The sequence below is a fragment of the Panthera onca genome, chromosome B1, assembly GCF_046562875.1.
Source record: "Panthera onca isolate mPanOnc1 chromosome B1, mPanOnc1 haplotype 2, whole genome shotgun sequence".
Taxonomy (NCBI): domain Eukaryota; kingdom Metazoa; phylum Chordata; class Mammalia; order Carnivora; family Felidae; genus Panthera; species Panthera onca.
The window spans coordinates 33,100,313-33,228,367 of record NC_138342.1 but is presented as its reverse complement, the minus strand read 5'-3'; the positions used below and the strand labels follow the sequence as shown (position 1 = coordinate 33,228,367).

At 37.5% G+C, this 128,055-nt stretch overlaps 1 protein-coding gene, 1 long non-coding RNA gene and 1 other non-coding gene across 5 annotated transcripts; all 3 read right to left on the bottom strand.

The window, feature by feature from the left end:
- Positions 1-34,973: 34,973 nt before the first annotated feature.
- On the bottom strand, positions 34,974-108,229 carry UBE2K (ubiquitin conjugating enzyme E2 K). 3 transcript variants are annotated; one of them, XM_060655213.3, is made up of 8 exons: positions 68,502-68,887; positions 67,555-67,656; positions 66,357-66,450; positions 61,785-61,843; positions 53,314-53,396; positions 42,168-42,267; positions 39,359-39,487; positions 34,974-39,024 (listed from the first exon to the last, which is right to left on the bottom strand). In XM_060655213.3, exons 1-8 carry the CDS (start codon positions 68,526-68,528, stop codon positions 38,950-38,952), a joined length of 669 nt encoding a protein of 222 aa, XP_060511196.1. In that variant the 5' UTR covers positions 68,529-68,887; the 3' UTR covers positions 34,974-38,949. The 3 variants fall into 3 exon arrangements, with proteins under 3 accessions (XP_060511196.1, XP_060511198.1, XP_060511199.1); XM_060655215.3 differs by lacking the exons at positions 67,555-67,656; positions 68,502-68,887 and adding an exon at positions 108,072-108,229; XM_060655216.3 differs by lacking the exon at positions 67,555-67,656 and having other exon boundaries at positions 68,502-68,874.
- Positions 54,453-61,775, bottom strand: LOC145715437 (uncharacterized). Its single transcript, XR_014137572.1, has 2 exons — positions 59,055-61,775; positions 54,453-58,720 (listed from the first exon to the last, which is right to left on the bottom strand). It is a non-coding gene; the product is annotated as an uncharacterized LOC145715437 (long non-coding RNA).
- On the bottom strand, positions 93,364-93,518 carry LOC132693370 (U12 minor spliceosomal RNA). Its single transcript, XR_009616764.1, has one exon. It is a non-coding gene; the product is annotated as a U12 minor spliceosomal RNA (small nuclear RNA).
- Positions 108,230-128,055: the final 19,826 nt, after the last annotated feature.

Here is a 128,055-nt window from a genome sequence, read left to right as displayed (position 1 = left end):
CTAAGGAATCTGGGCCAGGCTGGTGATTGGGATTTCTATTTGGGGGTATTTCTCAAATAACATTTATCAATATTGATTGTCAATTTACAGCATTTTCCTCCTTTTTGTTCTCTAGTGACTCCTAGGAAAGACCATGCATTCTAAATAAGAGCCATTCCTTTTAGAAAACAGCACTGGATCCATTCTCCTGGGAGAAGTTTGGAAAACAATCAGTGGGGTCATTTATACATGTAAGGAGTAAGGTCCAAGTCTGGAAGCCAGTAAGAAAATTAAAGGATAAGTGGTAGCGATTTTCCTCATTATAGGTATTTGTTTAATCTGTCCAGACTAGGCACAATGCCAGGGACTGACATTAAAAACACTAAGTTGGGGGCCTTAGAAGGACTAGCAATATAAAGCAAATAGCACAACACAGGCAGATATGACTGCTTCAGGTCATTGTCTGGACTTCAGAGCCCTGATAGATGCTGTAGAAGCAGAAAATCTCTACCTTTTCAACAGAAGTGTAATTCTGAGAAGTATTAGGAGACGTAGGTTCCTAAAAAAGTGGGCAAAGCAAACCTCAGCCTCAGGATGAGCTGGATCTGATGCAGGGGTGGCTCTCCACGTTGAGAACCTCCTGGGCAGATGTGATCTTAAGGGAAGACAAACCCACCACTGGGGAAGGACCAGAAAGAAGCCTGCTATTTCAGCAGTGCAAACACACCTTGAGCACTTGCCATGAGTGAATCATTACTCCATCTGCAAACTCTGGAAGACCTGGTCCCAGTCCCCAAACTTGCTCACCCACTGTCCTGAATGCACTCCCTTCCCAAGCAAATTTGAGTGTGCTGGCAATTCCTGTGCCTTCTTTGCACAAACTATGTATACAAAGCTCTTTCCAAGAACTGAATTCTGGTGGAGACCCAAGCATGTCCCCTTGAAGCACCCCTTTTAGTTTTGATCTTAGCCTTTTTTAGAAGAGACTCACCCTGGTAGCCATACACACCCCCCTCCCCATCCCAAAAAAGTTCCTGTGACCATTTTCCTCAAAAAGGTTTGGCAATTTTGCCATCTGGTTTCACCTGGCTTACAATGGAGTATACCCTTCAAGAGAAAGGTCAGCCTCAAAACACAAGAGGACCTCTTGCAACCTTCCTTTTGCAACCTACCTCAGACCTCAGACCTTGCAACCTTTTGCAACCTACCTCAGACTAAGAACTGAAAGGCCAAAGGCTGTACCCCTAGAACTACCTTACTTGTAACCATTTTACACAGGTTCTTTTATTTTTTTTAATTTACTTATTTATTTTGAGAGAGACAGCACAAGGGCAGGGGGAGGGGCAGAGAGAATCCAAGCAGGCTCCGCACTGTCAGCACAGAGACAGACACAGAGCTCCAACTCATGAACCCACAAGATCACGACCTGAGCCAAACCAAGAGTCAGATGCTTAACCAACTGTGCCACAAGATGCCCCATTTTAAATGTCACATGTAGAATAGGTCCAGGAGGTAAGTAAGGGTTTGCATTTATTGACCATCTGGCATTGGCAGCTTGGTCTGCCCATGGAATCATAATTATGAACAGCAGGGCCCCTTTTTAGAAACCATAGCTCACTGGGATCAAAACTAGGCAGATCCCATTGCTTTCTCTGTCTCCAAAAATACAACTAGAATCTTGTACTGATCACAAGGCATCCACCATGCCCTAGTAGTCAAGCAGGTCCCAGTCTCCAAGGCTGAGTCAGAGGAAAACTTTTTTTTTTAATTGTTTTTAATGTTTATTGATTTTTGAAGGAGAGACAGAGTGTGAGTGGCGGAGGGGCAGAGAGAGAGGGAGACACAGAATCTGAAGCAGGCTCCAGGCTCTGAGCTGTCAGCACAGAGCCCGACAAGGGGCTCGAACTCACGAACTGCGAGATCATGACCTGAGCTGAAGTCGGATCTTCAACTGACTGAGCCACCCAGGTGCCCCCAGAGGAAAACTTTTTAACAAAGATTTTATAAACCAAATATTACATCATCTCTACTCTCTTGCTGATTGCACCTTTTCGTGACAATGACAACATAAATGGCTTTAACAAAGTGTCTGTTGTCCAAAGACCTGATCTTCACTGATGCATTTCTATCTTACTGATAATTTTGGCATTTGTTTTGAGAGTGACAACTACCTAAATATTACAGTCCAATGGAAGGATGAAGGAATTACAAATATCCATAACAATGAGTGGAGACAGGAAGAAAGCCATTGTGTAAACATGGCCTTTACAGCCATTTGGCTTTGAGGAGAATAGGGTTCTGAATGTGGGAAGGAAGAGATTAGAAGGATTTCTGCCTGAGTTCACTTCCATTTTAATATCCCTGCTTATGATTAATATTTTTCAGCAATAATAGTTGAGCAAAGAGGCTCAGAAAGGGCTGCCATTGCAACTAGAATCTTTGCCCCTTAGGAAAGCTGAATCATGAGAGCATGGATTGCTGAGAGGCAAAGAAAACATGCTCTGTAAATTCAGGCAGGAACCCTACAAGGCTTGGATTGAGTACCTCACAAGAGCAACAAGGTAGCAAAAAAGTGGTGATGGAAATGTGCCTTAAAGTAATGCAGGGGGTGGGGGGCCAGGGTGGCTCAGTCCATTAAGCATCGGACTCTTTAAATATTTTTTTTAATGTTTATTTATTTTTAAGAGAGAGAGAGAGAGCATAAGTGGGGGAGAGGCAGAGAGAGAGGAAGACATGATCTGAAGCAGGCTTCAAGCTCTGAGCTGTCAGCACAGAACCTGACATGGGACTCAAACTCACGAACCGTGAGATCATGACCTGAACCAAAGTCTGATGCTTAATGGACTGAGCCACCCAGGTGCCCCAAGCATTAGACTCTTCATTTTGGCTCAGCATGATCTCATGGTTCTTGAGTTCGAGCCCTGCATTGGCTCTGCACTGACAACACAAAGCCTGCTTGGGATTCTCTCTCCCTCTCTCTGGCCCTCCCCAGCTTGTATACATGCACACATTCTCATAAATAAATTTTAATGTTTTTTTTTTTTTTTTTTAATTTTTTTTGAGACAGAGAGAGACAGAGCATGAACGGGGGAGGGTCAGAGAGAGAGGGAGACACAGAATCTGAAACAGGCTCCAGGCTCTGAGCTGTCAGCACAGAGCCCGACACGGGGCTTGAACTCACGGACCGCGAGATCATGACCTGAGCCGAAGTCGGACGCTTAACCGACTGAGCCACCCAGGCGCCCCTCTCATAAATAAATTTTAAGAAAAAAAATAATAATAATGCAGGGACACCTGGGTGGCTCAGTTGATCAAGCATCTGACTCGATCTCAGCTCAGGTCTTGATCTCAGTGTTGTGAGTTCAAGCCCTGTGTTGGGCTCCTGGGCTCTGTGCTGAGCATGAAGCCTACTTAAAAAAAAATGCAGAGGTAAGGAGGGCAAACCTGGCTCTGCTGGAGAATGGGGTTCCTCAGAAGTATTACCACCTCTCCTAGATACTCAGAAGGGCAAGTGCTCCAAGGGAAGCCCAGTCAGGGAACTCTAGAGGCTATGAAGGGGACTTGTACTGTAGGATCTCAGCCTGGCACACAGGCCTTCTTTTGTGTTGGAACTGGTTGTGTAGAGGAAACCAAAATGTTTTCCTAGTTAGGAAAGCACCACTGAAATGCTTCTCATTTTCCTCATTTTCTTTCCTTCCTGAGGCAAGGATAAGTTAGGTTTCTTAAAAATGGCCACTAAGCACTTTTCCTACACTAACCATCAGATCAGAGACTGCTGGTCCTTGATTGCCTAGTCTCACCTGGCTCTGTTTTAACTATAAAGAAAATGAGGCACAGAAGAAATTTGTTCTACCGAAGATCTAGTCCCCTATCCCACACTCAAAGCTAATGAAAATAACTTTTATCAAAGCTTAGCCACTGTAGGGGCACCTGGGTGGCTCAGTTGGTTGAGCATCCAACTTTTTTTGTTTTATGTTTCTTTTTTGAGAGTGGGGAAGGAGCAGAGAGAGAGAGAGGGAGTCACAGAATCTGAAGCAGTCTCAGCCATCGCCAAGGCATCCAAGTCATCAGCACAGATGCCCGACATGGGGCTCAAACTCACGAACTGCGAGATCATGACCTGAGCCAAAGTCGGACACTTAACCGACTGAGCCACCCAGGTGCCCCAAGCATCTGACTCTAAATTTCAGCTCTGGTCTTCATCTCATGGTTCATGGGATCAAGCCCTGTGTCGGTGCACTGACAGTGCAGAGCCTGCTTGGGAGTCTATCTTTCTCCCTCTCTCTCTGCCCCTCACCCGCTGTCTCCCTCAAAAAAAAAAAAAAAAACCTAAAAAAAAAAAAAAAGCTTAGGGTGCCTGGGTGGCTCAGTTGGTTGAGCATCCATCCGACTTTGGCTCAGGTCATAATCTTATGGTTACTGAGTTCAGGCCCCACATCAGGCTAGCTGCTGTCAGAGCACAGCCTGCTTGAGATCCTCTGTTCCCCACTCTCTGCCCCTCCCCCGCTTATGCTCTCTCTCAAAAATAAACATTTAAGAAAAAAAAGAGGTTAGCACTGTACATATACTGGCATATTTAATCCTCATAATAAGCCCATAAATCATCTACTATGTTCATGTCTATTTTACACATGCCATTGAAGCTCAGAGAAGTTAAACAATAAGCCCGAGTCTCCTCAGCAAGAATGGGGGAGTTTAAAACCAGGAGTTTGGGCGCCTGGGTGGCTCAGTCGGTTAAATGTCTGACTCGGTTTCGGCCCAGGTCATGATCTCATGGTTCCTGAATTCTTCATGAGTTCAAGCCCCATGTAGGGCTCTACGTGCTGACAGTGCAGAGCCTGGCTGGGATTCTCTCTCTCCCTCTCTCTCTGCCCCTCCTTCACCTGTGCGCATTCTCTCACTCTCAAATTTTTAAAAAAGTAACAAAAAATTAAGGTATAAAAAAGTAAAATCAGGAGTTTAAACCCAAACAGTCTGACTACATAACTCAGTGACTTTTGTTTTTTAAAATAAACCCTGTGCTCAATGTGGGGCTTGAACTTACAACCCCTAGATCAAGAGTTGCATGCTCTGCCACCTGAGCCAGCCAGATGCCCCTCAGTGCTTCTGGCTTAGGCTTTTCCACCAGATTACTGAGAGGCCGACAGTGGCTCTGAAACTTGATGGTGACTGAAATATGGGCAAGAAAGGAAACAGATAATGAATATAAGACAGTGGGGAGAAGTTGAGATGAGACTACCTATTGGATTCCATTGCCTCCATGTACATCTTCAGCAAACAATATCATGCATAAATGAAGATAAACATGACTCCATCAGCTGGTGAATGGATAAACAAAATTTGATCTATACATATATATCAAATATATAAACAAAATGTATATATACAATGGACTACTAAGAAATAAAAAAGAAGAAAATATTAATCATGCTACAACATAGATGAATCCCAGAAACATTATGCTAAGTGAAAAAAGCCAGACACAAAGAACTACATATCATATGCTTCCATTTATATGAACTATCCAGAGAAGGCAAATCTATAGACACAGAAAATAGAACAGTAGTTGCCTGAGGCTAGGGCTAAGAGCTAGAGCAACAAATAACTGTAAATGTGCCCATGGGATTTTATCAGAGTGATGGAAATGTACTAAAACTGGATTATAGTGAGGGTTGCACAACTCAATAAATTTACTAAAAACCACTGAATTATATATTTAAGATAATTTATACCTCAATAAAGTTTAAGAAAAATGAGACATGGGCATCTGGCTAGCTCAGTCAGCATGTGACTCTTGATCTCGGAGTCATGAGTTTGAGCCCCATATTGGGTGTAGAGGTCACTTAAAAGAAAAAAAAAAAAAAAAGATGAGACATCTTCCAAAAAATATTTAACTATGCAAAACAATGCAGTATCTACTTAAGTACCAGACTGTAAAATCCACATCATGTCAAAAACACCATTATTAAAAAACAAAACACACCACAACTAATAATAATTGAATTTACAAGCAAAGCGCTTTTCCCATCAGTGAGCTCCACTCATCACAGGGTTACTTGCTGGAGTCAGTCTGGTTCTCAGCTAGGCAGATCTGGAAACCACTTTCTCCATCATGGCCATGGCCACAGCTGACCTTATTAACCAAGGACACAAAAGACTGTAAACTAGAGCCCAACACATTCATCATGACTGGTCAGTTCCTTCTGAGTTTCTGTCCTTATGAAATATCAGAGAACTCACTTGTGCATGCTCTGTCCACACATGGAGGAAAGGCCACCTAAGGACACAGTGAGAAGATCCAGGAAGAGAGGCCTCACTAAAAAATGGATCTGCTAGTAGAAGACCATCCAAGCGGGGTGCCTGGGTGGCTCAGTCAGTTAAGCATCTGCCTTTGGATCAGGTCATGATCTCATGGTTCGCAAGTTCGAACCCCGCATCAGTGTCTCTGCTAACAGCAAGGAGCTTGCTTTGGATCCTCTCTCCCCTTCTCTCTCTCCCCTTCCCCTGGTCCTGTTCTCTGTCTCTCTCAAAAAAATAAACATTTAAAAAAGAAAGAAAGAAAAGAAAAGAAAGCCCTAAGGGATGGCTTCCTTGGTGATCGTGACCTCTCCCCCGCAGTAGGAGCCTCTACCAGTCTGGTTCCAGGATGGTTTTCTGCCCCTTCCCCAGGGAACAGTGATTTCTTTTTCTTTCCCCAACCTTATCTGATCTTCACCTATACACTGAGGTAGATAGACAGTTGCTTTCCTTCCCCAGCAGCTACAAGTTTTGTTACAGAAGAAGAGTCCAGGGCTTGGTTTCTTTTGCACAGCAACAGCTGCTCACCTTCCTAGGCCTGCACTACCAAGAAAGGTTTGTCTCTGGGCTCCACCTGTGCCCAGTAGTCCTTGTGAGTGTTAATGAATGACCATGTAGAAGCACCTGAGTAGATGAAAACTCCCCTTGTGCCTGAGGCACTTTTGTTTAGATTTCAGGCCATTTGGTTACTTCAATTCTCTGATGGGTTCAAGAAAATTTATGACTTTGTAGATTATCTAGCTTTTTCTTTTTTTTTTTTTAATGTTTATTATATGAAGAATTTATTAGATTTTTTTATTTTAGAGAGAGAGAGTTGCAAGCAGCGGAGAAGGGCAGAGGGGGAGAGAGAATCTTAAGCAGGCTCCACACTCAGCCCAGAGGCCAACACAGGGCTCAATTCCATGACCCTGGGCCCATTACCTGAGCCGAAATCAAGAGTTGGGATGCTTAACTGACTGAGCCACCCAGGTGCCCCTGGCTTTTTCGTGTTAGGGTGGTAAACACCCTCTTTAAAGCTTTCTTCACATTCTAGGCAGAAGACAGAAGCTCCTAGATTCAAAATAATCAGATAAACTGATAAGCCTCATTTACTTCAGCTTTGTCATTCTTTATGAAAATTTGGGGAGTTTGTGTGTTTGAATTTTTCTCTACTGAAATTGCCAGAATCAATCCTGAAAAGCAAAAACACTGACAGTATTGCAATTTCTGGAATATACTGTGACATGGGACTTTCTGAAATTTTGACACACATTAACTTTAAACTTTCTATTTAAGACCTTTCCAGGGCGCCTGGGTGGCTCAGTCGGTTCAGCGTCTGACTTCAGCTCAGGTCATGATCTCATGGTCCGTGAGTTCGAGCCCCACATCAGGCTCTGTGCTGACAGCTCAGAGTCTGGAGCCTGTTTCAGATTCTGTGTCTCCCTCTCTCTTTGACCCTCTCCCGTTCGTGCTCTTTCTCTGTCTGAAAAATAAATAAACGTTAAAAAAAATTATATTTAAGACTTGTCCTACAATTTGTTGATCTCTTTGCAATACTTTTCAAAAATTAAAATAGTGTTCTTCACTTAACTAGTGAGTGAGAATAAATGACAAATCTGGGGATAGCCACTTTTTGAACATAAAAAATTGTGACAATATCATTAATAAATTTGAAGGACTTAATGCTCAAAAAACAGAAATTTAGGGGCACCTGGGTGGCTCAGTTGGTTAAGCGTCTGACTTCAGCTCAGGTCATGAACTCTCTGTTCCTGAATTCAAGCCCCATGTCAGGCTCTGTGCTGACAGCTTGGAACCTGGAGCCTGTTTTAAATTCGGTGTTTCCCTCTCTCTCTCTGCCCCTCCCTCACTTGCACTCTCTCTCAGAAATAAACATTAAAAAAAAAAAAAAATTGAGAACTTCAGAGAAAATGGCAGAGTAGGAGGCTCCTCAGCTCACCTTGTTCCGCAGATACACCTAGATAACACCCACATCAGTGTAAATAACCCAGAAAATGAACTGAAGATGGGCAGAACACATTCAGCACAGCTAAATGTAAAGAGGCCACATCAAAGAGAGTAGGAAGGGTGGAAACACAGTTTCCAAATGGGCCCACAGGACTCTGTGTGGGAGGGAGGGACTCTGGGAAGATGGAAGGGGAGAGAAGCTGACCCACATCAGCCACCCCCAGGCATGAGAAACCAGCACTGTAAAGACAAAACCCTGTAACATTCGTCTTCGAAAAACCTAGGGGCCTAACTGCATGAGTGCTTACAAGCAGTAGGGCTTAACACCTGGAATTTTATTTTTTTTAAGTTTATTTATTTGAGAGAGAGAGAGAGATAGAGAGAGACAGAGAGAGAGAGGAGAGAAAGAATCCCAAACAGGCTCCCCACCATCAGCACAGAGCCCCCATGTGGGGCACGATCTCACGAGAAGTAACATCATGACCTGAGCTGAAATCAAGAGTCAGGACCAAGTGTCCCAACACCTAGAATTTTAAAATCACTGGTTTAGGCTCTGGGAGGGACGCCTCTGTCGCTTAGTTGGTTAAGCATCAGACTTCTGTTCAAGTCACAATCTCATGGCTCCTGACTTTGAGCCCCAAGTTGGGCTCTGTGCTGACAGCTCAGAGCCTGGAGCCTGCTTCAGATTCTGTCTCCGTCTCACTCTGCCCCTCCTCTGCTCATGCTCTTTCTCTCTCTCAAAAATAAACATTAAAAAAATTTTTTTTAATTAAAAAAATCACTGGTTTGGCTCTGGGAGAGACAGGAGGGTGACAGGAAACTGAGTCCCCATCCTTCAAGAGACAACATAACAAACACCCTCACTGAGATACAGCATACAAGCTGCAGTTTGAAAAACTCCCGCAGTATATGAGAAGATTTATTTATTAATCTCATAGCAAGTGCTAGAGGGGCAGGGATCTTTGGGAGACTCCTCCAAGAACAAAACAGCTGGCAGGTGCCATTTCCCTCTCACACCTCCCAGCCTAGATACATGGACACTATAGGAACCAGCACAGCACAAACATTCTCCACCTAGCTTGTTAACAGTGCATTCTACCTTATGTTCTCCTGTGGACATGTCCCCTCCATCCCAGCCTGGGCACTTTTCCCAGGCAGCTGCAAGCTCTCTTCCACAGCAGACCAATGAGGACCTTGCAGGCACCATGCACCCTGCCCCCACGTTCCCCTAACAATCTGCCCCCACAACATGCCCTTAGCAGGAATCCATCCAAAGTGGTGCCACAAGCCTAGCAATGTGTAAGTAGCCTCAAGAGTGGTCAGGACCACTCCAAAGTGACTCCCTCCAAAGGGAGAAGGGAAGATAACCACTCACACCAGTCAGACTGTGGCTGTAGCAGTGGCTGGGGGGCAAACACCTGGTCTGACTGCATGCCTTACCCACCAACTGGAGCTTCTCAGGGGACAACAGAGGAGGGAGCCCTGTAGTTTAGTGCTACCAAAGCTTGGCAAATGCCTGGTCTGACTCAACTCAAGCCCACTAACAACAGAGGGACCAAAACTTGCCCAAAAAGGCAAAAAGAGCCATTGCAGATGACTGGACTGAGGCAAATGTGGCTCAGCCACAATTGTAGGGTGCATGCAACATACATAGGAGATACCCTTCAAGTGCTGGGTTCTGGTGAACAAGGGAAAATGCACTGCAGGGCACTACAGGACCTCCTCTTCATAAGGCCACTTTCTTTCTTTTATTCTTTTTTTTTTCTGAGAGAGCAAGAGAGCACAAGTGGGGGAGGGCCAGAGGAAGAAAGAGAATCTTAAGCAGGCTCCATGCCCAGTGTGGAGCCCAATGTGGGGCTCAATTTCACAACTGTGAGATCATGACTTAAGCCAAAATTAAGAGTTAGTTGTATGCTTAACCTAGTGAGCCACCCAGCTGCCCCAGGCCGCTACTTTCATGAGCAGGAAATGTATCTGACTTTCCTAACACATAGAAACAAAGAGAGACAAAATGAGAAGACAAAGGAGTATGTTCCAAATGAAAGTACAGGACAAAGTCAACAAGAGAGCTCAATGAAACAGAGATAAGTAACATGCCTAACAGAGAATTTAAATTAATGGTCATAATGGGGCGCCTGGGTGGCTCAGTTAGTTGAGCAGCCACCTTTAGCTCAGGTCATGGCTCATGGTTAATGTGTTCAAGCCCCACATCAGGCTCACTGCTGTCAGTGCAGGGTCTACTTCAGATCCTCTGTCCCCCTCTCCCTGACCCTTTCCTACTCACATTCTTTCTCTCAAAAATAAATAAAACAAAACAAAAAAACTTAAAAAAATTAATGGTCATAAAGATACTCATTGTCCTGGGAGTAGCAGGGTTAGTGGAGGACCTCAGTGAGACTATCAGCAAAGAGACAGAAAACATAAAAAAAAATCAAATATGAAGAATAACTAAAATGAAAAATACACTATAGAGCACCTGAGTGGCTGTCAGTAGAGCATGTGACTCTTGATCTCAGGGTTGTGAGTTTGAGCCCCATGTTGGGTGCAGAAATAACTTATTTAAAAATGCGGGGGGTGGGGGAAGAATCATCAAAAATACACTAGCATAGATAAATAGTAGACTACAGGAAACAGAAGAAGAGGTCAGCAACCCGGAGGACAGAAAGTGATTGAGATGGAAGAGGACAAAGAAAAAAGTACTTAAAAATGAAAATGGACTAAGGGAACTCAGCAACACCATCAAGCATTAACACTCACACTATAGGAATCCCAGAAGAGTAAAGGCGGGCAGAATATTTACTTGAAGAAATAATAGCTAAAAACTTCCCAAATCATGAAGAAAACAGAAATATAGATCCAGGAGGCACAGAGAGCCCCCCCAACAAAATCAACCCAAGGAGGTCCACACCAAGATACATAGGAATTAAAATGACAAAAGGCAACAACGAAGAGAGAACTTTAAATGCAGCAAGAGATGGGTGTCTGGGTAGCTTACTTGATTTTCTAACTCTTGATTTCAGATCAGGTCATGATCCCAGGGTTGTGGGATTGAGCCCTATGTCAGGCTCCATGCTTAGCATGGAGTCTGCTTAAGATTTTCTGTGTCTCTTCCTCTGCCTCTATCCCCTGTTCATTCATCTCTCTCTAAAATTAAAAAAAAAAAAAAAAAAAAAAAAAAAAAGGATGCCGGTGGCTCAGTCAGTTAAGTGTCTGACTTCAGCTCAGATCATGATCTCATGATTTGTGAGTTTGAACCCAGCATCAGGCTCTCTGCTGTCAGCGCAGAGCCCACTTCAGATCCTCTGCCTCCCTCTCTTTCTGCCCTTCTCCCCTCCTCTCAAAAATAAAAATAATTAAAAATAAACATTAAAAAAATAAAACCATAGTCTACTACTTTTTTTTTGTTGTTATTTGTTTTGAGAGAAATAAAATGAGATCATGACCTGAGCTGAAACGTTAAAAACTGAGAACAAGAATTGGATTCTTAACCAACTAAGCCACCCAGGCACCCCTGCTTTTCCTTTTTTGTACTGCAAAATTTTAAAACATGGGTGGCATGTTTTATATATATATATATTATATATATATATATAATATATATATTATATGTATATTATATGTATATTATATATATTATATATATTAAAATATATATAATTTTAAATTTTATTGAACATTAAATTTTATTTTATTGAACATCATATATATATATATATGATGTTCAATAAAATTTTCAGGTTTTTTTGTATTTATTTCATGATTTCTGAAAATAATTTTGTAGCATAAAAGGTATTCAAAAATGATTCACCCCAGGTGTTAAATACAGTGGGTATGTCACTGACAGAAAAAATGTTACAGTACTGATTGGGGTGAATGATCTATATTACTACTGTTCCACAACAGTGGCAGTAAGGGGTGTGGGGGAATCTGGGGAAACTAGTAATCTCCAAAACAAAACAAAACAAAACAAAACAAAACAAAACAAAACAAAACAAAACCTCAGGGCACCTGGGTGGCTCAGTTGATTGACTTTGGCTGAGGTCATGATCTCACAGTTAGTGAGTTCAAGGCTCGCGTCGGGTTCTGTGCTAACAGCTCAGAGCCTGGAGCCTGATTTGGACATTTTGTCTCCCTCTCTCTGCCCCTCTCCCACTCCCACTCCATCTCTCTGTCTCTCTCTCTCAAAAATAAAACATTAAAAAAAATTTTTTAAAAACCAAATCTATTGAGGTGTTAGCTAATTAAAAGTGAATTTGTAATAAAGAAAAATCATAATGGTGACACTTATCAGCTACTGCATCATGACCAGTTGCAGATATAAGAAGCAGCAATGAACTACATTTTGCTATATGATTTGAATAACATATATTTCAGTAATTTGTATAAAATTTAAATGTTTAAATAAGAAATATTTATATATTTTAAGCTATTTTCCACTTTTCTGCACTATTTTATATAGAGTATGTTATGCAGTTAAGTTTTCAAATTAGTCCACAAGTTACATAGTATCCAGACAGGATCAGAGTAAGAAGAGCAACAGACATCACCCAGAGATCCTGGACTTTGGCCAGGACACAGTACTAATGGTATTTGATTTGGCCCCTTTTAGAGGGCATAAGCACTTTGGGATGCATAACAATTTCATGCTTGCATAGTCCTCTTGTCCTTTGGTCTTCACTCTTTATTCTCTTCTTCTTAGACCTAATACAATTAATTTACTTATAATTAATTTTACTTGCTCTTACAACTTGCCTCAAATCTTTTTTTATATATACCTTAAAAGGTATGGATAAGAAATATGTGAAGGAGGTAAAGTAGTAATAGACCCTTAAAAGAAAAATTATAATCAATATACAACCCTTATAAACAAAGCTTTCAATTCATATTCCTTTTTTTTCCAATTCATTTCTTAGAATAGCCCTTAGCCTGCTTTTACAGAGGCCTCAAATTCCAATCACTAGAATCACCCAAGTCATTTGGGACTTTTGAGTTGAGACACCTCACATTTCTATTTGGCTATTTAGATGCCTTATGTTTTCAAAATTTTGTTCATAAGCATAAACTGCCTGGATCTCTTTGGCATGGTTTATAAATAGCACCTGTGGGACTATTTCCACAGACCAAAATGATTCATAATAAGAATTCCAATCTGAAAACATTGCTAAGAACCAGTTCTCTGCCAGTCTTTGCACTAGGGATAAAAAGTAAAAAAAAAAAAAAAAAAAAAAAAAAAAAAGGTAAAAAGACAGGATTCCAACCCTTAAAGAGGAAATGACTGACATGACAGCAAATTGTACTAATTGTGCTATATAAGAATAGTTTACACAAAAAATATAAGAGACTAGAAAAAATTTACTGTGCCTGAGAGGGAGTTCAAAGAAACTTAAAAGGTTTCAGAAAAGTGACATTTAGTTAAGTAGGATTTCATCAGGAAGCCGATATGTATTCTAAACTGGGTAGAGAAATGGGGAGAATATAGTTTTGGAAATAGTTCAAATCCCAGCTACAAGATTCATTAGCAGTGTATAGATGACCTTAGGCAAATCACAATTCAGCTTGAATTTCTCACCAGCAAAATGAGATTTACCTGAAAGATCTCTATGGCATCTCCTACTGACAGTGTATATTTGCAGCCATCTAACTCCAGACAATAATTCCTTCAAAATAGTAACAATACATTAAAATTTAAAAAATATGTTTAAATTGCATTTTATATCAATTTTTATAGGTTTCTTTAAAAAAAAAAACAAGATTTTACATCCAACTGTGGGCTCAAACTCACAAACCCAAGATCAAGTTGCAACCAACTGAGGCAACTAGGCACCCCTTTATATACTTATTGATTATATATGTTCTATATCCCACTTTTCTGACCAAGAGATTATTTTCCATCTCCCCAGCATCTTCAATTCTCTCCCCAGTGGCTTTTCTCCTTTTGTCACAAAATGTGCCCATGCACAAGTTTCTCTTACCTTAGAAAGCAAACTTTCACTTGACTCTATTGGTAATTATTTTAGTTCCCTTTTTAACAGCCAAACTTTTCCATTTTGGCTCACCATTCTCTAACTTCTTTATATATATATATATATATATATATATATATATATATATATATATATATATATATATATATAAATTTTTTTATTTTAATTAATTTTAAATTTTAGTTAATTAAAAAAATTATATATATATATATATATAATTTTTTTTAATTTTTTTTTTTTTGAGAGAGAGAGCAAATTGGGGAGGGTCAAAGAGAGAGGGAGGAGAAACTCCAAGCAGGCTCTGTGCTGTCAGCACAGAGCCCAATGTGGGGCTCAAACTCATGAACCATGAGATCATGACCTAAGCCAAAACCAACAGTCAGACACTTAGCTGACTGAGCCACCCAGGCACCCCACCATTTTCTAACTTCTAAACTGATTGCTAATTCCATGAGTTGATCAAAACTGCTCAGATTACTGGAAGAAAACTAACAAAATGCTGAAACTATTGCCAATATGCAATGACTAGTTCTCATCTGCTCCATCATTCTGATGCCATTAATGTTGCTAATAGTGCCATTTTTAGTCCCATTTCCTCTGTTCCTTTGGATATTTCTTCAATGCACATTTGACATTTATTAAGCACCAAGATTGTGTTTAAGGAGTTCACAACCAACTAGGGTAAACGACTAGCAAGAACATAAAGTATAACGGATATATGTACTGAAATACTTATAAAGTTCTTCTGGGGAGCACCTGGCTGGCTCAGTAAGTTAAGTGTCTGACTCTTGATTTAGGCTCAGCTCATGATCTCACAGTCATGAGATGGAGACCTGAGTTGGGCTCAGGGCTGGGTGTGGAGCCTGATAAGGATTCTCTCTCTCTCTCATAATCCCTATCAAAATAAGCATTCTTCACAGGGCTAGAACAAACAATCCTAAATGTGTATGGAGCCAGAAAAGACTTTGAATAGCCAAAGCAATTCTGAAAAAGAAAACCAAAGCTGGAGGCATCACAATTCTGGACTTCAAGCTATATTACAAAGCTGTAATCATCATGACAGTATGGTACTGGCACAAAAACAGACATTCAGGTCAATGGAACAGAATAGAGAACCCAGAAATTGTCCCACAAATGTATGGCCAACTAACTTTTGACAAAGCAGAAATCCAATAGAAAAAAAGACAGTCTCTTCAGCAAACGATGTTGGGAAAACTGGACGGTGACATGCAGGAGAATGAACCTGGACCACTTTCTTACACCATACACAAAAATAAACTCAAAATGGATGAAAGACTTAAATGTAAGACAGGAAGCCAGAAAAATCCTAGATGAGAAAGCAGGCAAAAACCTCTTTGACCTTGGCTGCAGCAACTTCTTACTCAACACATATGTGAAGGCAAGGGAAACAAAAGCAAAAATGAACTATTGGGACCTCATCAAAATAAAAAATCTTCTGGATAGCAAAGTAAACAATCAGCAAAATTAAAAGGCAACCGACAGGAACGGGAGAAGGTATTTGCAAACGACATATCAGATAAAGGGTTAGTATCCAAAATCTATAAAGAACTTATCAAACTCTACACCCAAAGAACAAATAATTCAGTGAAGAAATGGGCAAAAGACATGAATAGACACTTCTCCAAAGACGACATCGAAATGGTCAACCAACACATGAAAAAATGCTCAACATCACTCATCATCAGGAAAATACAAATAAAAACCACAATGAGATACCATCTCACACTAGTCAGAATGGCTAAAATTAACAACTCAGGCAACAACAGATGTTGGCGAGGATGCGGAGAAAGAGGATCTCTTTTGAACTGCTGGTGGAGATGCACAGGGGTACAGCCACTCTGGGAAACATTATGGAGGTTCCTCAAAAAATTAAAAATAGAACTACCCTACAACCCAGCAATAGCAGTACTAGGTATTTATCCAAAGGACACAGGAGTGCTGATTCAAAGGGGCACATGCATCCCAACGTTTATAGCAGCAATATCAACAACAGCCAAAGTATGTAAGGAGCCCAAATGTCCATCAACTGATGAATGGACAAAGATGTAGTATATATATTCAATGGAATATTACTCAGTGATCAAAAAGAACAAAATCTTGCCATCTGCAACAACTGGATGGAACAAGAGTGTATTTATGCAAAGCCAAATAAGTCAGAGAAAGACAAGTATCATATGATTTCACTCATTTGTGGGATTTAAGATACAAAACAGATGAACATAAGGGAAGGAAAGCAAAAACAATATACAAACAGAGAGGGAGAAAATCCTAAGAGACTCTTAAATACAGAGAACTGAGGGCTGCTGGAGGGGTGTTGCGTCAGGGGAAGGGCTAAAAGTTGTGAGGGGCATTAAGGAAGACACTTGTTGGGATGAGCACTGGGTGTTATATCTAAGTGATGAATCACTAAATTCTATTCCTGAAATATTATATGTTAACTAACTTGGATTTAAATTTTTAAAAAGTTAATTAAAAAAAAAAAAGATTCTCTCTTCCTCTCTGTCCATCCCCCACTCACATGGAAGGAAGGAAGGGAAGAAGGAAGGAAGGAAGGAAGGAAGGAAGGAAGGAAGGAGGGGAGGAAGGAAGAGGAGGGAAGGAAGGAGACAAGGAAGGAAGAGAGGGAGGAAGGAAGGAAGGAAGGGTTCTTCTGAGAGATTTGGGAAGGTTCTTGGAGGTGGCAACATTTGGGGGTAGACTTGAAGGATAAGATTTCAATGTATAGAAATGGAAGAGAATCATATGCAAAAGAAGAAACAGTAATTTTAGATACATAGAGGCAGGAAGCACAATGTGTACTTAGAGAAACATTTAGGAAATAAAATATCTTGTAATATAAACCGTTTCTTCAGAGTAGCCATATTTTTAAATAATATGCTTTGAATAGTATTTCTTACTTTATAAATTCAGGATATATTTACCATCTGCTCTAAAAGAAATAAAAATGTGGCATTCTTAGAACTCCCCCCAACTTGCAATATAGATTTATCACTACATTTCGTTAAATTGATTATCAAGTATTTATTGCCTTGAAAGTGTTTGGCTCATAAAGAGCTAAGTTGTGTATTTTAATTATATTTCGTCCTTTAAGTGGACCTACAGAATATTAGTTAAGACTATCAGCTCTACAGCCGTACTGAAGTTCAAACTCTGAATATGGCACTTTCTAGCTGTGTTAACTTTGAGAAAATTATTTAATCTGTCAATTTCTTTACCTGTAAAATGAGGACAGGATCTACAGGATTGTTGTAATATCAAATTAAATGAGTTAATACATGTAAAAAGTACTCAGAACAATTATGGGCACTTAGTATACATAGGAAGGAAGGAAGGAAGGAAGGAAGGAAGGAAGGAAGGAAGGAAGGAAGGAAGGAAGGGAGGGAGGGAGGGAGGAGGAGGAAGGGATAGAAGGAGGGAGGAAGGAAGAAAGAAAGGGGGAGAGAGAGAAATAGAAAGGGGAAGAGGGAGAAAGGGAAAGGAAGGGAGGGAGGAAGAGAGGAAGAACAAAGTTAACTATTCCTATTACTATAGGGTCTTGTCCTAAAGTACCTACAATGGTCTTTCTCTTATGCATTTTCAGTTGCTTCATCCACATAGGACATGAAGTGTACAACTGCAAGGGCCTGACTTACATGGTAATAAATGAGGTTATGAAATAAGGCAATCTGTGTCTATATCAAGTATTTTATCAAGTTGTCTTTCTAAGAGTCCTCTCACCCAAAGCCACCTATCCTGCTCTAATAAAGCTTGGAGCTTTGTATATTGTTACCATGGGTTCTTCCTTTATTGCTTTTCTGGATTAGGTCCTATTTCTTTGACTCTGTGTATCTTTATTTCTTGATATACTCCATTTTCCTACAGCAGAGTATCAACAACTTCTTACAATGGTGTGTACAATATTTTTGACTCTTTGCATGTTAAAAACAAAAGGTTTAATTCCATCCCAAATGACTGATGAATGAAAATTTAGATGGAGGGGTGGTGCCTGGGTGACTCAGTTAAGCAACCAGCTCTTGATTTCAGCTCATGTCATGATCCCAGGGTTGTGGGACTGAGCCTTGCATCAGTCTCCATGCCAATTGTGGGATTCTCTCTCTCTTTCCCTCTGTCCTTCTTCCCTGCTTGCACTCTAACATAAAAAAAAAAATAATAATAGGGGCGCCTGGGTGGCTCGGTCGGTTAAGCGTCTGACTTCGGCTCAGGTCATGATCTCACGGTCTGTGGGTTCGAGCCCCGTGTCGGGCTCTGTGCTGACAGCTCAGAGCCTGGAGCCTGTTTCAGATTCTGTGTCTCCCTCTCTCTCTGCTCCTCCTCTGTTCATGCTCTGTCTCTCTCTGTCTCAAAATTAAATAAACGTTAAAAAAAAATTTTTTTTTAAATAATAAAAATAATTTTAAAATAAAAAGTTAAAAAAAACTTGGAAAATAATTTTATCAGTGTTTAAAAACTTTTATACTGTCTTCTAGAATACAGTGAGTTTTTAAGAAATCTGATGCTATTGATTCTTGCTCTTTTCTTTCAAGGGACATTTTAGGATCACTGTTTCTGCTCAGGGCTCTAAATTTTGACAAAGATATATGTTTTTTTTCATTGATTGCACTAAGCTGGAAAATCTTTCAATCTGGAAACTGAAATCAGGACACAGCCCTGAGATGTTCTTGTACTATTTATTTGGTAATATAATCCCACATTTTTTCTATTCTCCACTGATAGTTTGTTTTCTTTCTGGGATTAGCTGCTGAACTTCTGTACATGCCAGTACATGCTTCATATTCTTGCTTCTATTTTCTGCTTTTTGACCCTCATTGAGACATATTCTACTTTATTTACTATTCATTTACTCGACAAATATTTACTGGTGACTGACCTACATATTTTTCTATGTTCCAGGCAATGTTCTAGGCATTGGAGATAAAGTAGCAAATAAGACAAATCTCAATCCTCACGTTGGATAAAATTAAAAGGTTAGATGCACCAGGGTGGCTCAGTCAGTTAAGCATCTGGCTCTTAATTTTGGCCCAGGTCATGATCTCACAGTTCATGAGTTCAAGTCCATGTCGGGCTCTGTACTGATAGTAAGGAGACCGCTTGGGATTCTCTCTCTCCTTCTCTCTCTGCCCCTCCCCCATGCTCACCCTCCCTCTCTATCAAAATAAATAAACTTTAAAGCAAACAAACACACAAATAAATAAAAAGGTTAATAGTAAATACCATTAAAAAATTAACAAGTAGAGGGACAGGGGAATGGAAGCAGATGTTGTTTTCGTTAGAATGATCAGGAAAGGCCTGACGTTTGAACTTCAACATGAATAAAATGATTGAGCAACATATGTGAAGATCTGGGGGAAGACTATTCCAGGCAGATAGAACAGGGTTTTCCAAGGACCAGAGCTTGCAAGAAGCATGAAGTTCTTGACAAATATTATGAGGCTAGTATGTCTAGAAGAGGGTGAGCAAGGGAGAGATGGGATAAACCTGGAGGAATAGTCAGAAGCAGAGCAGGCAGTAAGGTAACAAAGTGTAGTGGCCATGGTAAGAAAACAGATTTTATTCTAAATTTAGTTAAAATTCATTTTGAGCTGAAAGTATCACTTTAAAAAGATAACATTCTGGCTGCCACATGGCAGACGGACAATAGAAACTCAAGAGTGGAAGGATGGAGGATGTCTAATAGTCAAAGCAAATGTGAAAGTGGCTTGCTTAGGCAGGTAGCAACAGCAGTAGGTAGAAATCAGGACAGAACAGTTGTCTTTGAACACTGTGGGGGTTGGAGGCACCAAACCTATGGGTAGTTGAAAATTCACATATAACTTTTGACTTAATTTCTAGTAGCCTACTACTAACCAGAAGCCTCACAGATGACATAAACAGTTGATTAACAAATATTTTGTATGTTATATGTATTATAAACTATATTCTTATAATTAAGCTAGAGAAAAGGACATTAAGAAAATCATAAGAGAAAATACATTTACAGTACCTGTACTGTATTCAGTGGAAAAAAAAAATCCACAGAGTGGACCCACAGTTAGAAGCTGTGCTGTTCAAAGGTCAACTGCATACTTAAAGGTTGAGCTAATAAGAGCTGCTAATGAATATGGGCCATTAGGCAGAGATAGATGTGAAGGATGATTTGGGGGGTGGTTGGCTTGAGCAACAGGGTAAATAATACCTTTCAAATACCTAAGGAAAGATGGAGGAAGCAGCAGTTTTGGGTGGAGGTGAAGAGAGTGCAAAGATTCTGTTTTTTTAAACCTAAGTTTGAAATGTTCTGCACAGGGGTGAAAAGCATGGAGACGGTTGCACGAGTTCAAATCCTGGACTGGACAGGGTATGGAGCCTATAAAGGCTTCCTTTTTCTCTTTAAGATGGAGATATTACAAGTTTCCAGGTTGAAGTAAAAAGGGAGAAATAATGTTAAGAGAAAAAGATGGGAGGAAAATCTGAAAACAGATAAGACAGAAGATAGTATATAATAGATGCCAGTAGACCACTACACTTGATAATGAAAAGATGCAGTGCTCCTTGCTTGTATCTCTCAATAATATACGAAATTAGTTCAGGGGTGCCTGGGTGCTCAGTTGGTTGAGCACCAGACTTAGGCTCAGGTCATGATCTAATGGTTTGTGAGTTCAAGCCCTGCATTGCACTTGCTGCTGTCAGCACAGAGCCTGTTTTGGATCCTCTGTCCCCCTCTCTCTCTGCACCTCCCCCACTTGTGCTCTCTCTCAAAAAAAAAAAAAAGTTAGAAAAATAAATTAGTTCATTAGCTGTGAGAAATTAGAAGTAGCTGTTGGAAATTTGAAGCAAGTAAGTTGTACAACAGTCATAGTCACATCAGAGAATGGAAAACTGAAATGATTAGCGAGATATAACATTGAAGCTAAGTGCTAAAAGCACACTTGAAAATAGTGGTTATCAGCTCACAGGGAGAACATTCAGCATAACTGTGTGTTTTTCTCCAGGTAAATTCTGCTATGTAGGTATAGCAATTGAGTAGGCAGACACATGAGACTTTGCAAAGATCAGGAAGTGAGGGACAAGGAATAATTATGATGGTTAATAGAATCTAGGTTGGGTAAAGAAGAAGGTGAATAACAAGGAGTATATATGTCTAAACTTCAGGAATCTGGGCTGTGAAATTTAAAAAAGCTACTGAGAATTTTAAATTAACCATATCAATGATCACTTTTTTATCTTTTTTTAAATGTTTATTTTTGAGAGAGAGACAGAGTGTGAGCGGGGAAGGGTCAGAGAGAGAAGGAGACACAGAATCCATGAAGCAGGCTCCAGGCTCCGAGCTGTCAGCATAGAACCTGACTCAGGGCTTGAACCTGTGAACCAGGAGATCATGACCTGAGCTGAAACTGGATGCTCAACTGGCTGAGCCACCCAGGCGCCCCAATCATCACTTTAAATGTAAATGGTCTAAACACACAAATTAAAAGAGATTGTAGGTAAAATCTTTAAAAGGATGGGGGAGGGGGTGCCTAGCTGGTGCAGTCAGTGAAGTATGCAACTCTTGATCTCAGAGTTGTAAGTTCAAGCCCCACCCTAGGTGTAGAGATTACTTTAAAAACAAAATCTTAAAAAAAAAAAATAAGAGTGCCTGGATGGCTCAGCCGGTTTAAGCATCTGACTTCAGCTCAGGTCATAATCTCGCAGTCATGTGAGTTCGAGCCCCATGTCAGGATCTGTGCTGATAGTTCACAGCCTGAAGCCTGCTTCAGATTCTGTGTCTCCCTCTCTCTCTGCCCCTTCCTGACTCATGCTATCTCTGTCTCTGAAAAATAAATAAACCTTAAAATTTTTTTTTTAAAAAATAAAAAGATTGTTAGACTGGATTAAAAAGCAAGATCCAATTGTATATATGATAATTACAAGAAATCTACTTTAAAAATAAAGACACAGATATGTTAAAAGTAAAAGGATAGAGAGAAATATATCATGCAAACACTACCCAGAAGAAAGCTGGAGTATATAGTTAATTTCACATAAATAGACTTCAGAACTAGGAATACTATCAGAGACAAAGAGGGACATTAGAAAATGATAGATGTCAAATCTCCAACACAGGGCACCTAAATTAACTGAACTTCAATATACACAAGGCAAAAAGATGAAAAAAAAAGTATATAAAAAAATAAAACCATAAATATAATTGGAGAGGTCAACATTCTGCTCTCAGTAATTGATAAATACGCAGGAAATCAGTACGGATAGAGATGACCTGAGAAATGCCATCAACCAACTTGACCTACCTGACATTCAGAATATTCCACCCAAAAATATCAGATTACATATTCTTTCCAAGTACACATGGAACACTTACCAATATGGACAATATTCTGGGCCATATGGCAAATCTTAACAAATTTAAGTAACAAAAATCTGAAAAACATGTTATCAGACTATAAGAGCACTAAATTAGAAATCAATTATTAGAAATATTTAGAAAATCCCTAAATATCTGGTATTAAACAATAAACTAGTCCTTAGATCAAAGAGGAAGTCTCAAAAGAATTAAAAAAAACAATTTAGTCTGAAAGAAAATTAAATACAACATAGTAAGATTTGTGTGAGATAAATCTAAAGCAGTGCTTAGAGAAAAATTTTTAGCATTAAATGTTTACATGAGGAAAAAAAAGATCTAAAATCAGTACCTGAAGTCTCCACCCTAAGAAAAATGAGCAAAAATTAAACCCAAAGCAAACAGAAGTAAACAATAAATATTAAAGGGAAATTAATCAAAGTTAAAAAAAATAGTAAAAAAAATAAATGGAACCAAAAGCTGATTTTTTCATAAAGCAATGATTGATAAATCTCTAGTCAGAATGAGTAAGAAAAAAATGGAGAAGATATAAATTACCAATATCAGGAATGAAACAGGAGCTATCACTAGATATCCCACAGACATTAAAAGAACAATAAAGGAATACTACAGAAACATCTATACCCATATGGGAATGCAAGCTGGTGCGGCCACTCAGGAAAACAGTATGGAGTTTCCTCAAAAAACTAAAAATAGAACTACCCTACAACCCAGCAATTGCACTAGTAGGTATTTATCCAATAGATACAGGTATGCTGTTTTGAAGGGCACATGCACCCCAATGTTTATAGCAGCACTATCAACAATAGCCAAAGTATGGAAAGAGCCCAGATGTCCATCAATGGATGAAGAAGATGTGGGATATATATACAATGGAGTATTACCCAGCAATCAAAAAGAATGAAATCTTGCCATTTGCAACTACATGGATGGAACTGGAGGGTGTTACACTAAGTGAAATTAGAGAAAGACAAATATCATATGACTTCACTCATATGAGGACTTTAAGACACAGAACAGATGAACATAAGGGAAGGGAAACAAAAATAATCTAAAAACAGGCAGGGGGTCAAAACATAAGAGACTCTTAAATATGGAGAACAGAGGGTTACTGGAGGGGCTGTTGGAGGGGGGATGGGCTAAATGGGTAAGAGGCATTAAGGAATCTATTCCTGAAATCGTTGCACTATATGCTAATTAATTTGGATGTAAATTAAAAAAATAAAATTAAAATTAAAAAAAAAAAGAAATATCTATACCCATAGATTTAACATTCTGGATGAAATGGACCACTTCCTTGAAAAGCCCCAAATCTACTCAAAATGAAAGAGACAATCTGAATAGTTCTATATCTATTAAAAACACTGAATTTGTACCCAAAATCTTCCAAAAAAGAAAACCCCAGGTCCAGATGGTTTCACAGGCAAATTATGTGAAACATTTAAAGAAATAATATGAGTATTACAAAATGTCTTCAAGAAATGAAACAGGAGGGAAAGTTTCTCAATTCATCTTATGAGACTATCATTAGCCAAACCAAAGACATTACAAGAAAACTACAGAGCAATATCCCTCATGAACACAGATGCAAAAACTCTCAACAAAATATATTAGTAACTTGTGGGAACCTGGGTGGCTCAGTCAGTTGAGCATCCAACTTTGGCTCAGGTCATGGGTTCAAGCCCCACACCAGGCTCGCTGTTGTCAGTGCAGAGCCCACTTTGGATCCCCTGTCCCCTCCTCTCTCTCCCCCTCCTCTGCTCATGCTCTTTCAAAAATAAATAGACATTAAAAAGATATATTAGTAACTTGAACCCAACATCATATAACAAGGATAATATATCATGACCAAGTGGAGTTCATTCCAAGAATATGAGGCTAGTTCAAAATTTAAAAATTACATTAAATTAATTTCTTCTCTCAACACTCATTCAACATTACACTGAGAACAATTAGGCAATCATAAACAGAATACAAGTTGGAAGATAAGTGTAACTGTCTCTATTCAAAGATGACAGGATAAAACAAAAAAAATATAAACACCAGTTGAGGAGACTCTGGGGGAAAGAGTGGCCTCAGGAAGTAATAAAGATTCAATTTTGCTCCTGACAATTCTAAGAATTAGGGCATGGTGGAAGAAGGTGAAGAGAGGGCCAGTTAGACTGGGTTAGATCATGCAATAGCTTTACAGGGTTAAAAGTTTAGGTGTTGTCAAATAACCCTGAGTCTTGAATTGGGTGAATAAAGTAGACCAAGATCAAAAGTATGATTGAGGCAGGGTTCCTGAGTGGTTCAGTTGGCTGAGCTTCTGGCCTCTTGATTTTGGCTCAGGTCATGATCCCAGGGTTGTGTGATCGAGCTTTGCATGGGGTTCCACGTTGAGTCAAGATTCATTCTTTGTCTCTCTCCCGCTCTCACCTCTCTGTTGTTCAGGTGCATGTTCTCTCTCAAACACAGACACAGACACACACACACCATGATGGGATTAGGCCTTGAAGAGTCTTAGAAGTTTGAGTAATCAGTTAAGATTACAGCTTCCTCCTTGGGACTGGTTTCTTAAGCAGTTTGTTGTGATAAAGTGGGTGCCAGATGGTAGTGGTCTTATCATTATTAAAAGGAATGCTTTGGGGGCCCCTTAAAACCAAGAGAAAATTGGGGCACCTGGGTGGCTCAGTCGGTTAAGTGTCTGACTTTGGCTCAGGTCATAATCCTTGAGTTTGAGTCCAGTGTCGAGCTTTGTGCTGACAGCTCGCAGCCTGGAGCCTGCTTCAGATTCTGTCTCCCTCTCTCTGCCCCTCCCCTACTCATGCCTCTCTCAAAAATAAACAACAACAAAAAAAATAAAATAAAAATTTTTTTAACTTTGTAATCATTGAAAAAAAAATTTTTGAGAGCACAAGCAGGGGAGGGAGAGGGAAGCAAACTTCATGCCCAGCACAGAACCAGGCATGGGGCTCTATCTCATAACTGTGAGAGGAGGCCTGAGCCCAAATCAAGAGTTGGAGGCTTAACTGACTGAGCTAGCTACCCAAGCACCTCTGTAATCACTAAAACTTCTAAGAGCTCTTTGTTTTGTTTTTAACATCTATTTGAGAGAGAGAGGGGAGAATCCCAAGCAGGCTCTGCACTGTCAGTGCAGAGCTAGACACAGGGCTTGATCCCACCAAACATGAGATCATGACCTGAGCCTAAATCAAGAATTGGACATTTAAGCAACTGAACCACCCAGGCACCCCAAGTTTCTTTTTCATAGCATCCTGTTCGTTTTGGGTGGGTGCAATGAATTCTTCAACATCAATACCTTGATTTCTGTTTTAACTTCTAAGTTATTTCCTCCAGGCTATTTTTTTCTTTTCACATTGGCCTCTCTTTCATGTTGAAGGCTTTTCTCAAATTTTATCTTAGTTTCCTGCATATGATTAATAGACACTGAAAGATGATTGAGAGTACCGTGACTATAGTTTATTGAATGCCAGCCTTCTTCTTAAAATAATCCTGGAGGGAGGGGTGCCTGGCCCTCAGAAGAGCATGCGACTCTTACCTCAGGGTTGTGAGTTCGAGCCTCACGTTGGGTGTGGAGATTACTTAAAATCTTAGGGGTGCCTTAAGATCCTTAAGCTCACGCTGTCTCTTGCTCTCCCCCCACCAAATGAAAGTTATATATCCTCATTTTCACTTAATCCCCATTTTTAGCCCCTTATCCAACTTATATCTTCACATCAACGCCTAGTTCCTTCAAGGCCCATCCTTCTCCACAGTTCAAAGCTCTCTGTATTTTACCTAAGCTGTAGTTTTTTCCTTATATAGCTCTAGTGCATACCCATTTGGTTCCTACTTTGCAGGATTTTTATTCATTATTGAGTCTATCCTATTTTTCTTCATTGCTGTCAGCTTATATGTATAATTATCTTGTATTCCTTTATATGTTGTCTTTAGGAGAAATGAGGGATAAATGTGCCAATCTAGTTTTAATCAGAAGTCAACACTGAAATGCTAAAGGGAAATCAGATGTTCAATATAGTTTTGAAAATAACTAAGAGATGTTTCTTAATAGGATGGTAAAATAAGAACATAGGTAAGGATGTGAGAAATGTCTAAGTTTGAAATCTGGTTCAGTTAGGTTACTATTCATTGAGTCCTGGTCTGTTGCCCATCCTGTTTCTTCAATTGTAAAATGAAAAGAATTTTTAAAAAGTACATCTTAAGAAGTATTCTAATTTCTTAAGAAAAAATTAAGACTGCAAAATTCAAGTGAACAAGAGACCTGAACAGAGAAGCATACCAATACAAATCAGCCCTTGAAAGGTTCCCAATCACAGTGTACCTTTTTTTTTAATTTTCATTTATTAAAAAAATTTTTTAATGTTTATTTTTGAGAGACAAAGAGAGAGAACGGAAGACAGGCAGGGGACGGGCAGAGAGAGGTGAAGACACAGAATCTGAAGCAGGCTCCAGGCTCTGAGCTGTCAGCAGAGAGCCCAGCACGGGGCTTGAACTCACAATCTGCAAGATCATGACCTGAGCCAAAGTCAGACACCTAACCAACTGAGCACCCCCTGGTGCCCGCCCCCATCACATCTTAAAAACCCACATTTCTTGCATGTTCACATTAAGTATTTTTAAACAAATTCATAAATTTCAGCAAGAGTGGGGTGACACTTTCACATGTTAGTGTTACTATTTATTAGTACATCACAGGAAAGTATTTTAGCAATAAAGCAAACCTCTGTAGATTGTCCTTAATTAAGGGGAAAAAAAAGAGTAGTTTGATACATTTTTTATTTTATCAAAGTAATAAGTATAGATTTTAAGTCAACTATTACTAAAAGATTTTTAAGGTAGGCTTCACTCCCAGTGCGGAGCCCAAAGTGACGCATGAACTTACGACCCTGAGATCAAGATCTGAAATGAGATCAAGAGTCCGACACTTAACCAACTATGCCACCCAGCAGCTCCTAAAAGATTCCTTTTTAAAGTTTATTCATTTATTTTTGAGAAAAAGAGAGCACGGGGTAGGGGCAGAGAGGGAGAGACAGAACCCCAAGCAGGCTGCACACTGTCAGTGCAGAGCCTGATGCAGGGCTCGAACCCTTGAACCATGGGATCATGACCGGAACGGAAATCAACAGACGTCCAACAAACTGAGCCACCCAGGTGCCCCCTGAAAGATTGTTAAAAAACACATGACTAGTAAAAGGCTGCAGAGTTTTGTTTTGGGGTAATAAAAATGGACTAAAATCGAGCTAACAGATGCCTGACTCTGAATATGCTAAAAACCACTGAACTGTACATTTTAAATAGGTGAATAATATGGTATGTGATTACATCTCAGCAAGTCTGTTAAAAGCACACAGCATATCTTGACACACATATCTCATTGCATTCTATAAAGACATTTTCAAAATAATATGAAAACTTCTACTACATTTGTATTCACTGATTTAAAACATAAATACAGACCATTTCCTTTCTTCGTCTTAGTATTTGACAACTCTGATATAATAGTTTACATTAGGACTATATGGTTACTGACTGCCAAAAGACCATACCTTCTTTTTTACATTTTTTTCTTTTTGATTACTTTTCTATGTACCCAATATTAATTTTTTCCTTGCATTCCAGTTAATTGCAATGTAATTTTATACATGGTAAAAATATATTAGATAATATATCAGCTCCTTTCATTTTGTTGATCTTCTCCAGACTATTTCATCCTTCTGGTCCTCTATGTATTGGAATGGCTGCTTAGGCTTGCTGCACAGCTGACATTCTGGATTTCTCTTCACTCATTTCAGACATAACCAGCTCCTATGTTGTAGCTGTCTTTCTTTTGTATGGCTTACTCCTCCATTTTGGCGAGTGTATCATTTAGGTGCTTCCCAGGAAAAAGATAATGAAAGACGAAAATGTTTTGAGACCTTGAATATATGAAAGTATCTTTAGTCTACAGACACCTCAGCTGGGAATACTTAGAAATAATTTTGACTCAGGTGCCTTGGTAGCTCAGTTGGGCATCTTGATTTCAGCTCAGGTCATGATCTCATGGTTTGAATTTGAGCCCAAAGTCCTGCTCTGCACTGACAGCACAGAGCCTGCTTTTGATTGTCTTCTCTACCCTTACCCTCTTCACTTTCAAAATAAATATTAAAAAATAATAATTTTGACTCAAAACTTCTAAGTCACTGCTTCATTGTCCTAGCTTCCCGTATCATTAAGAAACGATGAAATTCTTATACCCAATTCCATTTTTTGGGCTGTCTCATTTTCCTAATGTTCTGAAACAAAATATGGCCCGCTGTGGGTGTTTTTTCATTCATTGCGTGGGGTGTGCAGTAGGCTTTTTCAAAGTAGAAAGGAGTGTCCTTAAATGGCAGAGAGAGAGAGATAGAGAATCCCAACAGGTTCCACACTGTCAGCGCAGAGCCCAGTGTAGAGCTCAAACAGTGAGTTCATGACCTGAGCTGAAGTCAGACATATAACCACTGAGCCACCCAGGAGCCCCTCCCTGATTATTTTTTTAATACTTTGCCTCATTCCATTTTAAGAAGTCCCATTAGCCAGATGTTGAACCTTCTGGAGTGGTCTTGTAATTTCAAACATTCTGTATTTTAAAATTTTTATTGTACTCCTTAAACTTCAAATGTTTTAACTAAATTTTATGTGAATTATAATTTACAAAATCTACTTTATATAAAGCATTCCGTACTTTTCTCATGGATGCAATATCTTATCTTTGAAGACAGTTATATTTTCAGATTTTCTTCTCCCTGTATTGATCCTGTTTTGGTCTTGGTCATTACTGGTGGAGCAATCTTCAAAAATCTGGTGATTCTTGAGGGGTGGCTCAGTCAGTTAAGCATCGGACTTCGGCTCAGGTCATTATCTCGCGGTTCATGAGTTCCAGTCCCATGTCAGGCTCTGTGCTGACATACTGGAGCATGGAGCGTGCTTCAGATTCTGTGTCTCCTTTCTCTCAAAAATAAATGTTAAAAAAAAAATTTTTTTTTTTTAGCCTGGTAATTCTTGAGTTTGTTCATACTTTGAGGTTCACTGGGTAGGGAACTTTGCTTTCTCATTGGAAAATCTCCAAATGTCTGAATCTCTTTGAAGGTCTTTTCTCTGGGATGATGGAATTTCTACAGAAAAGGATCCTGTCTCCTTTTCCCTGAGACTTAACTGTCAGCATTCTAGAAACCAGGAATCTACTATCCAAGTATACAGAATTTTAATTGATCTCCATTTCCAATCTATAACAGTATCTCAATCTGAAGACTTGTTTTAAATTCTCAAGAGTACTTCTACTTCCATGGTAAGGATAGAGTAGTAACCTAGCTACTTACCTTACTGGGTAGAAGGAAATACATTGTCAACCAATCCCCACTCTCAGCCCAACATTTCATACCCACATTCTGCAAGGTCTGTTTTCTCCTAGCTCTAGGTCTTTGAGTCTTAAGGAACAAATCATCTTGCTTTTAAAATAAACACTCCTGTAGACAATTAGGTTTGAACTACATGTGCTCTACTACTAAATCAGTTTCTACTCCTCTGTCTGCTTTCCATCTTCCAAAAATATTCTGGCATTGTTTTCTTTTCCATGCTTCGTCTCTATAGATTACTACTTTTAAAAATATGTCATTTCAGTCCAGTTTTAGGAAGAAGCTAGTATTAAAGCATTTGGGGCACCCATCATGTTTTTAATCAGAAGCCCATGCAGCATAATGTGTAACAGAGAAAAATCCAAAACAATCTACACCTCTAGTAGGGTAACTGGTATGTAAAATGGCTTACCTATAGCCATTTAAAATATTTACATAAAAAAATTTTAAAGAGCTGTGATTATGTTTTAAAAAGCTGAATATTGACAAGTATTGGCTTAGTTGTATAAAAACAGTACATTAAAGAATACTCCAGAATATTAAGTAAATTCTAGGAAATAGGATTAGGACTTAATTTAAGTCTAAGTTTCCTGAATGAGCATATTTTTATCATACACACACAAAATGCTTTTAAAATAAAACAAGAAAGATTTTGGCTAGCAAACCCATATTCTCAGTCTGACAATGCCAGTCATCATGTTACCTCTGGACAAGTAAAGTGCTCGTTTTTTTTTTTGTTATCTGTAATTCGAAAGGCTGCAGAATTTTCAGACCAATTTTCATATTAATGATGTAAGCCAGACCTAAACTGCCAGAGTTAAAGACTAAAGAAAAGGTCAAGGAAGCAAACTATTCAGGAAGCAGCATTTGTTAAGTATGACAGAAAGTGAAATAGGCAGAAGAGAAAAAAAAAAGCATAAACAGTTTAATGGAAAGAGGTATTGGGAAAAAAACTGCTGGGTGATGTAAAAAATCTAAATAAGACCTATGGAAAGTAACAAAGAGTATAAGGAGTTATGTCTGGAAAAGAAGCAGCTCCTCAAAGGCCCAGTGAACAAAGTATTAATCTACTGAATTAAGCTGAGAGAGTCGGTGATAGAAGGTTGGAAGGGCAACGTGGGCACATTAAAAGGATTACCATTTAGGAATAAGGTTTTTGGTTGCAGTCCCTACATGGATGTCTTCCCTCCCACACAGCACTCTTTTCCCTTCCTACCCTGCCCTTCTCAGGTTTAAAACCTTGATCTTTGTGCCTTTTCATCATTTTTGCCTTTCCTTCCTTTCATAGTCTTTTCCTTCTATCTTCACCTTCTAATTATTACCTCAATCTAGATATAACTTCCTTGTTTTCAGTTTACTTTTTAACTCTACATCAGTTCCAAAGCAATTTCTATTCGAGTAGGTGCCCCTTACCTATACATATCCTGCCCCCAAAGTCACCCTACTTTCTCAATGCTTTCATGTATGCGACAGTCCTCCCTCAACCTAAATTCCATTACAGATCTTCCTCAATTTACAATGGAGTTATGTACCATTAAAACAATAGTAAGCTGAAAATATCATAAATTGAAAATGCACTTAATATACCTAACATTACAGCTTAGCCTATTTTAAACATTCTCAAAACACTTACATTGGCTTACAGTTGGGCCAAATAATTTAACACAAAGTCAATTTTATAATGAAGTGAATACTTCATGTAATTTATTGAATACTGCACTAACCGTAAAAAACAGGATGGCTATATGTGTGCAGAAAGGTTCTAAGTGTATCATTATTTACCCTCATAATCATGTGGCTGACATCTGCAGATCACTTCTACTGCCCAGCATTGTAAGAGAATATCATACTGCATACTACTAACCCAGGAAAAGACCAAAATCCAAAGTATAGCTTCTAATGAATGCATATTGCTTTTGCACACCATCATAAAGTTAAAAAAAAAAAAAAAAAAAAAAAAAAAAGTAATTCAAACCATTCTAAGTCAGGGACCATCTGTACTAAATGAAGGTAAAGGTTAGGGACAAAAATAAGGAGGTCAAGAGATAGTAGGTATAATTGATGGCACAGAAATATAATTAACTTAGTGTTAACAACAAAGCCTAGAGTTACTTACAGAGAGGTGAGTACATTGCTTAGGTAAAATAAAAACAAAAACCGGAAACATTTAGTGCTTCTAATGCTGGCTCAGCTGGAAGAGCATGCAACTCTTGATCTTGGAGTCCTGAGTTCGAACCCCACTTTGGGGGTAGAAGTTCCTTAAGTAAACTTAAAAATACTATTTAAAAAACCCACCAGAAACATTTAAAAGCTATGGTCTCAATGGATTAGTACTACAGGTAGGAAAAGGATTATAGATTTTCCACTATGAACCCTTCCCTACTGATGGTTGTTAAAAATACACATTTATCATTTGGAAAACATTTTTAAAGGAAAATCAACCATGCTAATTACTATTACCCTGAATTCATTTTTCTTTCTTTTATGGGGGTTGGGGTGGGGGAGAAGTAAGTCCTATGCCCAGTGTAGGGCTTGTACTCATAACCCCACGATCAAGAGCCGCATGCTCTACCAACTGAGCCAGCAAGGCACTCCAAATTCGTTCCTTTATAAAAAATGTTGCCTTCTGACTACTTCTGTGCCATGACATCTTAAGGCTGACCTGAAAGGAGCTATAGCTCTCCTCATATACACAGAAGTATGACATACAACTATAGAAGTAACTGAGGTGGAATAAAATATTAAAATAAAAAAATGGAATGAAATAGTTTTTAGGGTCAATTAGATTTTATGGTTTAAAAAGGTCATTTTTTATGGGTTTGATAAACAAAGAATGCTATTTTCTTATTCCAAAAACAGAAAAAAAAAGTATGTTTGGTACATGTAAAGCAACATCAGCAGAAGTCATGGAACCTTAATTACGGTTGAAATTACCAAAACATTCTGTTTAATTCATACCATTGGTTTGACTGGTTTGGGTACACTTTCCTTGAAGACCTTACTCCCACCTGAACTGGTTTTCCTTTTCATGCTTGCAAATGATCCCTCCACATTTCCTATTTTTAAGGAAAACAAGAATAGCATTACAGGTCTTAAAATGCTACCAAGTTTAGTAGGGACATATAAATAACAGTATGATGGGTTTACAACAAAACCCCCATGTCTCTGGGTATCTAACTCATTTAATTACATATATATAAAGGAATGAGACTGTAAGGTCACCCTTTCTCCTTAAAATTCTAGAATTCTATATTGTTAGAAGAGTATCAGTGCAATGCCAATGTCATTACTCTTGCTCCTCAATATTGCTCAAGACACAAAGGTCACTCATCTAATGCAAATAACAATGTGTACCAAAAGGAATATATAGATCTCACATATTAAAAATGAACTGAGGAACAAATACAATAACTAAACAACTCTATGTTAGCGGTGTATGTGAAGAAAAGACACTGCTAGCTGCCCTTCAATCAAGGTAGGTATATTCTGCATATGCAGCAAAGCTTTTATGCTGTAAATGAGAAACACAGTATTAGGTATATCAACTCTGTAAGAATTAAAATATACTTTGGGTTTCTCCAACGTCCAGTTTTATAGTACTTGTTTTGCTTTACCTATGTATACTTTAAAAAAGGCTCTACAAATATTGTATACAGTATTTAAACAGCTTGGCTTTCTTGACCTTGGTTCTGTATCTAATTAAAAGATAATTTACAATAGGAAGATTAAATAGAGTTAAGTTGTGCTTTAATGTCTTTTTACTGAAATTAAATGGGGTAAATTGAACATTACATAAATCCATGAGCAGATACATTACTGTGGGATATACTTCTAAAAGGGATCAGTAAATTTCATGCTTTTCACTGAAAATCTTTAAACCTGACTGACCATCCTTTGCTAGGGATGGGTATGAGAGCTCACTTGAATTCCATCTGTTATTCTTGATTTAATATGTAAAGATTCAGCTTGCTCCATGAAAAGAGGACTTCATGCTGGTATTCCAGCCAGGAGCAAATTCCATCTCCAGGCTACAGAAAAGTCATAGGTCTGCTGAAAGCTGATTATGAATGCCCTAGAGACATAAAGTAACAATCAGATTCACCCAGTGAAAGAACTAGTACAAACCCTAACCAACATAGCCTCTCTTATCAGAATTGGAGGTAGGGGGTAATCCAAGGATAGTAACCCAGGACTTTCTGAAACAATTCAGTTTTTTTCCATGGTAACAGGCACCCTCATTTCCAGAATGATTTCTGTGCATATATAAAAAAAGAACAAACATTACTTTCAGTACAGATTCATTCTGGATTACTCTAAATTTTGGATTCGAACCTAACCAATGTTCTATTTTCAAATAAATAACTTTAGAATTCAACAGTTTCAATGCAGTTTTAAATTCAAAGACCCAATATAATTTATTCCACTTATCATCATATGCTCATCACTATGAACTTTGTCTAAGAGACCTATCTACTTGGTTCTTTTCTTGCTCAAAGCAATGTGGAAGCTTAACTGCCTATCCCTAAGAGGAGTACCCAGAAAGAAGATATAACCATTTTCAGGGGAAAACATGCATGCATTTATTTTTAAGAATTCCCAGTAAGGGGGAAAAAAAATTCAACATCTTTAAAAATGTGTTTATTTTTTAAAAAATCAGTTGTGTACAAAAGTGTTTCGTAGCTTTTAATTCTCAAGACAAATACCCGACCCTCCACCCATAACCCACCCTGTTTCAATGGTCTTTCTGGTTAACCCACCCATTTTCCCCTTACAGGAAGTTAATGGCTCAGAATAGACCCTCCTACAGAATTTATCATCACTAACAGATTGTTTAGAATAGAGATCTAGAGAAGCTAACAAGCAAGGTTCTTTCTCAGTGAGGTTAATGAGAATCCCTATAATGGCAGTAGACTTCCAGCAGACACCACAACAAAGCACCATCAATTGCTGAAAGCTAAAAAATAGATATTTTCAATAGTATTTCATTTTCTATTGGAAAAGTCTTTAAATTACATTAAATAAGTCTCTTTCCCCCCAAAGAAATAGTCTAGCTTTTATTATGATGCCTGTAAAAAGTAGGTAACAGCAAGCACACAAGGATCGTTTAACAGCACAGTGCAATGATTTGTATTCACTCACCCCCTAGAACCAAACTGATAAACTGTGCCACACCTGATTATATATAGCAGCATGGTTGAAATAACCAAGCAAAAGGTGACACATTCACAACTTACATTTAGGTGATCACAGGTTTATGAGGGTAGATCAGTCCAATAAAGTAGTAACAGAACAAACAGGACAAGGGAGATGCTAACATTCCCCTATCCTTATGCCACAAGATTTTTGATCCATATTGCAACAGTGCAAACAGAACATGTGACATTATGTGTTAGACACTGCAGAAAAGTAACATTTGAGAAAAAGGCCATTTATCAGTAAGTACTTCAAATTGCCTTCTTCCCCAGTGATAGCAAACAGGTGATGTTAAGCATTTATTTTAAACTGGTACTAAAGGAATGGAAATGCAAATTTTTTAAATCAATGGTTTGTACCCTGGAATTGAAATTTCTTGAACTAGAAAAAGTGATTAATACAACATCATTTTCTAAAGTCCATGAAATAAAATTAACTGTAAACAGACAGCTTCCTTTTTCACATCCAAACATTGATTCCATCTTTGTACAAGAAAGTATACCTGGCTCCAACCCTTCCGTGCCTGAATCCATCTTAAATCTTTAAAACAATAAAAATGCTTTATTGTATTCCTATAATTTCCTGTATTGTGGAATCATAATCATACCCCTATTGCAGAGTTTTAAAAGCTCAAATCAGGCATACACTTATAGCCAAGATCTGCTTTTTCACATCGATAAACTTATTAATAAGCAGCCTAAATAGTAACACAATATGTTGTATTCTGTAGTGCATAAAATAAGCAATATCCACTTTAAATGCCAATTCTTTCTTAGAGTTACTTTAAAAAAATTATTTTTGCATAGTTTTAAGCGCCACCAACAATCACAAATGTGAAATACTTCCAAAAAGAAAAAAGTCAGTCTTACGTTCATTTCATAGATTACTCTCCTCAAAAGCAAAATACTCAGAATCCAAACATATACATACTTTTATGTGTTATGTGTTTAAGTAAACCACAGTCACAATTCCAAATATTTTGGGTAGCCAACTCAGAATCTAATTTAGTACAAAGTTCCTCAAATATTTATAAACCATCTACTGTATACTTATTTGGGTGACAAATTGCTATTCATTCATTCAGTAATCTGTAGTGAAATACTATACAAGTATTTGTCCTTTTAAAAGTCGGGCACATACCCAGGAAATAGACCCAATTATAATAAAAGCCTACTAGATTATCAGTGACCTCTAGCAAATCTGCCTGCTCTAAATGAGATACTATTTTATATATATAAATATTCTTGACTATGTACAAGAATATATATATATATTCTTGTACATAGTTTATATATGTATATATAAATTTATATATATATAAATTTATATATATATAAATTTATATATATATATTTAACCATAATTTTTGAGGCCTTTACAACCGACGAATCACAAAAAACAGAATTATAAAAATAATTTCTACCAGGGTACCTTTCCCCTAGACCTGCACTTTCAGTGTCCTTTTCCCAAACATGTAAGACCAAAGGAAAAAAAGCAATTGCCTTAATTTCTATGTTTGGGGAAATACATCTATCTGTAGAGAAATAAAAAAGAAGAAGGGCAGTGGGAAATACATCAGAAAGAGGAATTATCACATTTAATGTAAATGAGGTAAATAAATTTTTGAAGTGAAAACTGCATTATGGAGAACCTCTCATACCAAATATTGTACTTTTCAATTTCCTGGGCACTGAGTAGTTAGAGGAGTAGATGGGGTTAATGTGCATAAAAATCAAAGGCAAGGTATAAAGGTATAGCTGCCTCCAAGAGCTAAGTATGTAATGCTTGACTTTAGTAATCTCTGAGTTCGTTCTTTTGTCTAACCACAGGAGAATTAAATATACCCTGATAATACAGGCAAATAGTAAATTGGGTAGATGTGTTTGATATTTAAAATAATCCAAGTATTACCAAGCCACCCTCCACTTAAAAAAAAAAAAAAAGTTAATTCTAACCAACAGTAGAACAAAACTGTTCACATTTTCACACAATCCCAACCTTACTTCAAAATATAAAGTACAAGGTTTTAGCTATTTAAAATAAATAAAGAAAAATCTTATTTCCTTTGGCATCTTAGAAAGTAACTAAACTATAACAATTAAAGGAGGTGATTGTATAAAGGAATTTATACTTAAGCAAACACATAGGGGAAAAAAACATACCAACTTGTGTTTAGTATGCAATAATATCAACTACAAGAGCTTACTATTAATTAGGAAAGCCTTACAAGTTTTTGGAAGAACCTTCACATCTTTAACATTACAATATATTTAATAATGGTTCTTTTATTGCTTCTAAGATTATTGAGAAGTCAAATGAAATTATGCTGAATTTATGGTTCAAAATTATTTTGCAAACACTTAACGATTGTAATTTAGGATAAATAACACTTGAAGAAAGCAAACCTTTTATAAAATGACTTTCAATATACAGCCTTACTTTAATTCATTCTCATTCCATTACATTTTTGTTATTTTGCATTGGTCCTGAAAATTTAATAAGAACTGTGTTTCTATGTATAGAACTGACTGCATAAGTCCATTTCAGTCTTCATAAAATGGTCACATTAGTGTTTGAGCTTGCAAAACTAATAATTTTCAAACTTTTGAACTTAGAATGAAATGTAACTTTAATACGAATAGAAAGTCTGACTATGTACAAGAAAAGGTAAAGTTTTCAATTCTCATATTATCAGAAACATCATAAAGAAAGCTAGATTTATAACACACTTCTATTCCTATGTGTATGTGAAGTATGTACAGTAAAACACCACACAGCTTTCATGTGTCAATAGGGGTAAATGCAAGCAAGAGTGACTTTTAAAGTACCTGATAAAGCAATCTCTATAAAGCCAAAATTAGGCTAAAAAACTGCAAATAGTTGATTGCATCCTTGGAAGAGCTCAAAGAAAATTTCATCAGTTTAAAAATAGAAAGATGTCAAATTCACTGAAAAACTAAGTTGGGTTCTTTCATTAAATCTTGGGAATACTGCAACATCAAATATTTGCTGTTTCTGCAAGAGGAACAAAATTGGCAGCTCCATTTTTACGTTATTACTCACATAGGAAAGTTTTAGGAGTGGAGAATTGTAACAAAACATTCCAAATGGACGACCTAAAAATGGAGCAAGGGGTAATGCCCCTCGGCATTATTTCCCCAACAAATACAGAATACAAATTTACCATCAGAATATTAGCTGTGTGTGGTAAGAGGGGGAAAAATAGATATGGTGTCCCAGTCTGTGGACAAGGACAAAAAGGCTCTGAATAGGTCACCATCTTCAATTCTGGATAAATCTCATATTTAAGAATTCTCAAATGCTTAAAATGGTGGTCTTTTCAGCTACCCATCCTAAGAAGTCAAGTACAAGCATGCAAGTAAATTCACAGGCACAGAGGATCCATGTTAAAAACAGTTAAGGTAGCTGTGATGCAACACCAACAATTTGAATGGCCCTGACACACTCAAAATATTATCTTAATTATTCAACGAAATCCTGAAGCAAACTCTTGCTAGTCTTGGTACACTGCTAAACACTAAAGTAGCATGTTTTTTCCATGGTTTCAGCTTAGCTCAAAGAATTTTTACACTATTAAGAAAAAAATTAAAGTATTTCCCCTTTTTAAATTTACACAGACGTTTAATTAGCTTTATTTACAGAGCAGGGATTTTTTTTTTCAGTCTCCAATGGTGCCTAGATAACATCATTAGGCAAGAATGCCAGTTTAAAAGAAATCTATGCAGAATCCTAAAAATAACAGATGTTGATGCTCCTCAAGAAAGGGCAAGCTTGACTATATCAGCAGCTCTTTCTCTATGCCTCAGTTACTCAGAAGCAATTCTGTTGCAGTCTCTACATCCCATGATTTTGAAGACAAGGCCACTATTACTGCATTCTGTAGAGAAGAAAAGGGGACACAAAAAAATCAAATCTCAAGAAAATATTTTTAAAATACTGAATCATGCACTATCTTTATATTGAGAAATCACACCTTGTTTTCTTTTTTTTTTTTTTTAAGTTGCCTGGCATTTGTAGTGCATAAAAAGCTCCTAAACCAATGACTGGAATTAGCAAAGGGAAAAGAAAAATCACTGATTATAATAACAGAAGAAAGTTTATCAAAACTAGATTTAGAGAGTATCTTTGAAACACTTTTGTCAGCCAAGGATTTGCAGCAATAATTTTAAGTCAATAAATGTATCAAAATAAGTATGCTTTTATATACTTACCCTATCAAAGCCCATAGCACATAAGTTTTCTATTTTTTTGGTGTATTCTGGACTAGAAACTGGTGCTCCAGCATACACATGTGCCCAAAGTCGAGCTGTCTGTTTGAACATTTCAGGATTTTGTTTGTACTATATGGAGAAAAAAATCAAATGACATGACAATACAGTAGTAGTATTCAATACTTAATTGCCTAAGAACTTGTTTCTTTTCTTTTCTTTTTTGAAGTTTATTTACTTTGAGAGAGAGAGCACATGCACAAACAGGGGAAGGGCAAAGAGAGAATCCCAAGCAAGCTCTGCACTGCCAGTGTAAGCCCAATGTGGAGCTTGAACCCATGAACCTCCAGATGATGACCAGAGCTGAAGTTGGACGTGAAGTGTCAAACATTATACAGCTAAACAGAATTATTTGCTTCTAAAACTAGGTGGACATTCACTAATAAATGTAACTGACCTTTGTACTAACCACAGTTCAGGACAGAATACAACTAGACTTCACTGTTTTGCTAGAGCTGTATTAGCATACAGTGACTTAAGGATATGCCATGTGCAATGCCTGTTTGTTTGTTTTTTTAAAGATTTTATTTTGGGGACACCTGGCTGGGTCAGTTGGAGAGCATGGAACTCTTGATCATGGGGTTGAGTTCAAGCCCCATGTTGGGCATGGAAACTACTTAAAGGAAAAAAAAAAAGATTTTATTTTTAAGTAATCTCTACACCCAACTTGGGGCTCGAATTTACAACCATGAGGTCAAGAGTCGCATGTTCCACCGAACAAGCCAGGCAGGTGCCCTGATTTACAGCATGTTTTGAAAGGTTTATGAACTTATCTCTTAAAAGTACCATAAAGTACTTTTAAAATGTAATACTTCCCATTCTCATTGGAATGAGATAAATTTATTCTCAAATACTCTGAGGCCAACATTACTTAACAAGTGACGTATAAATTTAAAATAACTATTCAATTCATTTTAATATTTCTTTTAAAAGTATTGAATATTTTAAGACTGATAAGCTTCTACTGTATATTAAAATGAAAAACCTAGTTTCTACCATGTTAATTCTTAATAAGAGAATAAGTCAAATTATTGAACTCTTTTAGGAACAAGAAGAAAGTGCTTAGACCAACTTCAGGCTTTGAGGCTCAGATCTCCAATAGGAACTCAAAGCTGAGACTCAAGCTATGGTTTTGACTACCCAGAGGGAATGAACAGTGTATATATGTAGCACGTAAAACCCTAATTCTAAGCACTCTGAGACAAACAACAGACCATATTAACAAGGATATACATTAAACAAGGAGTGAACAGCTTTTCAAGGGAAAGGAACAGGTTTTACTAAGAGGAAAGTTTCCTCAGGCAGAGGAAACATGACAAATTGGGGGAAATAACCAGTATAAATGAATCCCATCTTGAAAAGGCAAGGAATCCAAGGAACAGTAAGAATTTAGATGAGATAAGCTGGGTTTGTAGACAGTTCAAATCATGGAAAAGCTCTGCAAACTAAAGAATCTGGATTTACCAAGTAGGTAATAGCAGAGCTTCCAATAGGTTTTTAGTAGTAAAGTAAAATAAGATTTGTACTTTACAAAGCTAACTGGTATCAATGTAGAAGATGGGGGAAGGAAGAGGCCGAAGAAGGGGCAGGTATAAGAGCAGTCGAATGGAGACATTTTTAAAAATGTGAACTAAGGCAAATCAGAGAAGTATGATGAAAGAGATACTGGGAATGGAATCAACAAAAGAAAAGGAGACAGAAAGAAATTCCAAGTCTGTGATGTGGACATTTAAATTGATGATAGTATAATATAAAGATAGAAAGTTCACAGGATTTAAGATTCTAGGTTCAGTTTTGGGAATACTGTGCTGAGGTATCAGTGAAACATTCATATAGGGCTATCCTGTTTCTGAATAGGCTCTTGGGCTCAGAGAGAGGTCAAAGCCTAAACATTTTCTCAACTTACAGGTGATTGTATCAGTATGGATATGATCACCAAAGTTACCATATATAATGGAAAATAAAAGGAACAGTGTCAAAACCAAGGAACCATATTTAAGATGGAGGAAAAAGAGAAATAATTGTAGAAACTAAGAAGGAACAACTACAACTACTAAGATGAAGAGAGTGTTGTATCTCAAGTCAAGAGAAGAAAAATTTTTAGATGGGAAAAAAAAAAAAGCTCAGTAAATCCTAATGGCTTAGAGGTTGGCAAACTTTCTCTAAAGACCAGATAATTATTTCAATTTTCAGACCATACCGTCTTTGTTCCAACTGTTCAACTCTGCCACTTTGTGGCTGGAAAGTAAACAAAGGGGTGTGGCAATAAAACATTATTTACTTGTAATTTACTGTCCTCTGTTAAGATCCTTGGTAACATTTACCATGCCACTTCAGCTATAGCAAGAGCTGGTTAAAATGATCATCAGGGGAGGGATCATCACTAAACTGAAGGACAGAGATGGATACACACATGATAAAGCATGTACAGTAAATAATCACAGAATCCAGATGTAGGCAGGACTATGGGTGTTCACTGTGTAATTCTTTTCACATTGTGCGTTTGAAAATTTCCACTGATGTGTTTTTTAAAAAAAGCATCTATCACATATCCAATTAAATTAGTATTTTAAAAATCAGTAAATTAAGTTTTCACTATTATATCTGAAAAAATTATCTTACCACAAGAAAGAAAACCATTTCCAAATTTAGTTTCAATGGAACTATGCTCATGTGTTAACACTGCAAACCACTATGGTAGTAAAGAATTATAGGTAAGTATAAGAAGGTCTTATAAAAGCAGCTACCTTACCTGATTTGCTACTACTGCATCTTGTGGATCATCTGGTTCTGCAGCTGCCAACAGGGCTTGCAATGACAATAATACCGTGCGGAGAGTCATTGCTGCTGCCCTAAAATTCAAACAGGAAAATATTCCAGTTAAGAACACACTGCATGACAAAAACCAAAGTGGATGTTTCCTGAATAAAATATAAAAACTGGAGATAAAAATAATTTAGATTTTATCTTAATCATGTAGCTAAACTGTAGAAATTTATATATCTACCTACCATATTTTTCTTCTTCTTGACTTTAAAATGAATGGAGTCTATTTCTTAAGACAATTCAAAGTGTCCTGAACTGGCCTTCCTTTTCTTTTTGTTGGCAATATCCTTCTAGTCAACTTTATCCACTGACTTAATTTTCTACCCACTTCTCTACACATGAAGTGATAAACTAGTATGAGTAACTTTCTTTCAATGCCACTCCAAAAACATGTAAGATACCATCAAGCAAATATCCCTTATTTTCAAGAAAGCCTAAAAGCACTCCATAACATTCTGAAACAGACCAAGTTTACTTAAAATATATCACCACTAAATTCATGCTTCTAAATGTATTTTTTAAGCAAGTATTTATTTAAAAAAATGGTATCTACATAACCAGCAAGGATTCTTCGTGTTTCTGTTAAAAAAGCTGTCTGACCAGTATAGAAATATTCATAAATATAATAAATGCAACAGTGAAATATTTAAAAAGTTGAAGGAGCATTAAATAATAAGCCCATTTTAACCACACAAATTAGATCATTCTAATCCAATCTTTTTCAACTGGGTTCCTCATTTTAACCACGGAACAGAGAAAATTACCAAGTGACTATTTTCTCAATTTTCCCAAGAATGGTACCATCTTTGACTATTACAATAAAGGTTAATTTATTACCAATAATGGAGGCCTTAACCAACAATAGATGCCTTAAGGCACTGTATCCCACAAAGTAGTTTCACCAACCAGTAGTGTCAACATCACCTGGGAAACTTGTAAGAAATGAAAATTCTCAGCCTCATCCCAGACTTCCTGAATCAGAAATGCCAGGGTAGGATTAACAAGTACCCCAAGTGATGTTTTTTTAGTTAACATCTTAAAACACTTTTTTTTAATTAAAACAACTTTTATTTTTTTATTTTAGAGAGAGAGCAAGTACACAAGCAAGGGGGAAGGAGAGAGAATCCCAAGCTCAGTGCAGAGCCTGACATGGGGCTCAATCCCACGACTCTGGGATCATGACCTGAACCAAAATCAAGAGTCAGATGCTCACCTGATTGAGCCACTCAGGCACCCCACTCCAAGTGATTCAGATGCAACCTAATGTTTGAGAAATACTGTTTTAGGGGATTACAGCCTGAGCTAATTGAGAAGGGCTACTCTAAACCAATATAATAAAATCAATATCAAAACTGTAGTTCTGTATTTTATATATGAGAGAAAAATTGCATCACAAATGAATCATCAAAAATGCTACCAGAGGGGCGCCTGGGTGGCTCAGTCGGTTAAGCGTCCGACTTCAGCTCAGGTCACGATCTCACGGTCCGTGAGTTCAAGCCCCGCGTCAGGCTCTGGGCTGATGGCTCAGAGCCTGGAGCCTGCTTCTGATTCTGTGTCTTCCTCTCTCTCTGCCCCCCCCCCCCGTTCATGCTCTGTCTCTCTCTGTCCCAAAAATAAATAAACGTTAAAAAAAAAAAAAAATTTAAAAAAAAAAAATGCTACCAGAATAAAAATTTTTATTTCTCAATCTACCTTTTTGAGAAGTTTAATCAGAAAAGGAAGAGACTGGTTATGACACAAAAGTTAGCTGAAATGCTAAACTAGCATTAAAGAGAACAGGATTTTAAAAGCTTTTTAAACCACTATATATGGTTATGTAATGGAAATTTCTAATTCTGAAACAGGGCTGGAAAAATGGAGATTGTTTTTCTAAACCAAGGTTCTAAACTTCCAGGGCACCTGGGTGGCTCATCAGTTAAGCATCTGACTTTGGCCCAGGTCATGATCTCATGGCTTTTGAGTCTGAGCCCCGCACTGGGCTCTGTACTGAGAGTGCACAGCCTGCTTCTGTTCCCCCCCTCCCGCCCCTCCCTCTCTTGCATGTGCTCTCTCTCAAAAATAGATAAACATAAAAAAAAATAATAATAAGGTTCTATACTTCCTAAGAGCTTACAAAAGTTACTTTCAACCAACAGGTATACCATCTTTAGAATGGATATTCTTTTAAGACAGGAATCAAAGCATAAAAATCGGTATTTAGCGCTTAAATGTTCATTCTTGTCCTGCCGTTATCACTGTGACAAGGTGAAATCTTTCTTAATTAGAAGTACACTACTTTTGGGGCACCTGGGTGGTTCAGTCAGTTAAGTGTCCAACTCTTGATTTCGGCTCAGGTCATCCATCATCTGACAGTTGGTGAGATTGAGCCCCAAGTCAGGTTTTGTGCTGACAGCTTGGGATTCTCTCTTTCCCCCTTTCTCTGCCCCTCCACTGCTCACACACTCTGTCTCAAAGTAAATGAACATTAAAAAAAATACACTACTTTCATTGTCTATTTGGGTAATTAAATTTTTTAATGTTTATTTTTGAGTGTGTGCACGCACAAGTGGGGGAAAGGCAGAGAGAAGGAGAGAGGGTCTGAAGTGGGCTCCACACTGACAGAAGAGGCCAATGTGAGGCTTGAATTCATGAACCTGTGAGATCATGACCTGAGCCAAAGTTGGACACTTAACTGACTAAGCCACCCATGTGCCCCTCTATTTGGGTAATTTTGAAGAGAATGTCTAAAGGTACGTGAACATCAAAAGCTGCCTACATGTATCAGCATAAAGCTCACCTCCATCACCTGAAAATCATCCAGAAGAGACAAAGATACAAATTATCACAGAAATAGGATATATAAAGTTAAGCTGGCTACTCTAATATTCCATTGAACTTATTTAAGCACACCAGTGAAAAAATCCGTGACATTAAACAAAATCTTAAGTTACATAATTTTTAATTAATATAATTATTTCTTTCAAGGAAAGTTATCTGAATATTAAAGATAAATCTTCACTCAAAGGAATATTTCATACTAAAACAATTATTAAACTCACTATAATTTTAACTTGTAATAAAAACAATGAAAACATGTAAAATAAAAGCCGTCTAAATCTCACAAATCATTGGGCAACTGAGTGGCTAAGTCAATTAAGCATCCAACTCTTGATCTCAGCTCAGGTCATGATCTCATGGTTCATGAGACTGAGCCCCATATGTCAGCCCCTACACTAACAGTGCAGAGCCTGCCTGGGATTCTCTCTCTCTGCCCCTACCCTGCACGCTCTCTCTCTCTCTCTCTCTCTCTCTCTCAAAATAAATAAATAAACTTAAAAATCTCACAAATCTTAGCAAAACCTTAATAACATTACATAGATAGATTTATATTTTTATCTCAAGGCAATAAACATTTTTCTTTAAAACTTGATGAGCTCTTGGGGCGCCTGGGTGGCTTGGTTAAGCATCCGACTTCAGCTCAAGTCACAATCTCCTGGTTCTTGAGTTCGAGCCCCACGTTGGGCTCTCTGCTGTCAGTACAGAGCTTCCTGCTTCAGATCCTCTGTCTCCCTCTCTCTCTGCCCCCACCCCAACTCTTGCAAGTTTTCTCTTTCTCTCTCTCAAAAATAAATAAATGTTAAAAAAAAACTTGATGAACTTTCAAAAGAATGAATTTGGGCCCTTGCTTTACACCATATATGAAAATTAATTCAAAATGTATCAAAGAACTCTGTGTCTCCCTCCCTCTCTCTGCCCCTCCCCCACTCATGCTCTCTGTCAAAAATAAATTTAAAAAAACTTAAAAAAAAAAAAGGATCAAAGAACTAAGTATAAGAGCTAAAACCATACAACACTTAGAAGAAAACATAGGGGGAAAGCTTCACAATTGGGGTTGAATTTCTTGGATGGGATATCAAAAGCACAGGCAACAATAGGAAAACTGGAGAAACTGGTGTAACTACATCCAAGTTAACTGTATAGACAGAAAAACCTGTGCAAAGGATAAAATCAATAGAGTGAAAGGCAACCCACAGAATGAGAGAAAATATTTGCAAATCATATCTGATAAAGGGTTAATGTTTGGAATATATAAAGAATTGCTGTTAACAACAAAAACTCAAAAAATAAGGACCTGGACAAACATTTCTCCACAGAAGATATAAAAATAGCTTATAAGCACATGAAAAGATGCTTAACATCACTAATTGTTAAGGAAACCAAACAATGAGACACTACTTCACATCCATTAGGATGGCTACTCTCAAACAAAACAGAAAAATAACAATTGCTGGTGAAGATGTAGAGTCACTGGAATCCTTGGGCATAGTTGGTGGGAATGCAAAATGGAGCAACAATTACAAAAAACACTATAGCAGTTCTTCAAAAAACAAAACAAACAAAAAAAACACCTAAACACAGAATTACCATATGATCTAACAAATCCACTTCTAGATACAGACCCAAAATAACTGAAAGCAGAGACTTAGATACTAGTATACCCATGTTCATAACAAGTATTACTCACAATAGCCAGAAGGTGAGAGTAACTCATTTCCATCAACCCATGAATGAAGAAAATGTGATCTTTATCTATCTATCTACACACAATGAAATATTACTCAGCCTTAAAAAGACAAATCAGACCCATGCTACAACATGATGAATCCTGATGACATTAAATTAATAAGTGAAGCCAGGAATAAAAAGACAAATACTATGATTCATGAGGTACCTAGAAAAGCCAAATTCACAGAGACATGAAGTAGAATGGTGGTTGCCATAGGCTGGAGCAAGACAGGAATGGGAAATAAGTGTAGAGGTGAAGAGTTTCAGTTTCAAAACATGAAAGGGTGGGGAGGGGGTGTGGTAGAAGGATGAAGAGTCAAAGCACAGAGGATTTTTAGGACAGTGAAAGTACTCAGTATACCACAATGATGGATACATGTCATACACTTCTTCAAATGCACGGAATGGACAACACTAAGAGTGAACCATAATATAAACTATGATTGGGATAGGTCAATGTAGGTTCATCAACCATAACAAACGTACCATTCTGATGGAGGATGTTGATAATGGGGGAGGCTATGCATGTGTGGGGGCAGGGAGTATATGGGAAATTTCTATACCTTTCTTTCAATTTTGCTGTGAACCTAGAACTGCTCTAAAAAAATAAAGTCTTATTAAAAAAAAAAAACAACCTGGGGACTGGGGACTAGTAGCACAACAATGTGAATATACTTAATAATACTCATCTGTATACTTATTTTAAACAGCTAAGATTACCATGTTATAGGTCAATTAAAAACACCAAGACGGTAAATTTTATGTCATATGCATTTTACAGTATAAAAACATTGTTTTTGAGAGAGAGCGAGAGCGATAGAGAGAGAATGTGTGGGAGGAGGGGCAGAGAGGGAGATAGAGGATCCCAAGCAGGCTCTGTGCTGTTATCCGACATAGGGCTCAATCTCACAAACCGTGAGATCATGATCTGGGCTGAGATCAAGAGTTGAACCCTCAAGACTGAGCCATGTAGGAGCCTCAAAAACATTTTTTAAAGTGAGAAGCTCTTCTCTTTGAGAGTCATAAGTCCTTAATATAAATACTTAAAAATACTTTTCCTTTATTTCCACTGTCTTTATTGGGAAGACACAAACTACTATAATAGACCTCTGAAATTACCACTTTCAAAACCAGAAACTAAGGACCTAAAGGTGAACATGTTAGAAGGGATAGTTTGCTCTCAATATGGAAGAAAAAAATCTTAAGACTTCATTCATAACAATCTTAAAGAGAAAACGTTATGTTTTCTGTATGCTTGAAATTTTTCTTAATAAAATGTTGGGGGAGGTATTTATAAATCATTAAGAATTAATTAGCTAGGGGCGCCTGGGTGGCTCAGTCGGTTGAGCACCAACTCTTGGTTTTGGCTCAGGTCATGATCTCACAGTTATGTGGGTTTGAGCCCTGCATTGGGCTCTGTACCTACTTGGGATTCTCTCTCTCCCTCTCGTTCTCCCACTTGCCAATTTGTCTCTCTCAAAATAAATAAACTTAAAAAAAATTTTTTTAATTAAAAAAAAAAATTAGCTAAAAATAAACATAAATGACACTTGAAACTAATACTGTATGTCAACTATACTTCAATACAAAATAAAAATTTTAATATTTATTTTTGAGAGAGAGAGAGAGAGAGAGAAACAGAGTGTGACTGGGGGAGAGGCAGAGAGTGAAAGACAGAGAGAGAAGACACAGATTCTGAAGCGGGCTCTAGGCCCTGAGCTGTCAGCACAGAGCCTGATGTGGGGCTTGAACTCACAGACTGCGAGATTATGACCTGAGCTGAAGTCAGATGCTTAACTGACTAAGACACCCACGTGCACCCCTCCAATAAAAAATTTTTAAAAATGAATGATAGAGGAAAAAAACCACTTTAAATGTAAAGTTTTAAAAAGCTAGACAAGAAAATTAATGGTAAAGAATGACATTGTTTTAATTTAGTTGTAATAAAATTACTATCAAAACAAAACCTAGTCTTCTGACTCTAAGTATTATAGAAATTATAACATCTTTGATAGTGTAAAGAAATATATGAATTTTTTGACTGCTCTAAATTTTAAATCTAAACATAGTAATGTGAAAAAAGCATACAACTGAACATACAATCTTTCATTCCATTTATTGTTTTACACAGTACTAACTAAATACACAATGCATTGAGATTTTTAGGATTTAGTATGTAAAAAACAAATCCTAACAGGTAAACAGGATTATGAAATTTCAACTTGTGTCAGCTAATTTTAATAATCAGTGGTTGACATACCTTACAAATCTATCTTAAGTAAATCAATTTTGCTCACATCACAGAAACACAGTTAAGATGGCAAATTAAATATTCATGCATACAGGGACATATGTTTATAGCAGCATTATCAACAATAGCCAAAGTATGGAAAGAGCCCAAATGTCCATCGATGGATGAATGGATAAAGAAGATGTGGTTATACATACATACATATATATATATATATACATACATACATATGGTTGTATGTATATATATGTATGTGTGGTTGTACACACACACACACACATACACACACATATACACACATATAATGGATTATTACTCAGCAATCAAAAAGAACGGAATCTTGCCATCTGCAACTAGGTGGATGGAACTGGAGGGTATTATGCTAAGTGAAATTAGAGAAAGACAAGTATCATATGACTTCACTATAAGAGGACTTTAAGAGACAAAACAGATGAACATACGGGAAGGGAAACAAAAATAATATAAAAACGGGGGGGACAAAACATGAGACTCTTAATTATGGAGAACAAACAGAGGGTTACTGGAGGGGGTGTGGGAGGGGGAATGGGTTAAGGGGCATTAAAGAATCTACTCCTGAAGTCATTGTTGCACTATATGTATGCTGATTTGGATATAAATTTAAAAAATTAAATAAAATTAAAAAATATATATTCATGCATACAGAGTAAGGCCTTCAATATGTACAATAGCCATGTGAACTGTCTCTATTGTTGGCTGTTATTTTCTATTAAGGGTCTTCCAGAAGACCATCAACATAATCGATGTTTATTTAAAACACTGACAACTACTTAAAAATGGCAACTTTTAATTTTTTATTAAAGTATATAATAAGCAGAGTTATACAGCTAGATGAATTTTTATATATGTATACAACACCCATGTAATCATCACCTAGATCAAAATATAGAGTACTTCCAGCACTCCAAAAAGCCTTCTCATGCAACTCCCTTTCACAACCCTCATCTACCCCTACCACTGTCCTAATTTCTATCATAGTTTTGGCTTATCTTAAATTTTATAAAAAGCTATACAGTACATGCTCTTTTACGTCTGGCTTTTGTCACTCAACATGCCTGTGAGAATAATCCATGTTATTTGTGTGTCTATATATATATATGTCTATATAGACATATATATCTATCTATCTATCTAGACATATATATATATATATGTCTAGATAGATAGATATATGGGGTTGTTATGGTGTGACTAAATGTGCTATAAATATTCCTGTACAAGTCTTTTGGTGGACATGCACTTATTTCTCTTGGATATAGACTTAGGAGTGGATTTGCTATGCCATATCAAAGGTGTATGTTTAGCTTTGGTAGATACTGCTGGTTGAGTGGTTGAACCATATGCCTACCATCAATGCAAGAGAACTATTTATAAGTGTGTAGTAGTATCTAATTGTAATTTTAATCTGCATTTCCCTGATGACTAATGACACTGAGTATTGCTTATCAGTCATCTAAATATTCTCTTAATGCCTGTTTATGGCTTTTGGAAGGGCAGTTTCACTGAGTGCAATTTTTATGTGTAGTTATTTTCTTCTATCCCCTATATTCAGAATAGGTGTCAGTGGAAAAACACCAGAGAATAGTTTCTTCATACAACACATTGTATAGTTAAGAAATAAACCATAATAACATTAAGTTGTTAAATATTAAAGGTAAATCGCCATCCATATATACTAATAAAAGACCAAGACTAACAAACTGTCTTCTAGCACACCTATCCCAAATTATTCAATGTTTACTCAATTTATTTTTCTGAAGATTACTATCTTGTAGTTTTCTTTACCAAATTCCAGCTCTGAAGCCTAAACATGAATATCCACTGACTGCCAATTATACCTCAATAAATGGGGGGGTGGGGGGGAGAGGGTAGGTAGGATTATCCATGTATATCCAATCTCACCTATTTTATCTGATATTATTTTTTAACATTTCAATTATATAGATATGAAATGAGACTAAATTTAGCTACTTCACACCTGCCTAAGGAAATGAGAATAGTTGACACAAAGTGTTTCAGTACAAAAGTTCAAGTTCTCTCTCTACACATTCACCATCTTCTTTCAACTATCTATAGGGAGATAATCAGATGTGGTAGTACTGCTGGCTTAACTCTGAGCAAAAAGGGAAGTCGGTGGAAAATTTCAGTCTAGAGCTTTATTTGTTTTTAAAAAGGGGGGCGGGGGGAACAGGGAGGAGAGTGTATCATTCTAGCTGCTGAGAATTGCTGAGTAGGGCAAAGTTACAAACAGGGGGGCAGGCTACTGTAATCATCCAGGAAAGAAGTAATGTGATGTGGGCCAGATAGTTAGTAGCAGTGCAACTGCTTATAAGACTTTGGTGGTTTCACCAACAAAATTTGCAAACAGGGTACACAGGGTACCAGAGAAACAAGAACCAAGGATCATGAGGACGTTTTGGCCAGAGCAAATGCAAGGATGTAGCTGTCAATAACTTAGATGGGGTGAACCAGGTTTTGGGTTAGGGGATTATCAGTTCAGTTTTCAACATGTTTACGTTTGAGATGTCTACTGTATACATAGTCAAGTAAAGATGTTAAGCAGGTAGCAGGATATGAGCCTGGAGTTCAAGAAAGATAAATTTATGAGTTGCTGGTATTTAAAAAGTGAAGTTATAAAATCAGATAAGCATACCAAGAAAGTGAGTATAGATGAAGAGGAGCATAGGTAAAGACTTAGCTTTCAAGTACTGTCATGTGCAAAGCTCCAGGAGAAAAGGGAGAAACTAGTTAAGGAGTCAAGGAGTCTGGGAGTGGACATAGGAAAGGGGGAAATAGAAGACCTAATATCCCAGAAACCAAGTGAATAAAAAGTACAATGTCTGCAAACATTCCTTAGTACCACTGAATGATTGAGCTATTATAAGGGGCCTGGGCCTTTCAGATAACTTTATGGATAAAAATACTGAGTCCTATAAATTACAAAAAGCTACAAATTAAAAGAAGGACAGATTAGGTCTATTCCACACTACTCAATGTTTAACAGTATGGAATATATATCAAGAAACTAGATCCCAAGAGATGATCTGAGGGAGGCGGCTTTACCCAGATGTGCTATTAGAATAGAAAAACAAGGGGCACCTGGGTGGCTCAGTCGGTTAAGCATCTGACTTCGGCTCAGGTCATGATCTCACCATTCATGGGTTCAAGCCCCATATCAGTCTCTGTGCTGACAGCACAGAGCCTGGAGCCTGCTTCGGATTCTGTGTTTCCCTGTCTCTTTACCCCTCCCCCACTCATGGTGTGTCTGTCTGTTCGTCTCTCTCTCAAAAATAAACAAATATTGAAAAAAAAAAAAAAAAAAGAGTAGAAAAACCAAACCAAACCAACAACTCTTGTCTGTTTATCCAGTTACTAAATAAACCAAATCATCCAAACACTAAATGTTGTCATTCCTGTTTCATCCTGTTCAGGTTCTATTCTTTCCATTTCTTAACAAATCAAACACATAAACTTATTACTGTTTTCTCCCACTCCAATGTCTTTTTATACTTGTTTTAGTTTTTTCCATCCATGTTGTTAGACTATGCCAGGATCTACTCTAAGAAAATTACATAAACCAATTCATGTAATACTTTTAACAGCCTTATGAAGCAGGTGTTAACCCTATTTGTGAGATGAGGAAACTAAGGCACAAAAGCTAGGTAATTTGCTCAGGACGACAGTTCAGTAAATGGCAGAGCTAGGTTTGAATTTAAAGGGTAAGAACACTGTGCTAAAATCAGATCAGACAAAACATGTGAAAGCAGTATAAAGTGCCATACAAATGAAGATATCACCTACAAAGGCACTCCTTTCTTCAAATCTGAGAACCTTAACTCTGTCCAATTAACACAACTTTCAATATTTTTGTTGCCTATATTACATCCAAGTCAGAGCTGATTACTTCAATATTTAATTATGTTAGTCTTTCACAAACATCTTTCAGAGATAGCAAGAACTAAATTTACCAAAATAAATGAAATCAAAGCTTTTCAAGATGTAAGAGCTAGTATCTAACGTTACCTAATAAGTCACTATTTAAATAATGATTGTGATCTCAAATCTACCACATTTTTGATTATGCACTTAAGAGACTTTATAAAGTTTCAAAATTACAGCCCAAATAGGAGAAAGTATAATATATGCTTATGTTCTGAGGCAATTACACAGGTAACACTCTAAATATAGTTTGGAATTCATATGAGAGAGGGGAGAAGGTGAATTCAAAATCTCTTACCATTGATCTTTCAGGATATCCAAACAAATAGCCCCTGTGACGGAACTAATATTAGGATGCCATATTTTAGTGATAAACCGGACCTAGAATATAAAGCACACTTGAGTTTTTAAGTAACAGAAATAAAACACATATAGTTCAAATAGAACTACAGGAAAATGAAATCTTCATATTAAAAAAAAATGTCCATACTTACATTACCATCATTTTGCCTACCTGAAGGGAGGGGTGTGGAAGACAAAGCATTCAGTAAGCTGAATGTTGTCACTGACATACATTATTTTTAAACCTTTTAATAAATGTTCTGCCTCTAAAGAAACCCAACAATTATTAGGTGTTTATAATTTACCTAGCATAATATTCCATGCTATAATAACTACAACATAGACTAAAATCCACTTAGGTAGATGAAGTAATATAAAATCAAAATTAATACAGATAGTAAATGGCAATTTATTTAGTGTCAAGTAGGATGCAGAAGAGGTGTGAAGGACAAAGTAAGTAAAATCAGTGCTTGGAAGCATTTAAGTAGTAAGTAGCTGTAAGATGGCTTCTAATATTTTGCAACATTTTTTTTCCCTCAATTTCTTTTTAAAAAAATAATTCAACAAACATTTGGAAGATACTGGCACTGAGGAGACACTAAGGCTTAGTGTTTAACAGATTTATCCAGGGGATGCCTGGATGGCTCAGTCTGTTGAGCATCTGACTTTGTCTCAGGTCTGATCTTACCATTCGTGAGTTCAAGCCCTAGGCTGGGCTCTGTGCTGACAGCTCAGAGCCTGGAGCCCACTTCAGATTCTGTGTCTCCCTTTTGTCTCTGAGCCTCCCCCACTCACACTCTCTCTCTCTCAAAAATAAACATTAAAAATTTTTAAAAATAAAATGAAAAAAAAAAAAAAAAAAAAAAAAAAAAAAAAAAAAAAAGAAAATTTATCCAAAATCAAACAACTAGCCAGCAATAGAACAACACACACACTTATACAATCTCATTTCAGATTCTGAGTCTCCAATTGCCTATTTGTCTCAGCACTGATGAGTAAGAAACCAACAAAGTGAAAATGCTATCTCTAACAGATCACCATGAAATGAAATGTAGTTCATCGTCTCTTACTTATGAGGTTTTTTTTTGGGGGGGGGGGGGGGGGAACCAATTGTTATTGGGGGGAGGGGAGGGAACCTATTATTGTTATTATATCTAACAGGTTACAATAGTCACCGGAGTCAAAACTCCTTTACACCTAATAGATTAATTACTATAAAAGCCAAGCTTATAGTACTTTCCAAAAATTGACTCATCAATATATGCTTCAAATCTAAGCTATTTATGGAAAGAAGCTAAACAGATAGCTTCCACTTTTCTCCTTGTGATTCAATTTGTCTATACTACCTGTTACTACTTCCTCACTTAATTACTCATTAACTTATATGCTGGAAAAGCACTTCAACAAAATACCTAAAACTGAGGGGCTCTTTCCATGCCCTGATCCTTTTTTTGTTCTTAAAATAATTTTATTGCTTTCAAAGATGACATCCACAGAATCACAATCTCATTAAACAAGACCATCATTCTACACTTTGGTTACTAAACAGTCTAATGACTTTACTACCTTCAGTTTTGCTTCCTCAAATCCATTCTCCACATTGAAACCCAAGAGTAACCTTTAAAACATATCTGATTCACTACTCTACTTAAGGCTCTTTAATGATTTCTCATTCCCTTCATGTAACCCAGACTTCTGAAACTGAATATATATATATATTTTTAAGATGACATGAGAGATAGGCTAAGGTTGGTTTCAGAAAGCGGGCTTACATGAAGGGAATGAGAAGTCATTAAAGAGCCTTAAGTAATGAATCAGATATGTTTTAAAGATATAAAATAACCAGATGCCATAATTTCCGTAACTCAAGGACATTATAGCATTTTGTGACTTTAAAACAAAAGTTGGTTCAATCTTTTCAACAAGATTGGAAAATTAATTTTAAATTACTGCTGAAGTTGTCAGAATGTTTATGGTGTAGGCAAGTGATCTAAGGTATCTTGCTTTTTAAAGAGTCATCTTCAAACCATGATCTCTATAGACATACGAAGACAAACATGCATATATGCAAGATCAAGGAAATTATTAAACTCTTACTTGTACTATAATCTACAGTTAGAATAAATACTTCTGAATTTAAAAATGATATAATAAAAAATTTTTCAAGAGGACACTGATTATCCACTAGTATAGATGTAAATAAATGTTCTAGTTTTTTCTGTGGTTTACCACTCTTTCTCCCCTATTCCTCTCTTCTTTGTTATTCTTTATCAACTACCTCCTTTCTCAGATTTTTCATGTCTTTATCTTTCTCAAGCCTTACTATCACCAATGGTATCCACAGGTGTCCAGAATTTTGTCCTATTATTCTGTACACACAATTCAGATCTACTATATTCATCACTTTCTCCCATAGTGCTAACATCTCTGTTATATATCAACAAAAATGTCAAAAAAACTTGGAGGGGATGAAGTATAAAAGTAACAATACAATGACACTTACCATGACCTACTTTAGTCATATTTGACCCTGATCACAAAACAATATTAAACCAACTTTAACTAACTTATTGTACAAAAGAAAATACTATTTTATTTTAAATATGCCTGTGCAGGTGGGCAGACCCATTAAAAATTATTAGCAATGAGAGGAGCCTGGGTGGCTCAGTCAGTTAAGCATTCAACTTTGGCTCAGGTCATGATCTCATGGCTTGTGAGTTCAAGCCCCATGTTGGGCTCTGTGCTGAGAGCTCAGAGCCTGGAACCTGCTTCAGATTCTGTGTCTCTCTCTGTCCCTTCCCTGCTCATGGTCTGTCTCTCCCTCAAAAATAAACATTAAAAAAATTTTTTTAAAAAAGGTTATTAGCAATGGTATTTATACTTAATTTCACATATAAAAACTATGTTTATAATGCCAAGGCGAAAGAGGAAAATTCACAACCTAATCTCCAATACATAATTGGACAAATCACTGAGCTAGAGTTTTCCTAATTTAATGAGTTTTTTCATTATAGTTCACTCCAGAAATAACACTGATTGTATGCATTGAATAAAATTCTTACACTATATTCAGCTGACTCAAAGATATACCTCCTCCGTCTAGAAGCAAACTTTCTGCTCTTCAGGTTAGTAATTTATTGCAGAATAAAAATAAGAAATACTCTGTGACCACTATTAAGCTATCAATCTAAGTTTCTTTTTTTTATTTATTTTTTAATTTTTTTTTTTTTTTAACATTTATTTATTTTTGAGACAGAGAGAGACAAAGCATGAACGGGGGAGGGTCAGAGAGAGGGAGACACAGAATCTGAAACAGGCTCCAGGCTCTGAGCTGTCAGCACAGAGCCCGACGCGGGGCTCCAACTCATGGACTGCGAGATCATGACCTGAGCCAAAGTCGGCCGCTTAACCGACTGAGCCAACCAGGCGCTCCTCAATCTAAGTTTCAATCTTGGGCGATTTTACCTGCACAGTAAGAGAATTTAGCCAGCTACCTTTGATACTTTTATCTCATGAGGCTTAAAATTAAGCATAAGCCCACAATATTAAACATATGTGAACATAATCCAGCCAGAAATTTACAAATATAACTCCATTCTTTGTTATATTTACCCATCAGTAAAAATTCAAATCAATATGGTACATATCTAGAACACATTTATATGTTCATTAACATTTACTGCGAAAGCTTAATGCCATAAATGAGTACCATATTTAAAATAATACTAAATTATAACTACAACTGACTAGTTGAAGCCAGAGGGAACACATTTGAATGATTGAAGGAAGACTTTTCTAAATCTTGAAGGTACCCCAATATGCAATGGCTGGAATTAGGACAGTTGTGGTCTGAACAGCAACATGAACTCTGTTCTTAGATTATGAGTCTCTTTTTTTCATTGTGCTAATAAGAAAAGGACTTATAAAACAGTGATTTCAATGATTAAATAAAATATCAAGTGCCTGAAACAGAGCCAGGGCTACGCAATCACTTTGGAGCTATATAAGACTATAGAGGGAAATAAACACTTCCACTGAGATCATAATTTATCCATTTCAAGTGCACAACCCCATGGTTTTTAGCATATTCACAGAGAAACTATGTAACCATCAGCAGTCACTCCCCATTCTTCACATATTCTCCGTCTTAAGCAACCACCTATCTGTTTTTTGTCTCTATGGATTTGCTTCTTCCAATGTTTCATATAAATGAAATCATACAATGTGTGGCCTTTTGTGTCTGGCTTCTTTCATGTAGCATGATGTTTACAAAGTGCATCTATCTTGTACCACATTATCAGTACTTATTTTTATAACACAAATAATATCCCATGGCATGAACCTACCACATTTTGTGTATCCATTCAGTTGATGGACATCTATGTCATTTCCACTTTTGGGTCATTATGTATAGTGCTGGTATGAACATTTATGTACAAGTTATGTGGACAGATGTTTTCACTTCTATTGGGTAGATACCTAAAAGTAGAATAAGCTAACCCTGTATTAACCATTTTGACTAAACTATGTACCAAAGCAACTCCAACATTTTACATTCCCTCCAACAATGAATGAGAATGTCAATTTATACAGGAAATTTAAGTGTCAATGCTGACTTTTCAAATGATGTCACAGAGGGAAGCCAACAGACTGCTTCAAGAAGGGCCTTTTAGAGTGGCAGTCACTGGTTAATGCTAATATTTACATAATGCTTACTTTGTGTAGGCACAGTTGTTAAGTACTACTATTTCATTAAATCTCAGGTACCATGAATTATTTAATACACCATTAGATTATGTACCCTAAGAAAAAAACTCTGCCAATTAAATTATGACATCACATCCACTGAAAGGTGTATCTTGATGTCAGATGTATCAAATATGTGAAAAAATGTTTGATAGAATTATTGAAATAATTTTCACATGGATTAATTCCTTTAATCTTTATAATCCCAAGGGAGGATTTACAGATGAAGAAACTGGGGCACACAGCAGTTAAGACAGTTTGCCTAAAATAATTAAGCCAAGGATGACTGGCTGGCTCACTTGGAACACGCCACTCTAGATCTCAGGATTGTGGTTTGATCCCCACGTTGGGCACAGAGATTACTTAAAATAAATCATAAAGCCAGTTAAATGGCTGAAGTACATCTGAACTTCAGTGAATTGCTCTTGTTCTTGGTGGAGTCATATTTACTGTTTTAGAGATTATGACTCACTCCTTCCTCATTAAGATAAAAAAAAGTGGAGCACACTGGGCCTTATGGGATTTGCGTTCTATTTAACCTCTAGGCCTCAGTTCCCTCATTTATTAGAACTATTATAAACACTGTCGCAGGAAAGGCATATAAAATTTTTGGCACACTGCCATTATTTTTTTTTTTTAATTTTTTTTTTTTTCAACGTTTATTTTTTTATTTTTGGGACAGAGAGAGACAGAGCATGAACGGGGGAGGGACAGAGAGAGAGGGAGACACAGAATCGGAAACAGGCTCCAGGCTCCGAGCCATCAGCCCAGAGCCCGACGCGGGGCTCGAACTCACGGACCGTGAGATCGCGACCCGGCTGAAGTCGGACGCTTAACCGACTGCGCCACCCAGGCGCCCCTTTTTTTTTTTTTTTTCAACGTTTATTTTTTTATTTTTGGGACAGAGAGAGACAGAGCATGAACGGGGGAGGGACAGAGAGAGAGGGAGACACAGAATCGGAAACACACACTGCCATTATTTAATGGTAAAAAATATAGTGGTTGAGGGCAGTCTCTTTTGAGGTCTTTTCTTTCTTCCTCCTTGTTTCCATTAAAAAGTTTTTGTAGGCTATGAGGGCAACCTTATCACTAAACGTTTAACATCTGTTTATGGGCACATGGGTGGCTCAGTCAGTTAAGTGGCAGCAGGTCACGATCTCATGGTTTTGGGAGTCTGAGACCCACATCAGGCTCTGCACTGGCAGCGTGGAGCCTGCTTGGGTCTCGGTCGGTCGGTCTCTCTCTCTCTCTCCCCCTCTCTCTCTCCCTCTCCCTCTCTCTCTGCCCCTCTCCCACTCACGCTGTCTCTCTCTCAAAATAAATAAATAAACTTTAAAAAAAAAAGTAAAAAATAAAATCTTCTGTTAAATTTATGGTATTCAACAATTTAAAGTATCCTCAAGTGACTATTCATTCCAATGATAACACTGCAACCTAGATTGAAACCAGTGGAGGGTAACCAGGATGAGGATGAAAATTAAGTCACAGATATAAGATGAAAACTTAATCGTGGCCATCTCTAAGTGCTAATATTGAAAAATGTTTTTTAAAATAATTCAATATGTAATTTTCTCAAATTTCTACAAAAAGCGCAAACTACTTTTATACTAGAAAAAAAAAAAAAGCAAGAAAAAAGAATCAACCAGGCTTAAATGGTAGAAACAACCAAAATGTTCCTTCCTTGATGGTTAAAAAAGTGGCATATATAGGGGCACCTGGGTGGTTCAGACAGTTAAGCATCCAACATCAGCTCAGGTCATGAGCTCTCAGCCAATAGGTCAGAGCTTGGAGATTGCTTTGGATTCTGTGTCTCCCTCTCTGCCCCTCTCCTGCTTGCACTGTCTCTCTCTCTTTCTCAAAAATAAATGAATGTTAAAAAAAATTTTTTTTAACGTAGCATATATGAATGGAATACTATTTAACCTTAAAAAGGAATGAAATTCTGATACATGCTGTATGTAATATGGATGAACCTTGAAGACATTATATGAAGTGAAATTAGATACAAAAGGAAAAATATTGTGTGATTCCACTTAATTGAGGTACCTCACATAGTCAAATTCATACAGAAAAAGTAGAACATTGCCTATGGAGCTGTGGGCATGGGGTAAGTAATAGGGAGTTACTGTTTAACAGATTAAGATGAGAAAGTTCTGGAAATGGATGGTAGTGATGACTGCACAACAACGTGACTATATTTAATGCCACTGAATTACATTTAGAAATGGTTAAAATGGGGGGTGCCCAGTTGACTTTCCCACTTTGGTTTAGCTCATGATCTCACAGTTCATGAGTTTGAGCCCCACAATGGGCTCACTGCTGTAAGCCTGACAACACAGAGCCTACTTTGGATCCTCTGTCCCCTCTCTTTGCCTCTCCCCCACTTGCACTCTCTCAAACATTTAAAAAAAAAAAAAAAAAAAAAAGACATAAAAAAAGAAATGGTTAAAATGGTAAATTTTATGTGTATTTTATGACAATTAAAAAAAATCAAACTGGTGTTATCAGAAAATAGATGTACATAAGCAACAGAATAATAGACGCTCCAAACTCGGTAGGTGACCCCAACGCATCCTGGAACTTCCATTACCATGTCTTTTCTTAAATAGGAACAACCAATAGGTTGAATAAATTCCAGAACATGATGATTGGGGTCCAGCTGCAGAAGGTTTTAAATGCCCAGCTAAGGAGTTTAGACTTTATTAACAAAGAAAGAAAAGAAACATCAAAACTGCACTTTAAGAAGATTTACAGCAGTGCAAAGAATGAACAGGAGTGGCAGAGATAGAAAGGTGATTAAATAGGCAAAACAGGAAAAGTAATAAAGTTGAATGCCTAACTAAAGTGATGACAGCAAAAGATTAAAAGGAAGCTGTTCAGGAGCACCTGGGTGGCTCAGTTGGTTAAGCATCTGACTTCAGCTCAGGTAATGATCTCGCAGAGTTTGTGAGTTCAAGTCCCACATCGGGCTCTGTGCTGACACTCAGAGCCTGGAGCCTGCTTCAGATTCTGTGTCTCCCTCTCTCTCTGCCCCTCCCCTACTCACGCTCTGTCTCTCTGTCTCTCTGTCGCTCTGTCTCTCTCTCTCTCAAAAATAAACATTAAAAAAAATTTTTAAATAAAATAAAGGAAGCTGTTTAGTGAAAAAATAAGTTTTAATTCAGTTCCCCTTGTTATACATGACCCAGGCTGTTTCGTCTTTTAACATTCACCAGTTACAATTGTTTGTTCGTAATTTTATTTTCCTGCTAGAATGTGAGCTCCATGAAAGGAAGGACAGTATGTCTTATTTATTGCCATACTGGCACACAGTATTCAAATAACTACTGAATGAATTCAGAATATATTCTTCCCTAAAAAAATACTTCTTCAAGGCAAGTAAGAATTTGTATAAGGGTTCGCTAAATTTGGAAACACTGCCAATTTTTCCAGACCTAGAATTTAAGCCATTGTCAGATGAAACTCCTATTCCTGTCTAGAGCCATTACTAGCTGTCTCTGAGTAAGCTTGCTTTCCATTCTAATTCCAGAAGCAAACCATCTGCCATTACCTGAAATCTTGTCCACACTAAATTTACACATACAACTCAAAAAGCTGTAATCTTAGTAAGCACCAAAATATAAATTAAATGGGTAAAAAAAAATTTTAGAAGTTCATGCACAAAAAATAGGCTTACAATACCTTAGGGGGATTAAATGGATATGTTTCTGGTATTTTTATTTCTAGCTGATATCTTCCTCCTAAAAAACAGGGAAAACAGAAAGTTAAGAATGCTGCTCATGTCAAATGTGTGAAGCCAAATACAGTGATACAACATCTCAAAACATGTACTACTTTATATTCAATTACAACAAATTCATTTTAACACTGAAACCCAAAAAGGAAATAAAAAAACACTAGTTTTTAAAGGTTATTTAAAGCATATAAAATAGCCATTTTATATAACTATATTAGCTTATCAGTGAATAATAGGACTGGAGATAGATGAATACATTAAATCCACAGACAATCCAATGCTTCATTGGAACAATTAGGTAATACGGACAGGTCCCGTCTCCTTTTGTTTCTTCTAGTCCACATTGAGAAGAGTTGCTAAATAACAAACAATATGGAAGGAATTAAAAAAAAAAAAAAAAAAAAAAAAAAACGGTAAGGAGGTATAAAGGCAGAGATGGTACAGAGAAAAAGGACATATGGTTATGTCATAAACTGAAAAAACCTACTTCTAACTGGTTCTCTCACATGCAGAAATGCCCCAAACTTTTAACTTGTGCCCTAAATTAAAGGCCAACACTTCTTGTTAAAATTTAAAAAATAAAATTCGACAGTAACAGGTAGGCATAAAGACAAAAAGCTATTATCTTCCTCTAAATAGGTATTTAAACACAACAAAAGAGGTGGTTCTAACCAGTAATATATAAACAGAAGGCAACTTTCTGTTTTGAAGTTATCTTGAGCAACTAGCAGCCAAATATGTATTTTAAAGAAGTTTATCTAGCTTCCCATTAACTGGGGTAATTCAAGGGGAAGATAATGGTCTCTCAAAAACCCTGGAGAGGAAGTCTTCCACTAGATGAGAGGGTGAATTTGAATCCTAACTTTAAGGAACCTTTTAAAACTAAGATTTTATGACCCATTAATGTAGAATACTCATTATTCTAAAACATAGTAAAACTGTGCTACCGAAGTATTTACATATGAAACTATGCGTAGGATTTGCATCAAAATAATCAAGGGATGGATAAGATCAAAGACCGGCCCTGAGTTGATAGTTATTTAAGCTGGATTAGGAGTATATCAAGGATTCATTATACCATTTGTCTTCTGTATGTATCTTAAACTTTCTATAATGAAAGTAAAATAAAACAAAAACTATGCACTAGCATTATTAACTTCAAAATTTCATACATTCCATTCTCAGTATATCTTGGATTTTCTCAAATCCACTTCCTCCATTGTTAAGAATAGATGAATGTGGATCTGGGAGAAAAACAAAAGAGCAATTCACTTGGTAACCACTTTCTTCAAGCCCTTTTCTTGCTAATTCTTTTTAATGGAATCCCATAATGACTGATGCATGAGTTGAACTGATGCATGTGCCTGAAATCACAAAGCATATGGCAACAGTGAAATAAACATAAAGGAAAGTAGTCAAAACAAAAGAAACAAACAAGGATAGGTAAGAGAAGAGTACCTGAGAAAGTTTTGTGTATATAGATACACCTGTTTATATTTATATTTACAGTTACAAATGCTAGCTTCAAATAGAAGTATAATAAATTTGTCCTGATTAATGTGTAGGCTCTTTTTCCTAAGAATCTTACTTTTTCTGATAAATTCTAGATTATGGTGTCTTTATAACCTTTCATATAAAGTTGTTCCTTCTTGAATGTCCAAAACTCTCTCTTAGGGGCATGAGAGCCCAGATATACTATGTAAATAGTGGACTAGAGTCTCCCAATCCTATTTTTACTCTACATGCCATTTATATGCTCTGTCTTGCCTTATTTTCTGACAACTTTCAACATATAACCACTGCACTAATCATAATATTATTGGATATATATAAATATATCAGCGTGACAGAACTAACTTTATAACTACATTATTCATATTAAAAGTTTTCGCTATAAATCATTTCTTTTTTTTTTTTTTTTTTAAATTTTTTTTTTTCAACGTTTTTTATTTATTTTTGGGACAGAGAGAGACAGAGCATGAACGGGGGAGGGGCAGAGAGAGAGGGAGACACAGAATCGGAAACAGGCTCCAGGCTCCGAGCCATCAGCCCAGAGCCTGACGCGGGGCTCGAACTCACAGACCGCGAGATCGTGACCTGGTTGAAGTCGGACGCTTAACCGACTGCGCCACCCAGGCGCCCCTAAATCATTTCTTTAAGAACAGCTTTAGGTATTAAAACTTTATAATCTTTAAATTTAACTTAATCTAAAAGGAAGACAGGGAAGGGGTAAGGTTTTTAGAATATCAACAACTATTCCATAAATTCACAACTCCTCTTAGGAAAAAAGGCTTAAGAACTAAATTGCTCCTTTGCCACTCAGCTCTTAAGGCAAAAGAAGAAAAGAGAGTTAAATAACATGTGCAATACAGTAATTTTTCCATGGGTATTCTACTTTTCAACCTGATTACTTCTAACACAACATAGTTGCCTCATTAGTTAATGATGATTATAAACGTTTTAACATTCTACATGGAAACACTTGCCTTAGCTATTGAGGTTTAAAAGACAAAACAAAAACTATCAAAAACTATCAACCCTGCAATAAATATTATCAAAATACTCCTCATGTTCATGTCTCAAAAATAGTATCTAAGTTTATGCCCTTGAATATTCAGTGCTTTTCTTCAATAGTTTTATGATAAAAAGAATACAATTTATACAAAAAGCATATTAAAACTAGTCTATCAAAAAACAAAAATACAAACCAACCAGTCTTATCAACATTAATGTTTCACTTAGTGGCAGCAGCAGAAATAAACTTAAATATGACCAAACTTGTTTCCAATTAATAAAGAGTATGTTGTGTGTGTGTGTGTGTGTGTATATATATATGTACATACATATATATACACACACACATATATACATATAACTTATTATTACTACAAATGAGTATTATATCCAATTTCTAAAAATTCATCTACTTTTATTAAGGGTTGCTAAGAGAATAATGAACATTCTACCTATTTAATTTGGTTCAGGAGGTGCCTTGTTTATAAATACCAGTTTGCTGGAAGAGTTCTAGAATGATAATGCTACTGCCGTACTGTCTTTTATCCTAAACAACCTAAAAAATTCAAGAATATTTATAATGCCTGCCTTTAAGAAGAAGCTAGTGCATCATTACATACAACATCTACTATTAAGATGAACTTGATTTTTATAAGACAACGAAAGATCTCTTTTCCACCTAATGACTGCCAAAAGGACTAAGTGAATAACATCCATGAAAGCATCCAGACAAGGCCTGGCATATAGGAGGCACTCAATAAACAATCTAAAACTAAATGAGGTCAAGAAATGGCAATTATGAACTATAAAACAGAAAATAAAATTTTATCATTTAAGATTTGGTAGAATATGCTAAAGACATCCTAGGGTCTTTAAAAATTTAAATGAAAATTGAAAGATATTCTAGAATATTGAATTTTTCTGATAACTTTTGGTTTTCTGATAACTTCTGGTTAACTATTCATTACAGACTGCCCCAATCAAAATAGACATAACCACCACTTCCAATATTCAGTCAATCTTCATTCATTCGAAAGCAGAAAGTAATTAGAAACATAGGCTTTGAAGTCATAGGCTATTAGGACTCAAATCCCAGATGTGCCATTTAGATGTGTGACCTTAAACAAGTTACTTCTCTGAGCTTAAATTTCTTCATCTATGAAACAATGATAACTACTTACCTCATAAGGTTTGTTGCAAGGATTAAATGAGAAAATACATGTAAAGCTCTAAAAATAAGAAGTCAATAAATGCTACTACTACAAATTCTGTTATATGATTTCTATTAACCATACATTTGAGTGCCTATTATATGCAAGAACCTTGGTTATGCTATATAACTCAAATTTATAATAATATTCATTACCGAAGGTTTGCCTAATGAGGAAATAAAAAGCTATAAAGCTTCCTTCTATCTTACCACCCAATTCCACTGTCTAAAGTAACTACAGACTAAATCTGTGAACACAAAGTTCAGCAAAGTTGCCTCCTTTCTTTTCTATGTGTCTTGAAACGATCACTCAAAGCTTTCCTGAATAAAGAAAATTAAATATTTGGAATACAGCCTGTACGAAGACGAACGAATGAATGAAATGCTAAATGACAAACAGGGGAGGGAAGCTTTTTTAATAAATATTTTATCAGTCAGAAATTTAAGGCAAGGTTTGTTATAGATACCATATGAAGGATAACTGAGCATCTACAGTCCATGTAAATTAGAGGCTTGACATGCTAGATGTTTTCCCCTGTTAAATTCTAACTATATAACCTGTAATTTGGCCTTAACTAAATCTATGTTGGGGAAAGAAAAAAATTAGCTAAAATTCAGTAAGAAAAATCAGTCTATATAAATACCTAAAATTATTATTTAAATATTCTTGTAATACCCTAAGCCAAATGAAGTTACCTTCCATGTACTTTAAGGATGCTTAAGATTATTCTGATTTAATGTTTCAGACAAGTTCTAATACACACAATATTTTGATACAGAAAAAAGTACTTGCCTTCATATGGTGTGTCTGGAGGTCCTGCTATTTCTCCTCTTAATTCTGTAAAATTCTCATCTACAAGATCTACTTTAATTTGATTTTTGCTCGTCTTAAAAATAAACAGAAAATAAATGTTAGTCATATCAGCAAGAAAAAAGCCTATTTTAAAGTATTACCTATAAAAAATTTTGAAGACCCTCTTTCATAAACTTGATTATCTCCTCTAGTAAAAATAATTGCCTGTGCTTTTCTAGGATTTAATTAGCCAGTTTTAAGAATATTTAAAACCAAAAAGCTAACAATTTTTCACTTCAATGTTTTTAATGAAATAACACCACTTTGAACAGTACAATGGCTTGTTGACTTTACTGGAATGTTTAGACAAAAATAGCAGACACCTATTTTACATTTGCCAATTTCATGTATGTTCAGTCCAAAGTGATCCATCTATTCATCTGTAGATGAATGCTGTTATACTACAACCCAGGTTACATGGATTCTATACATATAAACAGAAAATTCAAGGTCACTAAAAGCCATTTAGTGTATAAAGTCTCAATTGAACTAACCACAACTCTAGATGTTTAGGTTAACTGAAATAATATACCATCTACCCAGATGGTGAAAACTCCAAGCATCTAATTTCTCTTTCCATGAAAATTCTTGAAGCATCAATGCCTCACTAGAATCATCTAATGCCTTCTTCAATTTAAGTTGCTTAGTTTTAAACTAAGCTAAACTGCTTAGTTTACTTCAGTGGCAACTACCTACTTTTCAAAACAGACTTTTAAATTTATCTACATCTATTTACTTCCCACTTTGTATTTCTCTAAGTCCTTTCACATCTATAGTATCATTTCAATTTCTCAATCCATTCTGAGTCAACGGTGACCTTCAAATGATTCAGAAAACCCTCCAGTGGAATTCACATTCATGTTCAAAAGTACTCATCTGCAAACGAGCTCTCCACTTATATTTTCTAATCTACACTACACTTTACTAGTCTAGGTCTATATTCCTAATATGGCAAATCTCCTTTTCTCAATTGTTAAAAACATAAATCCTTAATATATCAGTTACGTTTTCATTTTTTTGGTTAGGACTTCATATTTTGTTACTTAAGTAACATGTTACCTAAGTGACACAATATATCTGCTCTTATGGAAAAAGCCTCACAAGATTTCAATAATAAATTTTTTTATTTCAAACCTACCTTCTTAAACTTGTTAATGGATGACAATGTAACAATTACTGTTTTAAGGTCCTTCCTCCCCCAACTTCCAACAGAAGATACCATTTTTACTCTTTTGCTGTGCTAAACAGTTTTAATACAGAATGTTAAGTACTGAAAAAATCTGTAACTTAAAACCCAAATGTTAAAAGATTTCACATGACTCCTAATTAATCTTATCTTTTAATAAGATTTTAAAACTTTATGCATTTTAAAAACATTACAATTAGGTTTATTTAATAACCTTCTAATATTTGGGATCAAAGTATTTCATATTTTTCTGAAATTAATTTTATACCAAAATTAAAAGTAATTATAAACATACCATGGCAAACTCTATCCTATGCCCTAAAAAATCATTAACATCCTTGGTATTTGCAGAAGATGAAATGTACAATTTTACCAATGATAAAATACTTCGTCTAGTATGCACAGGAATGAATAATGTTAAAATGAAAATCAGAGGCGCCATATACACTTTCACTAACCAATTTAAGAAGCCACAAGTAGAACTACGGACTTCCATTTCTCCCCTGACAGTTCTAAGTAAAATAAGAGTAATTAGATCTTGCACATCATCAATGCTTTCTAAGTTCTTTATAGCTTCCCACAGTACTCCCTTTCCAAAAAGAAGTAAATAGCCCTAAAATGTCAGGATAGTAAAGGACATGATTAAAGTTTTGGGAGGAAAAGAGGAGGTAACAGAAATTAGAAAAGCGGCCTTCTGGATTGCCACCAATTCTTGAGTTAGTAAAATGCTAAATAAAAACTACTAATTTTATTAGTATACCTCTGTCCTATTTCTGTCCTCATTACCCCCAAATTATAATTAGAGGAAAATAGGTCTTTTTTTTCTTTCTTTTCTCTAGAGAAAGTACACTATAAGTGTATGAAAATTTTACTAAATTAGCTAAAAAAAATACAATCACCATGATGAATCCATTATAAAGAAGCATCCTATATGGTCTAGAGTAAGGTCCTTATCTGCAGATAACCAAAGATAAAAAGAAAATGGAAAGTTAAAGACAGATTTTTCACAGCTTACTTTTTCCATCACATAACAATCACCCTTCGTTACCTCCACAGTTTAATATCCAGTTTATTCCACAATCCAAAATTCTGATCCCAGTGCCCTCAGCAAACTAACTTAAAATCCCACTTAAGACTCAAGTATTGTAAGGAAGATAGAAAATGGTAAAAAATGACAGTATTTAAAAAAGTATGGAAGTCGGACAGATGTGAGTTGAATCCTAGTTCTACCACTTACTTGTGGCATTAATTCAGCAAAGTCACTTAGTATCTCTCAATTTTATTACTGTAAAATGAGAATACATACCCAATTTAAATGAGAATATTGTGGATAGAAGTGACAGTATCAATTATAAAAACCTTTGCTTTCAAAGCCTTATTTTATAAAATTTATTTCACAGTTGTGTTTCCAGTCTAAGAATGGAAATGTTGTTTCTTAAAATAAATAACAAAACAATGTGTTATTCATTTTAATGACCAGGAATGCTAAGGCTTTTGGATGAAACCCTGAAGAAATGTGTTATCGCTGTACTACATTTTTTTATGAGAACACCTGCAAAACTGCTTTTCTATACCTTCTTCTGCCAACTCAACTAAACACACAGTGGGACCTCTGCTGGTCTTGATTTTTCTGATGTCCCTTTGCTGCTCCAATGCATTTCCAACAGATAAAAGGAAAAGAGATGAATAGAACTACAGTTCCTAGTAAAGATTATTAAAATATAACAGAAAACATGCAAAATAGCACATAATGTTGAACGTAATTTGGATGTGGTAAATTAACATTACTGCCAATTTGCAATGGTGCGGACTTAAAGCGGTTTTAATAGATTTCCAAGGCCAAGTCTTTTGGTGAATTGATACCATTATCACAAAATTCTTTCAGATAATTCCTGGGTTCTACTATATGCCAGAAAGATATATCAAGTGTTAGTGAACAAAACTAAGTCCCTGCCCACTTGGAGCTTACATTCTAGTAGGAAAAACTAAAAACAAAGATTTTATCATAAAAGCTCTAAGTACAGGGGCACCTGGGTGACTCAGCTGGTTAAGTGTCTGACTCTTGGTTTTGGCTCAGGTCATGTTCTAATGGTTTCATGAGTTCGAGCCCCACATCGGGATCTGTGCTGATGGTGTGGAGCCTGCTTGGGATTCTCTGTCTCACTCTCTGTCTCTCCCCCACTGACACGGTCTCTGCCTCTAAATACATACATACATACATACATACATACATACATACATACACACATACATACATACATAAACAAGCTCTAAGTACATTATTATTTAACCTGTTTAAACTTACTATGTGACCTTGAGCAAGTTAATTAACCATTCTGTACCTCAGTTTCATCATCTGTCAACTGGGGATTATAAAAGTACCTACTACATACAGTTCATGGGGGAATTTAATGAACTAATACAGTATATAAGACAATGCCCGCCATATAGTAAATGCTGAATGTATAGTCATTTAACACTGTAATATGTTGACTTTTAACAATGATGTTGGAGCAGAAAACTTCCACGAAAGCAAATACTGTATGTTTTTTAAGGACAATTTGTCACATTAGTCTTACTTGTATTTACTCTGGAAAATTTACTCTAAAAATTTCAACCTAAATTTAGATAAACCAATATAGCTCTACATTACCCCTAAAATTATAGATAAATTCTTATATCCAGTAAAGAAACTATTAATTTGTGTCCTAGTCAAATCACAAGTAGTGGGACACCTGAGTAGCTCAGTTGGTTGAGTACCCAACTCTTGATTTCAACTCAGGTCATGATCCCAGGGTCATGGCACTGAGTATCCACTGGGCTCCATGCTCAGTATGCTTGAGATTCTCTCTCTTCTTCCCTCTGCTCCTCTCCCCTGCTAGCACTCTCACTTAAGAAAAAAAAAAAGGTTGTGGCGCCTGGGTGGCTCAGTCGGTTGAGCGTCCGACTTCGGCTCAGGTCACAATCTCGCAGTCCGTGAGTTCGAGCCCCGCGTCGGGCTCTGGGCTGATGGCTCAGAGCCTGGAGCCTGCTTCCGCTTCTGTGTCTCCCTCTCTCTCTGCCCCTCCCCCGTTCATGCTCTGTCTCTCTCTGTCCCAAAAATAAATAAACGTTAAAAAAAAAAAAAAAAAAGTTTAAAAAATCACAGCTACCAAAATTTAGGGTGTAATGCAAGTGAATGTGAAATTCAGTTTTTCCTAATTTGTTGGAAATGAGGCTTAAAAGGGCTTTTTAAATTTTTTTTTAATGTTTATTCATTTTTGAAAGACCACAAGCAGGATGGGGCAGAGAGAAAGGGGGACACAGAATCTGAAGCAGGTCCAGGCTCTGAGATGTCAGCACAGAGCCTGACATGGGGCTCAAACTCATGAACTGTGAGAACATGACGTGAGCCAAGCCAAAGTCAGATGCTGAACCAACTGAGCCACCCAGGTGCCCCAGAGGCTTAAGATTTAACAGTTGCCATTATGTTCACATAATTTAATATAAATGACTTCTCTTTCCCCTACTATCCTAAGGCCCTCCCAAATAAGAAAGATTTCCACCTTTCAAGCAGTTATAAAAAAAATTCTAGGGGGGTCCAGGTGGCTCATTTGGCTGAGCATCTGACTCTTGATTTTGGCTCAGGTCATGATCCCAGGGGTCAAGAGATCAAGCCCCATGTCAGCCTCAGCACTAGGTGTGGAGACTGCTTGAGATTCTTGCTCTTCCTCTGCCCCTCTCCCCCACTCACTCTCAATAAAATAAAGTAAAATAAAATAAGATCCTCTGAAACTTGGGGCATGTCACATACCCAAAGCAGGTTGACATGGAAACTATGAGACTAGAAGGCCACGGGGAACATTTATGACCCTTACCAACTGCAAGTTCTAGAACAGTACTGTTCAATAGATAATAATGTATGTCACAAATGTACTTTAAAATTTTCTAGTAATCACATTAAAAACAGTAAAGGAAGTAGAGAAACTAATTTCAATGATTTATTTATCTCATATATATATATATATATATCATTTTAACCTATGATCAAAATAAAATTTGAGATATTTTCATTTTTTTTAAAATACAAAGTCTTCAAAATCCAGTGTGTAATTTATAATTGTAACACTTTTCAATTTGGACTGTCCACATTTCAAGTGTTCAAAAGACACATGTGATAGGCAAATCTGCAGACACAGAAAGTAAATTATTGGTTATTAGGAGAGGAGAGGGAAGAGAGATGGGAAAGATCTGCTAATGGGTACAAGGATTATTTTAGGGGAAATGTTCCGGAGTTGGATAATGGTGACAGTTGCACAATTTTGTGAACATACTATAAACCACTGAATTGTACATTTTTTAAACTCAAAAAGTTTTTTAAAACTTGAAAAAAAGCCACATGTGGCCAGTGGCTACAGTACTGGACAAGTACAGCTCTAGAGAACCAGGAAATAATAGCCTCTCCAATTACAACAGTGTGTCATTTAAATTTTACTTTGTGAATTTCTATCACATACTTCACACAATCTATAATGCAGAATAATTAAAGTTCTGGGGGCTCCTGGGTGGCGCAGTCGGTTAAGCGTTCGACTTCAGCTCAGGTCACGATCTCACGGTCTGTGAGTTCGAGCCCCACGTCGGGCTCTGGGCTGATGGCTCAGAGCCTGGAGCCTGCTTCCGATTCTGTGTCTCCCTCTCTCTCTGCCCCTCCCCCATTCATGCTTTGTCTCTCTCTGTCTCAAAAATAAACGTTAAAAAAAAAAAATTTTTTTTTAAAAGTTCTGAACATATTAACCCCATGAATATTTACTGAGTATCCTATTCATAAGGCTAACACTATTCACAAGGCTAACAGGGATTGAGTGGTAAAAATGATCGACCAGAAATGTTCTCTAACCCACCCTATTCCCACAGAGCCTTTATTCTTAAGTATTAAACAATAATTTGTAGTATTATTAAATGAAGTACAGGATATCATGAGAGTAATATTTAACAAAGATGGAATCTTTAGAGTAAGAAAAAGCTTCCCTGAGGAAACTACCATTAAAAGATTTAATCTGGTAAAGCCAATGATGGCATTTCAAGTAGAAAGTCCACCCTGTACAAAACAGAAGCAAAAAAGGACCTAGCATGTTTAAGAATTGAAAAGCCACCCATGTGCTTAGAATACACAGAATAAAGGAGCAGAAATGAAGCAAAAAAGGTAGGCAGGAGCCAGATTATGCAGGGTCATGAAAAACAATGAGAAACACTGAAAGTTGTAACCTGACAATGAGATTTGATTCTTTTAAAGAATAACCAACTATAGGGAAGGAAAAAAGCCTGGAGGTAGATTAAAGCAGAAAGAGAGAAAATCTACTTAGATGAAAAGAAGTAAATTAATTAAGAGAGAGAAGAGAGGTAAGAGTTCTAGGACTAAGCTATTAAAACAAAGTGTATAACCTCTTAAAGAAGAAACAAGGATCACTCTTACAGCTTGCTTTTTCCATTGAGTAGATGATAGTATAATTAAACTAAGATAAACAAGAAATTGGGAGGTCAGAGTTTGGGGAAAGGGAAAATAAAAAATTCAGTTCTGGACATGTTGAGAACTGAATATCCTAAGGGCCAAGTACATAGTTGAAAACTCAGGTCTAGAGTTCAGGAGTGATCTGGGCTAAAGATATGAGGATGAGCAAGACAGCAAAAATCAGGATAGTCTGTTATCACTGGCACCAAAGGAAGAAAAATGTTTAAGGAGAGAGTAAGTTAATGTTGCTCACAGTAATAATAATAGCTAATACTTATGTAACACCTTATAAGTAGCATTTTGACTTATATGTAATAACTCGCTTAACCCTCATTAACAATTTTATGTATCTACCAATAAGGAATCTGAGATACAAGGAGGTCACAGAGCTAATAATTAGTGAAGCCAGGTTTGAAAAATGACTCGTGAGCCAAGATATACACATTTTATTTCACTGACTCTAAGATACCATCAGTTACAGGATGCCCTGATATATGCCAAAAAGAAAAAAAACACCTTTATTTACACTATAACACAATATTTTATCATTTAGAATTTTTATTTTACACTTACTCAAAGAAATTTTAGATTTTACAAATATCACTCTTAAGACTGCATAAAGAAAAAATAAGCAAAATAGTTATTTTCTTCACATTGAAAGCCCTGAATGTGTACACACACACACACACACACACACACACACACACCTTCCAGAAACATACATAAGAAACTGGCAATAGTGGTTTGCTTAGCGTAGTAAAACTAAGAACTATGGATCTGGGGTAAATGGGAGACCAAGGTACTGTTTGAAAACTATTTTAAACACATAAAGAATTTTTTCTACAAAACACGTTAAAAAGACTGATGGTCCTTGCAAAAGTCAAATGGTAATTTATCCACTATAATTGGGTAGTATATGAGAAGTGAGGAAATGGAGACCATACAGAGAACAAATTCTGGTTATAAAGAGTAAGTGAGAAGTAGAGCAGAAGTTGGAGAAAGAGGGTAGAAGGACAAGTTTTCTTAACATAACCATTAAATAGTAAGTTTAAATGCTAGTGAGATAGCTATAGTAGAGAGGGAGAGGGTAAAAATAAAGGATGGCAGGGGTACCCAGGTGGCTCAGTCAGTAGATCATGTGACTGCTGATGCCAGGGTTAGAAGTTTGAGTCCCACATTGGGTATAGAGATTACTTAAAAAGAAAATCTTTTTTTTTAAATGTTTATTTTTGAGAGAGATAACATATGCACATACAAATGGGGGAAGGGCAGAGCGAGAGGGGGGCACAGGATCCGAGGCGGGCTCTGTGCTGACAGAGATCATGATCTGAGATCATGACCTGCAGAAGTCAGATGCTCTACTTACTGAGCCACCCAGGTGTCCCTAAAAATAAAATCTTTAAATAAAACAAGTAAAATAAAGGATGACAGATAATGTAATGAACAAGATGGAATGGGGAAGAATGGGTGAAATCCAGAATGAAAAAATAAATGACTGACCTCATATAAAGAACACTTCAAAGAGAAAGTTATGTGAATGTAAGCTGTGTAGGTCTCATTTTTCTATCCTCAATGAAATTCTAACCTTTTCCCACACTACTAGTGTGAACTATTTAACAATCTTCAGGAATTAAGTCTGGGATGTGATTCCTAACATAATCATCCTGATCAAGAATAGTCTTTTAAAAGTCACTTACTGGGAGCGAGAATTTAAGAACAGGGGCTAAATTTAATTCAGTACCTAGCACATAGTAAGGGCTCCATACATTCCAGAAGTGGCTTAAACAAGCTCTAATTTATAAAAGAAATACATGCCCAGAATTAAAACATGCCTGGATTAAAACTTTCTAATGTTTACAATCGTATCAGAATATGAAAACAAAGGTGATATCCACAGCCACATTTGTACACTACTTCACCTTACCTTGTATGAGAACAGTCACTCCTTTTCCCATTTTTTGGCTGGATTAAATCCCACTTCTGATAGGGTTACTATAAAGCTACTAAAATCAACAACATTGTATTGGTAAGAGGAAAGACAAACCAATGGTACAGAATAGGAAACTCAGAAAGGCTCATACCTATGTAGTCAACTAATCTTTGACAAAGGGGCAACTGGATAGAGAAAAAAAAATATTTTCAACAAAAACAGTGCTAGATCAGTTGGACATCCACATGCAAAGTAATCTTATACATTTTTCATTTTCTAAACTGGCAAAATTCTTTAAAAAAAAATTTTTTAATGTTTATTTTTGAGAGTGAGAGCATGCACGAGCAGGGGAGGGGAAGAGAGGGAGGGAGATAGAGGATCCAAGCAGGTGCTGTGCTGTCAGCACAGAGCCCAATGTGGGGCTTGAACTCATGAACCAGGTCATGACCTGAGCCAAAGTCAGATGCTTAACCAACTGAGCCACCCAAGTGCCCCTAAACTGTCAAAATTCTTAATATCCAATACTAGTTAAAGTTGAAGGGATACCAATAAAGCTCAGAAACCCTTTTAATGGCAATACAACAAGAAGGATTAACACCATACAATTTGTCACACTCTTTAACCCAGTATTACCACTCCTAGAAACTGCGTAAAGAAATAATTTCATTATAGGTAGAAAAAAATATATAACCATAATGGTAATCACTGAAATATTAAATATAATGAAAAACAATAACCTAAGTATCCATTAACTGAGGGTTGTCCACAGGAATTATGGTGCAATTTAATAGAGAATACTACAAACAAAAATAAATGAGTATACTTCTGGTTTCCAATCCAACATGTAAAAACTTGGAAGACATCACTCCCACCTACAGAAGGAAAAAAGGGAACTGAAAATCAACAACTCTTTTTTTTTTTTTTTAACATTTATTTATTTTTGAGACAGAGACAGACCATGAGCAAGGGAGGGTCAGAGAGAGAGGGAGACACAGAATCCGAAACAGGCTCCAGGCTCTGAGCTGTCAGCCCAGAGCCCGATGCAGGGCTTGAACTCACGGACCATGAGATCATGACCTGAGCCAAAGTCCAACGCCCAACCGACTGAGCCACCCAGGCGCCCCCAACAACTCTTCTTAAATCCACCAGAGAATTGAAGTCTCAGGGCAAACTGCTGCCCCCAAAACTGAGAAGACAGAAAATAAGATTCAAAACTTACCAGGGCAAAAGCTCACAAGCATCTCTGCATGAACCATTACTCAGGTAGGAAAACCTAAACTGTAACTGACAAACTGCTAGAGACACAATCAGGATGAATTTTAAAGTGAAAAACTCCCAAGGAGCCTTCCCACTTTTGTTGAGTTTTTACCTCCAGGATTCCTACCAGGTTTACACAGTGAAGATAAGAGAAAATGCCCTCATGCTTCTGGCGGGAGGAAGGGGAAAGAAGCCATTTTGAAATAAGCCCAGGGTATTCTTTGGGAGAGACAAAGTGTGAATGGGTGAGGGGAGAGAGAGAGGGAGACACAGAATCTAAAGCAGGCTTCAGGCTCTGAGCTGTCAGCACAGAACCCAACGTGGGGCTTGAGCTCACAAACCATGAGATCATGATCTGAGCAAAGTCAGACCAACGAACTGAGCCACCCAGGTGCCTCTACACCCAGGGTATTCTGCCTAATAAGGCCTTTCCTCAAGAGAAACTTTCACCAGACCCTAACCAACTAGAGTTTTTTTTAACAGATCTAACCAACCTAAGCTAAGGGAAAATATCCGATTCCAAATCCCTCCAGACTTCCAGTAACATCTAAGGGCGGAAGGGGACTGAGAAGCATTTAAAATCACAGCTAAAAAGACTGAGACCCAATTACAGGACTATAAAGTGCTTTCCCTCCCCCAGCCACCACATCAATAGGGTTCCTGTGCAATAACAGGGGTTATAACTCAAAGAACTGCAGGTCTCAGACCTTACTTAAAGATGGTGCCTGGGTGGCTCAATTGGTTGAGCATCCAGCTCTGGTTCCAGCTCAGGTCATGATCTCAGTTTGTGAGTTTGAGACCCACATAGGCTTCTGTGCTGACAGTGCAGAGCCTGCTTTAAATTCTCTCTCCTCTCTCTGTTCCTCTTCTCTGTCTCTCAAACTAAATAAACAAACAAAAAAAAAGTCTCTAAAGAACCCCAAAGGCAACAGGGGAGACAAAAACAAGGGTATCAGAGGAGATTTTAGATTCTGACATCTACACTACAGCAATCAGCAAACAGAGACTTAATCCCTGGTCAGACAGACAGAAGGTCTCACACCAAAGGCCTCTTTACCTCAGTTCCTTTTACCCAGTACATCATGTGTGGCTTTCAAGAAAAGAATTATAAGGCATACTTTAAAAAAAAAAAAAAAAAAGACTCTGATGGCAGAAATGCTAGAATCAGACTAAAAATTTTAAATTGTGATTAATATACTAAGTGCTATTATGGAAAAATTTGACATCCAAATCAGATGGGTAATGTTAGCAGAGAGATGGAAACTCTAAGAAAGAATCAAAAGAACACGCTAGAAATTAAAAAAAAAATTGTAACAAAATTAAAAATGAATCCGTGAGCTAAAAGAAATGTCAATAGAAACTCTCAAAACTGAAATGCAAAGGAAAAGCAAATGAAAAAGACAAAACAGAATACTCAAAGGTGTAACATACAAGTAATGGAATACCAGAAGGAGAAGAAAGGGAAAGAAGAAATATTTGAAGCAATAGTGACTAAGAATTTCCCTAAATTAATGACAAACACCAAATCACAGATCCAAGAAACTCAGAGAATATAAAACAGGATCAATCCCGGTGCATCTGGTGGCTCAGTCAGTTAAGCGTTCAACTCTTGATTTCAGCTCAGTCATAATCTCAAGGTTCTTAAAATCCAGCACAAAACCTGCTTGCAATTCTCTGCCCCTCCCCCCCACTCATGCTCACAGACATTCTCTCAAAATAAGTAACTTAAAAAACAACAACAACACATAAAAGAGGATCAATCCACCAAAATTCATAGCTAGGCATATCATGTTCAAACTGAAGAAAATCAGAAACAGAGAAAAACTTGAAAGGAGCCAGAAAACCAACCAACCAACCAACCAACCAAACCCCTTGCCTATAAAGGAGCAAAGATACTGGGTACAAATATACATACATACAAACAAACAAATAAACGTAAAATGCTGAAAGCAAAAAGCCCCACCAATGTAAAATTCTATATCCTGCAAAATTACTCTTCAGACATAAAGATAAATAGACTTCTCAAATAAAAATTGGAGGGGCGCCTGGGGGGCTCAGTCGGTTAAGCATCCGACTTCGACTTTGGCTCAGGTCATGATCTCATTGTCGTGGGTTTGAGCCCTGCGTCAGGCTCTGTGCTGACAACTCAGAGCCTGGAGCCTGCTTCAGATTCTGTGTCTTCCCCTCTCAGTACCCCTCCCCCGCTCGTGCTCTGTCTCTCTCTCTCTCTCAAAAATAAATAAATGTTAAAAAAGTTTTTAAAAAAATAGGAAATTTGTTGCCAGCAGACCTATCTTGCAAGAACTATTAAAAGAGATTCTTCATGGGGCGCCTGGGTGGCTCAGTCGGTTAAGCGTCCGACTTCAGCTCAGGTCACAATCTCGCGGTCCGTGAGTTCGAGCCCCGCGTCGGGCTCTGGGCTGATGGCTCAGAGCCTGGAGCCTGCTTCCGATTCTGTGTCTCCCTCTCTCTCTGCCCCTTCCCCGTTCATGCTCTGTCTCTCTCTGTCTCAAAAATAAATAAACATAAAAAAAAAACTGATATTAAAAGAGATTCTTCAAGAAGTAGGAAAAACAAACACATCAGAAACTTAGAATTTACATAAAGAAAGGAAGAGCATTAGAGGAAAAAGGTAAAATAAAATCTTTGATTTTTCTTATTCTTAATTGATCTAACAGATCAATTATGTTCAAAACAATAACAACGAAGTACCTGGTGATTAAACCTTATGTGTAAGTGAAATGAATGCCAAATGTTATAATGGACAGGAGAGAGGAAATGTAGATTTTGTTACCAAGTACTTGTACTACCTGTGAACTAGTACAGTGTTATGTGAAAGGGCACTTATAAGCGTATATGGCAAATTCAAAGGCAACTACGAAAGAAAGAAAGAAAGAAAGAAAGAAAGAAAGAACGAACGAACGAACAGAAAGAGAAAGAAAGCAAGCAAGCACAAATGGGGGCACCTGGGTGGCTCAGTCGGTTAAACCTCCAACTCCTGACTTTGGCTCAGGTCATGATCTCACGGTTTGTGGGTTCCAACCCCACATGGGGCTCCATGCTGTCAGTGCGGAGTCTGCTTGGGATTTTCTCTCTGCCTCTCCCCCGCTTGTGTGCTCATGTGTGCTCTCTAAATAAATAAACTTTAAAAAAAGCACAAATAATATGCTAAGAGAAGAAACAATGGAGTCATATAAAATGCTCAATAAAAGATAAGACAGAAGTGCAGAGCCCAACATGGGGGCTTGATCCTAAGAACTGTGAGATCATTACCTGAGTTGAAATTAAGAGTCAGAGGCCTAACGAACTGAGCCACCTAGATGTCCCAAAACTCATTTTTATACATAAAGGCAAAAACATGTTAACAGTAAAAGGCATGGTAAAACTATAAAACTAAGAAAAAAAAAATAAAAGAAAAGCTTCATGACAACTGGATTTGGCAATGATTTCTTGGATATGACACAAACAAAACCGGCAACAAAAGTAAAAATTAACTGGAACTACATCAAAGTGAAAAATTCCTGTGCATCAAAGAGCACAATCAACAGAGTCAAAAGGCAACCTATACAATGGAAGAAAATATTTACGAATCATATAAATGACAAGTGATTAATATCTAGAATATATAAAAGAGCTCCTAAAATCAACAAAAAATGAACCCAACTAAAAAATGGGTAGGGGTACCTGGGTGGTTCAGTCAGTTAAGTGTCTGACTCTTGATTTGGGCTCAGGTCCTGATCTCATGGTTCGTGAGTTTGAGCCCCACATTGGGCTCCATGCTGAGCATGGAGCTTTGCTTAAGATTCTCTCTTCTTCTCTGCCCCTTCCCCTCTCTCAAAAAATAAACAAACTTTAACACACACAAAAAGAAAAACCCTTTAAAAAATGGGTAAAGTTCTTAAATAGACATTTTCCACAAGATATACAAATGGCCAACAAGCACATAAAAAGATGCTCAACATCATTACAGAAATGCAAATCAAAGTCATGAGACACACAGATCTATCAAGGATGGCTACTATTAAAAAAAAAAAAAAAAAAAAAAAAGGTGAAAATAACAAGTGTTGGCAAGGACGTGGAGAAACCAGAACCTAGTACACTGCTGGTGGGAATGTAAAACAGCACAGCCACAATGGAAAACAGTATGGTTGTTCATCAAAAAACTGAAAATGGAATTACCATATGATCAAGCAATTCCACTTCCAGGTACATGCTTAAAAAGTAGGGTCTCAAGATAATTTGCACACCCACTTTCATGGCAGCGTTATTCAATAAACCCAAAAGGCAGAAGCAACTCAAGTGTCTGTTGACAGATGAATAAACAAAATGTGGTACATACCCATAAGAGAATATTATTCAGCCTTAAAAAGTAAAGAAGTCTGACATGTTACAACATGGATGAACCTTAAGGATGTTACGCTAAGTGAAATAAGCCAGTCACTAAACTACAATATTGTATGAGTCCCCTTACAGATACAAAAAGTAAAAAGGCAGTTGCTAGAAACTGGGGGAAGAGGAGGATAAAGAGTTATTGTTTAATAGACAGAGAGTTTCAATCTTGAAAGATGAAAAGATTCTGGAGATTAGTTGCACGACAATGTGAATAATAAAATGGTAAGTGTATTTTATCACAATTTTGGAAAAAATAAAGGGATGGAGAAAAATACACTATGTTAACAGTAATCAAAAGAAAGCTGGAGTAGTCATTTCAATTTCAGACAAAGTAGATTTCAGAGCAAGAAAAATTACCAGGAATAGGGGCACCTGGATGGCCTCAGCTGGAGGAGCATGCAACTTTTGATCCCAAGGTCATAAATCTGACCCCCATGTTGGGTGTAGAGAACTTAAATAAATAAAGCTAGAAAGCTAGAAAGCTAGAAAGCTAGAAAGCAAGAAAGCAAGAAAGCAAGAAAGCAAGCAAGCAAGCAAGCAAGCAAGCAAGAAAGAATTGATTACCAGGGATAAAAAGCATAATGATAAAGATGTCAATGAGCATTAAGAACCAAATTTCAAAATACATCAGGCAATAACAATAAAACTATAATGAGAAACAGATGAATCCACTATGGAGTCATATAAAATGCTCAATAAAAGATAAGACAGAAGTGCAAAGCCCAACATGGGGGGCCTGATCCTAAGAACTGTGAGATCATTACCTTACACCATACCCAGAAATAAATTCAAAATGGATGAAAGACCTGCATGTGAGATAGGAAACCATCAAAATCCTAGAGGAGAACACAGGCAGCAGCCTCTTTGACCTTGGCCACAGCAACTTCCTATTAGACACATTGCTGGAGGCAAGGGAAACAAAAGCAAAAACGAACTACTGGGACTTCATCAAGATAAAAAGCTTCTGTACAGCAAAAGAAACAATCAACAAACTAAAAGGCAGCCTATGGAATGGGAGAAGATATCTGCAAATAACATATCTGATAAAGGGCCAGAATTCAAAAATCTATAAAGAACTTATCAAACTCAACACCCAAAAAACAAATAATCCAGTGAAGAAATGGGCAGAAGACATGAACAGACATTTTTCCAAAGACATCCAGATGACTAACAACACATGAAAAGATGCTCAACATCACACACCAGGGAAATACAAATCAAAACCATGATGAGATACCACCTCACACCTGTCAGAATGACTAAAAATAACAATAAAAGAAACAACAAGTACTGGTGAGGATGTGGAGAAAAGGGAACTCTCTCACACTGTTGGTGGGAATGCAAACTGGTATATCCACTCTGGAAAACAGTATGGAGGTTCCTCAAAAAGTTAAAAATAGAACTTTGTGATCCAGCAACTGCAGTACTAGGTATTCACCCAAAGGATATAAAAATACAGATTTGAAGGGATACCTGTAGCCAAATGTTTTTAGCAGCATTATCAACAATAGCCAAACTATGGAAAGAGCCCAAGTATCTGTCGACTGATGGATTAAGATGTGGTATATATGCACGATGAAATATTACTCAACCATCAAAAAGAATGAAATCTTGCCATCTGCAACAACACTGATGAAAGAGTGTATTATATTAAGTGAAATAAGTCAGGCAGAGAAAGACAAATATATGATTTCACTTATATGTGGAATATAAGAAATAAAACAGAGGAACACATGGGAAGGGGGGAAAATAGGGAAACAAACCATAAGAGACTCTCTACAATAGAGAACTGAGGGTTGATGGAGGGAGGCTGGGTTGGAGATGGGCTAAATGGGTGATGGGTATTAAGGAGGGCACTTGTGTTGAGCACTGGGTGTTGTATGTAAATGATGAATCACTAAATTCTACTCCTGACAACAATATCACACTATATGTTAACTAGAATTTAAATAAAAAATTGAATATAAACAAGCAACATACTTCTAAATAACACATAAGAAGACACCTTAATTTAAGTTTTAAAATATTTTAAACTAAAGGAAAACAAAAAAAGACAACTTATCAAAATTTGCAGGATGTGATAAAAGTAGTGCTTTGAGGAAGAGTCACATTGAATGCATATACGTATGAGAAAAAAGTCAAGGGGCACCTGGGTGGTGCAGTCAGTTAAGTGTTAAGTGTCAGTTAAGGGGTCTGACTCTTGATCTCAGGTCAGGTGATGATCTTGAGATTTGTTCGGAAGTTTGAGCCCCACATTGGGCTCCACGTGGACAGTGCAGAGCCTGCTTGTGATTCACACACACTCTCTCTCTCTGCTCCTCCCCTGCTCATGCTCTCTTTCTCTAAACAAACAAACTTAAAAAAAAAAATCCATGTAAAAGTGGACCTGTGTGGTTCAAACCTGTGTTGTTCAAGGGTCAATTGTACACCATGACCAAGTGGGATTTATCCTGGGTATATATGCTGGTTCAACATTCAAAAGTCAATTAATGTAATAAACCACATCAATATGCTAAAGTAATAAAACCACACTCATATCAACAGATGCAAAAAAAAACACTTCACAAAATCCAAAACCAACTCACAATAAAAACACTCAGTAAACTAGGAGTAGAGTGGAACTTTCTCAATTTGATAAATAATATTTACAAAAAAACTTACAGCTAACATCACACTGAATGGCCAGAAACTCAAAGTTTTCTCAGTAAGATCAGGTACAAGGCAAGGATATCCCCTCTAACCATTCCTTTTCAACATTATACTAGTTCTAGCTAATGCCATAAGAAAAAAAGACAAGCCATACAAATTAGGAAGGAGAAAATAAAACTGTCTTTGTTCACAAATGACATGACCATCTATGTAGAAAATCTGAAAGAAATGACAAAAGTAATTCCTAGAACTAGTAAGCAATTATAGCAAGGTTAAAGGACATAAGATTAATATACAAAAGTCCATCACTTTCCTATATATCAGCAATGAGCAAGTGGAATCTGAAATTAAAAACACAATACCACTTAACATTAGCACCAAAAAACCTAAAATACTGAAGTATAAATCTAACAAAATATGTAAAAGAACTATATGAGGTGGAGCGCCTGGGTGGCTCCGTTGGTTGAGCATCCCACTTTGGCTCAGGTCATGATCGTACTGTGAGTTCAAGCCTGTCGGGCTCTGTGCTGACACCTCAGAGACTGGATGGAGCCTGCTTCATGGATTCTGTGTCTCCCTCTGTCTCTGCCCCTTCCCTGCTTGTGCTGTCTCTCTGTCTCTAAAAATAAACATTAAAACAAAACAAAACAAAAACTATGAGGAAAACCATCAAGTTCTGATGAATGGTATCAAAGAACTAAAAAAACAGAGGACTGATAATACCCAACTTCAAGACTTAGCATAAAGCTACAGTAATCAAGACATGGTATTGGTCTGGGTGCCTGGGTGGCTCAGTTAAGTGTCTCACTTGATTTCAGCTCAGGTCATGATCTCATGGTTCGTGAGTTCGAGCCCCACATTGGGCTCTGTGGTGACAGTGCAGAGCCTGCTTGGGATCCTCTCTCTCCCTCTCTGCCCCTCCCCTGCTTGGCTTCTTTCTCTCTCAAAATAAATAAATAAACTTAAAAAAAAAAAAAAAGAAAATTAACTCAAAATGGATCACAGACCTAAATGTAAAATACAAAAGTGTAAAACTACTAGAAAATAACATGGGGAAATCTAGATTAAACTTGGTATGGCTATGACTTTTTACATATTAACATCAAAGCTACAATCCATAAGAGAAATAATTGATAAGTAGGACTTCTTAAAAATAAACTGATCTGCAAAAGATAATCTCAAGAGAATGAAGGAAAAAGGGACTGGGAGAAAGTATCTGCAAAAGATGCATATGATAAAGGACTGTTACCCAAAATACACAACAAACTCGTAAAAACTCAACAATCACAAACAACACAATTAAAAAATGAGCTAAGACCTTAACATACACCACACCAAGCAAGATACACAGATGGCAAATAAGCATATGAAAAGATGGTCCACTTCATATGTCATGGGGGAAATGCAAATTAAAACAATGAGATAATGAGGCACCTGGGTGGCCTAGTGGGTTAAGCATCTGACTCGATTTCTTGATTTTGTCTCCAGTCATGATCTCATGGTTCATGGGATCTAGCCCCACACTGGGCTCTATGCTCACAGAACTGAGCCTGCTACAGATTCTCCCCCTGCCACTCCGCTTGCCCGAGCTCTCTCTCAAAACAAATATAAAGAAAAAATGAGATACCGCTACACACCTAATAGAACAGCCAAAATCTGGACCAAATGCTGGCAAACTGTGGAGCAGCAGAAACTCTTAATCATTGCTGGTGGGAATACAAAATTATACAGTGACTCTGGAAGACACAATGTTAGTTCCTCAAGAAACTAAACATACTCTTACCATATAATACAACAATCATACTCCCTGGTTATTTACCCAAAAGGAGTTGAAAACTTATGTCCACACAAAAACCTGTATGTGGATGTTTATTGCAGCTTTATTCATGATTGCCAAAACTTGGAGGCAACCAAGACATACTTGTAGATGAATAAACTGTGGTAAATCCAGACAATGGAATATTATTCAGCAATAAAAAGAAACAGCTATCAAGCCATGAAGAGATACAGAGGAAGCTTAACTGCCTATTATTAAGTGAAAGCAGCCAATCTGAAAAGGCTACATATTGTGCAATTCCAATTATAGGCCATTCTGGAAAAAAAAAACTATGGAGATAGCAGAAAGGTCAGCAGTGGTGGTGGTGGTGGGGAGATGGACAGGATGACACAGGATTTCCAGAGCAACGAAAATACTCTGGGGGCGCCTGGCTGGCTCAGTTGGAAAGCATGCAACTCCTGATCTTGGGGTCACTGAGTTCAAGCCCCACATAGGGTATAGAGATTACTTAAATAAAACTTTGAAAAAAGTTGCTCTTCTTAAATCTTGGGATACTGCACAAGCTTTCCTTTACAACAACTATCATCACACACAGAGCTAAAATGCTTTTAGTGTGGCTATACCCTTGTTATTTATGGAAATTCATAAACTGAGAGTTCCTGTATTTACTAAATATATAAATGCATAGAAAAAAATTGTTGAAAGTTCCCTCTGAAAGAGAAGATGAGGACTCAGGGGAGGAAGGAAAGGGTAAGTATCAAAAAATTTTACTCTGTATTATTTCTGTACTAAAAAATTTTTCACAATGACACTATATCCTTAATTTAAAACAACTTTTTTTTTTTTTAATCACCCAAATTCCTGTATCATTAAGAAAAGTCAAAAAGGAACTTTAAGGGACACCTGGGTGGCTCAGTCTGTTAAGCACCCAACTCTTGACAGTGTGGAGCCTGCTTGGGATTTTCTCTCTCTCAAAATACAGAAGCTTTAAGAAAAAAAAGCCAAAAGAACTTTAATTTTTTTTTTTTTTTTTTTTTACATTTATTTATTTTTGAGAGACAGCGTGAGTAGGGGAGGGGCAGACAGAGGGAGACACAGAATCAAAAGCAGGCTCCAGGATCCGAGCTGTCAGCACAGAGCCCGATGCAGGGCTCGAACCCACAAACCGTGAGATCATGACCTGAGCCGAAGTTGGACGCTTAACTGACTGAGCCACCCAGGTGCCCCAAAGCCAAAGGAACTTTAAATGATAAAACGTACTGACAGCAAAAAAGAAAAACTAACAAAACTAAAGATCTCAAACATGTGGTGCCTGGGTGTCTCAATCAGTTGAGCATCCACTCTTGATTTCGGCTCAGGTCATGATCCCAGGATGGTAGGATCGAACCCTGCTTTGGACTCCACACTGAGCATGGAGGCTTAAGATTCTCTCTCTCTAAAAATAAATAAGTAAAAAACAAACAAACAAAAAAACCTGAAACAAAAAGGAAGAGAAACATGGAACTAAAATAAAATTGAAAAGTCACAGGCTCAACTGTTAAGACAAAGAATAAGTAAACTAAAGGCAGGAAAAAGAAAAGAAACTAAAAACTGAGGCAAACCACGCCCTCAGTTTACTTACACATTAATAACATCATAAATAATGAGATGTATTACGGAAAAGGTTTTTTTAAAAGACACCTAAACTGACAAACATTTTGAATGTGAACAAAATATTAACACAGAAAAAGAAAAATTCACAAAAAAATATGCCTTTCAGCAACCACTCTAAAAAGCCACCTGGTTCTCAAACACACATCCACCCCAATTTACAAAGAATAATCCCATATGGTTTCAAAACAATGAAATGGATAGAACAATCATAAACACATTTTGTAAAATAAATATGGCTTGATGCCCCCAAACTTAATCAGGACAATTCTGAACAAATACAGGCAAGTCTCACCGAAAAGATATACAACTCTGAGTAAAATCTTGGTTAATATACCATTACAAATGTAAAGTACTATTCACTATGACCAAGAGGGATTTATTCTAAGAATTCAAGAATGACTTCACTCCATGAAAACTTTTATCAAAAAGGTATCTGGAAATGCCTTAATCTGACAAATACAGCCTTTACTTTGACAAAGAATATGTATCTAAAATTGAGACAAAATTAGTTTTCTTAAAAAAGGGAAAGACAAACTATACTATTACTTCTACCACTTAGAGTAATCCTTCCATCTAAACACTTTTTTTTAAAGTTTATTTACTTTGAGAGAGAGTGCCTGTGCACCAAGCAGGGGTGGGGCGAAGAGGGAAAGAAAGAATCCCACGCAGGTGCCACACTGTCAGCACAGAGCCAAGGTGGGGCTCAATCACAGGAACTGTGAGATCATGACATGAGCTGAAATCAAGAGTTGGACACCCTGAGCCACCCAGGCACCCCTAAACACAAACACTTTCATAAAATTCAACATGAATTTATTTTGCATAAATGTTATTTTAACCACAAAAATTTCAAACAACTGAAACAAATCTCAAATTGCTTTTGAAGCTGTGACTTGGAAGTCTCCAACTCTAATAAAATTGTCAGAAAATTAATTTTTGTTTATGCCATCCAGTCTATGACATTTTGTTATGGTAACACAGGTGGACTAAGACATCCACACACTGATAAGAAAGAAAGAGAAAGAGGATGGGACACCTAGGTGGCTCAGTTGGTTAAACGCCTCTTGATTTGGGGTCAGGTGATGATCTCACAGTTTGTTAGAGCCCTGAGTCAGACTCTGCCCTGACAGTGCCAAGCCTGCTTGAGATTCTCTCTCTCTCCCTCTCTGCCCCTCCCCTGCTCACACTCTCTCTCTAGCTCTCAAAATAAATGAACTTAGAAAGAAAGAAAGAAAGAAAGAAAGAAAGAAAGAAAGAAAGAGAAAGAAAAAGGGGAAAACCATTTATTGCCAGTGGAGATGACTATTATACCAAATCTTTAATAATAATTTTCATTCCAGTTGGTGACAGAAAACTCATTTCTAAAAGAATACTGTGTGTGCATATACGTATATATAATATATAGACGTATTATATATATATATATATATACATATATATATAATTAGCTATACAAATGTAAAATTGGTAATTAGGAAAACCAAATTTCTGCAACCCCCAATGAAATAACTGACTCGGGCAAGATCCAACTGACCTAGCATCACTAAACAACCTGATATTATTACAGATCTATTAAACTGACTCAGTATGAACTATATACTATACTTGTCAAAAATGTCTAACTGAACCTAGTCAAAGCTTTACACATAAACTCCCAGTTTATAAGAAATATAAAAAGCACCACCATAAGGAAATCTCCAGGATTTTCAGTGTCAAAAAGAGGAAAAAAAAAGAAGGGTGTATGGGGAGAACCAGTGTAAATTTTAAAAGACTAAAAATTACATCTATATGCAATTTGTAAATTGTAAGTGGATCCTGTTCCGCCCCCCAAAAAACTATGAAACATTTTTTAGTTACCTGAGGTAATATGAATATTAGATATCAAGGAATTAACATTTTCTTAGGTAGGATAATGATACCATGGTTACGTAAAAGAATGTTATTTTTAGGAGATATATGCTCAAGATTTTGGTAGTGAATTATCTTCATAACAGCAACATTAACAATTGTTCAACCTAGGTAGTGAGAATGTAAGTATATTTCAAATTTCCACTTGAAAAAATTTTTTAAATTTTTTAAAATACTTATTTTTGAGACAGCACAACGGGGGTAGGGCAGAGAGAGAGACAAACACAGAATCTGAAGCCAGGCTCCAGGCTCGGAGCTGTCAGCACAGAGCCTGATGTGGGGCTTGAACCTACAATTGCGAGATCAGGACCTAAGCTAAAGCCAGACTCAACTAACTGAGCCACCCAAGTGCCCCAAAAGTTTTCTTAATAAAAAGTTAAATAAAAAAATAAAATTGGACAATTGATTTTTCTATTTGACTTTAAAAAAAGATTGTATTAATGGTGAGAATATGATGAAATGGGCTGCCTCATGCAGTGCCAGTACTACAGAAATTGACAACAAACTTTCTGGGAAGCACTTTGGTCATAAGCATATGAAAAGTTCAGACACTATGACCCAGTAACTTTTTTCCAGGAAATCTATCTTAGGAAAATAAACTCATATAAAAATTATGTAAAGATATTCCATTTTCTCTCTCTACACACACACAGTGGAAAAAATAACTTTTAAATGTTCAACAAAAGAATGGTTTAGGGGCACCTGGCTGGCTCTGTGGGAAGAGCATAGAACTCCTGATCTTGGGGTTGGGAGTTCGAGCCCCATGTTGGGTGTAAAGATTACTTAAATAAAACTTAAAAAAAATAATAATAAAAAAAAGGATGGTTTAGTCAGGCAATACCAAATATTAAATATGTAACTTACTATTAATATTTAATACTATTTAATATTTAAACAGTAAACATTTTGTTTTAAAGATTTTATTTATTTTTACTTAAATTTTTTTTTTCAACGTTTTTTTTTTTTTTTTTTTAATTTATTTTTGGGACAGAGAGAGACAGAGCATGAATGGGGGAGGGGCAGAGAGAGAGGGAGACACAGAATCGGAAACAGGCTCCAGGCTCCGAGCCATCAGCCCAGAGCCTGACGCGGGGCTCGAACTCACGGACCGCAAGATCGTGACCTGGCTGAAGTCGGACGCTTAACCGACTGCGCCACCCAGGCGCCCCTTTTTACTTAAATTTTTAATGGCTTTTTTTTGAGAGAGACAGACAGTGTGAGCAGGGGAGGGCAGAGAGAGAGGGAGACACAGAATTCAAAGCAAGCTCCAGGCTCTGAGCCTGACACAAGTCAGCACAGAACCTGACACAAGACTGGAACTCACCAACTGTGACATCGTGACCTGAGCCAAAGTCCGATGCTTAACCAACTGAGCCACCCAGGCACCCCTATTTTTTTTTTTAAACTTTTTAAAAAGTTTATTTTTTAGAGAAAGAGAATGAGCAGGGGAGAGGCAGAGAGAGGACAGAGGATCCCAACCAAGCTCTGCACCATCAGCACAGAGCCCAACATGGGGCTCAAACTCACAAACCATGAGATCATGACCTAAGCTGAAATCAAGAATTGGACACTTAACCCACTGAGCTATCCAGGTAAAGATCTTATTTTTAAGTAATCTCTGCACCCAAATTTGGGCTCAAACTCACAACCCGAGATCAAGAGTCACATACTCCACCAACTGAGCCAGTCAGGCACCCCTAAACAGTAAACGTTTTAAAAGAATAATGTCACACAGAAAATACAAGATATATTAAGAGAAAAAAGTACAAAACAATACTTGGTATGTAACCAAGACATTGATTTGGTATAAAGAAAAAAAGGATGGTAATAGCAACAGATATCTGTGACTGATGAGATTGTTGCTTACATGTGTCATCTTTGTACATTTCTAAATTCTCAAAAAACAACAAAGAAACAAAGACTGTGCTTCTGATATTTACAGACCATAAGATCTTAAACCCATGGCCATACACTCGATTTTGTCATCACCAAAATTGCACCTTCTCTGAAATCCATTTCAAGTTTCTCAGATTCCGAAATTCTTGAAATCAAGTTCACTTTAGTACTCCAAACCCAGCTACTAGCTGGCTTAATCGAACATCACCACTCTCCCTCATTATCAATCACTCCCTTGCAAACCTTGGTGCTTTTGTTCCTTCGAGGTACTCATAAGGCAAAGCCCCACTGCTAGTTAAACTTATTCCCCAATTAACTTGAAAACAAAAAACAAAAATCCTTTCTGTGTCTGCCTGAAGCAGCACTGCTGGGGTTGGGGACAATAACACACAACCATCATTAATTGGTCTCATGTTCAAGTGAAGACCACAAATCCCAAATGAAAACTTAACATTTGCCCTAAGTGTCTTTGCTCCTCCATTTATGCTAGTGATACCACCCCTCCGTTCTTCTCAAGAACGTTACACATTCAATTACTCCTCCTTTCTCTAGCATAATCAATTTCTCCCATCCATCAACACATAAATATAATCAATATCAATTTTTAAGTTTATTATTTTTAAATTTTTTTAACATTTATTCATTTTTTGATATAAATAGAACGTGAGTGGGGGAGGGGTAGAGAGAGAGGGAGACACAGAATCCGAAGCAGGCTCCAGGCTCTGAACTGACAGCACAGAGCCCGAGGCAGGGCTCGAACTCATGTACAGTAAGATCATGATGTGAGCTGAAGTCGAACGCTTAACCGCCTGAGCCACCCAGGCATCCCTAAGTTTATTTATTTTGAGAGACAGAAAGCACAAGCAGGGAGGGGCAGAGAGGATCCTAAGCAGGCTCTGAACTGTCAGTGCAGAGCCCAATGCAGGGCTCGAACCCATGAACCGTGAGATCATGACCTGAGCAGAAATGAAGAGTTAGTTGCAGGACTAACCGACTGAGCCACCCAGGTGCCCCTCAGAATTTTTTTTAAAGATCTCTGAAGCTGGGGCGTCTGGATGGCTCAGTCGGTTAAGCGTCTGACTTCAGCTCAGGTCATGATCTCACAGTTCGTGGGTTCGAGCCCCACATCGGGCTCTGTGCTGACAGCTCAGAGCCTAGAGCCTGATTTGGATTATGTGTCTCCCTCTCTCTGCCCCTCCCCCACTCTCGCTCTGTGTCTCTCTCTCTATTTTTTTTAAATGCTTCTTTATTTTTGAGAAAGATCTCTGAAGTCATATTCTTCTGCAGCTCCCCCTCTTCTCTGCTCCTGTCAAAGCAAAGCCTTAAAAAAGTTGCTTTAGCTTTCTAAGGTGTCAGTTCCTTATCTCATTTTCTTTTACTAACTCTCTCCAATCATAACTCCGTCTTCAGCATTCCAATGAAAATATTCCAGTCAAGGTCATCAATAATCACTGCATCTCAAATTCAATGTCATTTCTCCCACTCAGCACCATAATAAAGTTGACCACACTCGGAATTCTGTCTTCTCTTGGTTTCAATGATACCACACTCCCTGGTTTTCCTAATATATCACTAATAGTTCACTGTTCTTATCTTTTGTTGTTTCTTCTAGGCTCAACTTCAAAAGATGCTAGGGGTCCATGACAAAAACCAAGACTTTGTCCTAGACTCCCTCCTTTTCTAACTAAATTCTCCTAGACTTAAGTCATCCAGTCTAAGCTTTAACTTAACAAGAACAAAGCAAAAATCTTAATCTTCCCAGACAATTTCAATGTGCTCCTCCCACTCTTTCCCATCTCAGAAATTAGCAGCAGCATCTGTCTGGTTGCTAAAGACAAAAGTCTAGGTGTTTTTCTCATTTCTTCACTTTTCATCTGTAACATCAGCAAGCTCTTGTGACCCTACCTTTAAAACATATTCCAAATACTTCTCTTCAGCCTCCTATTCTATCATAACCCCAAGCTACAATCATCTCTTGCCTACGCTATCTAGAAAGGCTTCCCAAATAATCTTCCTAAGTTCATTCCTGCCATTCCCCACCCCCACATGACAAAATGCCTAACCAATTTTCTTTTCTTTTTCCTTACTAATGAAACACTGATTTTAACTGGGGAGCAATGTGCTCCGCTAAAAACATTTCCTAGTCTTCCTTAAACCAAGAAATTATGACACAATCCTGGATAAAAAATAAATAAAAACAGAAGTCACTGAATGGGATTTCTCAGAAAGCTCTTTAAAAAGGGTGAACTCAGGGGCGCCTGGGTGGCGCAGTCGGTTAAGCGTCCGACTTCAGCCAGGTCACGATCTCGCGGTCCGTGAGTTCGAGCCCCGCGTCAGGCTCTGGGCTGATGGCTCGGAGCCTGGAGCCTGTTTCCGATTCTGTGTCTCCCTCTCTCTCTGCCCCTCCCCCGTTCATGCTCTGTCTCTCTCTGTCCCAAAAATAAATAAAAAACGTTGAAAAAAAAAAAAAAAGGGGTGAACTCAGCTGGACATGTAGGTAATGCGTTTCCCTTTCTGCAAATTCAGAAATGTTGTCTGAACCTCTGCCAGGCATTTTGAAGAGTTTAAGGACAAGGGTCAAACTCCTACTGGTAAATTCAAAGTTAGTAGTCTATTAACACCTTAAAACCTCTAACCACGAAACTCTAGGATACTTCTCTCTTGACTTTACCTATTGTTTAACCCACTACTACCATTTCTTTGGTTATATCAAGCCAAACTCAACCCCTAACTCCTTCTTCCTTACATCTTTGGTTAATACATTCTCCACACAGCAGCGAAAGTGGTCTTTTTTTTTTTTTAAAGGGGGGACAGGCAGATCCTGACTCCCAAGGATCCCACAAAACAGGCAGGTCACCTTAGGGGAAACCTTTACCCACTCAGAAATTCATCTCATCTCACATTAGCAGTGAGGATTCAGGCATCACCCAAATCGTTATTTTTTCTTACTCAGAAGTTTAAGGCATCAAAGTGGTCTTTTAAAAACAAAAATTTTGTTCTTTTCTTTCTTTAAATCCTCAAATGGCTCTTAGAGTCACTTAAAATACAAACTCGTTACTTTGGGCCTAGAAGTTTTATGTCATCTGGCTCCTGCCTACGTCATTCTCTGCCTCTTACCTACAGTACTCCAGCTACAATAACCTCCTTTTGCTTGCTTAAACATATCAAATTCATTCCTACTTTATGGGTTTTGTATTAACTATTTCCTCTGATCTGGAATTTTCTTCCCCTAGAAACAAGCTTTATCATTAAGATCTCAATTTAAGGGGCGCCTGGGTGGCGCAGTCGGTTAAGCGGCCGACTTCAGCCAGGTCACGATCTCGCGGTCCGTGAGTTCGAGCCCCGCGTCAGGCTCTGGGCTGATGGCTCGGAGCCTGGAGCCTGTTTCCGATTCTGTGTCTCCCTCTCTCTCTGCCCCTCCCCCATTCATGCTCTGTCTCTCTCTGTCCCAAAAATAAATAAAAAAAAATGTTAAAAAAAAAAAAAAAAAAAAAAAAAAGATCTCAATTTAAGTCTAAAGTCTTAGAAAAGGCCTTTTCTAAACATACAATCAAAAACAACCAGTTAGGGGCTCCTGGATGGCTCAGTCGATTAAGCATCTGACTCTTGATTTAGGCTAAGGTCATGATCTCACTGCGCTGACAGAATGGAGCCTGCTTGGGATTCAATGTCTCCCTCACTCTGCCCCCTCACACCTGTGCGCACACCTGCGAGTGCGCACACCACCTGCGAGCACGCATGCTCTCTCTCAAAATACACATTAAAAAAAACCCCAACTAATTAATTTCATCTATACAACATATTTCTCCGCACTTTTATCACTTGTCTGTCTTACCTTGCCCCACTCATCACTATATTCTCAGCACACAGCAATACCTAGCATAAAGGAAGCCTTCAAATATTTGTTAAATTAAAGACGTGTTGATACTGATGATACAAAGAGGAGCCATGATGCTTACTTTAGAGCTTCTCAAGAGTAGGGACTCTAGTAGAGAAAGACAGCTTCAAATGACTAAAAGACATTAAAAATTACAAATGTGGGATGCAAGTCAAATTCGAATTATATTCAAAGGTCTTTTAAAAGCTTCTAAATATGGGGGTGCCTGGGTGGCTCAGTCGGTTAAGCATCCAACTTTAGCTCAGGACATGATCTCACGGTCCACAGGTTTGAGCCCCACGTCATGCTGACAGCAGAAGAGCCTGAAGCCTGCTTTGGATTTTGTGTCTCCCTCTCTCTCTGCCCCTCCCCCGCTCATGCTCAGTCTCAGTCTCAGTCTCTCTCCCAAAAATAAACATTAGGGGCACCTGGGTGGCTCAGCCAGCTCGGGTCATGATCTCATGGTTTGGGAGTTCAAGCCCCGTGTTGGGCTCTGTGCTGACAGCTCGGAGCCTGGAGCTACTTCCGGTTTTGTGTCTCCCCATCTCTCTCTGCCCCTCCCCTGCTCACACCCTGTCTCTCTCAAAAATAAATAATAAAAGAATTTAAAAAAAAATAAACATTTAAAAAAAAGTCTCGCTTAAAAAACAAAAAACAACTTCTAAATACGTGTATATATGAACACACATTAAAAACCAATGGAAGGAAATAACCAAAATTAAGATGTTTCTCTGTATATCTAAAATATATCACAAACAAAACAAAAACATAAGAAAAGGATTATCCCCAGGGGTAGGATTACACATAATTTTTACTTTATTATAGTTCTATGTATTTTCCAAAATTCAATAAGCAAGTATGTGTTACTTTTGTATTCACAAAAATTGGCTATTTAAAAGGGAAAAGTAATTAAATGGTTCTACATTCTTGACTGTATAATGATTATTAGTGCTTTCTATAGGCATATAAGAATTGATGATCCTAATGTATGACTAAGTTAATTCCAATTTATCCTCCCAAGTTTCAGTTTAAGGGTTATTCCCAAGGAACTCTTTCCCTGAGGTTAGGTTACCTCACCCCCACAGTTCTCCTTATTTAAACTCAACAAACATACATACAATTGTCAATGTGTCACTGCCTTACTAGACCATAATTTAGTCCATAATAGCATAGACTATATCTTACTAACAAACATAGGTGGCATTCAATAAATATTTGTTGAATAAGTGGAGAAAATGTAAACTTAAGAGTTAACCCACACTGATACAGATGATGTCATATATAATATTGAATAGATGCTCCTTGAAATCTTTAACAGGGAAAACTACAGAATAAAACAAAAATAGATTGCCTTTCGACCATCTTATTTCCCAGTTTTTGGCTTTGACTATTACCCCAAATCACAACCTGACTACATTATCAACACTTAAACAGAAACCCAACTTGGTCTAGAGGCCACCTTTATCAATATACTATAGTCCCTAGTCTCAGAAGCAGAATAAGCAGTATTACTTTTACAGTGATTGGGGATGAGCTCCCTGGCACTTAAAAAAGTCCTTAAACTCATGTGGGAAAACAAGTGCTTCCTGCTTACCTGGCTGTGTGCTAAACAATGGAGAACTGAAAATGTACGATACGTCTCTGCCTTCAATGACTCACACTCACAGTTCCTAAGAGCCAGCAGATAGAGATAAAGCACCTAAGTAAACACCTAAGGATATAGCCAAAGTATGAGCAAGCCTATAGATACAATGTCTGACACATCTAACCACCTAATATCTCATTCAAACACCCAATGACTCTAAGATACACACCCAAAATTCTTACCCATGTACACCAGCAAAAGCTGGAAAATAACCAAATGTTCAACAGATGCATAAACTTCAGTATATTCTATATATTTAAAGAAAAAAGGAACTACTACAAAATGATTTAAGAAAAATGAAGCACAAAATGTATTATCACTGCTGAAAAGCAATAGTATCAGAAATCTACACTTGAGTATGCCAATCCCAAATAGGAGAGTCCACACAAAACAAAGAAACCTAAAAATACCCAGTCACTTGAGAGAAGGTTACATATACCAGTCCTGCATTTGTAATCACTAGAAAAATATGTAATTGCAAAAAGGCTGAAAATAATTAACCGAGTTAACAGGCCTGCCCTAAACCTATGCAAAGGTTTTGCACTTTGGACAGCAGCTCCAAAAAAATATTAGGTGCCTATCAAAGTTTTTTTTGGCTTAAAATGTTTTTTTAATGTTTATTTTTGAAAGAGTAAGCATGAGCAGGGGAGGGGCAGAGAGAGAGGGAGACAGAGAATCCAAGCAGGCTCCATGCTGCCAGCACAAAGCCTAAGGTGGGGCTAGAACTCAAGACCCGTAAGATCATGGCCTGAGTTGAGTTGAACACTCAACTGACTGAGCCATCCAAGCACCGTGGCTTATTTTAAATGTTACTAAGCCCACACTACATTCCAGGCACTATACAAGGTGAAGAAATAAAGATGAGTAAGTATCTCAAGGAGCTCAATGATATCGAGTAGGAGCAGAAACACATATGTACAGTTACCAACACAGTAACTGCTCTAACAAAATCCTGACTAAGTGACACTGGAGAACAAAAGTAAACTGTGTTTTCATGAGAGATTTATGAGGAAAGGCATCTTAGGGTAAGTAAATTTCAAAAGGCAAAGGAGGAGGTAAGAGCTTATCCCAGGCAGACACAGCACTAAACAGTATGCAATTTAGTGTAGCTGAAGGTCTGAGAGAGTGAGGTACATGTAGGCATGCAACTGTGTTGAGACTTGACAGGATATAGGTCAGGAAAGATAGACTAGAACAAAAGTATGCAAGTTTTGACTGTACAATGGGCAGTAGAAAACCTAAAGGAAAATGACAAGATCATATTTTAAAAATTAAATTCTGTGGCGTGGCACTAGGAGGGTTGAACAGAGGTTGCAGAGAAGTAAGTGTAAATAAGCAAACAGTTTTACTATAAATAGCCCATCTGAGCTTTGCAAACCTGACCTAGAGTGTTTAAAAGGAATGTAAAAGAGGAAACAAAGATTTAAAAGATAAATGGAGAATGGGAGAAGAAATCAACTTACCAAGAGTAGTGACACAGGGGCCCCTGAGTGACTCAGTTGGATAAGTGTCCAACTCATGATTTCAGCTCAGGTCATGACCTAATGGTCATGAGATCAAGCCCTGAGTCGGGCTCTGTACTAGGCAGGGAGCCTGCTTAAGATTCTTTTTCCCCCTCTGCTCCTCTGTCCCCTTCCCTTGCTCGAGTGCATGTATGATCTCTCAAAAACAAAAAATAAACGATAGTATTCAAGGAAAACCAGAAAAGCAGGATCAGAGTAACCAAGAGAGGCAAGTTCTGATACAGAAATGGAAGTGAAAGGTATACAAAATGGACCGCTGAGAAGTTAGTCTGATGTATCGGAAGATACTGGTAATGCCTGAAGTAGTTTCCATATGATATGGTCAGGATAAAAGCCTGAACGCAGAAGTTAAGGAATACCAAAAAAAAAAAAACCCAAAAAACAAAAAAAAACCGGGGGTGGGGGGGTGGGGAGACACCTGTGTGCCTCAGTCAGTTAAACATCTGACTTCAGATCAGGTCATTATCTCGCGGTTCGTGGGTTCAAGCCCCACGTCAGACTCTGTGCTGACAGCTGGGAGTCTGGAGCTTACTTCAGATTCTGTCTGTCTGTCTCTCTCTCTCTCTCTCTCTCTCTCTCTCTGCTCCTCCCCTGCTTGTGCTCTGTTTCTGTCTCTCACAAATAAATAAACGTTAAAAAAAAAAAAAAAAAAAGTTAGGGAATATAACCTATATTTGATTTGTTCCTATAACCAAGCATAGAATATCTTTACAATAATCAAAGTAGGAAAAGATTTCTTAAACAAAATACAAAAAGCATACCATATAGGAAAAGATAGAAAAATGTGACTTCTTGCTTTCTTTCAAGTAAATTCTACCCCCAATGTGGGGCTTGAACTCACCCAAGATCGAGTTGCACACTCAACTGAGGCAGAGGTACCGCCCAAAAAATGTGACTACTTAAAAATTAAACTTCAGTTAGATAATATGACAAAGTTAAGCAAAATAAGACAGTCATAAAAGGACAAATAACATGTAATAGTCAAATTCATAGACAAAAAGTACAGTGATGAATTCCAGGACTGGGCAACAAAAGAAGTAAAGAGTTTTTGGTGGGAATTTCACAGTTTTACAAGATGAAATGAGTTCTGGAAATGGATGGTAGTAACGGTTGTACAATGTTAACGAATGCCATTAAAACTGTACACTTAAAAATATACAAGATGTTTAAGTTTTACATGTATAGCATACCACAATTTAAAAAAAAAGAGCACAAAAGTTAAAAAAAGTCACATAATGTAAATACATATAAATACATATAAATACATAAAGAATTTCTGCAAATCAATAAGAAAAATACAAACTATCCAAATTTTTTTAAATGGGTAAGGAATGAAAACACTAACTTCACAAAAGAACGCCTAATGGCCAATAAACACAAAAATATGCTTAATATCTCTACTGGTGAAGGAAATTAAAATTAGAATAAGCTACAATTCCACATCCATCAGACTGACAAAAATCTGAGTCCTTTTTTTTATGCTTAGTGTGTGTGTGTGTGTGTGTGTGTGTGTGTGTGTATGAGAAGGGGGGGGAGAGGGAGGGAGAGAGAGAGAACGAATCTTAAGTGGGCTCTTCACTATGAGAGCAGAGCCCCACATGGGGCTCAATCTCTCAAACCCCAAGATCATGACCTGAGACAAAATTAACAGTTGGAATCAAGAGTCAGACGCTTAACCAACTGAACCACCCAGGGGCCCTGACAAAAATCTAAGTCTTACAAATGTCAGGTCACCAGAACCTATACACCACTAGAGAAGTGTAATGATACAATCATCCATAGAACAATGAAGCAACACCCAGTGATGTAAAAGATGCAAAACACACACAGATCCTGCAATTCTACTTCCTAGGAAAATTCTTATGTGCCCAAGAAAACATAATGATATTTGATTTTTTCTTTTTCTTTTTCTCTTTTTTTAAAGGGCTAAATGTTCAAAGTTCATGCTGCCCATTGAGAATGAATAAAGAAACAAACAAAACCTGATGTGGAATTCTACATAATTTAAAGAACTAAAGCAATATGCATTGCCATGGACAAATTCTAAAAAAAAAAAAAAAAAGGCTAAGAAGAAAAGTTGCCGATATAGAATATTAGTCAACTATGAAAAAAAATTTTTAAACTTTTAAAAACACTAAAAAGTATTTTTACACTCAAAAATACTATGGTTTCAATAGTAAAAACAAAAGTATGAATGGAAAGGATATAGGCCATCTTCTGCACATGATTACTTCTAAGAGAATGGAATAGGGAAAAGGTTACAAAGTGATCTTCATCTGTATGTTTGTTTAACTTCTTGGGGGAGAGGGGAGAGTTAAAAGTTAATCTAGTATAAGAGAGTTAAGATCTGTTAAATCTATACCATGGACATAAAAGATGTTCACACCGACTGTCTTCTAAACTTCTAAGTGTAAAATATTCCATAATTTAAAAAAAATCTTTAAAAATAATGAGCAGGAAGCAAGCAGAAGATATGATTGTACACTCTTTTTTACACCTTAATCAGTAAATGTTTGGGAGTCAGAGACCTGGTTTCAAACCCCTGTTCCACCAATAAATTGCTTGATACTGAGTAAATTATTTAGTTTCTTCAGAGCTCCAATTTTCTAATCTGGAAAACAAGAATAACACCAATCTCATAAGGCTGCCATACACATAAAATGGCAGACAGCATGCATTCAATTATAGGTATTTATTATTTTAAATTTGTAATAAAAACAAAGAACTAAAGGAAGAAAAAGGGCAAGAATTTTGGATGAAATGAAGGTCTCTCATCTCAGAATTACTAAGAGACCACCACGGATGTTAGATGGATGTGACTGCCACTTTCTAGCTTCCAAGACCCAATTTTAAATTAGGAATTAAAAAAAATTTTTTTTAATGTTTATTTATTTTTGATACAGAGAAAGAGCATGAACGGGAGAGGGGCAGAGAGAGAGGGAGACACAGAATCGGAAGCAGGCTCCAGGCTCTGAGCCATCAGCCCAGAGCCCGATGCGGGGCTCGAACTCACGGACCGCGAGATCGTGCCCCGAGCCGAAGTCGGACGCTCAACTGACTGAGCCACCCAGGAGCCCCTAAATTAGGAATTTAAATAAATAAATAAATAAATAATAAATTAGGAATTTTACGAAGAGATTGAAGATTACATAGACCATAGAATTAGAATCTGGTTTTCTTAGTTCAGTTCAAAGCAACCAAAGCCATATCAAGAAATCCCAAATAATCCACTGTATTATCTGAAAGGCTTCCAAATAATGTATTTCTTTTTCACTTAAAAAGATCACATTTTAACAAACTCTTCCCCAATTTTTAACTGTCTCCTAAAGAAAGATTAACACCTTGAGAACAAAACCCAGATATATTTTTCTGAATTCCCCTTGGCCACAGGTTGTTTGCACACAGATGACAAAGAATCACTATCAGAAGTACTAAAGCTCCTTCATCTTAAATCTTTTCTTGAGGCAAATTCTCATAGAGCTACCACTACACCACTGAAGGATCCAAGAACAACAATAAGCAGAATATGAACATATCACTAACTTTGGTATCTTATAGGCTATTCATTTATATGTCCTAGGCATTGATCTAAGCACTGTACAGATGCTCTTAATCTTCCTACATTCTTACAAATAAGAAAACTAAGATACAGAGTCAGTGCTGCAGGTTAAGTGTAGAAAAGCCAGGACTCAAATCAAATCTAATTCTGAAGCCCACGCTCTTAATTACTAAGCTAAATTTACTGTATCATGCTTAAGGAGTGAAATATCTCTGCCTCCTCCCAAATTTAAGTTCTAACACCGAGAGGGGAAAAAAAAGCAAGATATACTTAAATACAATAGCCAATATTAAATTGTCACTCTTACTTGAAGTTTTATTAGCATTTATAGTATTATTCATGAAAAAAAACAGTACCAGGGCACCTGGGTGGCTCAGTTGGTTAAGCATCTGACTTTGGCTCAGGTCATGATCTCATGTTCATGAGCTGGAGCCCACTGGGCTCGCTGCTGTCAGCACAGAGCCTGTTTCGGATCCTCTGTTCCTCTCCTCTCTCTGTCCCTTCCTCACTCTCTCTCAAAAATAACATTAAAAAAAAAGTCCAGTAAAGTGACCATATATAAAGGGTGGAATGGACTGGTATGCAAAAATCCTGGGTTCGTTAACCAGATGTGTGTCACTGAACAACAATCAATCTCTCTCTAGGCCTGTTTCCTGATCTTATAGATGAGGAATTTGGCCTAGATGTATGGTGTCTTTCAATTCTAATACTCCATGCATTTTAACATGTTTTCTAAGACACTATTATATGTAGTATATAGTATATATGAGTAGATATATATAGTACACTATTAATTTAAATTCAAATTAACATACAGTGTAGTATTGGTGTCAGGAGTACAACCCAGTGATTCTTCACTTACATACAACACCCAGTACTGATCCCAGCAAGTGCCCTCCTTAATGCCCATCCCCCCACCCACCTCCCCTCCAGTAACCCTCAATTTCTTGTTCTCTGTATTTAAGAGTCTCATGGTTTGCCTCCCTCTGTTTTTATCTTCTTTTCCCTTCTCTTCTCCTATGTTCATCTGTTTTGTTTCTTAAATTCCACTTGAGTGAAATCATGTATTTGTCTTTCTGACACTTCACTTAGCATAATACGCTGTAGTTCCATCCGCATTGTTGCAAATGGCAAGACTTCATTCTTTTTCATTGCCAATAGTCTGTTGTACACGTTATGTATGTGTATGTATATATATATATATATATATATATACACACACCACTAATGTGTATATATATATATACACACCACTAAATATTTTTTGAACAAATATTTTAAAGGTTATCTTTTGAAAACCTTCAAAATTAAAACACATATAGTATACACTTGTGTCTATTCTTTTACTCAAACATATTTAAAGTTAATCTGTGCTATTAGAAGTCAGGAAAGTGGGGCGCCTAGATGACTCAGTCGGTTAAGTGTCTGACCTTTGGTTTCAGCTCAGATCATGACCTCCCAGTTTGTGGGTTTGAGCCCTGCATCGGGCTCTGCACTGACAGTGTAGAGTCTGCTTGGGATTCTCTCTCTGCCGCTCCCCTGTTCCCATGCTCTGTCTCCATCGCTCTCTCAAAAAACAAGTCAGAAAGTGACTAGAAAGGGGCAGTTGGGGGTTCCTATGGTGCTTATAATATTGTTTCAGATCTGATCTGGGTGCTGGTCACACCTTATTGTTAAATTTTACTTTGATATGAAAAAGGTGTTTTTTCCTAAAGATAACAGTGAAGATACTTAGGTGTTAATTCCACAACCGTGTTTTCAGTATATCAGGGCTGTGTATGCAATCTTTCAAAATATGTAAATGTGTCTCTTGCCTAATTTTCGCCAATCATCTCTGCTCCCTAGTTCCAATTCAGGTGCCTACAGAAAAAAAAATGTACTTATAAATTCCAGTATTCCTGTAATTCCTCTGGCACTGTCTTCTGAAATTTGAGGTCAGTCTTAACCTTCCTTTGGACCCTAGCTCAAAAACCTCCCTCCAATATTGTACACCTGAAACTAAGATAACACTGTATGTTAACTAACTGGAATTAAAATGAAAACTTAAAAAAAAAAAAAAAAGAAAAAAAAAACCCTCCCTCCATACACACACCCTCAGAACTCCCATAACATTTACCCTTTGTATTTAACTAAGTTTTAATCTATCTCCAACCAAGTCTCTTGGGGCTATGGTCAATATGCTCAATAACTGTTAATATCATTATTTACTGGAAAATAAGAACACATATTCTTTACAAAACGGTGACATGCTAGGGAATCCCCTATGCATTTAAATCTATGCCTGATCAGAGGCGCCTGGGTGGCTTAGTCGGTTGAGAGCTCGACTTCAGCTCAGGTCATGATCTCATGGTTCGTGGGTTCGAGCCCCACGTCGGGCTCTGTGCTGACAGCATAGAGCCTGAAGTGTGCTTTGGATTCTGTGTCTCCCCCTCTCTCTGCTCCTCCCCCACTCATGCTCTGTCTCTCTCTTAAAAATAAATAAACATTAAAAAAAAATTTTAAGCTATGCCTGATCAAAATCTTTATAATAGTGAAATAAAACAAGAAATGCAACCCAAACAGTATTATTGAGCCAGACTCCTTTTTTTTTTTTTACCCAATCAAAAGCTTTCCTCACTCAATCCACACAGAGAACCCCATAACGCACACTATTTAAGTTATACAGAGCTGTAACTTATGTAACTGTGAAAGCAAACCACTTTTGTACTCTTATTAAAAATATCGTTCAAATTCTGGTTACATTCATTTTCAGCAGGGAATTTCACCTTTCTCTTTAAATCAAAAAGGAAAAAGTTTACAAGAAAAAGATGATCATTAATTTACAAAGGGAAAAACTCAAAGTCTTAAAAACAAAACAACATTCAAAGCTAGTAATAGCCATGTTATAAAATTTTTTTGTACCTTTACTGTTCATTCATCCGTTCAATAAATTATACCACACATCTTACATAGTTAATAGTCTGAAACGTTCTTCTAAAGAGTTTTTTCTATAGCAGTGGTTCTCAACATTTGGCAAAGTCTGCATTTTTAGTTTATAACTGGCAGGGAGGGTAGGGAGGAGGGTTGGCTATGCTACCGGCCACCAGTGATAGAAGCCAGGGATACTGCTTAACATCCTACAACTCAGAGAGCCACCCACAGCAAAGAATTCATTATCAGCCTAAAATGTCAACAGTGCCAAAAATGAGGAACTATGGTCTACAGTAATCAAGACTTTAACTTCTAAAGATTTGCCTACTAGCTCTATATATAAAATATATTAAATTTAAAATGACACTAAATACAAAATCCATTTAAACACTTAAAAGAAAACTTACACAGTAACAGTTTTCATGAAACCAATTTTTAATGCCACAGATTTAAATATTCCCTATTGGAATCCTAAAAAGAATGTTAGCAAAGTGCAGCTACAATATGAAAAAACTACAGGTAATATATAACACAAAAACAAACAACAGTACGTGCATTGACCTAAGGGCATTTTACTTCACTGAGCTTCAAATTTAAAAGGATTTTGCGTATTGAAATGCAAGTAAATCTTTAATTACAGGTAACACTTATTTTAATGTTTAAACTATTAGATTGGTTTAAATCCTTTTAACCAGTAACACAAACCAGTCTCAACTATTTTTAAATAATTAAAGTATGCCTATCCTTGGAAAGTCATGACAGTGTGATACAATATAAAAACTAGGAGATCTAGATCCAAACCCAAAACCTGTATGTTTACAGACAAATTATCTAACTTCTTTGAATCTCAACTTCCTCATCTAAGAAATAAGAAATCTAATTTAAAGAATTGTTCTTGAAAATTAGCAATAATGCATAAATAAATGGTACTGAGAGCCACTCTACAAATAGCGGTTATTGTTAACAGCAATAATAATTAATAACACAATCTGTGAATATAGATTATAGTTTTATTATATCCTCACAATCAACACTTATGTAATTCGACTCATAAAGTAACTATAAAAGGTACTTTAATCAATTTCCCATTCCTGGCAATTTGAAATACTACTTAAAATTCACACAGATTTAAAATTAATGTCTGACACACAAAAGGATGGATTTCCAAACAGTCTCCAGGAAAAAAAGGCCTAGATGCCTTTATTTATTAAGTAAATAACATATTTGCATGTCTCAAAATTCAAAAGGGATCCTTTGATGCCAGTTACCCCAGACACCCAAATCCTTTATACATAACTAATACATTTTAGCAATTTCTCCTCATTAATCCTTTCACCTGCAGAGACAAATACACATATTTCCCCCTTCTTCCAACACAACACAAATAGTGGCCTCCTCCACACTATTCTGCACCTTGCTTTTCACATTTGATTTATCTTGGAGGCTATATTTTAATTAACACACTCCAAGAATGCCCACTTATAACTTCTTAAGGTCAGAATCAGCAGATACCAGCTATCTTTATAAAAGAACTTAAAAAAAAAAAAAAAAAAAAGCCCTTAAATCAGTCAGTATTCTTAGTAAATACAAGTATATGAAACAAACTTTGAAAACTGGAGATTTACATAGATGACATGATGAAATACTTGATTACTTGACCAGACGCTCAAAATACTGCATTTACACACGTAATAAGGAAACATGTGGATTGTACAAGTCCTTCAAAGAGCTCCAAATAAAAAACCAACATAATACACTTATAGAACTGGGCCTACTAAAATAGGATAAAATACAACATTGGTTAAAATAAAGCTATTTATTGGTTATAATCCAGTTTAAATTATTTGACCCTTTCCTTAATGCTCTTTGCAACTTCTTTTCTGGAAGAAGTTTCCTTCCAAATTTATAAAGGCACTCTTCTTAAAATAATTTGTGTTTGCATTTCCTGTTCTCTTCGTCTGAAAAACTATAACGCTTACTTGAAGCCAGCCCTCATCATCCCTTACATATAAAGAGCAGTATTATTTTAACAATAGGCATTACGAGAGCAATACAAGATTTTTTTAAGCTTTAATTGGAAGTACTAAAAATATGGTGAAAGCCTCCTCATATAAAGCAAAGAGACCATATGAATTACAAGCAGCAACTTACCATTTTTAAGTAATAAAAAATAAAGCATTAGAAGTCTTACATTAAGTTTCAGGCATGTACAACTTTATAGAAAAAATGTTTTAGGCTGTTGGCAACAGTATTAGATGAATCTTTCACTAGGAATATATATGTCAACTGTGCTGGAATATATTTTCTTGCAAATAAAAAGTTAGAATCATTGTTTCACGTTTATCAGTACAGACATTTATGACCCTATTTCTGCACTGTATCACAAAAAATACAAAGTCATCCTTCCATTCAGAGTTTTGGCACTTGAACAAATACAGAGGTCAGAGTTCATACACATGCTCTGTAAAACAGATCATTATTTATATACTACAACCTTCAGTAAATCTGCTAGTATTTGTTATTTTTAAGTAATTTTAAAGAATTATATTCTCCAAGTCTAATTGGAAAGATAATAACTGTAGAATCAGTGACAGATATAAAGCTCAAGTGTTATCATTTATGTTAATTACTCATCACATACTTAGAATGCTGAATTTCACAAATCTTTGAGATTATCAAAGTTCAACATAAGAAAAATACAAATAGCAATGATACATTCTATAATGGTATGTGACATCTTGAAAATAACTATTTCAGTATTACTTTTTCATCTCTGTTAAATCCAAGGAGGAAAAACTTGACATTCTTGTTGATTTGGGTATGAAAAACTGTACTGATAATTGCATAGTTTTGAGTCAAATCACTAGGATGTTGTGAATATGTTATATACATAAATATGGCCAACACTAAAGTATTTAAATTCCTCAGGACTCATAAACAGCTTGAGACAAAAAAAAAATTTTTTTTTTAAATAATTTCAGGTTACATCGGGATAAACCTACTCAATAAGGAGATATAATAATGTACTAATATCTGGTGAAATCCCATGTTTTAAATAGGGCTGTTTTTCAAAAGTAAGAAGTTAACTATGAGGGACATCATAATGAAGTTTCATGGCACAACCCAACAGTCACAGAGGCATTGTGTTAAGAGAGACTCTGATATGTAACTTGTAAACAGTATTTTGAAATAAGCTACTTCTACTCTCCATTATTTTTTCCTAACGAAAAATATTTAAATGCCTTTAATACACCAAACAACTTGCCTTCACCCAGTCAAAAAGGTTTAGATGTCAACAGAAAAGAGGCCTAGGAACTGGGGGGGGGGGGGGGGGGGGGGGGGGAGCGTGAAAACGAGATAATCTAATTTGGAATTAATTTCCTACCTCAGGTGAAAATTCCCTTATCCCCCATTCAAATAAAATAGTATTCCTTATGTCTCCTCTTCTCTCCCAACACCGAACTAAGAGGAGTAACTCTGATCGTCCTCTTTTCATCAACACCTAAGATCCTTTACCGTTCCTTCCCTAAGGAAAGGACAGTGGAGGCCAAACAGGCTATAATGTAGAATACCCTTAAAAGTGTGGGCCTTTGAGCAGCGCGGCTCTCCGGATCCAGTTACCACCTTTCCCCTTCCCCCAACCCACTTCCCGGGTTTTCTCAGGCTCGGCCTGCTCCCTCCACACCCTACAGCCACACTTCCAGCTGTTGCCACAGCCTCGGGGCTCTCTCTAGAGCCCACACCCCTCCAAGAAGTGCCCCCTTCTCCATCTGCCCCCCAAACCGTGTTCCTCTCCAGACCACCCGCCCGCGAGACGGTCCATCCCAGGGCCCGGGGAGGGGAGGGGAAGGCGACGGAAGCAGGGGGAGACTGCTGCTTCCCCACAGGCAGATGGGCGACCGCAAGGAGGGCCACCCAGGGGTTACCGGGGACATTGAAGTCGCTACTGGAAGAACCCTCCCACCCTGGGCTGAGGTGGGGGATGTCCGGGAGTTCATTTCTGACCTCCTCGCTCTTCAGCACCTCCTTGAACTCCCGCTTGATTCGCTGCACCGCGATGTTGGCCATGTCTCCGCCCGCAGCTGATTCGTACCCGCCTCCTCCGCCACCGCTACGACCACCGCCACCGCCGCCACCTCTTCCACCACCGCCTCCTCCCTCGGCGACTCACACCCGAGCACACGAACGCTGCCACCGCCACCCCGGCCGCCGCGCTCTCCTCAGTGTGGAATCACCTCCGCGCCCGGCCACCAAAATGGCGCCGGGTCCGCGCATGCGCAAGACGCTGACCCGGCCGAGCGGCGCAGCCGCTCCCGTTGTAGCCCCATACGCCTCAAACGCTAGCCCGCGCCGCGCCGCGCCGCGCCGCGCAGCGTGTCTCTGCTGGAGCTGCGGCCGCGTGGCTCCGCCCTGCCGGCGTCTGGGGCCAGGAGGGTGCGGCTTCCGCGCTGGCCAGCCTTGCCCGGGCCTCTTGGGTCCTCTCCTGTGCCTCCGCCCCTCTTCGAGCCTCTGTGGTGTGGTCGCCGCTTCCAGCCGTGGCCTTTGACTGAAGGCTGAGCCCGACCTAACGGGTTCACGCGGCCCCACTCGGCTGTGAGCGCCGTCCTGACTCAGCCAGTCCCAGAACCCACGGGCTTAATGTGCCTGGTTGTGTCTAGTCTATAAAAACACCATTCCAGAACTCGATCTGGCCCATTTGCTGTTGGTATAAGCCCAGAAAATCCACTGCGCTCGTTTTCCTTCTGAAGCCATTGTGGTGGCAGTATTATTACGATCATTCCAGGTACTACAAATCACTGAATTAAGAGTGGTCATTGTTGGGTCCCAGCAGGTGTATTTGAAACCGGTACTCATTGGATATGCCTGAGATGGATTTAGAAGTCAGATGTTGATCTTTGAACTACTTAGATAATTAATCCCGACTTTTAATAGTTTCTAACCATGAGTGTACATCAGAATCCCTGAAGAGCTTCTTAAAAAAAGAAAAAAATTCCTCGACCCCATCCCTAGTGTGGGGGGTGGGCCTAACAATCTGCCTGCATCTCTAACAAGTTCTCAAGTGCTGCTGCCCCTGCTGCTGATTCAGGGACCACACTAGGAGAACCACTACACTAAAGCATGTGAAAATAGTTTGTATATTAAAGTGAAAAATGGAGAAATACATGCTTCTGGCGTGGAAAGGGCAGCTTTACTTCTGTAAGCCTTGGGCCTACGACGGTGTCTGGCACTAGTAAGCACTCAATAAATATTGAATGAACAAATGAAGATAAGAGTAAAATGTTTTAAGTGGAAAGTAAGTTTGAAAGGCAATTTGAAAGTGGTTGCTAGGGTTTCAGTAAGCAATATGGTTTTGGTGCTGAGAGGTACTTTAAGTAGAACATTCTGAAATAAGTAATAAAGGTTATTTAGGGGTGCCTGAGTGGCTCAATCAGTTGGGCGTCCGACTGCGGCTCAGGTCATGATCTCCCAGTTCGTGAGTTCCAACCCCACGTGGGGCTCTGTGCTGACAGCTCAGAGCCTGGAGCCTGCTTCACATTCTGTGTCTCCCTCTCTCTCTGACCCTACCCTGCTCATGCTCTGTCTCTCTCTGTCTCAAAAATAAAACAAAATTAAAATTTTTTTTTCTAAACTTAAAAAAAGGTTATTTAGAAGTTTTTTATTTCATTTCATGAACTCCGTTCACCTAATCAATTAGTAAAGTATCCTAGAACAATATCACAAATACAGTCTTAGCAAAAATTACTAAAGTTATGGCAACAGTAAGGAAATAGCCATTAGCAGTGAATCATTCAAGTGGAGGCACATGGAAAAGAAATTCTTGAACTTCTGCCACACGAACCTAGAGGGGATTTTTGATTCCAGCTCTCTTCCATGCTAGCTATCTTAGCCAACCTTGGTTTCCTCATCTGCAAAATAAGGAAGCTGGACTATATGATGTCTTTGAGGTTTTAAGAGGTCAAAATTCTAAAGCATCATTTGGAAACATTTCCCTGAGTGGACTAACATAAATTATAAAAACCCTTCTAGCAGAGCCCCCTAGTGGTCCTAAGAGGAACCAGCTATACATGTGGGTCATGGTACAATGAGTTATTGGTGTAATGTAAATCATGCAATTTTTATGTGTATTTGTGTTGGTACACTAAAAGTAATTATTTTGAAGTGTGCAAAAACTGTTTTAGTACTTTACATTTATCAGCTTCATTCAGTCCCTAATCTTAATCTTGGACTTCAAAGAAACTTGGCAGCACTCAAATCACAGAGCGGTCTACTTAGAAGAGTATGGTCATTTCTTTGGGGGAGAGAGGCTAGGTAATTTTTAAATACACATAATCATTGATCCTGATATTCTACTTATAGAAAATCATTCTACAGTCCTTCCAGAAAATGAGGCAACTGCATATTAACTGATATGAGATAATTCCCAAAGTACATTTTAAGTAAAAAAAAAAAAAAACAAAAAAACAAAAAAACCACTGTGCTAAATGCAATGTGGTGTATTGAATTAGATCCTAGAACTGAAAGGACTTAACTAGTGAAATCTAAATAAATTCTGTAACTTAGTTAATAGTATTGTACCAATATTAATTTCTCAGTTTGACATGGTACTGTGGTTATGTAAGACTTAACATTAGTAGAAGTAAGTAAAGAGTACATAAGCATCTCTGAAACTTTTCTATAAATCTACAATTATTCCAAAAGAAAAACTTTACTTTTATAGTTATTTCTTTATTTTTTGAGAGAGAGATAGAGAGCGAATGGGGGAGGGGTAGAGAGAGAGGGAGACAGAGAAGCCCAAGCAGGCTCTGCGCTATCAGTGCAGACCCCAATGTGGGGCTCAAACTCATGATCTGTGAGATCATGATCTGAGCTTAAACCAAGAGTGGAAGACTTAACTGATTGAGTCACCCAGGCACCCCACAAAAAGTTTACTTTTTAAAAAAATTTTTTTAACACTTACTTATTTTTGAGACAGAGAGAGACAGAGCACAAACACGGGAAGGGCAGAGAGAGAGGGAGACACAGAATCTGAAACAGGCTCCAGGCTCTGAGCGGTCAGCACAGAGCCCGACGCGGGGCTCGAACTCACAGACCATGAGATCATGACCTGAGCTGAAGTTGGCCGCTTAACCGACTGAGCCACCCAGGCGCCCCAAAGTTTACTTTTTAAAAAGCACTATGCAGGATATATTGTGTACAGTATACTACCATGTATGTGAGGGAAGAAATGAATATGCTTGTGTATATAATGTTTGTGAATCCTCAAAATATCACTGGAAAAATGCATAAGAAACTGACAGTATTGGTTATCTCTGAGAAAGCAACTTAAATGCCTTCGAGAAAGCAAAATGGGAGACTTTCACCATGTAACCTCTTGTATATTTCACCTATTCAAAACTAATTTTTTAAAAATGAGTTTCCAGTAATGCAGATTATAAACTCTTCATTATTATGATGTAGTTCTGGTTGGTTACTTCATTAAAAATTAATCAACTATTTATTGAGTGTCTACTATGTGCCAGGCATGATCTAGGCCCTAAAGGTGTATCAATGAACAAGAAACAGAACACCTCTGGAATTGCAGGAATTACATTTTGTCAGGGATAGGGAGAATTCATCTCAAAGTGTAATCCACAGAAATGTCGGGGCCCCTGAGATGTTTTCAGGGGTCAGTCTGCAATGACCAAACTATAATCTTAGTACAACTAAGGCATTATTTGCCTTATACTGTGTTGACATTTGCACTGATGATATAAAAGCAATAGTAGACAAAAACAATTACTGTACTAGTAATAATTTTATTAATATCACACACTCACTGTTAAAAATACCAGTTTTAGGGGCACCTGGCTAGCTCAGTCGGTGGAGCATGAGACTCTTGATCATGAGTTTGAGCCCTACATTGGGCATGGAACTTACTTTAAAAAAAAAATACCAGTTTCACTTTTTAAAAAAGATTTTATTTTATTTGGTAATGTTTATTTAGTTTGAGAGAGAGAGTGAGCTGGGGAGGGGTTGGCGGGGGAGAGAATCCCAAGCAGGCTCTGTGTGGTCAGCACAGAGCTCAACCTGATGCTTGATTCCATAAACCATAAGATCATGACCTTAGCCAAAATCAACAGTCAGACACTGAACCAACTGAGCCAGCTAGGCACCCCAAGATTTTATTTTTAAGTAATCTCTACACTCAACATGGGGCTTGAACTTACAACCTCAAGAACAAGAGTTTCATGCTCTTCCAACTGAGCCAGCCAGGCACCACCCCCACCCTGTTTTATTTTTTTTTTAACCAGTTTCACTTTAGAATGCCTTTGATGAAGCAGCAGAAAGTGTTGATGTTATTAAACTTAAACTTTTGAATACATGCCTTCTTCATATTCTGTGTGATTTATGGGAAGGATAGAGAAAGCACTTCTGCTGCATAAGGCACATGGTAAAGTCTGTGAAATTGGTTGAGTTGTGAACTAAATTAGACACTATTTCCATGGAATACCATTTTTACTTAAAATGATTGAGACAAACTATGTTTATCAAGGGTTGGGTATTTGGCAATATTTTATCAAAAATGAACTAGGTAAGCCTGTCACTTCAAGGAACATAACTGGCAGAACTTTTTGCCAATGATAAAAGTTAAACTTTCAACTGAAAATTTGAGCTTTAGAAAATATATCTGCCATTGTGACTTGACAGCTTCCCAATACACTTAAAGATATTTCTTTTTTTTAATTAATTTTTTTAACATTTATTTATTTTTGAGACAGAGACAGAGCATGAAGGGGGAAGGTCAGAGAGAGAGAGAGAGACACAGAATCTGAAACAGGCTCCAGGCTCTGAGCTGTCAGCACAGAGTGCGACGCAGGGCTCGAACTCACGAACCGGGAGATCATGACCTGAGCTGAAGTCAGATGCTTAACTGACTGAGCCACCCAGGCTCCCCTCTTTTTTTTTTTTTTTTTAATTAGAAGTCATCTGTTCTTTTTTTTTTTTTTTATGTTTATTTATTTTTGAGAGAGAGAGACAGAGAGAGAGAGAGAAAGCAAGTGAGGGAGGGGCAGAGAGAGAGGGACACACAGAATCCAAAAGCAGGCTCCAGGCTCTGAGCTGTCAGCACAGAGTCCCACGCGGGACTCGAACTCAAGAACTGTGAGATCATGACCTGTGCAGAAGTCAGACGCCTAATTGTCTGAGCCACCCAGGCGCCCCAAAGATATTTCTGATTAAATTGGTGGTGATTGTAACAAATATGAATGCTTTTAATTGTACAATGAAATGTGTTCATATTTGGAAGATCCTCATTAAGTCGGTGAACCAATATTTTCCAAATGACCAAGGCATGATATTACAAAATCATGCATGGGTAAAGCATCCGTTCAAGGTTTGAGACAGACCAGTAGATTTAATATAACAGAGTACAAAAAGTTCACTGGTAATATTTCAGATTCCACATTGCAACTAACCTTTGAGGAAGGACCCCTTGTCTGGATTTAGTGTAGTACTGAAGAATAAGATCCACAAATATCTGAAAAAGTTATTAAAGTATTTCTTCCCTTTCCAACTACATATCTGTGTGAGGTTGGATTTTCTTCATATACTTCAACCAAAACAATATATGCAACATACTGAATGCAAAAGCATATATGAAAATCCAGCTGCATTCTATTAAGTCAGGCATTAAAGAGATTTTATCTTAGAAAATATAGCCCATTTCTCACTAAAGATATTTACGTAAGTATGTAATAGGTTTATTATAGTTATTTTAATTTTTTTTTAACGTTTATTTATTTTTGAGACAGAGAGAGACAGAGCATGAACGGGGGAGGGTCAGAGAGAGGGAGACACAGAATCTGAAACAGGCTCCAGGCTCTGAGCCATCAGCACAGAGCCCCGACGCGGGGCTCGAACTCACGGACCGCGAGATCATGACCTGAGCCGAAGTCGGCCACTCAACCGACTAAGCCACCCAGGCGCCCCTATAGTTATTTTAAATATATGTTTAAATATATGTTCCAATAATTTGTTTTAATTTCTTTGTTTTGTTTTATTTTGTTTTAATTTCTAACAAATATTGTTTAGCTCATGTAAATAATGCTGTTTGGAATCCTCAATTTTTTTATTTTTTTGAGAGAGAGTGCATGCTTGTGTGTGCGACGTGGGGGTGGGAGTGGGAAGGGAGAGAGGATCTTAAGCAGGCTCCATGCTCAGTGCCGGTGGGGGTGGGAGTTCAACACGGGGCTTTGATCCCACAGCCCTGGGATCATGACCTGAGTCAAAATCAAGAGTCAGATGTTCAACCAACTGAGTTATCTAGATGCCCCTAAAACCCTCACTATTTTGGGGCACCTGGGTGGCTCAGTTGGTTAAGCGTCTGACTTTGGCTCAGGTCATGATCACACAGCTTGTGAATTCGAGCCCCGCGTTGGGCTCTGTGCTGACAGCTCAGAGCCTGGAGCCTCTTCAGATTCTGTGTCTTTCTCTCTCTTTCTGCCCCTCCCCCACTCATGTTCTGTCTCTGTCTCTCTCTTTCTCTCTGTCAAAAATAAATAAACATTAAAAAAAAGTAACACCAGCATTCTTCACAGAGCTAGAACAAGCAATCCTAAAATGTGTGTAAAACCAGAAAAGACCCCAAATAGCCAAAGCAATCCTGAAAAAGAAAACTAAAGCAGGAGGCATTACAATTCCGGACTTTAAGCTGTATTACAAAGCTGTTATCATCAAGACAGTATGGTGCTGGCACAAAAACAGACACTCAGATCAGAAAAACAGAATAAAGAACCCAGAAATGGACCCTCAAACGTATGGCCAACTAATTTTTGGCATAGCGGGAAAGAATATCCAATGGAATAAAGATAGTCTCTTCAGCAAATGTCATTGGGAAAACTGGACAGGGACATGCAGAAATATGAACCTGGACCACTTTCTTACACCATACACAAAAATAAACTTAAAATGGAGGAAAGACCTAAATGTAAGACAGGAAGCCATTAAAATCCTAGGGGAGAAAGCAGGCAAAAATCTCTTTGACCTTGGCCACAGCAACTTCTTACTCAACATGTCTCCAGAGGAAAGGGAAACAAAAGCAAAAATGAACTATTGGGACCTGATCAAAATAAAAAGCTTCTGCATAGTGGGGGAAACAATCAGCAAAACTAAAAGGCAACTGACAGAATGGAAGAAGATATTTGCAACTGACATATCAGATAAAGGGTTAGTATCCAAAATCTATAAAGAACTTCTCAAACTCAACACCCAAAAAACAAATAATCCAGTGAAGAAATGGGCAAAAGACATGAATAGACACTTCACCTAAGAAGACATCCAGATGACCAACTGGCACATGAAAAACTGCTCAACATCACTCATCATCAGGGAAATACAAATCAAAATGACAATGAGATATCATCTCACACCTGTCAGAATGGCTAACATTAACAACTCAGGCAACAACCAATTTTGGCGAGGATGTGGAGAAAGAGGATCTCTTTCGCACTGCTGGTAGGAATGCAAACCGGTACAGCCACTCTGGAAAACATCATTGAGGTTCTTCAAAAAACTAAAAATAGAACTACCCTATGACCCAGCAATTGCACTGCTATGTATTTATCCAAGGGATACAGGTATGCTGTTTCAAAAGGGCATATGCACTCCAATGTTTATAGCAGCACTATCAACAATAGCCAAAGTATGGAAAGAACCCAAATGTCCATTGACAGTTGAATGGATAAAGAAGATGTGGTGTATATATATATATACGTATATATACGTATATATACGTATATATACGTATATATACGTATATATACGTATATACGTATATATACGTATATACGTATATATATGTATACGTATATATGTAATGAAATATTACTCAGCAATCAAAGAGAAATCTTGCCATTTGCAAGTATGTGGATGGAACTAGAGGGTATTATGCTAAGCGAAATTAGAGAAAGACAAAAAGCATATGACTTCACTCATATGAGGACTTTAATATACAAAACAGATGAACATAAGGGAACGGAAGCAAAAATAATATAAAAACAGGGAGGGGGACAAAACATAAGAAACTCTTAAATATAGAGAACAAACAGAGGGTTACTGAAAGGGTTGTGGGAGGTGGGGATGGGCTAAATGGGTAGGAGCATTAAGGAATCTACTCCTGAAATCATTGTTGCACTATATGCTAACTAACTTGGATATAAATTTAAAAATTAAAATCAAAATTAAAAAAAGTTCCTGTAAAAAAAAAAGAATATATAATTTACATAAACTTGTTATATATGTGAAATTTGTAAACTTGGTTTCAGATTAATGGAGTTAATCTAGTAACTCTTCCATTACGTCTAACAGAACAATGTGTTTTGATGTGTTGATTCACGTAAAAAAAAAAAAAAAAAATGAAGTAAGGCATTATAGTGCTTTGCTAACTCCTGATAATAATAGCCAGTCTTCCTTTTTGTAATTCCTGCTAGTTACTATTACTGCTCTTCAGATTTAAATTTCCTGTTGTTCAGAAGGCAGAGCAATTTTTTTCCCTACTGCTCTTTCCTGACCTTGTGGTTGCCAGCTTTTTTCCTTTCTTTCTCTCATCACTGCCTGTTCTACCCAAGCCTCTCATTTAACTTTTTTTTGAAACACCCAGTCATAACTCTGAGGTCATTTTGCCTTTTTTCTTTCACTGAATTCTGCCCTTCCCATCTTGTTAGCTTCTCTCCCCTACCCGCCCCAGCTGGGGTGAGGAGCTCTAGCAGCAAGAGTGGAAAGCAGCATTTAGATCCACAGTCGAACTTCTAAACTTAGCCCCAGGCCAGTGGGCACCACAGTATTGATTGTAATGCACACTGTATTTTTCTAAATTTAGAGAATAAAGCATAACTCCCACCATTATGGCTTTCAGGATATCTGCAGCATGGAGTGGAAAGCTGATTTTAATAGCATAGAATATGTTTCCTTGTCTTAAGTTACTGATTTGTTTCCTGTTAGGTGCAGAGGTTCTATAGGTGAGACTTTTTAAGGGAAGGACTTTATCATTTCACTCTTTCCAAGGAATATGCAGCTACAACTGGAACAAGGCTACAGGGCCTTCATACTTCATGTTTAAGACACTATCCACCTTTCCCATAGACTACCCTCTGCTGACCATCTCAATTGTTTTTGCTGAGTTGGTTAATTTCTTTCTGTCCTCTACACCAGAGTCCTTTATTTTAGAGCCTAGAATTTCTGGGGCTCCAGTGAAAAGATCCTAATCCTTTAGAAGCCACTCTTCAAAATCCCCTTCCTTTGGTCACCTCAAAGACCATGAACTTCCCACTGAATAAAATCCATAACTAGTTCTACCTACTTGATTGTGTCAATTATGTCAATTATTTATTATTCATTTAGAATACAGAATTTCATAAATCATATCAGCCTCATTAAGTTGGTCAGCTGGTCTTTGTTTGCTTTCTGCAAATCTACTCTCCAACATTCTTTACTCTGTGCCCCCAGAACCTGAAAGTATGATCTATAATATTGTCTTCACATCAATAAGACTTCATTATCTTCTGGGTTCCACTTGAATGTGGTCAATGGATGGGAGGCTCTGGCAGGAGATGAGGCCAAGGCTCACCAATGCCGTAGTGGCTACCAAAGGCTAAAGTTTCTGTCCAAGATCTCCCTTTCAGCTATAGCTACTGCTATTGCTCTTCCAGGATTCTGATAATCTTGCTCCCTTTACCCTTTCAAACCTGGAGGTACCATGTGGTCCTTACTGTTAGCCTTTGTCAGCTTCCTGTAACTTTTATAGTATCTTTAACAAACTCTTCTGATAAACCACCTGCTTCCTGCCAAGGCCCTGTCTGATATACCAAGGTATAACCATTATTTCTTACTTTCCTGGATATTGCTGTTATTGAGGAAAGTTGCCACTCTGTCTCTACTGTTCTGTAGCCTCTGCATTAGGATTACTTAGAGGAGGCCAGTGTTCCAACTTTCCCCACCAGGGTGATGACCTAATTCAGAAGGACCAACTGAAAGTGACCACTTCAGGTATTGCTCTATGAATAATAGACAAATATCTTTCCCTTTGTTGGTGCTTCCTGGAGTAGAAATTCATAGCCACTTGCAGATGTCTGTAGCTGAGCATTCAACTGCACCATCCCAGGGAATGGCTCCTTTCCAAGGTGAAGGATCCAGCTTTTAGTGTCTCTTCCGAGAGATTTAGGGGAGCATTATGCAAATGATTCCCCCTGTGCCCTCTGAAGCTAGTGAGCAGCATGACTTAGGCACTCTCAGGAGACCCTACAGAGGCCAGGCTTCTCTGCGTAAGAGAGCTGTAATGAAAAGCATAATCCAAAGTAGCAGGAGGAAGACTTATCATGTGAACATCTCAGCAAAAGCACTGTGCTCAGGATTTGATGCAATTACAAATTACATCTTATCCTTCTTTTTATGATGTCAATGTATTAACAATGTTGTGAATTCTTATACATTTTTAACCTAATAGTATAATATATTTTTAAGTTAACATTAGGAAGGTTAGTTTTGTGTTTTTAATTTTCTTTTTTCCCCTCCACCCCAGAAGGTTAATTTTAAATAAAAATAGTTTAAATAGCATAATTTAAAAATTTGATAATTTATTATTCCACAATTTTGTGTATTTGATTAAGAAACATACATTCCCATATTTCCCATCTGAAAAGTGCAGGAAAGCACTTAGATACTACCACAATTAGAGCTTTGAATATGTCTGCAGTAGTAAGTAGTCTAAGCACACTTATTGATAAATAATATTATTTTTTAAAAAACAATAAAACCTTATTTTCTACACCAGATAATTAGGTTTTTAGATTTCTGTCATTATATAAACCTAAGTACCAAGGGTTTATACCAGGCTCTCACTAGGCTTCCTTACAACACTTCTTCTCAACCTTTTAATTTTTTCTTATTTTTAAATTTTTTTTAATGTTCATTTATTTGAGAGAGAGAGAGAGAGGAAGGGAGAGAGAGAGAGGGTACGTGCAAGTTAAGGAGGGGCAGAGAGAGAGGGAGACACAGAATTCAAAGCAGGCTGCAAGCTCTGAGCTGTCAGCATAGAGTCCAACACGGGTCTCGAACCCCAAAACCACGAGATCATGACCTGAGCCGAAGTCAGATATTTAATCAACTAGCCACTCAGGTGCCCCAAACCTTTTATTTTTTATTTTTAAAAGTTGTGGTAAAATATGCATAACATAAAATTTACCATTTTAGCCATTTTTAAGTGTAGAGTTCAAGGCATTATCTTCACATTGTTGTGTAACCATCACCACCTGGAATTTTTTCATCATCCCAAACTGAAACTCTGTATTTCTCATTCTTCCTTCCTTTCAGCCTCTGGTATCCACTATTCTACTTTCTGTCTCTGTGAAGTTCACTATTCTAAGTACTCAAGTAAATGGAATCATACAATATTTGTCCTTTTGTATCTCGCTTATTTCGTTTGTAATGTTTCCAAGGTTCATCCATGTCGTAGCATGTGTCAAAATTTCCTACCTTTTTAAGACTGAATAATATTCCATTGTATATATATGGCACATTTTGTTTATTCATCATCTATCTATGGACACTTCAGTTGTTTTCATCTTTTGGCTGCCGCTAGGAACATATGTGTGCAAATTATCTCTTTGACCCTGCTTCAATTATTTTGTGAGTCTGTACCTGGATGTAAAATTACTGGGCTACTTGGTAATCCATATTTAATTTTTTAACTTTTTTTTTGAAGTAAACTCTACCCCCAATGTGAGTCCTGAACCCACAACCCCAAGATCAAGAGTCACATGCTCTACTAACTGAGTCAGTCAGGTGCCCTATCCATATTTAATTAAAAAAATTTTTTTTCGGGGAGGCGCCGACAGAGAGACAGAGAGAGACAGAGCATGAGCAGGGGAAGGGGCAGAGAGAGAGCGAGACACAGAATCCGAAGCAGGCTCCAGGCTCTGAGCCGTCAGCACAGAGCCCAACGCAGGGTGTGAGATCATGACCTGAGCTGAAGTCGGATGCTCAGCCAACTGAGCCACCCAGGAGCCCCGTATTTATTTATTTTTTTAAAGGCACTTTTAATTTTTATTTTTAATTTATTTTGAGAGAGAGAGAACACAGTGGGGGAGAGAGAATTCCAAGAACACTCCATGTTGTCAGCACAGAACCCAATGTGGGGTTCAATGTGGGGCTCAATCCCATGAACCATGAGATCATGAACTGAACTGAGATCAAGAATCAGACACTTAACTGACTGAGCCACCCAGGCGCCCCCATATTTAATTAATTAATTAATTAATGTGTTTATTTATTAAAAAATTTTTTAATATTTATTTATTTTTGAGAGAGACAGAGACAGAATGTGAGTGGGTTAGGGGCAGAGAGAGAGGGAGACACAGAATCCAAAGCAGGCTCCAGGCTCTGAGCTATCAGCACAGAGCCCCACGTAGGGCTCGAACTCACGAGCTGTGAGATCATGACCTGAGCCGAAGTTGGACTCTCAACCAACTGAGCCACCCAGGTGCCCCCCCAACACACTTAATTTTTAAAGGAACTACCACAAAATTATCCACAGCAGCTGCACCATTTTACATTCCCACCAGCAGTGCACAGGGTTCCAATTTCTCGACATCCTTGCCAACATTTCTTACTTTGTTTCTTTGTTCATAACCATCATGACAGCTGTGAGGTGGTATCTCATTGTGCTTTTTATATGCACTTCTCTAATGATTAGTTATGTCAAGCATCTTTTTATGTGCTTATTGGCCATTTGTATACCTTCTTTGAAGAAATATCTATTTAAGTCCTTTGCTTATTTTTTTATAATATTTTATTTTTCTTTAAGTAATCTTATACCCACCATGGGGCTTGAACCCACAACCCAGAGATCAAGAATTTCATGCTTCTCTGACTGAGCCAGCCAGGCACCCCAGTCTTTTGCTTATTTTTTTAAATGTTTATTTACTTATCTACAGAGAGAGAGAGAAAGATGGGATTGGGCAGGGGCAGAGAGAGAGGGAGAGAGAATCCTAAGTAGACTCAATGTTCAGCATGGATCTTGATGCGGGGCTTGATACTACAATCAGCAAGATCATGACCTGAGCCAATATCAAGAGTTGAGTGCGCAACTGAATGAGCCACCCAGGCTCCCCTCTTTTGCTTATTTTTAAATCAGGCTGTTTGTTTTGTTTTTGTTGAGTTGTAGGGAGTATTTATTTATTTTAAAAAGTTCTTCTAAGACTTTTATAGTTTTAACTGTTACTTTTTAAAAAAAATTTTTAAATCTTTATTTTTGAAAGAGAGACAGAGCGTGAGCAGGGGAGGGGCAGAGAGAGAGGGAGACACAGAATCTGAAACAGGCTCCAGGCCCTAAGCTGTCAGCACAGAGCCCGACGCAGGGCTTGAACTCATGAACCCTGAGAAAACACCCTGAGCCGAAGTCGGACGCCTAACCGACTGAGCCACCCATGCGCCCCTAGCTGTTACTTTTAGGTCTTTGATCCATTTTAAGTTAATCTTTGAATATGGTATAAGGTAAGGTCCCACTACATTATTTTGCATGTGGATGTCAGTTTTCACAGCATGATTTGTTGAAAAGATTGTCTTTTCCCCAATGAATGGTCTTGGCCCTTGTTGAAAATTATTTGACCATATATGTGAGGGATCATCTCAAGCTTTTAACTGCAGAGGATTATTCTTCTCTTTCTTCCCAAGCAAAGCTTACCTTTGAATAAAAGCCACTATTATCACCATTTATGAGTATACAAGTAACTATATTAGATGTTAGAGATACATAGAGGAATAAGATATGGACTCTGCTCATGAAACTACCAATTTATTGGGGGAAGTAGAATATCTCATTAAAATACATACAAATACAAGATAGCATATGGTAGTTTAAAAATAAGTGCCACCTTATTGCTCAGTCAGTAAAGTATGTGACTCTTGATCTCAGGGTTCTAAGTTTGAGCCTCATGTTAAGTGTAGAGGTTACTTAAAAATAAAATCTTGGGGCACATGGGTAGCTCAGCCAGTTAAGTGTCCAACTCTTGATTTCAGCTTAGCTCATGATCTCACAGTTCATGAGATTGAGCCCTTCATCGGACTCTGCACTGACATTGTGGAGCCCACTTAGAATTTTCTCTCTCCCTCTCTCTCTGCCCCTCTCCCACTTTCTTTCTCTCTCTCTCAAAATAAATACATAAACATTAAAGAGAGAGAGAGAGAGAGAGATAATGCCTGAGTGGCTCAGTCTATTAAGCATCTGACTTTGGCTCAGGTCATGATCTCACAGTTCTTGAGTTTGGGCCCCATGTCAGGCTCTGGGCTGATGGCTCAGAGCATGGAGTCTGCTTCAGATTCTGTGTCTCCCTCTCTCTCTGTTCTTCCTCCCCACTCATGCTCTGTCTCTCTCTTTCAAAGATAAATTAACACCAACCCCTTCCTCTAAAAATTAAAAATTTCCCTTAAAAAAATAAAATAAAATAGGGGCACCTAGGTGACTCAGTCAGTTAAGCATTCAACTCTTGATTTTGGCTCAGGTCATGATCTCAGCGTTCATGGGTTCAAGCCCTGAGTTGGGCTCTGAGCTGACAGCACGAAGCCTGCTTGAGATTCTCTCTGCTCCTCTGCTGCTCTCTCTCTTAAAATAAATAAATAAACTTAAAAAAAAAACCTTAAAATTTTAAAACACAATTAAATAAAAATAAGTGGCACAGAAATTACATGTGTTGGGAGTTCAGAGGCTGTGGTTTTAGGAATTAATTTTAAATATTAAGATACCAATCAGTATATACACAAAAGTTCATAGTAACATTATTCATAATAGCCCCAAAATGGGAACAGTGCAAATGTCCATCAACTGATGAATGGATAAACAACATGTGGTGTATCTATACAATGGAATATTATTCACCAATTAAAAGAAATGAAGTACTGACACATATTACAACATGGATGAACTTTAAAAACATCATGCTAAGTGAAAGAAACTAGTTACAAAGGGCCATATATCGTGTTATTCCATTTATATGAAATATTGAGAAGAGATAAATTTATACAAGCAGAAAATAAATTACTGGTTGCCTAGGCCTGGAGGGGAGGGGTGGAAGCAAGGAGGGAGGAATGGAAAGTAACTGCAAATGGGCATGGAATTGAGAATTTCTTTTTGGGATGATGAGAATGTTCTGAAATGGATTATGATGGTGATTGCACAACTCTATGACTATACTAAAAACAATGGAGTTGTTCACATTAAACAGGTGAATTGTATGGTATATAAATTATATATCAATAAAGGTGTTATTTTAAAAAACAAATAGCCTCACCAGCCTCATCACTCCTAAATAAATGTAAATTTGAGGGTACTTGGGTGGCTTAGTCAGTTGAACATCTGACTCTTGATTTCAGCTCAGTTCACCATGATCCCAGGGTCATGGGATCAAGCCTTCTGTCAGTCTCCACACTCATGGAGCCTGCTTAAGATTCTCTCTCTCCCTCTGTCCCTCTCCCTCACTCATGTTCTCTCTCTCCAAAATAAAAACAAAAATTTTAATGTAAATTTTATTGTATACAAACTGCACCTCAGTAAAGCAGTTATTTAAAAAGAAATAAAAGATACATTGGTGGGGCGCCTGGGTGGCTCAGTTGGTTGAGCATCCTACTTCGGCTCAGGTCATGATCTCACAGCTCATGAGTTCGAGCCCCACATTGGGCTCTGTGCTGATGACTCAGAGCCTAGATCTTGCTTCAGATTCTGTTTCTCCTGGTCTTTGTGCTCCTCCCCAGCTCTCACTCGGTCTCTCTCTGTCTCTTGAAAATAAATAAACATTAAAAAAAAAAAAAAAAAAAAGACACTAATTTGTAATCCAAAAGGAACTACTGTTTGGATCAAATGACCTGTTTCTCTTAAGTTTGTAGAATCCTATCTGATGCTATGCAAAAGAGTGTGAGTTTTTATATCTGAGGCATTAGGGAATTATTGAAGGTTTTTTATTAAGGTAGTGATATATGGAAACTGCATTTTAGAAAGATTGATACTGGCAGCTCTCAGTAACCTGAAAGGAAATGGAGAGGAACTGGAAGGGGGAAGACTACTTAGGTTAGGCTATTCTAAAACAGTGGTTCACAGTAGCATCAGCATCACTTGGGAACTTGTTAGAAATGCAAATTCTTGGCGTTCGTCCCAGAGCTACTGAATCAGAAACTGTGAATTGGAGTTTAGCAATCTATGTTTTAATAAATCCTCCAGGTGATTCTGGGACAGGGAAACATTTGAGAACCAGTGCTCCAGAAATAACGAGTATTTGAGAATTTTTTTAAATTAATTTATTTATTTTGAGAGAGACAGAGACAGTGTATATGGGGGAGGAGCAGAGAGAGAGAGAAAGAGAGAGAGGGAGAGAGAGAATCCCTAGCAGGCTCTGTGCTGGTAGCACAGAGCCCTAATGTGGGGATCAAACCCACAAACTGCGAGATCATGACCTGAGCCAAAGTCAGACACTCAACCAACTGAGCCATCCAGGTGCCCCTATAAACTTTAAGAAATAATGCAAAGGATATTTTGTCCATCAAGGATAACAAATGTGCCACACTAGTGCAAAATGTTGATAGTAGAAGAAACTGTGAGGGATGGGGAAAGTGTAATATGGGAACTCTCAGTAGTATTTACTGAATTTTCTCTAAACCTGTTCTAAACAGTTCTCATGAACTTTAAGATCATGACCTGAGCCAAAATCAAGAGTTGGATGCTTAACCAACTAAGCCACCCAGACATCCTGATACATCATTATTAACTGAAGTCCATAGTTCACATTAGAGTTTACTCTGTGTATATATGGGGTTTTGTGTGTACGGGCTTTGACAAATGCACAATATCATGTATCCACCATTACAGTATCGTACAGAGGAGTTTTACTGCCTAAAAAATCCTCTGTAGTGTACCTATTAATCCTTCTTCCATCTCTTTCTCCTACCCCTGGTAACCACTGATCTTTTCACTGTCTCCTTTTCACTGTTTCCATGTTGTCATGTAGTTGGAATCATTCAGTATGTATCCTTTACAAACTGACTCCTTTCATTAAACAATATGTATTTAAGATTCTTCTGTGGCTTTTCCTGGCTTGATAACTATCTCCTTTTGAAAATTAAAAAAAATTTTTTTTAAATGTTTACCTATTTTGAGAGAGAGAGAGAGAGAGAGAGAGAGAGAGAGAGAGCACAAGTCGGGGAGGAACAGAGAGAGAGGGAGAGAATCCCAAGCAGGCTCCATGCTGTCAGCACAGAGCCTGTTGTGGGGCTCGATCCCACAAACCGTGAGATCATGACCTGAGCTGAAATCAAGAATTGGATCCTTAACTGATTGAGCCTTCCAGGTGCCCCAGATAGCTATCTCCTTTTAATCACTGAATAACATTCCATTGTGTGGATGTACCATAGTTTATCCATTCACCTCCTAAAGAACATCTTGGTTGCTTCTCGTTTGGGGCAATTATGAATAAAACTTCTATAAACATTCACCTGCAGATTTTTATGTGGACATAAGTTTTCAACTGTGTTGGGTAAATACCTAAGAGACTAATTGCTAGGTTATATCCTAAGTATATGGTTAGACTATGTTTGGTTTTTTTTATTGTTGTTTGTTTTTTTAAGTTTAGTTATTTATTTTGAGAGGGGGGATGAGACGCAGAGAGAGAGGGAGAGAGAGGATCCCACGAAGGCTCCGAGCTGTTAGCGCAGGGCCTGATGTGGGGCTTGATCTCACAAACCATGAGATCATGACCCAAGCTTAAATCAAGAGTCAGACTCCTTGCGGACAGCTCAGAGCCTGGAGCCTGTTTCAGATTCTGTGTCTCCCTCTCTCTGACCCTCCCCGTTCATGCTCTGTCTCTCTCTGTCTCAAAAATAAATAAACGTTAAAAAAAAAAAAAAAAAAAGAGTCAGACTCTTAACCAACTGAGCCACCCAGGTGCCCCTGTTTTTCTTCTTCATACTATGTTGGCTATTCTGAGCTTCAGCATTTCTTAGAGCATTTTAAAATAAGCTGCCCAAGGATGATCTGACTCAGAAATTGTAACTCTGACCATTAATTGATTAGGGACCAGATTTTTTACTGTAATAGTTGAACTGAATGCATAGGAATGAATAGGGTGCAAAGATTTTTTTTTTTCTGTTGGTAGTGAGGATAAGCCCAAGATTATATTTTATTGTCCTTTAGCACACTGACCATTTTTGCATCTAATTTAGTGTTCTTATTTCAGCATTCCATTTTCCACTAGCTATATGTTTCTAGTTCTCCTTTTCCTTTGTTTTTAAAGGTTTTATTTTATTTTTTTAATGTTTATTTATTTTGAGAGAGAAAGTACAAGTGGAGGAGGGGCAGAGAGAGAATCCCAAGCAGGCCCCTCTCTGTCAACACAAAACCTGACACAGGACTCGAGCTCATGAACCATGAGATTATGACCTGAGCCACAGTCAGATGCTTAACCAGCTGAGCCACCCAGGCACCTCAGATTTTTTTTTTTTAGTAATCTCTACACTCACATCCTGAGATCAAGAGTCGCACACTCTACTAACTGAGCCAGCCAGGAACCCCTAGTTCTCCTTTTCTGAAACAGCTCAGAATTTTACTGATTTTCTCATTAATGAATTAAACAAAACTTTGACATGAGTTCACTATGTATTTGGATAATAATTTAAAAAATCAATTTCAGAATTGTGTTTTCACAAGATAAAACTAAAATAATTATCTAGCAATAAACACTATAGTTACATAGCACATTAAGAAAAACCATGAAATTTTATTGAGAAGACAAAAAAAATACACATTTCTTTATTAGAAGACTCCAATTTTTAATGATTTTCGCATCTTATCCCATAAATTATTAATAACTTAGTAATTATTCCCAAAATAATTTATAAATTTAATGCTATTTCAACTAAAATTCTAAGGGGACTTTTTTTTCTCAGCTGAACCATTTCATCCCAAATCTAAGAATCTTTGGAAAAGAAAGACACTACTAGATATTAAAATATACTTTAAAGCTGCTGAGAATCAAAACATTTTTCTGAATAGGTAGTATAGATAGAATGGACTGATTCAACAGTTCATAAAGATTTGGGATGCAGTACATGTGGCATTTCAAATTGGTAGAGAAATAATGAACTATTTAATAAATAGTGTCAGGATAATTTGGGGAAAAAAATGCTACCTTCTACCCCACAACAATGCACCATGAACAACAGCTATGTCATTCTATTTTCTGCTTCCCAACCATGCGATGTTATCTATTTTCATGCTTTCATGCCTTTGTGTACGTTGTTCTCTCTGCTCGGAATTCCTTCTTTACCTCATCCATTTACTGAAATACTATTCTTTCCAGATCCAAATTAAACATCTGTGAAGCTTTCCTTCCTTCTCCAAACAAACTCATGTCTTCTTTTGTGCAGCCACCGTATCTACCACATATATCTACTATTGCACTCATAATGTTCTATTATGATTATTTATTTATATTTCTATGCCCTTTACTAGACTGTAATCATCTTATGGCCAGGGACCATGTCTTTTTTTTTTTTTAACGTTTATTTATTTTTGAGGCAGAGAGAGACAGAGCATGAACAGGGGAGGGGCAGAGAGAGAGGGAGACACAGAATCTGAAGCAGGCTCCAGGCTCTGAGCTGTCAGCACAGAGCCCAACGCGGGGCTCGAACTCACAGACCATGAGATCATGACCTGAGGCGAAGTTGGAAGCTCAACCGACTGAGCCACCCAGGCGCCCCAAGGGACCATGTCTTTTTATGTTGTATCTTTATATCTAGTACAAAGTGATTCATAATTGGTGCTCAATAAATATTTTTTGAATTAATGAATAAAATTAAATGTGATGATACTTTGACCAAAATGGAGTGATCAATCAATAAATGGTTGTCAGAAGCCCATGTGGTGGTCACAAGCATGGGTTCAAACCAGACTGCTTCAGTTTAATCTCATATCCCC

Bases quoted from the DNA above. Each gene is read 5' to 3' on its own strand.
- UBE2K (XM_060655213.3), bottom strand. From the start codon at position 68,528: ATGCTTCTTTATAATGGATTCATCATG. The intron at 61,844-66,356 runs GCAAGTACTTTT...CCTGTTTTTTAG, and splicing joins TCCAGACACACCATATGAAG to GAGGAAGATATCAGCTAGAA. The intron at 39,025-39,358 runs GTAAGTATATAA...TCTTCTCTACAG, and splicing joins GTGCTATGGGCTTTGATAGG to AATGCAGTAATAGTGGCCTT.